The following is a 126,365-nucleotide window of genomic DNA, read 5'->3' on the forward strand; positions in this document are numbered from 1 at the left end:
ACTCAATTCAGTCATGAACATGTGCCCCTCGTTCTATCCCTCCCTTCCCCCATGAATATAAATACTCACAGTGTACAACATATTTGGAAATATGTATAGTTCATATATAAATAAACTATACATGTGTGTAGTGGAATGATGAAATCAACCTGGTTAACAAATGCACGACTGCACATATATTTTTTGTTTTAAGAGCATTTAAACTCTACTCAGCAGGGCTGGGAGTGTGGCTCGGCGGCAGAGCACTTACCTGCATACACAGGGTCCTGGGTCCCATCCCAGCACCATACGCACAAATGCACATGCACACACATACATACGCACATGCGCATACATGCATATGTACACACACACATGCACACATGCACACACATGCACACACACGCACACACAGGTACGTACACACACATGCACATGCATGCACCGTTGCTAATGATGATCACGTGCACAACACTTTTCCAGCACCTTGCCCTTGCTCCGTGGTGAACAAGGTGGTGGCCCTGAGGATAAGCAGCAGGACCCACCACTCCCCACAGGAAATCCATGACAAACTCTCGGGCAGTGGCCCGGGCCTCAGCTCAAGCCCCAGGTGCTGCACCCCAGAATTCTGCTTTGCTCTTTGGAGCACGCCAGAATGCGCGGCCCCTGGAATGAGGTGAGGTCTGATCACAGGAGGGAGCGAGGGGCACCAGCCTTTCCCCTGTCTGAACTTCTCAGTTCTGAACGAGCTGCCCTGTCTTGCCTGATCATCTCCAGGTCTGACACGGCCTCTGCCCCGTCCTGCGTGTGCTCTCCCCGGTTATGTGATGTGTTCTGTGTTTCTCGAGCTACCCCGGTTGCTGGGGCTGCTGTCAGCTGACACTCTCGAGGGCCCCGCTGCACTGGTTGCTTCAGGTTGCTGGTGACAGAGTGCCGGCCTGGATGAGTTATGGGGCAAGGAGGACCCTTTGGCTGGCCGGCAGGTCCCAGGTGCAGGGCTGCGTCTGGACGTGGCTCCGCTGGCATGTCCCGAGGCAGCGCCTCAGGTGGAGAGAGGCAGGAGCAGGCAGGTGCCTTCCGATAGCTCCCTCTTCTCAGTGGGCCGCGGGACTCGGTCCTGGGCCCCTCCTATGGGCAGCCTGACCCACTCACTCCCAGAGGCCCCACTCTGGACTTTGTACCTCATGGTGGGAACTAAATTCCAACCCCTGGAGCTGGCACACAGCCCTACCCACACCACAACACCCGCAGAGGCCCTGTCCTGCGGGGTGACCTGCGCAGGAAGGGAAATGTGTCAGCAGTTTCTGGACAGTTCTGGGTCCCAGGGAGAGGATGTGGCTGTTCTCTCGAGAGGCGGGACCAGGCCCGCGAGGCTGAGGAGAGCTGCGGCCCCTGAGCTGTGGTCAAAACCTGTCCCTCTCCACCAGCTGGCTTCCACCTCCTGCCTGTGGCTGACCCCCAGTGCCTGAGGTTACAGAACCAAAGTCTGGAAGCACAGAGATGCTAAGTGGAATCCGGGGCCTCCTGGTCACACCCCTGCAAGGTTGCCGCTGGACTCTCCCCAACCAGACCTCTCCCCACGTCCACCTGAGCCCACAACAGTGGTGGCCCTGAGTTGGAGGCCGTGAGTCCACAGCTGCCCCTCCCTCTCTTTTGGGTGGAAGGAGCACATTCATCAGGGAAAGGGTCTCATGGGACCTTCCCACAGGGTGGTCTGCCAGAGGATGCCTGACTTATGCCACTTATGCCACAGCCATGAGGCGGGGGGGGACAGGTCACCCTTCTGGTGAAGTCCACTGGGAGCACCAGTCAACCCAAAGGCACGCCCGGGAAGACCTGGACCTCTCCCAGCCATGCGGGAAGGTGGACCCCTTCTCCCTCCTTCCTCCCTCTCAATCCCTTGCTCTATTCACTCATCTCTTCTATTTTCATGGAATCCCTCCTCCCTTTCCCCCCGATTCTGCTCCAGCTTCTACACATGAGAGAAAACATCCGGCCTCTGACTTTCTGAGTCTGGCTTATTTCACGTAGTTCCGTCCACTTAGCAGCAAATGCCGTGATTTCACTCCTTTATGGGCGAGAACTCCACTGGGCACGCACACTCCATTTTCTCGATCCTTCGGCCTGCTGATGGGCAGCTGGGCTGGCTCCACAGCTTGCCCGCTGTGCACTGTGCTGCTATAAGCATGGGTGAGGCTAGGTCATTCTTAAAAGAAAGTCCATTCACCCCACCAAGCAGGAAGCCATGTCCTTAGGTAACAGGGCCAGGTGCACCGAGTGCCAGGGAAGGTTCGTGGCCTTTCCCTTCCTGACGGTCCCGGCTGCCTTGCTCTGGAAGGTAGTAGGAGGTGCCAGGCACCCCTCGGGAGTGGGAGGCCACCCCCAGCATCATCTTGCCCAACTTTCTTCGCGGCCTTTGGAGGACGTCAATGGCACGGCCAAAGTCTCCTAATGCTGGTGGGACTGCCCCGTGGGGAAGCAGGGGAGTCCTCTCAGGCAGAGGGAGAAGGCAGGAAGGTCCCAGGAGGAAGCCCACAAATGACATCTGGGGGCTGCTCAGATGGAGACCAGCGTCCTCAGATTCCAGTGTACACACACCACGGCTTCTGTCAGTAGTCTGGGCAGGAGCTCGAGAACTGGGGTGTATAGCAGCAATTTCCAGACAACCCCGGAGTCGCTGGTGCAGGGAGACACTGTGAGAACCACCGATCTGGAGATTCAGTGGTTTGGGACTTCTTCGAAGGTACAGATGTAGGAAAGGAGACTAAGATGACGCAGGACCCAGGGGTAGGTATGATTTCATAGCGCCCTGAACGCTGAAGAGTTCTGACTTCATCTGGATGGGCAAGGGGGAGCCAAATAAGCAGGTGTTAATTCCGTGTGGTCACATCAGCCCTCCACCTTGGGACTTCTGGATGTAAATGTGCATCTCCCTGCTCCCTACTCAGAAGAACGAGAGCCGGGCCCCACGATAATGTGGGCACCCCACTTCTGAACACGCCGAGAGCAGAACCAAGGGAGCCTGCTGGGCCCGCCTAGAGCCGTCTGCCAAGGCTGTTCCCGCAGGTGTCTCCATGCTGCGAATGCCGCCCACCTGACGCTGAGCCGACTGCCACCCACCTCACAAAAGCGGCTGGATCTCACAGCCAGCTGCTCAACTCAGATGGTGGCAGCTGTAGCCAGTGGAGCTGCCTGCGGCGGGCAGGGCACCAGGGGAGCAGTCCCTGGGGCCTGCCCTTGGGATTGCATTTCTTCCCTGGCCCCGGCTCCCAAGCGTGTGCCTTCCCTGCCTGTTGCTTCTTGGAGCCAGTGCTGAGCAGCTTTCCTCCCCACGGGCTTCCACCGAATGGTCTGCCTCATCTCAGGCCCCGAGCAACACAGCCCAATGTCCATGCACTGAGGTCTCCGAAAGCACGAGCCAAGTACACTTCTCCTCCTCTAAGCTCTTGTCAGGCGTTTTGGTCACGGTGACTAACACAGATGGGATCAGCCTAATTTGTGAATCCATAATAATATCTTTAAACCAAATTTGTTGAGATTTGGTTTTTAATAATGATAATCACAGTGATAGAAACAAGCTTTTCTCAAGAGTTCCAAGATAGCTGGAACCTTAAGGGGATTTGGTCAACCATTAAGTACTTGGTACTTCAAGGTTCTTGGTAAAGTACGGTAGTCAGAGATTCTAAAGGCACTTCACATTACAGAGCGCTAGCGTGAGGCGTGTCCCCGTCAGGGTGCTCTTGGGAATTCAGGCAGAGTGCACACACTCATGCACCCGCTCACACTCTGTACACTCATGCACACACACAGGCACCTGCTTACACTCCTGTACACTCATGCGCACACACAGGCACACGCTCATACTCCTGCACACTTGTGCACACATGCAGGCACACACACTCCTGTATACTCACGCACACACTCATGCACCCACTCACACTCTGTACACTCGTACACACACTCATGCACCCACTCACACTCTGTACACTCATGCACACACACAGGCACCTGCTTACACTCCTGTACACTTGTGCACACATGCAGGCACCTGCTCACACCCCTGTACACTTGTGCACACACACAGGCACACAATCACACACATGTACACACTCATGCACCCGCTCACACTCTGTACACTCATGCATATTCATGCACACGCTCACACTCCTGTACATTTGTGCACACACACAGGTGCATGCTCGTACTCCTGTACACTTGTGCACACACTCATGCACCTGCTCACACTCTGTACACTCACGCATACACTCATGCACCCGCTAACACTCCTGCACACTCGTGCACACACTCATGCACCCACTCACACTCTGTACACTCGTGCACACACACAGGCACTTGCTCACACTCCTGTACACTCATGCACCCACTCACACACTTGCACACACATCCTCATGCACCCCTTACACACATACGCATGCACCCACCACACTCTTGCACACTCACTCTTACACAACTCTTCCACACAGACTTGCAACCCCTCCAGCTTGTGTTGGACAAGACTCCGACTCTGGCCATTTATCACCTTGAGGACTTTCCTATTCACTTGGGGGCTGGTTTTAATTGCATTCACGTTTCGTGGATTCGGGAAGCCACACTCATTTCCTTAATGAGAAGAGTAACCAAACAGAAGCAAATACATGAAGACGCTGACGTCTGGCTGCACAGCATAACTGCCTGATTGTTTGCTCTTCCTTTGCTGGCTGCAAGCCAGTCACTGTCCTCTCTCTCATCTGGTTGTGTGCCAATGTCTAGTACACAGTTGGCACCTGCTATTTGCTGAATGGATGGCAGGACCACGAACAGCAGAGGTTCCTGACAGAGAACGGTTGCCAGCAAGAAAATTAAGCTAGCTTTTAGTTTGATATCAAATAATGCTAAAGTATGAAAACTGAAATATGACCTCTCAAGAGAAAAAATCCTCCTCCGTAGAATTACTCTGAGAAATTGCAAAACTTCCATAACCAGTCAGAGAGAACAGGTTATGAATGTCCTGAGACATAAGCCCCATGTGGTCTACATCACTGTAATTTAATTTCCCAGAATTATAGTAAACAATGATAAGAACAAGACAGGGACCACCACACAAAACCGGACTCCTTAAGATTAAGGGAGCAAAGCGTCTCAGAGGGACAGCCAAGCTGACTATCAGTCTTTTTAAAAATTTTTATTAGCCATACTGGGGATTGAATCCAGGGATGCTCTACCACTGAGATACATTCACAGATTTTTTTTTTTTTTTTTTGGCAGGGGATAGACAGGGTTGTTTTTCTAAGTTTCACAGGCTGGCCTTGAACTTGCCGTCCTCCTGCCTCAGCCTCCCAAGTTGCTGGGATTCTGGGTGTGTACCACCCATCTGGCTAGCTTTCAGTCTTATGAGGCAAACCCCAGAAAATCAGGAGTTAAAAAGTGGGCCAGGCTTCAAGGCTATGGGATTTAGATAATACACCTGGAGACAGGTTGGAAAGTCTGCCCAGCCTTCAAAGACAGTGTGGTCAGCAGAGATACCAAGAAGCTGGAGCCAGGAAGACGAGGTCACTGAGACAGGACAACAGTCCTCCCTGTTCAGAAAATCATGTCAGGGACTCTCCCAGATGATAAGGGGCACATTTCAGCTGGTGAAGGGCCAAGGAGTGGGCAGGACAGCCACCAAAATAACCTGAAGTTCACTTTAGCAGCATAGTAGAAGGCTCACCAGGAGACACTCAAATTGGTGATGGGACAGGCGTCAGGTGAGGGGTGTGGAAGGAAAGGCTGCGAGCGGTGCCTGGAGACAGTCCCCGCCCACTGCACAGGTGCCTGAGCTGTGCCCCTCTTCCCTGTCAGAGCAGCGGGGGCTGCTGTCCTCCGTTACAGCAAGTGAGCGGCACAGCAGAGTCTTGCTCTGCCCCACCTGTGCCTCTTATTCTTCTGGCAGGACACACCAGAACCGCCTGGGGTGACAGGACAGGCGGGAGGTGTGTGACCACTGCTTTCAGGAGGTAGAAACAGATCGACCATCTCCCCCCTGTGGGTGGTGCAGATCTCCTGCTTCACCTTCTCCAAGCCCGAAGCACTCAGTTCCACCAGGGAACTGTGGAACCTGAGCAGTGTGCACAGGTGTCTGTGGAGGCCCCTTGGAGGAGGCTGGTGGTGCCCGAAGTGGAGGCCTCCCTTGTCGGGCATGGGGCAGCCACTCGCTACTTCTCTGGGTGCTGCTCCCATGTTTCTGAGAGCCTAAGGGACACGCCATGCTCTCCACCTGGAGGTGAAGCTGCAAGGGCAGGTGGCCCTTCACGGGGGTATGGAGTCCTCTCACGTCCTGGTCTTCCCGGCCTGGGGTTCCCTGGGCGCTTCTCTGCTCTGCTGCCCAGTTCTCTCCTGTCCCAAGACTGTGGGCAAACTGTGGGATTCACTCACTTCAGCTTGTCTTTTCCTTTTGTATGTATTTATTTATTTATTTTTGGTGCTGGGGACGAAGCCAGGGCCACGTCATACTGGGCTCTAGCCCTCGGCTGTACCCGCCTGCGCTTCCACCCTGGTATGTCCGAGATCACCTCCTCAAGATTTGTTTAAAGGTCTTGAGTTACAAACAAGGTAGGGCAGCACCTGCTAGTTAGACAGTTTCTGAAGCTGAAGAAGGAGGGAAGCAGAGAGGGAAGGAAGGAGGTGTGCTTGTGCAGATGAGAAAGGAGTCATCTGAGACTGCAGAAACAATTCCATGCGAAAGATCTAAACATAAGGCTTTAAGCCAGTTTATTTTCCCTTAGTTAGCCCTTGAGCAGACCAGATGGCTAGCCCCTGGCCGACAGGGCTCATCCTGTGCCCTAGGGAGCCCAGACCAATCTGCATTGCTTCCGCTGTTTCACACGCAGAGCCCACCTTGTGTTGTTATTTTCAGAATGTTATTTGCTATACACTTCTCTCTGTGTACAGAGCATTCACATTTCCACTAATTCCTAGAGCACGCACTGGGGTATGCCATTAAATATTCCCAGTGAAGACCACAGACGGCTGAGCCTGTCCTCCAGTGTTGAGAGATCTGAGCCACTTTCACCCCTTGGATGTTAAAATCAGTGCAACGATACTCCCTTTGCCCCATACAGGCGACGACTTTGTCTTGTTCTGATGTACTTGTGTGCATGGATCTGTGCACAGTCGGGCTTTGTTAACTTTCGTCATTGCTATGGTCCCCCAAATAATGTCTCCAATCAAAAAAGCACCATCAGTTTTATGACTGTTACTGCCTTTTGCCAGTTTTTAAAGAGTGAGAGTTTTTCCAGTGGACTTATGGTAATCATTTGCTGGTGAATTACTCTTTTCTGTTGAAAGAAATTTCCATATAGATTCTTCTGAGATTGAAGCATCTTCGAAGGTTGGGAGTCCTCCAGCCTCAACGATCCTGTCGTGTGGACAGCCCCTGTTGTGAAGATGACTCTAAGGTCTCCCTGACTCCAGAGATCCGCAAAGCATCAGCCTTGTTTGAACAGCACAGAATGGCTGAAGATCCCGCCTTAAACAATTCTGGGTAAGAGACTGAGACGGGAGGATCACAAGTTCCAGGACATTCTCAGCAACTGAGTGAGGGCCTAAGCAACTTTGTGAGACACTGTCTCAAAATAAAAAATATTTAAAAAGGGCTGGGGATGTAGCTCACTGGTAAAGTGCTCCTGGGTTAAATCCCCAGTTCAAAAAGAAGAACGTAGTCCTAGGTAAGTTGCAGGGAAAAAAGGTTCATTTCTAGTCACTTAAAACAAATTTCTAGTCATATTTAGACAATGGCAATTCAGAGATGACCCTTGAACTTCTCATATAGACAGATAACTACTACATTTGTGGGTCGGTTAGTCCTGATTTATTGTACAAGGGATTTAGTCTCTAATAACTTTATTTGAGTTAAGGCTGAATGAGTTATGAGAGTGGATGCCAGCTCAGGGGAAGACTTTATCAAGGAAGTGAAATTGGAGTGGGGACTTGAAGAACCAGACTTTACCAGATGCATGGAGAAGAGGCTAGTTTGGAGAGGGTATTACAATCAAGCTGAGGAGTTTGGGGTTCACCCTGTAGGTGGTACAGCACCTTTGGAGATGGGGACTCAGCAGAAAAGTGGAAGTCTGAATTGGTGCTTATGAGAAAAACTTGCATTTTTTGATTTTTGTGTTTGATAAGTTGTCAGTTATGTCGCACTGACTTTTTATTCGTGCATAAATTTATATCAGAACCTCTTCATATTTACAGGAAATTCAGAGGAGTTATCGGGTGCTGTGGGTGGGATGTGGTTTGAGTGTGTTCCCCTAAGGTTTGTGTGTGGGTTGTGGTAGTTAGTGTGGTGGTGCGGGGAGGCAGTGAAACATGGAAGAGGTGGGGCCTACTGGAGGTCCCAGGTCACTGGGGGTGTGTGCCCCAAGGGGAGTAGGTGGTTCTCAGGCACCCTCAACCCACAGAGGCCTGACCCCTGAAAAGCTTCCTAGCTTCACATGCTGAGATCTCTCCCTCCCTCCTACACACACTGGCACTCACCACCCACCATGAGGTCCTCTCCAGGGCTGGCAGCCTGCACCAAGCAGTTTGGACCTTCAGCCTCCAAAACTATTAGCCAAATAAACCTGTTTTCTTATAAAGTTAGCCTGCCTTAAATATTTTGCTATGGCAATAAAAATCTGACAAATACAACAAGCCCTTGCACAGTAAACACAGAGGACAGTAATAGAGAACATTGTGAGTTTAAAAGGCTGAGAGCCACCAGGACTGTCACTCCTAAACACATCTCCCACAGTCATCCCTCCCTTGGTGTAGAGCAGGGTGCATGGCCATGGGTTGATCCCAGGACCTGGCTTCCAAGAGGCCAGGCCGCAGTCTCCAGGGTGGTCTGCTGAGGGGACATAGATCCATGAACATGATCGGGCTATCAGGCTGGGTGCCCCCTGAGCAGAGAGTAAGGCTGAGTCATAATGAGCCACTGAAGAGGTGACTCTCAAGGGGACGGGGAGCGGGAGGAGGGCATGTCGGCTGGGGAGGAAGGCCTGCATGGGGACCTTCTCAGGACAGACAGCCTACAAACCATATGCCATCCCAGACACCCAGGGAGTGGGCAAGAGAGCAGAGAGAGAGAGCAGCCAAGAGTAAGGGGGCAGCAGGGATTTCTGCTCACTTCCATCTGGGGTGGCCCTACGCTCTGCAGTTCAGTGACATGGATCCCCAGCGGCTCCACAGGAAGTCAACAGTGGAAACCGCTCCCACCCTGGCTGCATGGCTTTGGGAAGCCAGCAGGATGGCCGGTGGGACACATTCTAGATGGGGTTGAACCCACTGGCAGGCAGGGCTGCCTGGGTGCCAGAGGAGGCCCAGGAAGCCCTTGGCAGGTGTCTCAGCAACTGTGTAGCAGCTGCTCCCTGCTCCCGCCCCTGAGGACAGTGAGGCATTGTGCCCAGGGCTGGGTAGTTCTGGGCTGGCCTCTCTTTCCACCCTGCCCACATAGGAGATTGTGCTTTGGACACTGAATCAAGGCTGGAGAGTGATACAGTGGGGATGTTGGATAGGACCTGTAACTTGTCTGTGGCTACTTTGGAACATTTAGTCCAGATAAGCCACCTTCTACAAGCCTGCACCTCCAGGGAGGAAAACTGCCGCTCTGGAAAACTCACTTGCCATTTGTCTATTTTGGGGTTCATGTAGGTCCCGAGTTCTGGAACTGTTCTCTCTGGAGGGCGTGCTTGGTGATTCCCCATCTTGTGTGGCTACTCAGCTGTTAGGGAGCTTGGACCTGGCTTCAATAGGAAGGAAGCCAAAGAAAGGAGGCGGGTGTTTGCTAAGCGAATGGGAAGGCCATTGATGGCAGGAGGGACAGCAGCCCAGAGGCCCAGGAGTTGGGCAGGCAGACAAACTGTTAAAGTCCAGTTTACAGTCAAACGAACGCACGTCCAATCCACACGGCCAGTGAATCATTCCATTCCATCCAAAGGCTGACACTGGCAGCAGGGGGTGAAATGCACCAGGCCGCGCGGGAGAGGAGGAGAGCTGCATTCTGAAGCCAGCCTTTTTATTTCCCACTTGAGGAAGGTTCTGGAGTGTGTGGGAGCTGCACTTTGGAGCTCTTCTGGGGGCTTTTTTCTGTAGGATTTTCTATACCGAGAAAAGGAGCTTCCTCTCCAGAACGCAACTTTCCCTTTTCAGACCCTGCAATGTCAGTTTTGGAGGGAGAAAGAGACCACTGCTTCTCGAATCGTCTTTAGCTACGTACAGAAAAATGAACTCAGGGCGGAGGGTGGAGGGCTCCCGGCGGCTGTGTGACGCCTGGGCACCGGGACAGGCAGAGGGCCGCCTCACATTAACCCCTTCTCGTCCTCACCCCGTCTCCACGGCCGGTGGTCCTCAACGGCTTGACTTCTGTCCAAGCCAGGTGCCATCTCCTGGTGGCACTGCCCGCGGACTTCCGAGCCATCTCCAGTGCCGCAGGCGTCGCGGCCGCACCCCGTGCGGGGTCCCGGCTCCCAGCCCCGCTGGGCGCCGCCGTCCGGGCGTCGCAGGGAGTGGGCGGCCGCGGCTGGACCCGGCGCCGGGAGGAGCCGCCGGGCCACGTGACGCCGCGGCGGGGCGGGCGGCCCAGAAATAGCAGCGCGGCGGTTCCGCCCGCGGGCTGGCGCGAGCGCGGCCGAGGCGGCTGGACGCGGCTGGGCGCGGCGCGGGCCCCGGGCCCGGACGATGCTGCAGAGCCCCGGCCCGGCCCGGCCCCGCGCACATGATGGCGATACGGGAGCTCAAAGTGTGCCTTCTCGGGGTGAGTTCGGCCGCCGCCCGGCCCGCTGGCCCGCCCGTCGCCCTTTGTCCCCGCGCCCCGGGCGGCGGCCATCCCCGGCCCGGCGCCGGTCCGTGCGCCCCTCCGCTCCCCGTCTCCTCCCCGCGCCCCCAGACCCGTGCGCCCGCGCGGCTGCCCCTGCCCCGCGCCCCGGGTCTCGCGTCCCTGGCCGGTGCGCCCTGCGCCAGCCCCGCTCCTTCCGTCCGCACGCCAAGCGACCCCGGTCCGCCCTGGCCTGGCCCCGACCCCTCGGCCGGACAGGAACGGGCTTTGGATAATTTCCTCTCGGAGGAATGTTCAAGTTCCCCGGCCTCCTGGGAGCAATTCGTTTTTTCTCTTAAAAAAAAAAAAAAAAGCCCAACCAAGGGTGAGAAAATCGAGGGCATGGTCGGGCTGGAAGGTGAAGAAAGGAAGTACTGTGTGCGCCCAGGGCGCCCAGCAGACGTTCGTGCCGCGGGTGAAAATAAGCATGACGCGCAAGCCCGGCCCGGTCTCACTTCACGACCAAATCGGGTCTTTCTCAGCTCAAAGAAACGTGGAAGCAGCCAAAACTAACAGCCGCCAATCCGTGCGAACTGCCCCATGACCCGGGAGCCCCAGCTCCCCGGGAGTTCAGATAATACTGAGAGCCATTTCCTTGTGTCCTCGACAAGTTCAGAATTCTTCCCCAAAAGAAGACGAGTCCCAAGCTGTATCTCCAGTAGCCTTTGGCATCTAGGCTCGTTGTACCCTGGAGGCCGGCTAATTTTGTTTTCCCAAGAAAACCATTTCCTGAGTCAAGGAGCAGGGAAAGGCAGACCCATTCCTATCCCTCTCAAAGGAACGCTAAGTGGACGGTCAGGACCGATGTGCACAGAGTGTGCAGAGATGATGGCAAGTGGGCATCGGGTCGTGCCAGACTCAGGTGTGTCTGGGCCCTTCTAGGTCCTCTGGGTCAAGGCTTCCTGAATGGCCCCACCATGTCCTCTGCAAAATTTTTGCTTTGCTGACTAGAGCTGGTTGGGTGGCTGATGATTCCAGGGGAACCGGCAAAGGCCGCCTCTCCTGTTCGGTCCCTGACTTGCCTGCTGGGTGCTCCCAGTCCCTGGACTTGGCAGCCAGAGGGGGATCTGGGGAGGATGCTGTTCTGGCTTCCCTGCTGAACTGTTAGTGCTGCAGGAGTGGGTTTTGTGTGTGCCAGGCTGTTCAGACCTCAGTTTCAGGAATTCCTTGCTCCCCAAGAAGCCATTTCAGCCTCAGGGCTCCAGAGACTTAGCAGAAAAGTTGTGGCCTACGGAGGCAACTTTGACGTGAGTTGCGCGTGTCAGTTGGCCTTGGGGGGAAATATTTTTCCTTTTTTTGGGACGCTGTCTCGTCTCCCTTGCTATCTACTTAGGTGGCACAGGCCCCTGCCCCAATGCATGCCTCCTTATTTTCAATATGAGTATTTAAGCAAGACTCTCTATATCCTTCTGCAAGGACAGTGATCACGTGGCAAGAGCCTTGTACCTGCAGGCGGTAAACCTGGGCTCTTTCCCAACCAACTAGCTGTGCAGCTTTGGGTGAGTAATGCAGTTGCGTCATCTGTAAATGGACATAATAACATCTTCCCGTTAAGGCAGAGAATTGTACCAGATGAACGCTTAAGATACATGGTCACTTCCTGTCAGTCTGTGACTCCAGCAAAACATGGAGATGAGTTTTACTTCTTTTTCTCTTCATCTCCAAGAATGAAGCACACTCTGCCTGGGCACTGTGGCACATGCCTGTCATCCCAGCAACTCAGGAGGCCGAGGCAGGAGGATTGCAAGTTGGAGGCCAGCCTCAGCAACTTAGTGAGACCCTGTCTCAAAATAAAAATAAAAAGAGCTGGGGGTGTGGCTCAGTGGCAAAGCATCCTTGGGTTTAATCCCTGGTTCTTAAAAAATAAAAGCACAAAGCACAAGATGTCAGTGGCTACCTGGAGACAGTGCCTCACCTTTGCTCACTTGTGACTGCATGTTCTTTTTGATGGTTCTGTTGGTAGGAACTTGAACTTGGAAGCAGAAGGAATAGTGCTAAAGCAGAGATTTCTGTGCAGGTGGTTTTGAAACATCAATCACATCACATCACATCCATGGCCTCCTGTTTTTGAGTGTGGCCATCCGTTTTAGTCTCATTGAGGTCAGAGGATATCTTATTTGAAAAGTGCTGGTGACCTTATCCACACGGAGTAGTCCTTGCTAAGTCCCTGGTATTGCTGGTCCTGTCCTGGACCAGATGTGTGCAGTAGGCTGTTTTTCTAGCTGCTTATCCAAGCAGGCTGACTCTCTGGGTGAGTGCTTGAGGGAGGTCAGAGTCCTCTTATCTGCCCAGTTACTCCATGTTGACTTGAGAGACCTGTGGTTTAGGATATGGAAGAGGGTCAATGCCAAGTCCAGAAGTCCTTTCAGAATTTCATCAGGATCCTCGGGCCACCCTGTTCTTTGTGTAGGAGGTCTGTCTTTTCTGGGTGAAGTCTTGCATGTGGCTGGCACTCCACTTCCTGTTTTTGAGGCAGGCCTGAAGTCTCAGTCTGATCAAGACCTTGGCATCTCCTCCCTCAGTTGCCCAGGAGACAGAGAATGTGGACCTCACACCGAAGGCTTGCTGTCTCATTGGAGAGGCTGAGGGACCAGTCTCTCTGTGCCTGACACTTGTTCAGTCATGCCTTGGGGTCATGCTTCCCACGGGGGCATGCTGGCTTATGCATGGCAGTGCCAACTTGACTCCTGCTCCCAGCTGGCGACTCTGCTCTAGTTGCTGGCTCCCTCCTGGGGTTGGAGGTTCTGTTGACGTAAGGGTCTGTGTTGCAGCAGGTGGAAGGCATGGTCTCTTTGGCCTGTAGCAGTGCCATTCGGAGCCTGTCGCTGCTGTTTTCTTGGCCTGTTAGGTGTGTCTGCTCTTGTCCCTTGGGGAGTGCTTCCAGGTGGGATGGATAATGACCTTGGAACATTCTCTGAATGCTTTGTGCATTTAAAAAGCCCAGGACTCAGGATCATTGGGTTTACTTACAGTACCTGTTATAAATTCTTGGCTCGAGTTTTCCACGTGGACTTTCTCCTGTTTACTGCTCACGGCGTGGCCCAGCATGCCTTTGTGAATGCTCTTTCCTGGGATAAGCCAGGCTGCCTGTGGATGCTAGATACGCTGCGGGTGCGTCTGACTGAGGGAAGCAGGCAGGGCTCAGCAGATGCCCAGGACCCCATGAGTCTCAGTCCTGCCAATAAAGTGCCAATCATCCCACTATGGAATGCTTAAAAACAGCACCCATGAAAACAGCCAAGTGCATTACAAAAACCACCAAAACCAAAAAAACAATATCAAGGCAGCAGCTGTCTCAACCCCAAAGGTGGAAAGCTTCCCAGTATGCGTTTTTAACACGCATGGCCACGTGGCGACCGCGGGAGGAGGAAGAAGGGAGGAGACGCATCTCTATTTTATAATTTCCTCTGGGCGTGTGTGTGTGTGTGTGTGTGTCTGTGCGCGCGCGTGTGCTCTTAAAAACTGCTTCCGGACGGAATCCCAAAAAGGTTTCTGTTTGTACTTTGGTTGTCCTGACAACAATTGGAGATTTCTGCCACTTCCTCAACAGCCGAGTGAGTGGTTGCGATAGCCGAGGACTTCCCTGCTCCTGGTAGGAGCTTGTAGGACTCTCCTCCTTGGCCTTTGTTAGTAGCTTTATGCTGGCTCATCAAAGAGCAGTCACACACCTGGACCTGGGGGCTGGTGAGACATCTGGTGGAGATTTCAGAGTCGTACGGGGCTGCACAGTGGAAGGACTCTGATCCCTTGGACCCTAGGACTCAAGAGTGGAACGGGTTTCTGTTTACCGTAAGGCAGAGTGTCAGAGCTGCACATCCTCATGTGGACTGCTCTGAGCCACAGAGAGCTCTCCTTGACCAAAAGCCTCCAATAAGGTTACATAAATTTGCAGATGGAACTAACATGCAGGACAGTGGGTTGGGGTAGGCATCTTAATCCATTTTTTGTTTCTGTAACAAAATACCTGAGAATGAGTACTTTTTAAAATGGAAAGGTTTATTTGACTCCAGATGCTGATGGCTGGAGGGTTCAAAGAGCTGCATCACACCCTGGTGGAGAAAGGACAGCGACTGGCCCTGTGTGGAAGGGGCCAAGAGGGTCCTTGTGAGGACTCAGTCCAGGAGAGCAGCATCCACCCCTTCCCAGAGGTTGCCCCTACGTGCAACCACCTTGCGCTGGCCAGCTTCTTAGTGGTGCAGCACCTCAACCCTGTCTCACTGAGCACCAGGCTTCCAGCCCATGAACCTTGAGGGCAGGCCACACGGAGGCCAGGACAGTGACCATCAGATGTGCTTTCCCAGTCTGGGATTCCGATAGCTTGCTCATTCTTTTCCTTCCTGGGAATCCTGCGTTTCTCTGCGTGGTGGCAGGGAGGTCAGCAGGTTGGGGCCACGTCTGATTCCTCTGTTGAATCGAACCTTGTTACAAAGTGTGGTGCACTGTGGGTGACCCTGGGTGGTGTCTGTCCACAGGACTGGTGCAGCTGGCGTGGGGGCTGTCCTTCCAGCAGCGCCTGGCATGTGGCTGGCGCCGTGACCCGCCAGGCTGGGCCGGTCCCTCCTGCCCGCGGTTCCTCTTTTGTTCAGGGTCAGCCTTGCCGCAGCCTCCATTGGCTTCGGGACGCAGTGTGTCTCTGGGCGTGTCTTAGAACCCTCTGTGGAACGCTTTCCGACTCCTCCTGGCCCCTCTCTCCTCCCACGTCCCAGTTCAGGCAGCTGATACCACAGACTCGTGGCTTAAGTGACATTGATTTCTCAGGGTTCTGGAGGCCGAGGGGTACAGGTGCCAGCTCACATTCTGGTTTGCCTTCCTCTGTGTCCCTGAGAGGCAGAGAGGCCAGGACCCTTCTTATAAGGACACTAATCCCGTTGATGAGGGCCCCACCCTCGGGACCCTGTCACCTCCCACAGCTTCCACCTCTGAACACCCTCACTTTGGGGATGGGGCTTCAGAGTATGAGTGGGGGGCACAGATATTCAGCCTGGTGCCCTAGGCATGGGCCCATGGTTGGGGCCAGTCTCGTTGTTTCGGTGAGTCCGCTGGATCCCTGAGGTCTGACCCAGGGCCACGGCCCTTGGGGAACAGTGAACTTTGCACCGCAGGGTGTTGGGACCTAAGAGGATCCTGAACTCCCTGGTTGAAGGGCCTTGGGTCTCAGCCACCCAGCAGGTTATGCTCGTCCGAAGCCTGCCTGTCAGCGCGGAGGGGACCCTTCTTCTGCTTTCCTTTCCATCTGCACACTGTTGGAAGGTGGATGAGGCGTCTGTTCCTTCAGTGCTCGGCATTCACCCAGCGTCTCTGGTGCCGGGAGCTGTAGGCAGCTTCAGGTCGACAGCGTGGCTGGGACCCTTGCCTTTCCGGGGACGTGAACTCTCGGTGGCGAGTGGAGCACGTTTCTCCTTTCTCACTTGGCACTGACTGCGGTGTGCGGGCACCGCAGGAGTGGCGTTGTGAGTGGGGATGCGTGCTGCCGGGTCTGCTCTGAGCACCTCTTGTTGCAAGGTGTGGTGCCAGTCTGCTGGAGACGGACGCAGGGAAGGCGGGTTCCTGCCCCAACTGGGAGAGAGGCCCCTGGCTGATGGTGTGATGGGTGCTGGGGGCGCTGCATGCGGTGGACCCTGGGAGAGGGGGATGGGGGTGCAGAGTTCCAACAGGCCTTCCTGGAGGGCTTCGACGGCAGAGGGAGCAGCGTGGGCCCAGGCTCTGCCCTCCGCTCCCAGCCTGACCCCTCTTGCACTGACCCCACCCTCCTTTTAGCAAGGGTTTGTCGTTGTCATTGTTTTTCATTCCCCTTCTCCTGTGTTTCATTTTGAAGAATTTCAAATGCAGGAAACCGTTGAAAGAATCCCACAATATTCCCTCCCTAGTTCAAAGATACTAAATGGAAAATTTTGGAAATAACTCATGTTTTCCAGCGTGTGACAGCCTGAGTGGTGGGATGGAGTCTCACCCTGTCCTCCTTGGTGCCACTCTGGCCGTGAGTCACTGTGTCTGTCCTGTATGAGCTACCCACCTGTCAGTCACTTGGCAGCTACTAACGGTGGTTCTCAGACCCGCCGACCCAGGGTCCCGGTGCTTGTGTTTTGGTGGCTCTTACTTTACTTAACAAGGACCTGGAAGCACAAAAGTAGTGTGGTGGGCAGTTTGGTCATGCAGTAGAGAGGCCACCAAGTACTTCCTTTAAATACCACTTCACACCATTGAGAGAAGAAGGGTGAGCCCAGGACATTAAGATACGTGGAAGGCGACAGACCACATCCACAGAAATTGTATTGCAGTATGTGGTTATGATTATTCTGTGACTAGTTAGACTAGGGGGTCAGTCTCTTGCTGTGCTTAACTTACAAGTTAAGTGTGCTCACAGGTGAGCGTGCTCAGGAGAGGGCAGCCTGTGGGGTCTGGGGCATGGGGCACTCAAGCCGTGTGAACTTTTCCCGTCTTCCTGTCACGAGGTTACAGGTTTCCCTGGGGGTCTTGGAGCATATTCCCACAGGTGCAGTGAGCCTGCGTCTTCCTTCCCCTGGGCGGCCCCCTTCCTTTACCTCTCATTGTGAGCACGAACGACACTGTTTCTCCTGTACCGTTCCAGATAACTCCAGGCTGGACACTTGCCTCCTAAAGACCCCAGTATGTATCCGTTAGGGAAAAAGGCGTTCTCCTGTGTAGCTTGGCACCATTATCTCACCCCACAGTGATCACAGCTACAATAGTATCAAGTGAACGTCCCATTCCGATGGCTCCAGCTGTTCCCAGAGTGCCCTGCACAGCCGATTGAAAGCACCCAGGGTCCAGTTGGAGGTTGGGAAGACACTGGGTTGTCATGTCCCTTTAGTTGCTCTGCATCCAGGGCAAGTCCCCTCCTTTTTGTCTGGTGACACAAGCACCTGTGAGGAATCCTGGCCCGGGTCTTGTAGAAAGCCCCAGACCCTGGATGGGTCTGATGGCTTCCTTGTGGCTCCTTTCCGGTGAGGTGGGCTCTCCCTGGTCGTGTGGTCATGGGCCATGCTAACATGCTCGCCACTCTCCTATCTGGCCTCCATTCACAGTGTTCCTCACGTGGCAGGCAGCAGTGTGTCTAGAGGAACAGATACCGGACTTTGGTGTTGTGGAGCCTGCATTTTAACAGGAAGGCGGGAAAGGAAATGACAGACGGGGCATCCTTGACTTGGAATGCCTGGGGCAGAAGAGTTCCAGGTTTTGGAGTTCTTCAAATCATAGAATGTTTGCCTAAATTACCAACTGAGCCTTCATCCAGACCTGAAGACCAACATGGTCCCAAACCTGAACCTTCTTGAGTGCCGGGCTGGCCCTCGAATGGGGTGAATTTCAGAGTCCTCCGCCCTTCAGACTTCGGGTGGGAGGCCAGGCCCGTGTGTGGGCAGTGTGTGGGCCACTCAGAGGTGTGCTGCAGGGCGAGCAGGCAAGGCCCTGCATGGGCCCGGTGCGAGCCGGAGCTTGGCTTGGTCTGCGGCTCCCGCCCCAGCCTTGGCTGCTGACCTGCCAGGAGGAGCTGCCGTTCTCGCTGCCCGTCAGCAGGAGTGAAGTCACGGAGCAGGGGTCCCCCTGTGGAATCTTCCGCTTCAGAGGCTTTGTCATGCACACGTGTGCACACATGTGTAGGATATATGAAGCTTTATTTATTTTTTTATTTAGGCACTGGGGATTGAACCCAGGGCCACTGAGCTACGTCCCCAGCCCCTTTCATTTTTTTATTTTGGGACAGGGTCTCGCTAAGTTGCCCAGACCAGCCTCAAACTTGCGATCCTTCTGCCCAGCTTCCAGGTTGCTGTGCACCACCGCGCCTGGCTGTCTGGTATATTTTTGTTCTTGGTGCCTGGGGCCTGCTGGACTTCTCCGGAGGTCAGGAATGTGACTTGTTTGTTCTGTGTTTAACCCAGAAGACGTCTTCAGCTACTTTCAGTTCCCCTAGAGGTGCCTGGAAGACTCGAGCCGTCAGAACTTGAATGGGGCCTGTGGGAAGGCAGGCAGAAGACAGGGGAGTGATTCCTTTCCATTTTCTCTCTCCCTCCCCACCCTCCTCTCTCTTTTGTATCAGGGACTGAACCCAGGGATGCGTAACCACTGAGCCCCAGCCCCAGCCCTTTTTAAATTTCATTTAGAGTCAGGGTCTGCCCTCCCCCGAGGTTGGGCTGGGACTGGAAGTCCCCACCTCTAGTCTTCCCTTGGACTTCCAGGAGACCAGCCCCATCCTGAAGCTACTTGGTGGCTTTCGGCCACCAAGCGCACATACAGAGATCCCAAGGACTTCAGGAGCTGTGTGCCAGGAGCTGGGAACGAAGAGCAGATACGCTTCAGAGTGTCAGGAAAGTGAGCGAGGTTCATTAACAGTGAAGGCCCCGTGCTGGGAGGGTAGACGGAGATCTTCACTTACCGGTGTGCACCGGTGACAAGGGCCCGCCACGGCCTGCCTTGGGGTCCTGCTGACCTGATGGGGTGTGCATGGGGAGAGCTGAGCAGCCACACCGTTCGACCTCACAGGAGGTCACAGGAGGCTCCATGGCCAGGTGTTCCAGAGTGGAGGCCGTGGAGTGTGGGCGTGGCCAGGAGGGTGCTGGGTGCCTGCTGAGGGGCTGGGGAAATATGGCCCCGGCTAGGTGGGCGCACAGGCGTGTCTGGGAGCACTGGTGGCTCTGCAGGTTCAGCCCTAACAGGGAGGAGAGTGAGAAGCCTCAGACAAGGGCCATCGTGGGGAGTGGGGCAGATGGGCCTGCCCACGGGCCCCTATTCATGTTTGTGTGGTTTATGTAGTGAGAATGTGTGACTTACAGGTTGAAATTAAAACGCACAAAAATGTACTGAAGGGCCGAAGGTGATGCGTGGCAGGTAGACAGTGTTCGGTTCTTACTGGAAGTAACTGGTTAACTGAAAAGACATCAGAAAGTAAATCTGCACCAGGTTGCAAGGCCTTGGGATTGGAGTCTCTCTGTGGTGAAGGACAGCAGGAGGTAGGCTCTGGGTGGTGTCTGGGTGGTGATGGGCTTCCATCTGCGCAGGCCTTTCCTGGGCCCCTGCTCCGTCCCAGGGCGCCTGGGTGCGCGTGGCCTGGGAGGGCATGCCTTGGGAGGGCTGGGGCGAGCCTCCGTGAGGAGAAGGAGCTTGGGCGGTGGGGCTGGGCGGAAGAGGGCAGGTGGAGAGAGAGTGGAAGGAGGTCAGGGTGGCAGGCTTGTGTGCTGGTCACCGGTCTGTGTGCTCATGGGGGGCCTTTGCATTTCCATGGAGTGGGGGCTCTGGAAGGCTTCTGTGCAGAGCAGGGACATGGTCACCTTTCATGGAGATGGCTGAGCAGTGTTTGGAGGGGAGCGGGGGGATGCAGAGTGGGAGCCGGGCGGGGTCCTCAGAGCCCAGCCACGGAGCACTGGTGCACCCCAGGCAGGTTGCTTTGAAGGCAGAGCTGACGGACTGGGTGGAGGATGAGGGGGTGAACCCCGATGTGGATGAAGTACCAGCGCCCGCCGACCTTGGGATCTGGCCACAGCAGGTCGCTGGCTCTGGCTGGGGACGCAGCTCAGTGCTGGAGGCTTGTGCAGCACGCCCGAGGCCCTGGGTTCCATCCCCAGCACCGCAGGAAAAGAAAGCGTTGCATTCCGTGGGTGTTTAGCTTCCTCTGCATCTAGTCAGTGCGTTTGTCCGTGTTTCGTAGGCCTAGACTAGCGTAGGCTGTGTGTGTACTCTTAGTATTTGTGCACATTCACACAATGAAATGGTGACCGCCTACATGGGGACCATCTTCCCTTAGAAAGCAGGCCTTGGAGGCTGGAGAAGCCCCGCTCTTTCCACCAGGGCTGGCCGAGGGTTCGCGGATGCCCCTGTCGCCTGACGAGGCGGCATCAGTGTGTTGGCAGGATTCTAGACAGGCAGGAGCACAGGGGTCAGGGGAGGTGGAGGGGGTCCTGAGGACCGCCCGGTGCTGTTCCTGCAGCCCTGACCCCGCTCACTCCACTGTTCCAGGTGTCACACATCCAACAGCCTTGAGAACCCTATGTCCACAGGGATCCTGCTGAAGCTCGAAGGCCAGGTCGCAGAACCAGGCAAAGAGCGCACTGGGCTTCGTCCACCAGAGAGTTTCTGTGAGCCTCTGCGCAGCGATGCCCATGGCTTAGGGAACTCCCCAAAGGCTCATCCCGCAAGGAACTATTGGGAAGCACTGTAGATTGACTTTTAAAGGAAGACCTGGATGTAAAAAGATGACTCGCCTTATTCTATCAGTAAGAGAACTTGCTGTCATATTGCACTTTGAAACCAGTGTTGATTGGAATGTCATGGCTCATCCTTGATGAGCTTGGATCACTGCTGTCTACTCCAGTGACATCCCGTGACCACCCACCACAGTGACCAGGTGCCTGCTGTGAGGTGTGGTCATCCACCTGTCCTCATGAGTGCCCCACAAGGGTGGCCCTGCATGTTGGCTGCTGTTTCTCAAGGCTCTGTGGGTGGACTGGGCATGGCGGGCTGCTCACTTGAGCTTCTCATGCAGGTTCCATCTGGGGGTGGCCAGGCCAGGACCCAGGAGGGCTCTGTCACTCACACGTGGTCCTGGGCTGGCTGCAAATCAGGGGCCTCCTTCCACCTGGACCCTCCCGGGTGGCTCCTCCTACTCCGGAGTCGGGGTGGCAGGCTTGCTTGCTCCACAGAGCGGTGGGGGAGTGGACACTTCTGGCCAGCTGCCTCCCTCCTAGAACGTCATCTCTGTGCCCCGTCATTGACTGTGTGTCACTAAGGCCAGCCCAGAAGCAGGGGGTGGAGTGTGGAGTTCACCTCTTAGGGGAGGAACAGCAGGAATTTGTGGTCCTCGTCGATCTTCCCACTGCGCAAGTGCTTCATGTTCCTAAGGACATTATGGGGCTGGTAAGGGTGCTCCGCCGTGTGCTGACCTCGCTCCGGGGGCGGGGCTGTGCTCATATGCGATGCTCCAGCCGTGGAGCTAGCTCTGCAGGGCTTAAAGCCCAAACACACAACTGCTTTCCTGTGCAACTGGCCGTCACTGTTCCAGTCTGTGTGGGGGAGACCCGCTGCCCCACTGAACAGGGGGTCTTGGGCTGGCATGCAGCTCGGGGGCGCAGCTCTTGCTTCACAAGTGCGGGGCCCTGGGTTCCACAAAGAAATTAAAAGGGGGAAGGGTTGCATTAAAACAATTTTAAAAATAGTCTGAACAATTGGACCAGGTTTGAAATACTCCTGTGGAAGGAAGAGAGGCGAATTGCCACAAGGTCAGGGTCCCTGCCAGCCCTGGAGAGGTAAAGACGACTATTTCCCTCTGTGGACAGGTGCGAGGCGTGAAAAGATGAAGCCCGCATGCGTGTCCTGACCGGGAAGGCGGGAAGAGGCTCCCGCAGATGAAGCCCACGTGCGTGTCCTGACCGGGAAGCCGGGAAGAGGCTCCCGCGTTCACAGTGGCCCTGAGGGCAGCAGCACAGGCCTGCCCTTCTTGGGAGCCGCCTGCACGTTGTCTCGTGTAACCGTCGGACAACCCTGCGTGGCGGGCCTTTCCTCTCTGATTGGCGGGTGTGAAAGACTGAGGCAAGGAGCGCTAAATGCCGTTTGCATAGATAAGCTTTCCCACAGGGACGTGCTGAGCATGTCCTACAACACCATTCCCTGCCGGGCTGCCCCCGTGACAACCTGAGGCTGAAGGAGTTTAAGCAGATTCTCCCCGCAGAGGACCTCTGAGGGACTTTTCTGTCTTTACCTTGCTGTGGGGTCTGGTAAGTACAAGGTGCCGTGACTAGTTTTGGCTTGACTGTGTGGATACTGAAGGACTCCACTATTTTCATTCACTTGACCAAATTTATAACATACTCCAAGTTTTTAGATTGAAGTATAATACACACACACACACACACACACACACACACACACACACACACACTACCTATTTATCCCATATACAGCAAAGTCACAAATTTAAGTTTAGCGGGCAATGGACTTTCACAAATGGAACACAACTACAACCCAGATCAAGAAACAGTGTTGTCCCTGGGTTTGATCCCCAGCACTGCCAAAAAAAAAAAAAAAAAAGAAGAAAAAGAAACAGTGTTGCCAGCCCCCAGAAGCTCACCCTATTCCCCTTAAGGTGACTTAACACCAGAACATGTATTCATGTATTTATTTACTAGTTGGTGCCTGGTATTGAGCTCACGCCCCTGACCACGCTATGCAAGAGCTCTGCCGCTGAGCTACTTCTCCAGTCCTTTTTGATATTTTATCTTGAGACAGGTTCTCAGGCTGACCTTGAACTTGCATCCTCCTGCCTCCCCCTCAGTAGCTAAGATTACAGGCCTGTGCCACCAAGCATGCCCAGCTCCCAGAAAACTTATTTTTGAATTTGTTTTTAAATTGTAGTATATGCTGACTGTAAGGTCTTCATTCTTTTTACATGCCTTTATGAAAGTGATGTTTACTAGTAGTTCCTGGGGCAGGAGCCTAGTGACCTAATGGCTGGGGCTGCCACTGGGCACAGGTGTGCAGAGATGCAGATGCTGCCTCGGGCAGAGGGACGGGCATGCTGGGCCCTAAGTTCCCCCGGCTGTTGCTGCTCCGCCCATGTGCCCTGGTGCTGTACACATAATACCCTTTTCTCTGTTTGCTGGGTTGCAAGTTAGGTCTTAGGAAGCCACACCCTGGGGCCACACGAACAGCTGTGCTCCCCGAGTGGAACCAGCAGACAAGGAACTTCTAAATCCAGCAGGCTTACCCTCCAGGCAGGCTGACCTTCCTGACTGATCCCATTAACAAGCTGATAATTCCTGAACCATTCAGTTGATTAAAATATGAATCATCAGTTAACCTTTTTAATGTCATCCCATATATTAAAAATACATGGCGATGCTCGCCTATAATTCCAGTGACTTGGGAGGCTGAGGCAGGAGGATTCCAAGTTCAAGGCCAGCCTGCTCTACTCCTTGAGACCCTGTCTCAAGATAAATAAAAAGGGCTGGGGATGTAGCCCAGTGGAGAGTGTTCATGGGTTCAATCCCAGTACCACACACACACATACATAAAACTTGTTTCCATTTTTTTTCTTTTGACCTCTTACAACATGTCGGGTTTTGGCTTAGAAACTGCGTGTGATTAGTTTTCCAATGATAACTCAAAAGCATGTAAAATAAATCAACCTAGTCTCTATATAAACACCCAGCAACTGTGGCCCCTAAAGAAAACATTTGTTAAGATCAGTCCCCTTCCCACAGCTTTACTGAGGTATAATTGAAAAAGAATTGTATTCAAGGTGTGCACTATGAAATTCGTGTTATAAATGTACACAGACATGTTCTGAGAAGAGTGTCATAATCAAGCTAATCAACACTGGCTGCTCGAGGGTTCCCTTTTCTGTGAGAATAGTTAAGATTCCCCCCAGCAAGTTGGTCAGTCTTTCTTGATGTTGTTTTTAATGGCGAGACTTAACTGCCTCCCGAAGAAGAATAAAGCCATCGGGAAAGGTAGGAACGAAGTGTGTGCACAGACCCCGCTGCGCCCGCGTGTCTCGCCAGCTCTGCACTCCATCCTGCAGAGCTTGTGCTGGCGGTGCAGGTGGCTCGTCTCAGGTGTTTAAAATCCCGCCAGATTTGGGGGTAAGAACCAGGTAGGAATTCAGGCTCCCCTCCCCCCATCCAAATGCTTAACTGGTTGTTTTAATGCCTCAGAAGATTAACTCATCATTGTCTGCTGATCTGATCTACTCTCCTTGCCCTAAATAGATCCCCATGTGTATATGGGTCTATTTTGGGCTCCATATTGATCTGGTGGTCATCCCTTTAGTTCTGAACTTCAGAGACGCAGTCATTAGAATCTGGTCGTATTTACTGTTGTCTTGGCCTCTTGCTCACTGCATCCTGCTGTTTGAGAGGGAAGACAGTTTCGAATGATGAATCGGAAGGACGTTTGTCTGCGTAGGAACTGTGTAGGCTCTGGGTGACTTTTCACATGCTGCAGTGAGAGATTCCCTTTGGGAGGAAACACTCAACTCTTCAGACACTGATGAAATGCAGCTCATCTGCATGTCCTCTGTCGGGGCGTTGCTAGTGTGAGATTTTTAAGCTTAAAAACAGAACTTCTGCATGTTGTTTGGAAATATTTTTTTTACATAATCTCTCAGCCAGCCCCAAACTTAATGGGCAAGTTAAAAGATATTCATTTTCCCTGTCTTAGTATTTTAGAAATATAATGTTTTGAAAATATGTTACAAAATTAGTTGCATTTGGAGAAGCCAACATTCTAAATATGAATGCCTGATTGGCAACATTGTCCTGAGTTGTCCTGACAGGAAGGTGGCATGATCTGCAGAGATGGCAGGGAAGGGTCTGGTGTTGGGGGCGCTCTGTATCCAAGACTGGTGGGGAGAAGGAGGGAGTCTTGACATTTACTGTCTTCCGTGAGTTGCGTTTGTGGGTTACTGAGCTGGCAGCGCTGGATTTTTAGAGTTCCACATGAGCCCAGAAGAAGAGGAATCAGTCGCTGGTGGCGGCTTCTCTACTGTGTCTGGCTCTGTTCCTGCTCCTGGGCTCCTGCTGATTTCGCAGCTGCAGGCCCAGCCGGCTCTTCCTACCTGGGGCAGCTTGGACAGTTGGCAAGGCCAGATCTACCCTGTTGCTTTCTTTCCCTGGGCTTTTATTCCATTTGGGGAATTCTTTTGGACATTAAATAATTTCTTAGCTCTACTAAGTAGTGGACATGGACAGAGGGAATAATTACCTGGAAAATCAAGTCCTACGGGACATTATGCAATTCTCTGTGTTTTACTTGAGTGTGCTGGTTTTCCGGCGATCAGGGTGACAGGAACCCACCGTATTGAGGATTCGCCCTTCCTAGTGGATCTTATGGGACGGTTCCTGTGTGATGGGAAGGTGAGTTTGCTTTTTAATCTAGAATAATACCGCAAACATGGGAATTGACCTCGAGCTTTAGTGCGTTCACATTCATAAGGGTAGCTTAAAGCTCTGTTCTCTCCTTTTATTTCTTCGTAGATGCTCCTCAGCTTAGGATGTGGGCTTCCTCCTGATGAACCCATTTGTAAGCTGGAATCACCCGAGGTCTGCCATGCAGAATCCGCCCAGCATCATAGGCTAGCAGTGCTGTACACTGCAGAACCCTGCGGTTCACCCTGCGATTGGGTGGCCCCTGGGTGCTGCCACACCCACGTTGTTCGAGTGGATTGCACTGCATGTTTTCCCTGGGCCCGGGAATGATCCAGACCCAGAATCCCAGGTTTCCATCAGTGCGTGTGGCTTGGGAGCCATGGCCATGCGGCAGAGTTGGGAGTCAGACCATCGTTCGTCAGGACCACCTGTGGCGTCAGAGCGAGCCTGCGAGCAGGTGGCTCCTGCCTCCCTTGGCTGCCCTGAGGTTTCCCCTGAGCCCTCTGAGCACACCAGCAGAAGTGTCCGCAGGCCTGGTTTGTGCAGTCAGCAAGGAGGCCTCCGGAGAAACTTCCTTGTGAGGGAGGCCCAGCCCTCTGCATCTGGGCTGTAGGTGGGTGAGAGATGGCAGAGTCCCCACTGGACACAGTGCAGAACCAGTTAGCAGACCACTCTCTGGGCCCCTCTGTTGTGACCTCTCGTCCTCACAGCAGGGGGGCCCTGTTGGCTGGGTCAGACGCTGACACTCAGCAGGTAGGTGAGGTGGGGATTTGAACCCAGACCTGTCTGAATCCACAGGCCTCAGACTTCACCACAACCATCTCTGGACCCTCTCCTTGTGCCTTGCACTAGGTTCTTGGGACAGCAGGACTTTCTTTTCCCATCTTCTCTTAGCGTGTTGGTGGATGGTTCAAGAAAGATTTATTGAGCCACTATTAACATGCAAGAGTTTTGCTGGGTACTGTGTGGATTGCAAGGCTTGTCTGTCTGTGACGTGCTCATTTTACTCAGAATAATCTGGAAGATGACCTGGATTGCACTTAGTGGGGGCACCCTGGGCACTCTGATGTGTTCAGAGCCGGAGTGGTGCACAGTGTTAGCTGGGCCCCAGGCTCAGAGGTGTGGCTGAGGATGTGTCTGGCTCAGTGGGGGAAAACAAGCAAGCTGAGCGATTTGTCACATGGTTTCCACCGTCCCTGGCACCGGGGTATTTTCCATGCTATAAATCTGTGTGCCTGGGATCACTTCCACTGGAGTTAGTGCAGAGATTGCTAAGTCGGTGGGAATTGTGAGCCTAATGTCCACCATAGATGGTTTCAGATCCACACTCGGGTGAAAGGAGGCCCACACTGCAGTCAGGAAGATGGCACTTCCGGTCCCCAGAGCTGTCCACCCATCAGTACCCACAGGGATTCCAGGAGCCAGCTCTCCTTCACTGTGATTAAGTGCTTGACCTGGGTTAAGTCCAATTCCTGTCCTCCTCCTGGAGCCCCCTGAACCCCAGGCCCATCCCGTCTCCTGGACGCTCACCTCTGGGACTCCTCTGGCAGGGTGTGCACAGAACTCTGGGGACGTGGCATACTGCCTGCCGGCCACTGCTCGCTGCTCTCTTGACCAGGGCCTTGGGCCCTGGGCACCATCTCCTGCCCGTCCTTCTCTGCTGGCCTCCGTCAGCTTGTCTTCACACTCTGGCTCGCCCTTGTGTGGACAGAGGGACCTCACACCATGTTTTTTGGTGTTCCCCTGGATAAACGAGGTTCCTGAAGTTTGAGATGGTGGGTATTGGAAAGAAAATAGAGTCAAAGCAGATTTTGGGGTGTGGTGGAGGTGTCGTTGATGAAGTTATTCTATAAAAATATGTAAATTATTAAAAGTAGATTTCTGTCTCCTGCACCTGTTGACAGAGCTGAGTGATTTTGGTTCGGGGTGCCATTCTGCCCAACAGAGGGAGGGGCCTGGGCAGAGCCCGGGTCTGCTCTGCTCCAAGAGGACGGCTACGTGCCATGCCAGGGACCCATGCGCATCCATGGCACCCAGGCTGGGGAAGGAGGAGGGCAAGAAAGGTCATGCGTGGACCCTCGCGCCTGTGGCAGGAAGTGAAGAAGCAGAGTCTGTGCCCCCGTGCCTGCTGGGCCCTGGGCAGCGTGTCCCTGACACAGGCCAGTGAAGCTTAGTGTTATCCTTGCAGAGACAAGATGGGGGCTGAGGCCAATGCTTGCTGGGAGCCCGTGGTCAGCAAGTGCAGGACCTGTGGCCTTCGGTGACTGCGCAGTCAGCAGGCTGCTTCCTGTGAAGGATGGTCGGTTCCAGGCCTGTCCAGGAGTGTGGGCAAAGCTGGGGGGCATGTTGTCATGGGCTCAGGGTAAGCCTCCGGGACCAGAGGGGCCACAGCTGCCGGACTCGCAGGCTTTGTCACTGATGGAGCAGGAAGGGCACATCTTCATCCCAAAGCTTTTTCACCTGGAGGGCTGTCCCCGTGCTGGGTGACATTTGAGGAATGGCTGAAGGAAGCCAAGGATGGAACCACTGGATATTTTGTCATGGGAGGTGTTTAAGCAGAGCTGGGTGAGGATGCCGGGTCACGCACGTGGTCACTAGGCATTTCCCAAAACCCAGGGTAGCAGCTTGCACGGGCACATGCGGTTGGTGCAGAGAATGTAGATGGCCAGGCCGGGCCGAGCAATGCCTGCTGGGCCCTGCGGCCCCTGCCACTGCTGCCTGGTCCGCAAGCGGCTTTTTAAGCATTAACTAGGAAACGATTGCTTCACCCTTCACGGTCTAGCCTCTTTTTTCTTTCTTTCTTTCTTTTCCCTCTTTCTCCTTTGCACAGTGCTGGGCATGGTCCTTCTGCATGCTGGGCAAGTGCCCTACCACTGAGTAACCCCCTTGCCCCACGTAACCTGCTTGGAGGAGTGTGATGGTTTGGAGCTAAAATGTCCCAGAGAGTTCATGTATTAGTGCAGGAATGCAGAGGTGGATCAGTGGGTCCTGGGAGCTGTGACCTCATCAGCGAGTTAGTCCATTGGGTGGAGTCGTGATCACTGCAGGCAGGTGGGGTGTGGGGCATGGCTAGAGGAAGCAGGTCACGGGGGGCATGCTCTTGGGATGATATCTTGTTCCTGGATCCTCCCTCTCTCCCTCTCTGCTTCCTCGTCACCATGAGCCAACAGCTTTCCTTCAGCAAGCCCTTCCTCCATGGTGTTCTGCCTCACTCAGCTCCTGAGCAATGGCGTTTGCTGACCATGGACTCAGACCTCTGAAACCGGGAGCCCAAAATATGCTTTTCCTCCTCTAAGCTGCTCTTGTCAGGTTTTGGTCACAGTGACATAAAGCTGACTAACACAAGGAGTTAGACTTCTGGACCTTGAAGGGAGATGTTGAAGGTATTTTGAAATATCCTTTTTTTTAAGGTATACCTAAACCTCGTGTGTGTGTTCAAATTTACTGAAAACAATAGTTTGCAATGGTCAGACTTTTTAAGTTTTAAGTGGTGGCACTTGGGAAGCCAGATCAGGAAGGACAGAACCTGCCTACTTGTTTATAGCAATGATTGCCCAGGGCCCTTGCTTGCCCCAAGGAAGGATGTGGGTTGGGGTTTTTCTTTCAACTCTGGTTGCCTAATGTGTATTGAAATGCTGATTTTGTAATTTTGCTTTATAGGGAACTCCTTCATTTCGCACACTGATTGGGAAATGGAGTCACGTGACCTTGCATCACTTGGCTCTAGTGTGGAGCCTCACACTTCCTCAGTGTCACCGTCCACATGTGTGAATTCAAGCATGTGACTGGCGACATGTCATGTGATGAGAAGTGGGCTCATTACTCTTTGACTGGAGAAAACTCACTTTAGTTCAGGTGAACATTGGCTGTTGCCTCCAAGCCTCTGAATCACGGAGTGTGAGGCCTCCGTGGCTGGGTTCCAGAGGGAGCGTGGGGATCGTCTCAGCACCGAGCAGTGCTGGGCGAAGGCGCAGCTTCCCTGGGTTCAGCTGAGCTTGTCTGAAGTGACCCGGGGTGGGGACAGAACCAGGTCGGAATTGTACAAACCAACAAATTGGTGCGTTGAGTGTGTTAGATGTTTGTCTTTCATTTAAAGAAGTCTTTGACAGTTAATTTCAGAGGGAAGCTAAGAAGGCCAGCTCTTTCTTTTGCGGCTGGGATCTGGGCAGTGACCCACGAGAGTGCCCGGGAGTGGGTGCCTGAAGGGCTGGGGTGGACAAGGATGCCTCTCCTGGGTGGGCAGAGATGACCGTGCCTGGGCAGCCGCGTCACATACTGAGTGGGCCTTCCTTGCCGACCTGATGGCAGGGGTCATTTCTGCTGAGGCCACTACTTAATCAGCCTGGCTCCGATGTTTTCAAGACCCGGTGAGCTCACTGTCTCCGGTGTACCCAGCCCTGTTTTAGGCTGTCAACTGACCCACCTTTGTCTGTCCCCCCCACCCCATTGCGACCCTCACCCCGCTCTCATTCCGTGTGTTCATTGTGCATCTTTTTGTTTCTTTGCTGAAATCCTTTCAGTGAATTCCTTGCTGCTTAAATGCACCTCCTGCCTCCGCCCCAGCTGCATATGTAAGGAGGTTGCCAGGCAGGCGGGCAACGTGCTGGTGTTGGTGGGCTTCAGGAGGCACAGCCAGCAGGCGGGAAGGCAGGAGCAGCCAACAGAGGCAGGAGGAGATGGGCCACAGATGAAAGCAGGGCTGGAGGCCGCCCCGGGGGACCCCTTGTGAAAGGCCCCATGGCAGCGCCTGGCAGGCCTGGGCTCCGAAGTGGCTCCCTGGCCCGCTGGCTGTCCACCCGTCAATGAGGAAGACACCTGGGCGGGAGCCTGGAGGGCACAGAGCCTCGGGCAGCCTGGATGCCCAGGCTGGAGGCCCCTGGGTCTGCTGGGCGCTGGGACCCGGGCTGTGCCCCCGCACTGCTGTGAGGAGGGCCGTGCTCTTGCTGCTCAGTGCTGTGCACCAGGGACCTCGCGTGGCTTCATCCTCTGTAAACCTGTTTCTCCTTGCCACCTTGATATAGGAAGTGGGCGGCTTCTTTTCAACCTGAGAACCTTTTCTTTTGATTCTGGCACCTCGTTCCTAAGCCCAGAGCTGCCTCCATGCTGCTTGTCCTTCTCTGGGTCTAGACCATCCAGGACCGGGACTGGCCTGGGGCCTCTCTGGGGACAGGCAGGGTGGGGCAGCCCAGAGCCACACCCGGAACAGCTCCTTTGTTGGTTGTAGAGAAAGCTATAGCTTTCCAGTGCGTGAATTTGGTTTTGCTCATTTATAAACCCCGTCATGACTCAGGACATCAAATAGTGACAATTGTCTAAGGAATTTGGGGTAAATATTTGCACACATCCCAAGCTAATTCAGTGAATTTTTTTAAAAAAATATTTTTATTGGTAGCTGATGGACCTTTATTCTATTTATTTATTTTTACATGGTGCTAAGTATCGACCCCAGTGCCTCACATGTGCTAGGCAAGCACTCTATCACTGAGCCACAACCCCAGCCCTCGGTGTCTTTATTAATAAGATTGGCCAAGCAAGAGAAGTCTCAAGTGGGCAATGCGTTCAGTTTCTAAAAAAACCTTCAGATTGTGGTGAGAATAAATTTTCTTAGAAAATTATGTACAGTTTGTATTAGAATACACTTATTTTACACTTATTTTAAAGGCACAGTGCTCTTTTATGGTCAATTCCTACGTTTTCCTGTAACACTTGAAAATGTTTTGGTGCCCATGTTTGAAATACTATTGAATATTGGTGGTAAGAACTTACTATTTTTTGTTCTTAAATCAGTATCATCTCCAATTTATTCTTTCAAAAAGCTATGTAAATTTATAACTTATTTGCATCTATAAGTGCTTTATGTTCCGATTTTAATCCTGGATCGATAGATTTTTGTGTCTATCAGAGGATCGGTTAATTAGTTTTGAATTGTATGCCAAGGTCATGTCTCAGCTTTGTGACTTTCCACAGATGACGGATTCTGCTACTGTGACAAGGTCAAGCACATAAAAATTCCAATCAGGCACCAGTAAAGGCAAGTTCCATATGTCCATCTAATTCTGCAGCAGTCTCTTTCATCCATGTGGCTGCCATCCCATCTGTCTCCACCTGAGGTTGCTCGGGTCCTACCTGTGTGACAGGTGTTGCACACACAGTGTTCTTATATGACGTGTAATTGTACCATGCAGCGTTAATGTGTCATTATGTGTAGCATAGCTATTAAGTATCTTTATTCGGCAGTGGTAGAGACCCAGTGGATGGCGTGGTAGAGACATTTCAATATGGAGAGCATCGGGCCGTTTTCTCTCTGTGAAATAATTTGTTTTTCCGTGAACTTCGGGGCTTAGGGTGGGCCAGTAATGCTGTTGCTTCTGCATTATGACTAATGAGGAAGTCATTGTCATTTCTCTATACTGGCTCTTCTACAGAAGTGTCTTTGCAAAGTGAGTTGCAAAGTGAGTTGCTTGTGTTTGTTATTCTGGTCCTGGGTTAGCACCAGGTGCCAGAGTAAATCGGTCTGGGGTTGGTAGTGGGTTGTTGTGAAGGCAGGAAATTGCAGGTGAGAACCAACTCTACTATACCTATTATACCATCTCCGGTGATGATGGCTGGTCGGTCCCCGACGCATATCTAGGGCAGCCAAGCTGGGGTCTCTAAATAGGTCAGGAGTCCCCACAGGCGCCCTGCCCGCCCCTGATTCTGTTCAAAGCTCTCCCTCCTGAATGGCCAAAAGAGGAGTTTTGTTTAGCAACAAGACAGGATTATCAACAGTGTGGTGCTGGCAGGTGGCCACCTGCCGCCATTCAGGCGATGCCTGCTGCCGTGGCAACCCCACTGGGCCTTTCTCGGTGACGGTAGACACAGTTGCCCAAGCAGAGCAACCCAAAGCAGACAGGGAGCATGGGCTAGTCCCAGGGATGCCTCTGGCAGGCCAGGGTGACTCCCAGGCCACCTGCTGGGCAGTTGGGCTGGATGGAGTGACACTGTGAAGTACAAATCTGGCCTTCATCTCTGTTTCCTGGCAATGAGCGCAGGTTCTCCAATGCGGAGTGTTCTCTCTATGCTAACAAGACCCCAGATAACGTCAGGACGCGGGCTGGTCCTGGAAGGACCAAGATGTGGTGGAGGGTGGAGGCTTTCCCTGACCCCTGGGAGGCGAAGTTGGTCACAGCGCCTGCGACGTGATCAGCCACGCCTGGTAGCGATGTGTCGGGGGCTTGAGAGTTCTGAGGAGCTGGGACTTCTGGGGGCAGCACACCTGGAGAGGCACAGGGCTCTGTACACCTTCTCCCAGCCTGCCCTGAAATTCTCTCTGGATCCTCCAGAGAGTCCCTGTGATAGGCTGGCCAGCATGTTCCCACGTCCTGCTCCAGCACCTTCCTTGGCCCCATGGAGGGGGTGATGGTGAACTGCCCGCAGCCACTTGGTTGAGTGTGCCTGGCATCTGATGGGGGGCCAGTCGGTGGACTGAGCCCTCAGCGTGGGGCTGCGTTATCCCCAGCTGGACAGTGCCAACTGTCCAGTTACATTCGTGCACCTGGTGTCCGCTGTGGACAGCTTGGTGTGTGAAGCGTGCCTTGCACCTGGACGGTGTTCTGGGTGGCGAGCATTGGATGAGGGAAGACCTTTTTTCCACTGGTGGCATTTTCCAAATATGGGTTTGGGGAAGAACAGGGGTTTGAGGGCTGACAGTGACGCGTGGCCAGTGCGTGCGTCCCATATGAGGAGGCGTCATGGATCTGCACGTCTTCGCTCTGAGACTGAGCATTGGACATGTCTGGGTGCGCTTGCTCTGGTGGGATGTGCCCAGCTGTCCGTCAGGAGGTCCACAGCCGCTGACCCCTGACCTGGGGGCACATTTCCAGTTTCTTAGGTCCAGGTTGCTCTGGTTTTTCTTCTTTCTGAGATGAGGTCTTGCTCGGTGGGCAGGCTGGTCTCGAACTGCGGGACTGCAGGTGCTGCTGTGCCTGGTGCTAGAGACTCCGATTCGGCTCAGCTGATGAGACAGGAGGTCCCCAAATACAGCGTGTCACCAGGGTAAACTCGTCTTCCTCCTTTGTGGGTCCTGGTGGCTGATGGGGCCGGGCTTGGTGGCTGGTGGGTTAGCTCGTTGCCCACCCCCATCCTGTTTGCCAGAACCGAGTCACCTGCCACCACCCTTCCACGCGAGGTGGGGAATGTGGTGGTCAGCGGGGTGCCTGAGGGTTCTTCTAAAACCCCAGGCGTTCAGGGGAAGGACAGGGCGAGCATTGGGGATCTTAAGTGGGTTTTCCCGTGAACACCTTTTATTTTCCAACAGGGAAAGCGCCTTGGCTGCCGGCTTGACGTGGACTCTAAGTGGGAGAGGCGGGGGTCCTGGGGAGCGCCGTGCGGTGTGGCTGGACCACCTGACATTGGTGAAGCCAGGCTCCATCGCTGCTGCTCCCGGGGGTCCAAGTGGGGCCCAGAGCTCCTCAGATCCTGGTCTGCAGAGTGGGGAGGGTCACCTCACGGAGTCGCTGCACAGTGGTGCCAGCGTGTCGGGTGGGGAGGGTCACTTGGGAGCTGTTCACTCGGTCCTCTCGAGGAAGAACCCTGGAAGCCATCCACTTCCCTAAACTCACCCTTGCAGGAAAAGCAGGTTGACTCACCTGGACACTTGATTTAGTTTGCTTTACTGCTCCAGAGGACACCACTTTACGGGAAAGGTACCTTTCCCCCTCCAAATGCAAATGTTGAAATTCTTCTTGGGCTCATGTTGACCCAGAGGCCCCGTTGTCTCTGGCCACATGGTACCAATACTAGATTCAAGGGGACAAACAATCAAGTTTCCTTGGGAAATGGCAGTGGCAGCTGCTGCACAGGGGTCTTCGGTGGCAGCACGTGACCTCGGGGGACACTGTGTGCATTTGTCCTCCTGGCCTGCAGCAGCTGGCCTGAGTGCTTAGGCCCAGACCTTCCTACGTAGGCTGCTGGACTTGAGCAAGACCCTGGCAGAGTCACGCAGAGGCGGGCAGCTCATGCTGGGCCTCGTGTGCTGTGAATGGCGAGAGGTGGTTGCCTTGGGCACCCCTGGACGTGACAGACTTTAGGATGGGCACCAGCACTGAGCCACCAAGACAGACCATCATGGATGGATGACAAGCACTGGGAGGGTCAGAGCTGGAGGAGGCCACTCCTGCCATATGCCCTGCCCAGGGGCTTCCCTTCCAGGCCGGGAGGGAGTGCAGGAAACAAGGAAGCCACACGCTGCCCTGAGGGCCTGCCTCGCCGCATTTGCACACCCGTACCCACAGGCCTGCACACGCTGGTGCACGTGTGCGCACACACGGCAGCTCCACCTGACCTGCTGGCTCTCAGGGCCCCGGGTGGGGCGAGGCCGCGGCCAGCCTGTTTCCCTGGTCCCCCAGGGGCAGTGAGTTTCCAGTGGACCAGGAGCTTGCTGGGAGGGCGAGAGGATCTAGGTTCATTTGGAAGTGCTCCTGTGTCCCTCCTGCGAGTGGAGCCCCTTCCTGGTCGACTGCATGTCCTAGTGCGGCGGGAGTGAGGCGTGGCCTCCCACGTGGCTGCAGTGGCTGAGGCCGTGGGCTCCCGCCTGCCTCTGTGCTGCCCGGAGTTGTCCCCAGCCCATTGGCTCGGCAAGTGGAGCTGAATCGTGTTGTCCCTGCGTCCACGCCACCTTGCAAGGCCGCACAGGTCCCGGGAGGCAAGTTCCGATTTCCTTGAGAGGCAGGTTGGCTTAGGGCTGTGTTTCAGAGCAGGGGCTGTGGGGTCTGGCAGAGTCCTGCTGGGCAGCCCCAAGCAGCCAGGCCAGGCCCGAGGGGTCGGAGGCTCCCGGGGCAGACTGTGTACCCGCTGCAGAGCCGATGGCTTCTGGTTCTGGTCCTGGACCTCCATCCTGCCTGGCAGCCCCTGGAGAGCACAGGCTGGTGAGGTGGGGAGTGGCAGGTCGCATGGGAGGGACCAGAGCGGCTTCCAGGTGGGCTCTAGGGCTCAACATGCAAGGGCTTTGATATGCACGGTTCTCCTTGGTGGCTTTTTGTCTTCTGAAAAACTGTGTCTTTATTCATAACTGCAGGTGGGAATAGTTTGCATTTAAAGCTCAACGTGGAAGGGCCCTGAAGTGCAATTTTACTTGGCTAAAGGGAGGCTGGGGGGAAGGCTTGTAAGAATTCAGCCCCATGACCTACTGTTTGCTTGAAATGGTCTTCCCTGAAATAATTTGTTTTCCTTGAGTTTTGTGATTTTTATTTCTTCCATTCTGTCTCGTGACTTTTTCTCTACAGCATTACCAGCATATGATGAAGGATGATCAACAGATGTACAGATAATTTTAATATACTTGAAAGCAGCAAAACAAGGTTACTGAAAATAAACAGGATAGATGTGATATCTTGAGTTATATGTCTTTCGATTGCTGGAAAATGAAGTGTTGCCTTCAGCTAAACAATTGCATGTTTATGTGAGGCGTAAGTGGAAAGCGTTTAAAAGTCCCTGTCGTCCTCTGGATGTCTAGCACAGGAGGGCAGTTGGTGAGCAGCAGAGCCGGGGCACCTGATCACAGCTTCCTGGACTGACGCTGCACTTGGGCTGGTGGGTCAGGACGTCCCGGGCCTACACTGTCAGGATGGGCGTGCTGCGGCCTGCTTCTAGGCATCTGTCTTGCAAAACCCGATTTTAGTTGTTGGGTGTGCTTGGAGTTGCTGGGAGAGCCGAGTCCTGTGCAGCAACGCAACACCCACAGCCACACTGAGGGACGTGGCCCCTGCACCTGGCTCCTGCGGGTGGCCGGGCTGCACCTGGCCTCCAGAGCCCAGCCGGCCCTTCTCGCCAGCTCCTCCCACGTGTGTTGGTCTTTAATCAATTTCCCGTTTTAATTTGGTGGTGGGCTTGCTGCGTTGAATTCCTTTTCTCATCCACACCTTTCATTTTTCTCTTTTTATTTTCTGTATGATATTGAGAGGAAATTTAGAACAAGCAGAAAAGATCATGTCTCCAGTGGAAAAACGTGCTGTGCAGATATCCTTTCCGGATGCCCCATTCCACCCTCATCTGGCTGTGGGTCAATGTCACACCTCTGTAAGTGGTGTGTAATTAGCAGCTGTGCAAAGTAGTTACTGTCTGTACACAGGCAAAAAAAAAAAAAATCTGTTAGCAATAGTGAAAATGACCCCATCCTACCCTGGAAAGCCAGGCAGGAAAAGGAAGCATCAGGTTGGAGGGAAGAAGCCAAATTGGCTGTGTTTGCTGATGATACGTCCCAGGTGTGGACGGGCTGAAGGACCGCAGTCCCTACCAGAGCTAACGAGGAAGTCAGCAAGGCCGCAGGTGTGAGCCCAGCAGTCACCTGTGCTCGCTCTCACGTCCAGGGGAGCACCCTGGGATGTCCGACCTCGCGAGCAAAGATTGCGCACCAAAGCCACGTGTTCCTGGGAGCACTCACACAGCTCCCAAGCAACGGAAGTGCATCGTTTGTGATTTGTTAGACTTGTCAGTGAGTTGGGAGCACCCAAAGGATCAACAGACTTCATATAGTTACTACCCGAATTCCAAAGCCCTCCTCAGCAGAAATAGGAAGAGCAATCCTGGAATGCACATAGGAAGACAAGGGGCCACGGATAGCTGAGTAGTCTGAAAAGAAGAACAAGACTGGAGGCCTGGCGTCTCCCAGACAAAAAACGTCCACAAAACCACCGTAGTCAAAGCAGCCCGGGTCCAGCATCAGGTAGGACAGGTAGGCCAGTGGAACAGATTCAAGATCTCAGGAAGAAACCCATCCATCGTATGGCCAGAATGCCATGATCATCCGATAGGGAAACAGTCCCTCCAGCTGAAGGTGCTGGGAACATGCAGATCACTGAGTACGCTTGGCTCCTGCCCACAAGCGCCTACAAAGGGGACCAGACGCGCTGGTGGCCCACGTCAGAGTGAGGCCCACAGGACTCCTAGGAGAAGCACAGGGGAGGACGTCGTGGCTTTGCACTTGGCAGTGAATTCCTGGATACGACAAAAACAGCATCGTAACAAGACTGCACGTCAACCGTACACCACGGAGACTGGAGGTGACACATGTTGAAGGCAGGGTTAAGTGAGGAGAGCCTGCAGAATGGGACCAAGTGCTTGCAAATCAAACGTTTGGTGAGCGTTGTGTTTCCAGGAATGTAGACACTTCCAGTTCAACACGGGAAGAAGAACCACCTGGTCAAGAGTGAGCGCGGGTTTGAATAGACATTTCTCCAAGGATCGAAAGAAGGCCACTTGCTCACGAAAAGATGCTCAGCACCACGAGGGAGAGGCAAACTGAAACCACCACAAGGTTCCACTTCACATCTGCTGGCATGGCCATGATTTAAAGGAAGCAATGTTGGTGAGGACGGGGGTCTTGGAAGCTGGCTTAGAAAACAGGGTTTCACGGCTCCCTGAGGGTGAAACAGAACAACATGACTCACCAATTCCATTCCTGGGAAGATCCGCAAAGAAGTGAAGAAAAGGTACTGGAAAAAAAAAAAAAAAAAGCTTGCACATGAATATTCATAGCAGCACTGTTCATAATAGCCAAAAGGTGGAAGTAAGCCGAAGGTCCACCAACGATGAGCAGATAAACAAGTGGTGGTGTGCACATTGTGGAGCACTATTCTGTCATTAAAAAGGAATGAAATACTGATAACATGCTACTCGAGGGATGAACCTTGAGACCCTTGTGCTAAAAGAATCTGGAAAAGATTGCATATTGTATGATCTCATCTTTAAGAAATCTCTGTAAGAGGAGAATTCATGGGGAAAAACATCGGTGGTTGTCAGGGGCCACGGAGAAAGAGCGTGGAGTCACTACAGCTGAAGCAAGTGTTTGGGAACTTGATGTCGCACAGCACCATGAGGGTCCCACATGCCTCTAGGCCGTTCATTTTAAAATAGTTATTCGTATTGTGTGAATGGTACCTTAAAAAATATTGGGCTGGAGATATAGCTCAGTTGGTAGAGTGCCTGCCCCGCAAGCACAAGGCCCTGGGTTCAATCCCCAGCACTGCAAAAAAAAAAAAAAAAAAAAAAAAAAAATCTGAAAATCTGAGCTGGGAGCAATGGCACACGCCTATAATCCTAGTCACTTGGGAGGCCAAGGCAGGAGGATCACAAATTTGAGTCCAGCCTCAGCAAACTAGTGAGATCCTTTCTCAAAATAAAACATAAAAAAAGGGCTGGGAGTGTAGCTCAGTGGGAGAGCACCCCTGGGTTCAATCCCCAGGACCAACAAAATCAGTCGAAAGCTTGAGGTAGTTTCAATATCCCCGGGGGAGGAGGGTTTCTTCAGTATTAACTATTTCCTACCAAAAGCGCAGCACGGTTAATGCCTACGGTCAGTGGTGGCCACCCAGCAGGCACCCCCCAGATCCCCCAGGATTGCACAGCTCCTGGTGGGCTTCCTGGACAGCCGCTCTGGGCCTGGCCAGGTGAACCCTGACAGGGGCATGTCTGGGGGCAAGGCCGTGCTGCGGGTGACGTGGAGGCTGGGACAGGAGCGTGGGAGAGGACATCAGCGTCAGAAGTGCAGGCGCTTAGAGCAGCTCGGAGAACAGCCTCAGCCTCCCGATCCCGCCACCGGATCACATCTGTTGACTTGTGAGAAAATACCCAGGCCCTTGCACTCTGTGAGGGCGGGCACTGCGCAGTGGCCATGGTGCACAGGGCCCCCTCTGATGTCTGTGCTTGTGACGGCACAGGGTTATTTTGGAATCAAGAGGTCATTGCATCTGGGTGTAGTGGCACGCCTGTCATCCCAGGGCTCGGGAGGCTGAGGCAGGAGGATTGCAAGTTCAAAGCCAGCCTCAGCAACTTAGCGAGACCCTCAGCAACTCAGTAAGACCCTATCTCTAAATAAAAAGGGCTGGGGATGTGGCTCAGTGGTTAAGCGCCCCTGGGTTCAATCCCTGGTACAAAAAAAAAAGATAGTTGCAGATTTGCGGGGGCTGCCTCCACTGTGCATGGCGGCTCTTTCCATAGCACCCAGCACCCAGCACTCAGAGAGGTACTCTGCCCTTCTACCTGGCCACAGCAGCATCCCAAGGATCAGCTGCTGTGGACCCTCTGCTCCGCCAGCACCTCAGAGTGCTGTGTGCACACCTGGTCAACCTGCATGATGACCTAGGAGGGGGGCTGCTCTTGCCCGCTTTTTACAGAAGAGGGAACTGAGACACAGAAGCACCCAGAAGGAAGTCTAGATTCTGTGCGTCTGATCCCGGAGGTCACGCCCCGACCACCAGAAGGTTCGGTTCCCTGCAGTTTGTGGCTTTCACTTCGTGTGATCATTCTCCTGTTCCAGTTATGTACAATCATGTCTAAGAACACGTGCCTCTGTGACCTGCTGGGGTCTCTGCCTTGCCAGAGTTCTCTTTACACACCTGAAGAGCCAGGAATCACTAGGAAGGACCAAGCAGTTATGGCGAAGGGCTGCAAAACCATTCCCAAGAATGGCTGCAGATCTGGGTCTCCTGGCCGGGAGCAGAGGGGTCGGCAGGTTTTGGAGTGTGGAGTGTGCACAGAAATGTCTGAGCAGGCTGCCCTGTGTCCTGCGAGGAGGCGGGTCAGGGTCCTTTCTGGGGATGCTGAGTGGAGCATCCTGAGATGAGCGTCACCCTGCGTCAGAGTGTGAACAGGTGCAGAGGGCGGGCCCGGGAGAGAGCCAGCTCACTGCCGGCCTGTCTGTCTTGCATCTCACCCGGGTGAGGGGCGGGGGGGGGGGGGGTTCTTCCTGACTCAGCTCTTTGTTGAAAGGTAGCTGAAGCCCCAGAAGGAAAATGGCTTCACTTGAACCCTCCAGAGCTGTGGGAAAGGGTCTGTTTGGGGATCTTGTAGAAATGGGAGTGGAGAGACTTGCTCTGCTGCAGAAACAGCCTCATTGCTCCTGGTTTGAAGGCGTAGACAACCCGCTGGTTTAGACCTGGGATCAAGAGAAAGTGAATAGAAACATTGAGCGCGAGCTTCCTCCCCTGCAGTCTGCGGAGCGCAGGATGCGGCCGTCGTCCGTGTGTTCTGGTTGACCTGGCACGAACAGCTGCACAGTTTGCCACTTAGATCCTTTTGACAGAAAGGGATTTTCATCTAGAAGGAGCCTGCGGTGAAGTGCAGGTTTGGCAGGTGCTGGGACTCTGGGAATTCTTTCCTGGTGTGCTAACCGTATCTTGGGACCAGGCATGGTCTGAGCACAAAATAGACTCCTGGGGCAGGTGCCAGCATGTCCTCGTGGATGGCAGACTCTTTGGAAAGTCCCTTTATGCCAGTATGGGTAAGATCGAGAGTCATGGGGAGGACACCAAAGTTCCAAATTAGCTGCTGAGGTCACGGTCAGATCATGGTGGAGCGGGAGTTTGAGCTGAGTTGAGGGGAGGTCTGCAGTAGCTCTCTGAGCCCTGAAGTCCAAACCACCAAGTGAAGAAGCACACTTCCTTTGGTTTATCTGAGCAAAGAGTTCTGCCTGGTCACCTCAGTGTCACTGTCTTCCTGCCTGTTGAGAGTGGGTGGGGGAGGGACAGCCCACCAACGCTCCCAGAATCCTAAGGGAACAGATCAGATGGTCTGAGTAAAACCAGAAGGATTCTGTGTTGGAACCGCTCATGCCCCCACCCCATTTATAAAGTCAGTCACATGATGCCTTTGCAAAGCTAAGATGTAGAAACCAACTTTCTCCAACAGATGAGACGGCGCAGGAAACTTTGTGACTTAAGTTCTGCGACTTCACTGAGGTGTGTATGGAGCCGTGCCTTCAGACTGTGCCCTTGGCCTGCAGCAAGGCCCGACTCAGGCGTGGACAGCAGTGCAGGGAGCGCTGCTGAGGCCTGAGCCCGAGCAGGCAGGCTGGGGCGGGCAGGGCGGCCTTGCCAGCATCCCGGGCTCTGCCTCCGCCTTTCCGAGTTAGAAGTCACCGTGTTGACATGCACTCTCATCCAGGTGGGAGGGTGGCACGCGGTCACACTGTGGTCCAGACGGGGTAAATGGCACCTTCTGCAGAAGCTTGATTGTGCTGGTGTAGAGGCTGGTGCGTTTGATGCGTGATGACCAAGGGCAGTGCTGAATGCTGGGTGGCTGGCTGGGTCACCTCTGCCTTCTTGGCCTTCCCCTCCGGCAGGCAGCCCTGCGCTGGTGCTGCGGGGACCCAGAGGGCCTCGGAGGACAGACGTGCAGGGAGCTGCTGGCGGCTTGGGGCTGCTGTCTTGGGGTGGCGTGGCGGATCTGTCCCTGCACACCAGCCTCCTCTCCCTCACGGCTCCTCCATGGGGGTCTGAGGGCCTCCGCTCATGCCGGAGCCTTGTCCCGCCTGTGTCCCAGCCTGTGTGAAGGACACTCTGAAGTCCTCCCGACCGTGCTGCGGTCACCTGGAACATGCCCGTCCACAACTGCAGCGAGACTCTGCAGGAGCAGAGCACGATCTGGTGGTGTGGACGCACTGTGACGCCTGCACTGTGTTGACCAGCCACACAGGGCCGCTGAGGGTGTAGGAAGGCTCTTCTGAGCTCACGGTTTTGGGGGTTCAAGGGCACCCTGTGGCTTGGGCCTCGGGGGAGGGCATGGAAGGCGGTGGTGAAGCCCATACCGTAGCAGTGGTCACACACCCAGCTGGGGTGCGCGGGCGGAGGGGCCAGGGTCCACAGCCCCTCCGCAGGGCACTGGCGAGGGACCTCCACAGGGCACCTCTCCAAGGCCCACAGCACCAGGGGAGGCCTTTGACATGGCCCTCTGGTGATGCTCCTCGTATGCACACCAGTGGGCGGGTGTTGGCACTCAGCGGGACTGTGGAGATGCAGCAGTGAGACCCCGTCTGATGAGGGTTCTCTCCACTTCCGTGTGTTCTGTGTGTGCTCGCGTGTCATGGCCAGCAGTGCTTGAGTTCAGTGGGTGGGCACACAGAGTGGGCACAGAGGGCAGGCACACAGAACAGGGACAGAGAGGGCAGGCACACAGAGTTGGCACAGAGAGGGCAGGCACAGAGGGCAGGCACAGAGGGTAGGTACAGAGAGGGCAGGCACAGAGGGCAGGCACAGAGGGTAGGTACAGAGAGGGCAGGTACAGAGAGGGTAGGCACAGAGAGGGCAGGCACAGAGGGCAGGCACAGAGGGTAGGTACAGAGAGGGCAGGCACAGAGGGTAGGTACAGAGAGGGCAGGCACAGAGGGCAGGCACAGAGGGTAGGTACAGAGAGGGCAGGCACAGAGGGCAGGCACAGAGAGGGCAGGTACAGAGAGGGCAGGCACAGAGGGTAGGTACAGAGAGGGCAGGCACAGAGGGCAGGCACAGAGGGTAGGTACAGAGAGGGCAGGCACAGAGGGTAGGTACAGAGAGGGCAGGCACAGAGGGCAGGCACAGAGGGTAGGTACAGAGAGGGCAGGCACAGAGGGCAGGCACAGAGGGCAGCACAGAGAGGGCAGGTACAGAGAAGGTAGGCACAGAGAGGGCAGGCACAGAGGGCAGGCACAGAGAGGACAGGCACACAGACACTCTCTGTTTATGGCTGGGCTGTGCAGTCTGGTGTGGCGTCCCTGCTCGAGGGGCCTTTGACCCCCCTCCGAGACCCTTATCCAGAGCATGCTGGGAACACAAAGTGACGCAGCGGGACAGACAGGCCACACCTTGGTAAGCACACTGTGACTTTCCTGAGCTTAAAGTAACTTCTGAAGGCAGTGAATCTGTCCATCTTGAGGCGCCCACGTGGGATTTCTCAGTTCAGAGTTTCCCTGATCCTTGTCACGCTGTTATGATAAGGAGGTGCTTGCCCCATGGGATTGTTCTAAAGTCGTCTGTTCTTAATTGTGTGACATTATTATTATTATTATGATTATTATTACTGTTTCGATGCTGGGGATTGACACACTTTACCACTGAGCCACATCCCCAGCTCTATTTTTATTTATCTTTTGAGACAGAGTCTAAGTTGCTTCAGGCCTTACTAAGTTGCTGAGGCAGGCCTTAATTTGTGATCCTCCTGTCTCAGCCTCCTGAGCCTCTGGGATTACAGGTGTGGCCACTGGCACCCAACTAGAATTGATTTTTTTAATACCAGAATTAAGCAAAGTTGCTAATTGACAAGAAATGAGCTGCCTGTTCCTTTGCCTGGAGATTCCATGGCTGTTTCTTCCCTGGCTCTTGAAGGCCCAAGGGCCCTCACTCTGAGCTTCGGTAAGGCCTCGAGGACCCCTCAGGGCTTCCCATGGTGGGAGAGAGAGGACCGGGGTGGAGGCCTGGGAAGCAGCCCTACCCGAGGTCTGCAAGCGGCAGGACAGAGAACTGTGCGGGGCCTCAGGCCCTCCATGTCGGGTGGAAAGGGTGATGCCATCGTCCCCTTGAGCTCATGCAGGATGAGCACCTTGGTGCTCCGGGAGCCCCGACGCCTTTAGGATCCGGCGAGGTCAAGCTGGCGTGGTCCCAGCATCCCATAAGCTCCTGCCCGAGGCGGGTCCAGCACGTCACTCATCAGGAACCCTGTTCAAGTAGGGAAGAGCCGGAGGCGCAGAAGACCCCGGGGGCCCGAGCCGCAGGGCCCGCGGGACGGGTGGTCCCGAGTCGCCCCGCCCCGCAGGAGGGGTGGTCGTGAGCGGCCCCGCCCCACAGGAGGGGTGGTCCCGAGTCGCCCCGCCCCACAGGAGGGGTGGTCCGGGGCCGCAGGCCTCCGCGGGAGGAGGAGTGGTCCCGAGCCGCAGGTCCCCGCGGGAGGGGTGGTCCCGGGCCGCAGGGCTCCGCGGGAGGAGCGGTGGTCCCGAGCCGCCCCGCCCCGCGGGAGGGGTGGTCCTGAGCCGCAGGCCTCCGCAGGAGGAGGGGTGGTCCTGAGCCGCAGGGCCCCGCGGGAGGAGCGGTGGTCCCGAGCCGCCCCGCCCCGCGGCAGGGGTGGTCCCTTGCAGTGCAGTGCAGGTCACCTAGCGGAGAGGAGTTGCAGACGGAACCTGCCGTGCGCCCGCCCTTGCCGTACCTCCCCTGTTTCCAGGATGAGGCGGAGGCATTGGGCCTCCAGGGTCCGCTGCCGGCGGAGGCCGAGGGCGCGGACGGAGTGCAAGGGCCCGCGCACCGGTCTCGCATTTGCGTCCCTGGGACTCCTGGCGGGTCGGAGCTGGGGGTGTCTGCGCAGAGGCCGGAGGAGGTGCAGCGCAGAGTCCAGGAGCTCTGGCGGCTGAGGCCCCGCCAGCCCCACTGTGTACCCAACCGGAAAGGGTGGCAGGAGCGCGTCTCCCAGGGGACTGAGGAGACTAAAGGACAGTCAGAGCCCAGGGGGTTAAAGCTCGGCAGTGTCACGGTTGTCCCCACCGACAGCACACCTGGCTTCACCGGAGCTCATTGGTGAGGGTGTCCAGGAACCGGAGCTCCGTGGCCTCATGTTGCCTGGGCACTCTGGCCACCTTCTCTCTCATTTCCTCTAGTTTCCATGTTTGGCTGCAACTTCAGGCCAGCTGGCCGCATGCACCTGCTTTTCAGCCAGGCTCATACCAGTGCCCTTGGTCCTGGCCTCTGTCAGCAGGAGCTTCCTGTCTCCGGCAGGGTTTCTGGCTTGTGTTCTGTGCTGGAGGGGTGGACTTCAGGATTAGCACATGGGGTTAGCTCTGTGGTATACTGTCCAACGCAGCCACCAGGAAAGGCCCTGCAGTCCCTGGAGTCCACTGTGACCTTCAGCTCATCTTCAGCTGGGTCGCAGTGAGGACACCGGCCAGGAGTCAGAGTATATACTCCCATGGCTTTACTGCTCACTGTCAGCCGGACACTGACTTAAGTTGTATTGGGAAATCTGTCCACATCTGCTGTCCTTGTCTTCATCCTCAGTCCCAGCAGCCACACCTCCTTTTCTCTGCTCCCTACGGAGAGTAGAGGATGCAGCCCTGCTCAGAGGCCACTGTGGGCAGGATTCTTCTCTAGCTGCAGTTAGCCTCTCTCACATTTCCTAGGAAGGTTTCTTCCACTCTGAGTAATATTTTAGCTTTTATTTCCACAGAGCCTAGATTGAAGGTGAGGTGAGCTTCCTGAGTTGGAAATCCTGGCTGGCTTTCGTATTCTGTGAAGCGGCTTAAATACTTGCACAAGCTCAGGCCACTTCTGCCTGCAGGACCTTGTCCACTAGTGGAGAGCCCCGGGATGAGGTAGTCAGGGCGTGTGGATTCCTCAGGCCTTGTGGGTCCAGCCTCCCTGCTGCTGACTCACGCCCTCCGTCCCCTGAGTCCTGATTCAGTGCAATGGCGCCCGGGCCCTGATGAAGGTGACCTTTGAGGTGTAGGGAGCGCTGATGTGCCCTGGGCAAGATGCCACCACAAACACCAGAACTCCGTGACAGAGTGGGGGAGGGAGGTGGCTCTCGGCGGAGGCCAGCGTGCCGACCGCAGGTGTGTCACCGGATGAACCCAGGCCTGCAGTCCTGCCGAGCTTTTCTCCCGTGGTGCTGGGGATTGAACCCAGGGCCTCACGCGTGATGAGGCAGGTGACCACAGAGCCACACTGCCAGCCTGAGGCGAGGGCATGGCAACAGTCAACCCCTGCGGTACCCAGGACCCCTGCCTGGGGGCTGCCGGCCGTGAGCACCTGCTGCTGTTCAGGAGTGGGCTGAAAACACTGGCTTTTCTGGTCCTCGCCGTTGGCACGTGCGCCTGTTAACACGCTGTGTCTGCTCGTGGAACTCGACCTGGCGCGTGAGCTGGAGAGCTGCTGTGATGGATTCTGGCATTTAAACCAGGTGCCCCCATCTGGGATAATGCTCGGCACCTCGTAAGTGCCCAAGAAAATGCAGATAATAAGCAAACCACCTGAGCGGCCTCGTAAGTGCCCAAGAAAATGCAAATAATAAGCAAACCACCTGAGCGGCCTGTTCCAGGTTGGAGTCTTTATCCTCTTAAGATTCCACCACCAGGAGGGTTTCATTGATCCCCTTGCCCCAGGACAAAGGCTGTGACCAGGTGGCGACAGTGCCCTTGGCCTTGCAGTGTGCCCTGGAATCGGGCCAGCTACTGTGTGCCCTGTGCCCCGGGTGATCGTCCAGCCGCTCCCCAGGGCCTGCTCGTGTTGCATGCTGCCCTCGGCTGCAGGTCACTTCCTGGGGGGTGCACCGGGACCAGGTGGGTGCAGTCGGGAAGCAGGACTGCTCTGTGTGTTGTGGGAACTGGAATCTCTCACCACAGTTAAACCTGAGACCAGCATGTGGCTGGGGATGGGGACCTGGGAGAAGGCGCTGGAAGGTTGGAGACAGAGAAGCTCCAGCCTGGGATGGGGGCCCTTGGGACGTGCCGAGCAGCCAGGGGCCCAGCAGTGGAGTGGCCTGCAGCGGAGGCTGGGGCGACGCCTGGGGGCGGCACTGCCCTGCCATCTCCTGCCTCCGCCCCACATGGGACTGGTGGGGACTGGGGGCAGACACAGGAGGGAGGAGTGGGGACAATGGGGCTCTGCCCCCAGAGAGCACTGGCCAGGCTCCACTCCTAGCAGGTGCTCCTTGGCCAGCGCTGACCCAGAGCCTGCAGAGAAGACGCTCCTGGGACAGTGTGTGCCCAGCTTTAGCCAAGCCGAGAAGCGGGGAGCGCAGGGCAGGCACACCGTGTCGGTGTAGCTGGGTGTGCGGACTGTGCTTGTGTGTGTGTCGGAGTGCCCGTGAATGCATGTGTGTACACAGTGCCTGTGTGAGCACACACATGTATATGAGTGCGTGCACGTACGTGTGTGTATGCACAGTGTGTGTGCACATGTGCCTGTGGATGTGTGAACACGTGTTTGTGGATGTGTGCACACGTGTGCTTTAGGCCCCCTCTGGGAATGTGTGGGCACCTTGGAGGTGAGCAGGTGGGGCCTCTGGGTCAGGGCAGAGGGCAAGGGGCCCTGGTCAGGCCAGTTCCTTGCAGTGGGAGTGGGGTTGGCATTGGAGAGGCAGGGAAGGTGGGGTGAGGCGCTGTCCTGGGGCCTCCATTCCCCAGTTCGGGGTGCTGGCATCTCTGCCCCCCAGGGACCACTCCTGCTAACTGGACCGCCTCCTCTCCACTCTCTGATCGCGTGTCCCCAACTCCTCTCCGCCCTGCCTGGCCGAGGCCTTTGCTTCGTCACTCACGTGTCCCTGTCCCTTCACAGCCTGGCTGAGGCGTCTCTGCTCCTGTCACTCAGCTGGGCCAGGTGTCCCTGTGTCCTTCACAGCACTTGTCACGGTGCACGGCGCTTTCCGTGTCCATGTCCCTCCCTGGACCAGCGGTGCTGGAACCGTCGAGGCAGAGGACCTCGCTGGCACATGCCAGCCTGGCCAGTGCTGTCCTTCCTGGGGCCACAGTGGACGTGTGTGACCGCTCATGGGTCCTCCTGCCTCTCTGCCAGCATCTCTGCTCTGAAAACAGCGTCAGGTGTGGGGCTCCGAACGGTGTCACAGAAGAGCCTGGCGGGTAGGAGCAGGAAGCAGGGCGGGACACCAGGCGGCAGGTGTAGCTGTCGAGAAGAAGCAGGGCATGGACTTGGGATGGGTGAACAGGAGCTGTGTCTGTCCCAGGGCGGGACCCTGTGTTGCTCTGAATACAGACACGCAGAGGCCAGGGCAGCGGTCCGCAGCAGGGAAGCTCTGCTCCAGAATGGGGGACACTCTGGGCCTCCGCTGGACTCGCAGGAGTCTGATGAGGGTCCTTTTCACCCGGAATGCTCATTCACAGTCTTCCATAGGATTGGGGAGCAGATGAGATGCCTTGCGGGCTTTGATCTGACCCTTATCCCAGAGATATGGTGACCAGGACCACAGAAGGTTGCCAGGTGCCGTGGCTTGTGTCTGTGACCCCAGCTACTTCAGAGCCGGAGGCCAGTGCTAGCAACTTAATGAGACTGTCTCAAAATAAAATAAAACAGGGCTGGGGTGTAGCTCAGTGGTGGAGGGCTCGCCCAGCACTGCCCTCGCTCACACACAGGACCCCAGAGGCATGCGCTTGCCTGAGATGGGTCAGCAGAGGCGAGATGTCTCCAACTCTTTCCCTGCACTTGAACAGAGAGGTTGATCTCGCCTGCTCCTCAGGGTGGCAGGAGCAGCAGCAGCGCCATCAGGTTGCCACTGTGGCCGAGCCCGCGCGTGCTTCTGGGCACCCATGCTCTGGAACGCTAACCCAAGGCTGGCAGATGCGAGGTGGGAGCAGAGGCTGAGAGACTCCAGGAGCGTGCTCAGGGAGAACCAGGGCGGGCAAATTGCTGGGTCCTGGTCTGCCTGGCTGCTTCTCAGACTTTGGGACTACGCGTCCCTCCGGAGTGTCTTGAGACACCTACGAGCTGTTCTTAGACGGTCTTGGAGCAGCGTTGACAGTTACCCAAACCCAGAGTGAGGAGACCACCTCAGGTGTCCCACCTGCCCCTCCCTCGCCTGCCCAGGTCCACGCTGCACTGGTTCTGGCTGTGACTGCTCTGCGGAGTGGAAGAGCTTCCTGCGTCCCTGAAACGCATGCTGGCATTGCCCCTCCGAGGACAACACAGCCAACCCTGGTGTTGGGTTCCCCACGGAGCCTCAGTGCCCAGGAATGGCCCCAAGCAAGGGTGTTTTCTAGTGAGATGAAGAACCTTAATAACACCATGCGGCACTTCACAAGGCTGCTGACATTACCAGGCCACTCCGAAATTCCCTAATGAGCTGAAGCAGGTGCAGCCATCTGCACTTCTCTGCTTTCTGATCTTGGACACTGTGATGTCTCCCCAGGGGTTTCCCCTCAGAGGACGCGTTGCTATACATAGTAGCTCTTCACCCACGTAGCCTCCTTGGCTCACGTTAGGGTTATCACTGGCGCTTGGTCACTCTGGGCAGGGTTGGTCAGTGGTGTGAGACAGCTTCCCTTTCCCCAGACCAGAGGGCTCTCGGGGCAGGGCCTGTAAGTCCCGTGAGACTTTCCCTCGCCAGCCTCTCCATGGCTCACCTGCCCTGAGCCTGTTTCCTGATCCGTAAAGTGGGGATGACCTTCCCCCTGGGTTGTTGCATGGGCTGAAATGCAGCCACCCCGCTGGAGCCAGGGCTTGATAAAGTCACCCACTGCATCCCTGTCGGTCACCCACTGCTGCGTAACCAGCCGCCCCAGAACTGGTGCCTTCAGACAGCAGGCACTTCTTTCTCATGGTTTTTGTGGGTTGGCAGTCTGGCATGGCTGGCGGGTCCTCCGGCTCAGGGTCTCTTACAGTATCACAACCAGGCGTCAGCTGGAGTCAGTCACAGGATGGAACCAGGAGAGGGTCTGCCTCTGAGCTCCCCCGGTGTTGGCAAGGTGTCGGGCCTGGGAGCCTATTGCTGATGTGTACTGGGGCCGCTCCCCTCCTTGTCGCCTCCGTGCAGGGCGGCTGGCTTCATGCCAGCCAGCGGTGAGGGGGCAGGGGAGTGGAAGACGGGCTCAGCCATACTGTCTCATACCTGACCGCGGAAGGCACGCATCACTTTTGGGATCCTGTTTTCAGCCGCCAGGCAGTGGCGGCCACACCACGAGCCAGTGCGGGAGATGGGGGTCATGGGAGCCGCTGGGGAGCTGCCTGCGACAGCTGGGATCAGCGCTGACCCTCATTTGCTAGGTCAGCAACTCAGGGGCAATGAATACTATTTTGGAAAAAAACTTCAGTCCGGAACAGTACAAATCCAAAGTGTGGAGCTTGGTGCTTTTGTGAACCAGGTGTTCCATACCATCGGGGAGGGCTTGCCCTCCCGGGGGGGCGGGGGCTGTGCCCTTGTCAGGGGACCCTCTTGCCCAATCAAGAGCTTGTGCAGAAAGAGACATTCACGAAGGAACAGCTGGTTCTGTGGCAGGAAGTGTGATTGAAGTAGAAATCAGTGATTTTTTTTTTTTTTTTCAACAGTTAAGGTCACACTTTCTAAGACCCATTGGATAAACTGAGATTTCTGCTTAGCAGCAGTTTGCACTTGGGGACAGACTGACTGCTCTTGGGAGGTGCCACGAAGCAGCCAGAGCTATTATAAAAAACGGAAGCGAAGCGACTGTAGGGCTTGCTTCTTCCCTGTGCACACCACCTGTTCTTCTCTCGCAGGTCTGAGAGGTACAGGGGAGGAGGGGTGGTGACCAGGGTCTTCCCGAGCCTGGGGACAGGAGTGGGACGGAGCGCTGGGCACCCACACCCTCTCGCTCCTGGTACGCTTTCCTAGAATGTGCGGGGATGCCCTTGGCTGTCAGCAGGGTGCAGTGTTGGCGGGTGAAGGGGCGGCACTGGGACTGGCCACATCTGCCAGCTCTGGAATAACCAGACGCGCGGAAACCGCTGACAGCAGGAAGGGACGCACTGCTGGGTGTCACACACGTTTTCTTACCAGGACAGCTTCTTCAGGGGCTGCTTCCTGGAACCAGACAGTCTCTTTTTAGATGGTCATCCCAGCATCCGAGAAGACGCTGGGTGGAGTCCCAGCTTTGCCATATGCTTGGACTGGCTTCTCTGGTTCCTCTTTAAAATGACAATGCTGAGGCCTGACCCGAGGTGACCAGAGATGTGAGGAGACAGGCAAGTTCGCCAAAGCCTTCCACTGGACCACAGACCAGACCCCAGAGGACCTAAAGAATGCAGTCGTCAGACGTGGATTTACAACATGAGTGTTCAGTATGTTCAAGGAAGTGAAAATAGAGATTTCAGGAATTGGCAAAGAATTCAAAATTATAGAATGACTCAAATGGAAATTGCACAACTGAAAAAATATAGTAATCAATATTAGGGATGAGCATGTAGCTTTATCATCATGTTAGATACATCTGCGGAAACTGGAAAGAGCCCAAAAGACAATCTCCAAACTCAGAAGGATGAAAGATAAAGAAGAGAATATAAAATGTCTGTGGTCAGGTGAAAAAGTTCAGTGCAGGCACCACAGGGGTCCGAGCCGGAGGGAGGGGAGTCAGTGAGCAGAAGCAGATCTTGGGAGGTGGGCGTGCTGCCATCTCCACACGCTCACCACACAGGCACACACACACTTGCACACACACACACAGGGGTGGGCACACACACGGGCACACAGACACATGGGCACACACACAGGGGTGCACATATACACTCGCACACACACACAGGGGTGGGCACACACACGGGCACACAGACACATGGGCACACACACAGGGGTGCACACACACTTGCACACACATACACAGGGGCACACACACTCACTCACAAGCAGTACTTGAAGAGGCCGATGCTTTTCCATGTAAGTGCTTAGCTCAGTGTCTGGAACCTTCAGTGTGGTCGGTGACTGACTGCCTTTCCCACAGTTGACATCATCGTCTACTCGTCCTCGGCCATTCTGCTGGAGTCCACATCCCCAGGCCTTTGGCTCACCAGCTGTCTCCTTGCAGTGCTGGGGCATTCAGCTCACCCTCAGGGCTCGGGGCTGGGCTCACAGGGACGGGGCTTCCGGTGAAGGTTTTCCTCTGCAGACCCTGTGATGAAGGGATTGCTGGGGAAATCATCACTATTTACAATGTTATTTCGATGGAAAATGCATATTCGAGTTTCAAGTGATTCTGCAGCAAATGTCCTTCTGGATCACAGCCACCTGCAGTCTGGCTGATGTGCTAGGGTTGGCCCATGCAGTTAATTCCATCACTGTCACCCTACGCCCATGGTTGGATCCTCTGCACGGTTGAAGTCTGATTGGGATGCTCTAGAAGGGACCATGATGCTTAGTTTGTCCCGCAGAGTGAGATGGTCCCCAATTTAGGATGGCCTAGCTTGTGCTTTTACCCTGGTGTGGAAGCACGACACCCCCACTCTTTCTTACCCTCAGTACAGCATTCACCAAATCACATGAGGTGTCCAACGCATTAGTATGCAACAGGCTCTGTTCCGGTGGCTTTGCCACATAAATTCTGTGAGCACATTCAGGAGGTCAGGCTGCCCCGCGGTGTTGGGTGGGTGAGATGTATTCCAAGCATCCTCCACTTCCGGTGATCTCAGCTTCCAGAGCTTATCAGGACATGTCCCGTGGTAAGTCAGGAGGCATCAGTACACGACGGGGAAATTGTATTCCGCCTCTTTAACGTTGTGATAGGAGTCAGATCAAAGTTTAAAAGATCACGGTATGTGCTGTAATTTATCTGACATGTAGTTAAATTTTAGGCCATTTCTTATTTTTATAAATTGTATAGCAGTGAATGTTTTGGGTGGGGATTAATTTTTAATTTTGAGACAGGGTCTTCCTAAGTTGCTGAGGCTGCCTCAGGGTCCCGAGGGTGCTGGGACTGCAGATACGCACCCCTGTGCACAGCTACTGCAGTGAATCTCCACTCCCTTTTCCTCTGTTCCTCCTCCTGTCTAGAAACAGAACCCACATTTTTCCCCCTTTTTCTTGCAGTGCTGGGAGTTGAACCCAAGGCCTCAGGCATGGAGGCACGAGCTCAGTGCTGAGCCACACCCCCAGCTGCTAAAAGTGTTCTTTTAGCTGCATTCTTAGGAATGGGATTCCTGCATCTGTTGGTCTTATTAACATTTAATGATTTCCTTCACGTAAGAGGCATGTTGGTTTGTAGAGTTATTAACAACGTATATTTCTTATTCGTTTCCTACACCACTTGTGAAGATTTCTCCAACACCTGTGGAATGGTGCTTCTTGGGTTTGGAGTGGAGGGGTGTGTTGGAAGGTCAGGGTGGCCAAGGAGGACAGCAGTTGCTTCTCAGTGTCCCCTCAACCACATCATTTTGATTCCCTGCAGAGTGGAGTTAAGAAGATGCCTAGGCCCTTGTGGGTTCCAGGAGTCCGTGGTGGGGGACTGACGGGTGATGTCTGCCGAAGAGCAGGAGCTGGTGGGGGGAGATCCTTGCCCGACTTGCCCTTCTCTGTCTCCTGCTGTTGTAAATGGAAGCCCATTGCCGCAATCCAGGAGGGAAGAAAGGATCGTGGTTGGTTTTCACAGGTTGGGGTGCCTAGAGTTCTACAGGACTGCGGCTGAAAGTCTGTGGTTCCTCATTTCATGATTGTAGATTTACCTGTGGTCACTCACTGTGACCGTTCAATGGTGGAGATCCTTGTCTCAGAGTTAGTGCTTGTTCCCAGAGGGCTGAGTAATGGGAGGGACATCAGATGAGGTGTCTGGTTCCCAGTAAGCAGGCGGACCCAGTTGGGTTCAAGCACACCATGGCTTGGATGGCACAGGGCGTCGGGTGTCCCTGAACCTGAACTCGTTTTATTTGAACACATCCTCTTTCGTTACTATCAAAATAGCAGCAGTTACACCTTGGGAATGAGGCTCGTGAATGACTCGAGCTGTGCAAGATGAAACTAGAAAGCAGTAATGAGAGTGGTCCTTCTGAGCCCCAGGAAGTGCACTTTCATCGTTAATAGAAATTTCGACTTCCTGGGGAGGCTGATTTAACCACCGCCGAGTGGCTTGAGACGATGCAGTGGGGACTGGAAACACTTGGTTCTGACTCGCCAATAGCCGTGTGACCTTGAGGAAGTCCTCAGCTTCCTCCTCTGCAGAGCCAAAACCGAGGACTGGGTGAGTCGGGCCCTGATGGCCTCAGTCCTACAAGATGGAAAAGTTACACATAGAAAAGTTTCCATCAGGGTAAGTCCGCTAAAACTAAAGGGGCCTTTAAAGCTGGTGGGCCACCAGAACCCTCCCCTCTGCCTCTCTTCTTAGGGGACTCTGTTCTGTTTCCTGTTCCCACTCTGTTTCCATGTGTAAGCGTTATGACTCAGGGGGCCAGCTCCTTGTGTGTGTCACTGTCCCAGTGAGGTTTCGGCAGGACAGAGGAGTACCCAGCAGCCTGCAGCTGGTGTGGGCAGGTCTTCCCCTGGTGGCCAACTGGGGAACAGCAGCTGTCCTGGAAGGTCCTTCACCTGTCACAGAAGCACTGGCCAGAGAGGACCTCTTGGTGCTGTTCTTTGTAAGACTGTTTCCTTTTCTGAAACAAACTAAAAATTTCCCTATCCCTTTTGTCCCGTGATCTCCTATGAAATATATAAGCAAGAGCAATGCTGAGAGTTGCATTGTTAAAAACGTAGCAGCTGAACACACTGAGTGTATACGACCGACAAACTGGTGGTTGTGTGCACATTTGGGTAGGTTTGCTGCTTTGTTCAGGGAAGCTGGCGTTTTGGTGTGAGCCCTTGCAGAAGGCGAGGAGGAGAGCTACATGATTGTAACGTGGCTTTCCGTTTTCACTGTGAAGGCAGCTTGTGGGCTGGTCTTGCAGGCAGCCTCTGAGTTGCCTTGGGGACTGGGTCAGTTTGAGCAGAGCCCTTGGAAGCCATGCTTCCCAAAGCAGCATCTCAACTGAGGAGACGAAGCACCTGTCAAAGCCCTATGTACCCAGGGCCATGAGAGCACGGAGAGCCGCTGGCAAGAGCTTCCAGGGGTGGCCCAGCAGGTGAGCCAGGGTGTATGCTGACCGGACAGCAGCTTGAGGGCTGAGGAGTGGCTCCTGAGCCCTGGGCAGCTGGGTTGGCTACAGTCCTGCCTCTGCTGGCACTTACCCTGCTGGGCACCCAGCACTGTTCTGGGATCCTCCAGGGAGGGTGGCCCCTGACCTCCCACCTGTGGGGTGTAGCCCGCAGAAGGCAGGGTAGGAATGCAGGAATGGATGGGAGGACGGAAGGACGATGGAAGTCTGACACAGGGGATTCCTAAACTGTGATGGAGGGAAATAGAAATGAGCGTGGTCAGCACGGGCGTGTCCCCACCCTGCCTGTGGCAGTGTGTAGGAAGCAGTGGGCTTCCTGGAGGAGGGCCCAGGGGCGTTTCCTGGTCCTCAGGGCGGCAGGGGCGCCGTTTCTGTCCTGGATGAAGGATGGGCTTATCCACAGGGGGGGCAACTGGGATGGAAAGAACTGGGTTGCGGTTTGTCGGCTGGAGAGGGAACGAGAGCCAGGATCCTAGGAAGGCGTGGTTCAGAAATAGCAGGGGCAGCGACTGGAACGCAGGAGCCGTGGCCGTCAGCCCGCCCACCGCGGTGAACTCCGCACGGGTCCTGCGCTGCCAGGAGCTTGGCGCTGCGCTGTGCGGGGCTCCGGGGCTCGCGCCGGCGGCCCACCCTCCAAAGCGAGGTTGTCTGAGGAGGGCCGCAAGCCCAGGCCCCTCTTGCTCGGGGCTGGCTGGACTGGTCCCCCAGACACAGGAGCACGCAGAACACAAGTGATTCAGACTGCCGCCCATTTAACAGCAGCGTCCGAAGAGAAAACGTTTCCCTGAAGTTGCAACATCGTCTCCTTGATCTTTTGACTTGGGCAGTTCCACCTTTAATATAAGATCCCCCTCACCGACTTTCTTTCCCTTGCTGAGTCTTTTCCCCTGTTGCTCACAGACCTGGACGGGTCTCGTGATCCTTTGCCCTGGGAGCGGACTGCTGCCCACCCAGCTCTCTGTGCACAGTCTGAGCCTGGCATCTCCTTGCTGCCTGGCAGAGTGGGTCTTACCCACGGAGGGCGTCAGTTCTGCTTTCTGGGCAGTGTTCTGACTTTATCTTCTAACTCCTCCTTTGCCATTTTCATTTCTAAGAACTGCTCTTATTCTCTGAAGGATCTTTTAAGATAGCATCCTGTTCTTTTGTAGGTGGGTATCAATGTCTGACTTTTCTTAGTTCCATGTTTATTTTAAAAAGATTAAATAAATTGAAAGCCCGGTCCTGGGGTTTGTGGATGGTGCACACAGGGCCTTTACTTAGGGGACCCCAGTGTCAGAATTTGTGGGGCTTTGGTCTCACTGGAGGGGACCTTCTCCACTTCTGCCTGGGCTCACACAGTCAGGAGAACACTTTGTGGCCTCTGTCTTTGCTGTGACTCAAGCCCCAACTCCCAGGGTCCTGCAGGGGGATTCCCATTTCCTCCTGGATTGCAGGCTGTTATGTCCGCTGCCCCAGGACTCCAGGTGACCTGGGGTCTGTGGGTGTGTTTTTGCATGGTCATTCAGTGGGTCCTGCTTTCAGCCTTGGCCTCGACCCTGGCTGGCCTCTGGGATTCCCTGGCATGACCTGGCCTGCTGCTGTCCAGCCTCCCTCCCTGCGGGCACCTGAGTGGCAGCTCCTTTCTCGGGCAGCACATCCTCCTGGATTTTGTTGATGTCACTGGTCTGGGGTTGTCTCATCCTGTCTCTCTGACCTTGTGAGTCTACCTTACAGTGGTTCAGGAGGGGAGTGGACATGAACACTGCATATTCAATTTGCAATGTGCAACTGGACACCGGTCTCAATCAGCTTTAAACAATCGTTTAGCAGAGAAAGAGCTGAGCTGAGACCTTTCTAGAATTAAGTACAAGTGGAAGCTACTATCCAGCTATCACATTTGAAAGAGAAAGCATCAGAAATGTAGAAATTAGAATTCAGGGGTGTTAAAGGGTGACTCCTGGAGAAGCAGATGTCAGCTTTCTTCTTTTCCTTTTTTTTCTCTTTTCTTTCTTTTCCCTCCCTCCTTCCCTTCCCTTTCCTTCCTTCCTTCCTTCCTTCCTTTCTTCCTTCCTTCCATCCATCCTCTCGGCCCTCCTTCCTTCCTTCCTGAGTGCTAATAAGATTCTGAACAATATCAGTTGTTTCAACCTAAATGCCTTTGCCACAGGTCTTTGTTAGACCCCTCCTCCAGTTTCCAAATTTCTAGAAGTTCTTGTGCTGTGAAATGCTCATTCTGAGCTGACTATTGTTCATATGTGAAACATGGTTCTTACACTCATTTTTACCCTGTTTCTCTTCTTTCTATGAAAGCAACACAATTGCATTAGGAAACACTGGTAAGAGGTAGAGGCAGTTGTATCCCTCTGCTCCCCCGTCCTGTCAGCCAAGATGACCAGTTGCGGGCTCTGTTGGCTCCTGGGTCCTCATGGCCCGTCTTCCTTCTCTTCTAGGACACGGGGGTTGGGAAGTCGAGCATCGTGTGCCGGTTCGTCCAGGACCACTTCGACCATAACATCAGCCCGACCATTGGGTAAGTTCCTGTGTGTCCCCTTTCTCTTTGATCCCTTGGGGCTGCTCAGAGAGGTCAGTCTCTCTGTGGCTGAGCCTCCAGCAGGACCGTGGTAAACGTCTGCCCCAGCTGTGTGGATTGCCCAGACTCAGGGATTTCCAAGCCATGTACGTCCGGCCTCTTGTCCCTGGCAATGATTTTTATTTTTGCAAACCATCTCCTGGATCTCTAGCAGCGTGATTCTGCATACCACGCTGTCCACACCTCCAGATAGAGAGGACCCCCGGCCAGTTCCCAGAAGTTCTGTTTTGACCTGGCACCTGTGCAGGTGCCTCAGGACAGCCCGCAGCCTGGTTCTGGGAGGAGCAGAAGCCCCTTCTGCCCCAGCGTGGCGGGTGAGGCTGGGGCAGTAGCTCCTTTCCTGATGGACTCTGCCCCAGGTGCTCTGCTGCTCCTCCCCGTAAGGAGTAGCCTCCCCCTGAAGATATCAGACTGTACCTGATGGCCAGGTGTTGTTATCCTCAGGAGGAGGGGGAAGGGTCCCTGGCAGGGGACCTCAGAGGTCAATGGTGTGGAGGAAGGGGCGCTCGGGAGCCGCTGAGGGGGAGCCCCCACGCGCAAGCTGAGAAGTGGCTTGAAGGAGTGTGTTCCTGGGAACGTGGGTCAGGGCCTGTGATCCGCTTGCTCGCAGTCCAGCAGGTTAGTCTGCCCGGCTTCACAGATGCCAGCTGAAGACAGTAGTAGCCAGAGCGTTGGCATCCCATCATTCCTGAGCCTGCTCGGGGCAGGTGACACTGCACAGGCGGTGGCTGTGTTACTGGAGAGGATCCTGGGCTCAGGGAACCCAGATCTTTTCGATGCGTCAGGTCTGCATATGTCTGTCCTTAGCTCCAGGGGAGAGCTGTCCCTTTCCTCCCCGGCGGCCTGCCACTCAGACACCCTCGCCAACAGCCTGCGGCAAAGGGCCTGTGCTCCGAAGGGCCTGAGGGGACTGTGTGACAGGGCACTCTACAAGGAAACCCTTGTCACTCTCCCCGGGGATTTCTGTCCCTTGATTTTTCATTTTATGTTTCTTGATAATAAAGCAAACCTGACCTTGACTGTGAATCGTGATTCTGGAAGGTGGAGGACAGAGTTCCAACTGTCTTCTTAACAAGTCTGTGTTCCTTTGAAATCATCTGTCTCAGTGATGAGGCGGTGCATGCTCGCGCCTCAGGCTGTCCTGGACATACAGGAATCAGGCAGTGTCGAGCAGGTGTAAGCGTCACTACGCCTGTGTGGGCACGTCATCTTGGTCACCATGGTGCAGTGCCAGCCCAGATTCAAGGGCCGGGGGTGTCCCCGCCTCAGTGGGAGGAGTGGCAGGTGCACCTGGAGGGCTGCTGGCTGTGAGGGGCGCTTCTGCCAGGAGCCCAGTTGACGGTGTTGTGTCTGCAATTCGGGGGTCCACAGAACACACTGTGGCTGGGCACAGTGGTGCACACCTGTGATCCCAGAGGCTTGGGCGGCTGAGGCAGGAGGATGGTGAGTTCTACGCCAGCCTCTGTGACTTAGAGAAACTCCAAGCAATTTAGCAAGTCCCTGTCTCTAAGTAAAATATAGAAGGGCTGGAGATGTGGCTCCAGGGTTAAGCACCCCTGGGTTCAATCCCAGGTACCAAAACCAATTATATGAAACTCTGATTTCTGCTTGATTTTCCTATAAACCTAAAACTGCTCTAAAAATAAAAGTATTAATTACTAATTATTATTAGTCTCTGAAATTGTAATGCATGTTATAAAAACATTCAGACTATACAAAAATAAATAAAATAAAATGAAAAGTAAAGTTAAAGGATTTTACTTGCTCTCCAATCCCATATTGTTCTTTTTTTTTCTTGCACTATTGGGAATTAAACCCAGGGGTGTTCTTCCACTGAACTATGTCCCCAGCCCTTTTTATTTTGTTTTTTATTTTGAGACAGGGTCTCGCTAAGATGCAGAGGCTGGCCTCAAATTTGCCATCCTCCTGCCGTAGCCTCCCAAGGAGCTGGGATTACAGGCCTGAGCCACCATGCCTGACTCTTCAATTTATATAACCAGTATTTAGTGTCCAAAGTGCATGCATGGTGAGTGTTTTCTGCGTCCGAAGGTCTTCAGAGTGTTTTCACAAATCGGAGCGTGTTGCACTAGCCCCGAGCTGCCTGCCACAGCATGCTGCCCCAGTGCAGGCGGCTCTTCCTCCTCCTTCCTCCTGGCGGCCTGCGCATTTCCTTCACAGAGCCGATTAAAGCTAGGTTTTCTGATGGAGAACATTTGTGTTCAGTATAAAACCCCCAAAATCATAGAAATAGAAATCAGCACATATGCAGTCATTTTTCCCTCTTTGTCGTTTGGCTTTCTTGTCTTTTTTTGGTGGTGCTGGGGAGTCAGCCCACAGCCTCCTGTGGCAGGCAAGTGCTTACCACTGAGCTACAGCCCCGGCCCTTTCTATCTTATTCCAAGAGGGTCACTGAGGTGGCAGGTGTGCACCACCCCACCTGGCTGCTGAATATGTTTTGAACGTGTTTTATGATGTCATATTATCTTTAAGAACATGGTGAGAGCAATACTTTTTCTGATTATGCAAGCGTTGTATATTCATAAGTGATAGGAGATGCAGAAAGCCATGAACAAGAGCGCAGACGCTGCGTCACCTGCCTCCGCCAGGCAGCTCCCGCCCGGCCCCGCCAGCTCTTCCCTCTGGGTGTGTATTGTTTCCACTCAGCATCATTTTGTGACATTTATGCCACTGAACGGCCTTTTAAAAACACAGATTTTTCAACCTTCATTTTCCATTTAAGACGATTAGGTCGTTCACACATTTTTTTCTTTGCGTCTGTGTACGTGCGCACCAGTTATTCCTTCAGGTTAAATTCGCAGCCCTGGAATAAGTCAGTGGAACTGAGGCTCGTGATGGGTGTCCGGGCGGGGTTTCCGAAGCATGGTCCTCGCGTCCCTGTCTACGCCAACATTAGGGATTATTTTCTGAATCTGCACAGATGAGTCAGAATCCTGTTCTTTTCCTCTGAACTTCAAGCCCGAGCACCTCCGGGCCGACAGCCCTGCGGCAGGACAGCAGTGGCCCTGCGCTTCCCACATGCTTTCTGGAGCTCTGGCTTCTCCTGCAGTCAGTGGCCGCAGGGGGCATCCGGAGCCTGGCACCGCCTGTGCCTGTGTGGGCGGTCGCACCGGCCGCATTGCCTCCTTATCAGCCTCACCTTCTGCCTGGCCTGCTTTCTGGTTGGTATGTTCTGCCTGATCCTCTGTCACTTGGGTCCATGTCCTTGGCCTGAGTGCCTTCTCGTGGCACACCACTGGCCTCCCCGCAGCTCAGAGCAGCGAGGTGACCAGTGGAGGGTGACCAGGCTGGTCAGGGCAGGGCCGCTGGGTGGTGCCCCTCGGGCCCTGGTTGCACCCAGCTGGCCACCTCTGCTTCCCTCTGGAATCGCAGTCCACTGGGAGGGGCACAGCCTGGGACACCAGGTCTCACCTCCGAGAGTGGGTCCTCATCACCTCCATGACCCACTGGAAGGCCTTGGTCTGCTGCCCAGGCAGATGGTGCGCGTCTCCCTCCCCGGGTCTCCGGTGCAGGCAGAGACGCAGCTCAGCACTGCCGAGGAGCCCTCCCTGCATCTCTCCAGCAGAGGATGGCCGGGGCTCTGCGGGGTAGGAGTCGGCAAAGCCATCCCAACCAAACAGGACAGCCATGACCGTCAGGGTCCTCGTTTCCCAAACCGGTGTCCTTTCCCCAGTGCCAAGAAATAGGAACCGGGGGCCTGCGGTCGACTGAGACACCTCGCTCCTGTTACTGAGCCTGTGCCCACACTCATGGGACTCTCCATGTTAGGGTCGGTGTTGGGGGCGGGAAGAGCGCCTGCCTGGCGTGATGAGGCCCTGAGTTCAAGCCTCAGCACTGTTGGGGGGACTAGGCCTGGCCCCGCGTCACAGATGAAACTGAGGGGTGCAGACTAGTGCTGGGCCTCTGGTTCTGAGCCTCATGGTGCCGTCAGACTCGTCCAGGGGAGAGGCAGTCTTGGTTTCTTAGGCCTTTCCTCGTCTTTATCCGGATGGAAGGGGTGGACTGGATATTTTACGCTTTTTAAAATCTTTCAGTTCTAAAAGTCTGAGATGGTAAGATTTCAAAGGCATGAGCCTGGTTTTCTAAGCCTGAGGAGAACTTTGGAAGGGCAAGGTTGATATTTTATCCCAGTTCCTAGACTATACTGAACAATAAATAAAAATCTCTGCCTTATATCAAAGTAAAAGCAAAAGAAAAACGTTGGTAGAGTTGTGAACGTAAAAGCTTCCAATGCCGTTATGGGAAAACAATCCATGAGCAATGTTAAAGGGCAAATGTATAACTGGAAAAACACTGTTTAAAGCACATGATTACAAAAGGTTAATATAAAATACCTGAAAGATGAGTAAGCAAAGGATGAGCATCCCAGCTGGAAAGTGGGCAGAGGCTGTGAACTAGAGATGCACGGATAAGGCATTCAGTCTCTGGCATAGCAGTGAAAAATAGGCCTCACAAATGTCCATCCCGGTTCCTGAGTGGATCCATAATGTGGATTCAGCTCTCTGTCTTGCCAGTCATGATGTTGACCTGTATTCATAGGAATGGAGGGCTATCTATGAAATATCAGTGGGGAACCAACGTCATACAGAACGTGCTCCATTTGGGGTGAAAGTTGTATGAAACCTGGGAAGGACATTGCTGTCTTGTTAGCAATAACCAGCTGGGTGGAAATGAGAATTTTTATTTCCTTCTTTGTTTTTTGAATCATTTTTGAAGTTTACACGTGGCTTTTTTAATGGAAAAAATAAGGATCCACTTTTGGAATATGTTTGCTTTCACCAGCAGTCTGGAACGTCTATTTTAAACACTTTTAAACAAGTAAAGGAGAAGACGTGATTTTGGTATCACTGGATCACATCACTTAGAAAAACACTAGAACTTGCACTCAGTGCAAGTGTAGGTTGAGAACTAGGACCGCGACCTTTGCTGTGTCCTGGTCAATCGAGACTGTGTGGGGAATTCCACGTCCGTGGAGAAAACCCCTGCTGTGCTGAGTCCTGATGGGGGTGAAACTGGGCTCTGGCCAGGTGGGGCTGAGGTCACAGGGGGAGATCTCCTGATTCTGTACCCCTGAAGACCCCAGGCCACATCTCTCCCAAGGATCAGACCGTAACGAGGACATAGGATCAGACCTCAAACTCTAATCTGATCCAGTGGTGATGTTTCACAGCTAGCCTAAATCTCAATTTCACCAGTTGTCCTTATTTTTATTTTTTATTCTTTGCAGTTCTGGGGACCAAACCCAGAGCCTGGTGCATAACAGGCCAGCTGTCTACCTACGAGCTCTGCTCCCAGCCCCTCTCCAGCTGCCCTTAAAATACTTTTACAGCTGTTTCTCCCTAATCCAGGATACAGTCCACTTCATGTGCTGCATTTGTTGTTTTGCCCCTTTCCTCTCCACCTAGAGTCTAGAAAATATTCCCTGCCTCTTTGTCTTGCTTGCTCTTCGCAGCATTGACTTATTCAGGGGTCTAGGCCAGGTGTCTAATAAGAGTTCCCATACTCCAGCGGCCTGATTGTTTCCTCTTGTGATTGAATTCGGATTAAACACTGTTGACCAGAGGTAGATGAGTGTTTGTTATTCCCTCGCTTTGGGAAGAGTCTCATGTCAGGTTGTCCCGCTACTGGGGATGCTTGCTATTTGGGGTGGGAGGAATACTAGGAATCAAACCTGGAGTGCTCTATCACCGAGCTACACCCCAGACCTTTTTATTTATTTATTTTTTGAGACATCTTGCTAAGTTGCTAAGGCTGGCCTCTTGCCTCAGCCTCCCAAGTTGCCAGGTTGATAGGGGTGCACCGTGTTGCCTGGTTGCTTGGTATTTTTTGAATGAGAAATTTTGGCTCACAGAAGGGTCAAGGCTAATAAATATTGAATTTTTACCCTATCCTAAGCACAAAGAAAACCTGTAAGAGAGACTATGCAAAGAAGAAAATAGCAAGTGTTTCATCATCTAAGGACTTTAAAATCCTCCCCCTCTTTTTAACAGAGAAAACATAAATTTTTTAAGCTACCCACCCCTCCCCTGCACTGTGCCCACAGGTTGGGGTTTAGGCATGGCCTTCTTATTGGCAGGGAGCAGTGGGTGCATGTCAGAATGGGCCAGCACGTAAGACAGCTTTCTTTTTGTGCCACTTCCAGGTCAAAGCCCAAGCATGCCAAAAACGTAAGCTTCCTTTTTACTCTTAATTGTTACAAGAGTAAGTGCTGAACGCCCAGGATCATGTTCACGCTCCTGCCCGAGAGCACAGTGTTATCTTGGCACAGCTGAAGCTGGCTCTCTTGCAAAGTCTGAGGGCACCCTTCTGTTGTTCCGAAACGTGCTTGAACTTCAGGAGGCCGGAACCCCTCCTCCTGCGCTGGGGCCCCGCCCTGGTCCTGCTGAGGCGGACCCCCGCCGCTGGCCTGGGTCTCTGAAGAAATGAGTAATGCGGGGTGTCCTCTCTCTTTTCAGGGCGTCCTTCATGACCAAAACTGTGCCTTGCGGAAATGAACTTCACAAGTTCCTCATCTGGGACACTGCTGGTCAGGAGCGGGTGAGTGTTGCCAGGTGGCTTTCTGGGGAACACAGATGGGCTTTGAGGGTCCCTGGTGGCCTTGCCAATTACAGAAGCCCTGCGCCAAGGGACTCAAGCAGAGGGAAACTTAAGCTGCGTGGCGCTTATGGGTCCTCACCCCCCCCCCCCCCAGTTGCAGAGGGGCCCCCTGTCAGGACGCCTGCATCCTCCACTGTCTTCATTTTTAGACAGCACCACCTCGCTCCTCTCCAAGCTTGACAAGGTTGGTCCACAAGCCACTCCTGATCTGCATTCCCCACCTTCGGCACCCCACAGGAGGGCGCACCTGCACCCAGAGCAACCTGCACCTTGCCCGGGATTCCAGTGGCTGGGCTGGGGTCACGTGCGCACCAGGGTTCCAGTAGCTGGGCTGGGGTCACGTGCGCACCAGGGTTCCAGTAGCTGGGCTGGGGTCATGTGTTCACACTCCAGCAGGAGGAGCGCTCCTCTCACCCCCGGGTTCTCATTGGCTGGACTGGGGTCACGTGTTCACACTCCAGCAGGAGGAGCGCTCCTCTCACCCCCTGGTTCTCATTGGCTGGACTGGGGTCACGTGTTCACACTCCAGCGGGAGGAGCGCTCCTCTCACCCCCGGGTTCTCATTGGCTGGACTTGGGTCACGTGTTCACACTCCAGCAGGAGGAGCGCTCCTCTCACCCCCCCCCAGGTTCTCATTGGCTGGGCTGGAGTCACATGCGGGCACCGGGGTTCCAGTAGCTGGGCTGGGGCCACGTGTTCACACTCCCACAGGAGGAGCGCAGCACTCACCCCCGGGTTCTCACTGGCTGGGCTGGAGTCACGTGTTCACAGTCACGCAGGAGGAGCGTGCCTCTTACCCCCGGGTTCTCATTGGCTGGACTGGGGTCACGTGTTCACACTCCTGCAGGAGGAGCGCAGCTCTCACCCCAGGGTTCTCATTGACTGGGCTGGAGTCATGCGCACCAGGGTTCTCTGGCTGGACTGGGGTCACATGCTCACCCCCTGTAGGAGGAGCGCGCCTCTCACTCCTGGGTTCTCATTGGCTGGACTGGGGTCACAGGCACGCCCTCCACCAGGAGGAGCACCTCTCGTCCCACCTGCCCAGGGCCTTGGCACCGCTGGCCGGGCTAGGTGGTAACAGTAGCTTTGGGAGGTCTGCCATCAGCCCCTGGAAGTGGGGCGGCCTGGTTTTCCAAGGGAAAGCTGGGTTGACTTGCTGGAAAGTGGGTGAGTGGGTGCTCGGTTACCAGGAAGAGCGGTCGACTAGCTGCTTGTTCTTAATTCTCTTTCTTTGCTGAAGACATCTTCGGAGAAGGTCATGCAGTTAAAAAACACGTGCCCTTGGAGTTTAAGAAAGGGAAATAAGCCAGCAGAGGGCATTTTTTAATGACCGTAGTGCATGTTACCAAAGCGGAGGGAGTGGCTGGGTGAACAGGCAGAGCTGGCCCGCACCTTGGCTTCACCCGGAGCTTTCTGCCTGATGGAACCGTGTCAGAGCCCACGGTTACTGGGAGCGTTGGTCACGCTTCCTTGTCTGATCCCCGCTCTGTCGCCTCTCCTGTTGTGCGTTACTTCCCACCCACTCCACCCACATCCCGCCTGTCCTCTCCCGGCGCTCCCACTGCCCCAGCGTACTAGTCAGTTCACTTCGTGATCCCGCAGGCTGCTTTCACGCTCCAGGAGCAATCGGCGTTCATGACGATGCCCAATCTTCTGCTCTGTATCAATCATGTTAGTTTATATGATTTTCATTTTATACTAACCCCCTTTTTAAAACTAAAGTTCTAGAATTTGTGGGATAAGGCATATTAAAGAATTTTTTTTTTTAAAGACTAAGTCTTCTGGCCTAAAATGCTAACTAACCTCATTAGACAGTTCTCTCTTTTTGCTGCTAAATTGAGGACACAGACTTGCAGACCTGAAGCCGTAGCCAGGGTCCCTCTCACTGCCACTTCCTGGTCCCCCTCTAAGTCGGTCACTGCCCAGGGCCCCTCTAACTCTGCTGTCCATTATCTGATGTGCTGACTCCTGAAGGAGATTCCAGACTCAGGGAAAGAGGCTACTTAGGAATCTCACTTCTTCACATAACTTCTGTGTTCCTGGAAGGTGCCTTGCTAGTTTTTTGGTTTGATTCTTTGGATTGTTGTATAAACTTAAGTAGAATGATTTCTTGCTCCTCTTTTCACTTTTGGCCATGAAATAGTTGCTTTCACAACTGCTTTTCCAGAGCTTTATAAGTTGATTGTAGAAACAGCTGGCTTAGCATTGCTGCTTCAGCTACTGGCTGAGGCTGCTGTGGCTTCTGTGCTCCCACAGGCTGTTCCGAGCCCTGTGTGCACCCACAAAAGCACTAGGAGGTGTGGGTATCTATCCCTGTTGCAGGTGAGGTCATTGAGGCACAGAGAGGTTAAGTAATTTGTCCGTAATTGCCCAGCCAGTAAGACCTAAAGCTAAAATCTGAGTCCCAGCAGTCTGGGACCTGAGCGTTATAGTTTTGTTTTGATATAAAAACCACACAAAAGTCTTATGTTTGAAAGGAAACTCATCCAAACTCCCGCCACCCAGATAGTTCCAATATTGGCATTAGATGATGATTTTTCATCTGTTTCTCTGTGTGTTCATTTTTGTCAGTGAGATCTTGGTTCTTTGTACTGCACTGTTTTCATTTGATAATACAGTGTCACCACGGAGAGATTTCTAAGCAGTGTGTGACATTTACTTACCTATGTTAATACACTATTCAAAGGGTGACAGATTTTGATGAAACTTGATACTCTGCCAAAATTTTTGGTTGATTTTATTTCTAATTATTATAATTGCTGCTTTCCCTGACTTTGACTCTGGGTTGTAGACGTCTGTGACAAAGCTTCCTTTCCCTTTTGCAGTCTGGCTATCACACCCAGGGCCTGGTGCATGCTTGGCAGGTGCTCTGGCCCTGAGCTGCACCTCCAGACTTGAAAGGATTTTGTGCGCCTGGCCTGGCCCCACACAGTGGCGTTCTTCCCTGGTGCTTCTGGAAGAGGATTTAATTTGGGGTGACAATTCCAGGTGAACATCTTCAGAGTCCCGTTTTGTGGAGAGAGTGAGCTGTGTCTGCAGGCCTGTGGTCATCTGGTCAGTGGAGCTGCGAGGTTGGCCTGGCTCCCCTGGGGCTGCCCGTCTGCTGCTCTCTGGGAGTCAGTGGCGGGGAGGCGGCTTTTCAGGTGTTTTGGCAGCTCCTTGCTGGCTTTAACTGCGCTCCTAACGGCCTGGCCTGACGTCTGAGCTAAAAATAAAGCCCCAGCTGCCTGCCCATTGCAAGGTCGGCCTCCGCAATTACTGGAGCCTGGCGTTATCTTCCCTTATCTTTCTAGAAGCCTGTTACTTCCCTCCCTGATTTCACAACTTAAAACCACAGTGTGGGTTTATGGCGTGACCATGTAAAGTGCCTTTCTGTGTCCTTGGAGGGGACCAGCCCAGCCCGGAGCCTCAGTGCTGAGGCACGGAGCAGAGGGCCCAGCTGGCCTGGCGACGTGCAGCCCAGGGCGCCCAGCTGCCTGCCTGGCCCGGCTCTCCTTCGGTCGTGGCGCAGATCTGTGCACCACTGCGGATTATTTTTCCCTCTGAGCGCTGCATATGTGAACGGGTTCTCCTCTGCCCCTTTGTACAAGAGGCGGTTCAGCCTCACCTGCTGTCCAGACGGTGGCTTCCCGTCTCGTCCCTTCAGTGGCTGCTCGGGAATCCGCAGCCCGCCTCTGGAAAGGCGTTTGTAAAGCTAGCTGTTTTTCAGTTGCCCCCTGAATCCAGCGCGGTAGCAGCTCCACATTTTTGAGATCTGTGCGTTCGGCGTGCTTCCCAGGAGGGCAGGGAGAGGCAGGGGTGCCCTGGGTTCCTTTGGTGCCCTCTGCCACTTTGGAGGGTCATTCCATGGTGCATGTGAAGAGACTTTAATACCCTGCCTGAGTAGAAAACCAAAGAAGGACATTTGCAGGAAGCTGGATGGGAAAGAGTGACTTGAGAGGCGTCTGACAGGAGCCTCACCCACCCCACGTAGGGGAGCCACACCTGAGTGGCTCGCAGGGACAGAGGGTCAGAGGGGTGCGGCTGCCGTGCCCCGCCTCCGTGCCCGTTGGCAGGAGTCGTGATGGGGCTGCAGACCTCTGCCCTGCCGCCTCAAGTCTCCCCGTCCAGTGCCCTGTGACCGGCCTGCCTGACTTTTCGGCTTAGACTGGGGATAATGTCGTCCTTGCTTTTAAAAAGTCTTGCCACACGTCCAGTATGATAGACAGCCACCCTCCCCTGTGTCTGGGAGAACTTGTGGGGCCCCAAGGGGCCTGGTGAAGGTGGCCATGTGATGAGCCACATGGCAGGTCACGGCTGCACCTCTGCTGTCCTTCCTCGGAATTTAAACCAGGTGGGTGACGCGCCGACGACAGAATTCCTGCCCGGAGCAAAGCGCCTCCCCGGGAGTGGGGCTGGCTGAGCTGCCCTGGCCTTCCCAGCACGACCGTCGTGGGAGGTGCCACCTTGGTGTTCAGAGGTGCTCAGCTCTTTCTGCTCTGCCTGAGAAAGAGCCTGTCCCACTCTGCAAGGACACCAGTGGCTGGCGAGGCTGCAGCCTGCTTTCTTGTTCTGGTGCATCCGGTTCAGCCGAGAACCTGGCGGGGGAGGTTTCCAGATTATGGGTGGATCTCCTTTGGCTTCACCCTGACTGAGGTCTCACGTTGTCTCCCCGGGGGTCCACCTGCGTCCGGGACTCATGGAACCACTGTTAGGATTCCACATGGACCCGTGGGCGGGTCTGCGATTAGAGCCAGAACCCTCTGCTCTGCAGCCACCTAGAGCTGACAGGGCTGGCTACTGAAGCCAGGCTCTTCAAGTCGTCACGGGTGGGGTTTTTGATTGGTTTCATTTTGAGTTGTAAGTGGACCCAATACGTTTATTTTATGTATTTATTTTTATGTGGTGCTAAGGATCAAACCCAGTGCCTCACGTGCGAGGCATGCGCTGCACCGCTGAGCCACCACCCTGGCGCTGTTACAATGCTTTTTAAAGTTGAAATTGTAGAGCACACATATGGGTGTAACTGGCGCCTCCCCCAACGTCCAGCAGAACTGGTGAGGGTGTGGAGAGGTGTATATGAAGTCACATCATTTGCTACTCTTGTCCTCTTGTGGTATTTAAAAAAAATTGGTGAAACATAGAATGTGAAAGAAATGCTGAATGATAACAAACTGAACACTGCCTGGTGGCCTGAGTAGGCTGCTTTCCTCCAGTACACCCGGCGGGGCTGGGGAGTTCCAGGTGCAGTCTCACACACAGGACCTCAGAGTGCAGAACAACAGTCATCCTGAAAACCGGCACCTGGTTGCATGTGTGTGTGAGGTCGTTTTGTTTTAAATCTTTTAATTTTAAAGTGATCATACTTAGAGAAAAATTGCAAAGGTACTGTGGGAGCTCGGGGCTTGGGCACTACTTCTGCTGGGGTGTGCATGGGGTTCTGTGGGAGCTCAGGGCTGCGGGCCCTCCTTCTGCTGGGGGGTGCGTGGGGGTCTGTGGGAGCTCAGGGCTGCGGGCCCTCCTTCTGCTGGGGGGTGCGTGGGGGTCTGTGGGAGCTCAGGGCTGAGGGCCCTCCTTCTGCTGGGTGTGCATGGGGGTCTGTTTGCTGGTCACTCTGGGCTGGAGGAGGCAGCTCCCCAGAAGTCTTCTAGCAGATGCGAAGATGCAGGTGGTACCAGGTCTCTCTGCTTCCTCTGGCCCTTCCCGCCGGTTCAGGCTCTCCCGGCTCCTGCCTGGGGCTTTCTGTGCTTTTTCTCTGGTTGGCCGTGGGTGTGGCTGACCTTGCACTTGCTCATCTTTTCTCGATAATCCACCCTGGAGTTTTAGTGGTTAGAAATCACGTTAACCAAGACACGCTTCCGTCCATATTTGTTCCTGCATTGACCATTGGCATGTGTTCTGCAGGTCTGGGCCTTCAGGAAACTGAGGCAGACCCTGATTCTCAGACATATCACTCCAAGTAACAGGCGTGAGTTTATTGAAGGAATCAGACAAGGGAAAGGGGACACTCTCAAGGGAGAGAGTGGGTCCTCTCAGAGAGGAGAGGGACAACATGCCTCTCCTGCACTAGTTTTACTGGCGTCCCAGAGAAGTTTCCAGAGATCCCACCCAGGTCCACCTATTGACTTTTGACTGATACCTGGGTGGCATCAGACTGTCAAGTCCCCATTGCCATGACAACTCTAGGTCACCTTGGCCCCTGCTGGCTGGTTGTCACTGGATTCTTAACCGTAAATTCTTACAGATTTTCTGGTTAGGAGGAATTATCCTTATCTTCCTGACTTCTGGGATCTGGTCTGTGAAAAGGGTTACAAAAGTCTCCCCTTTCAGGAAAACTTGGCTCCCTCTTGTCAGCATTATTTTGGGTCTGGATTCCTCCTGCAGATGACCAGCAGTTTGCTGAGGAATGTGACATAGGCTGTCCTCTTAGGCCAACAGGGATGCAGGTAAATTACTTCTTGGAAAAGAAAGCCTGTGAAGGTCAGCACAGCGGGCCCACTTTATAGAATTTTTCTCTTGACCTGGGTGCCCCCTGCTCACATCTGTCTGTCCCCTATCAGGTGTAGCATAACCCACCTCTTCTTTTTTAAAAGCGGGCTTCACTGAGCTGCAGTGCGTATGCCGCCTGCTTCACGCACAGGGCGTGTGCAGCCCCAGGATGTGCAGCTGTCTCAGGGTCAGCCTTGGTGCACTCTGGGCCCCGCAGGCTGGAATCCCCCTCCCACACCAGCATCTCTGCAAACTTCCCTGCAGGTCCCCAACCCCCCCCGGGGGGCTTCCTTTTCTCTTTTGTGGGCTGGGGGTGGAACACAGAGCCTGCCACATGTGAAACTCACTCTGCCACACTCCAGGGGCCCTGGGCTGCTCTCTGTCTAGATATGTCTGTACGATTCGGACCGCAGATCTGCCCTGTGTGTGACTGGTCCCTTCATCTGCCACTGTGTGCAGGATGGTCCACGCTGCCGCAGGCCGGCTCCTCCTTCTGTGGTATAGCAATGTGGCCTTGTAAGGATCAGGCTGAGTATCACGCACCCAAAGCACTTGATACCAGAAGTGTCTGAATCTGGGCTTTTAAAAAATTTTGGAGTATTCGAATACACATAATGAGGTACCTTGGGGAGGGGGCTCCCGTCTAACACAAAACTCACTTCTGTCTGGTACGCACTGCACACACGGTCTGAGGGTCGTTCACAGTTTGGCACCCCTGTGTTTTGACCTTGCATGAGGTCAGGTGCAGAGTTGACCACTTGCGGCCCAGGTTCGACAAGTCTCACACCATGTTGGATTCTGCCTTCTGGCTGAACGATGATCCCCTGCCCTGCTTAGCGTGTCTGCAGGGGCGACAGGCATTTATTTGGGTGGCCTGTGCGTCTGCGCTGTAGAGGAATGCTGCAGCCTTGTGGAGCTGTTCTGGGTCTCCTGGGCCTACATATTCAGGGACGGGACTGACGGGCCACACCTAGCGCTGGGTGGCAGTCGGGAGTGGCGTTCCCAAGCTCCCGTCCCACCTGGTATTCCCGGCGGTGCGCAGTCTGGGTCTGCTCACTGGCCTCTGCTGCCTTTGCCAGTCCCCAGGCCTGAAGGAACTCCTGCTTTCTCCTCTAACAGCGTTACAGTTCCGGCTCTTTCCGTTCTGTTATTCATTTGGAGTTCATCTGTGTCTCTTGAATGAAGAGGATCCTTTGTTCCTTGAACGTGGCTCTTCTATTGTCCCAATGTGATTTGTTGAAAAGACCGTTCTTTACTCAGTTAATTGCTTTCGCGTCTTTGCTGACTTGCTGAGCTGAGCTGGACTCAGTCTGGCTCTTTGGTCTGGACTGGCAACACCACCTTGTCTGGCTGTCCTGGCTTTGTAGTTAGCTTAGAAATTGGGAAATGGCAGTTCTCCAACTTGGTTCTTCTCAAGGTGGTTTTGGCTACACTGAGCCTCTTATATTTCCACACGAATTTTAATATCAGTCTGTATATAACTTTACAAAGAAAAAAATCAACTGGGATTTGGATAGGGATTGTGTTCAATCTGTGGGAGAATTTGGGGTTACCTACTCCCTAATTTAGAAGTGTTCATTTACATTTGAAGTGATAAGCCAAGTTGCAAAGCTGTCTTTCATCTCTTTAGAAATTACTCGTAGATTGGAAATGCAACATAGATCTCAGAGAATATAATCTGAATAAAGAATTAAATCTTTTTTCTGTTTAAATGTGTTCCCTATGGTAAATTCATATAGAACCCTAAACAAGATGATGTTTGTGAGGTTATCATTTAAAATTTACCAAACCATTAGTAGGCTTAAAAATTTATCCTTTTTAAAAAGGATTATTTGCAGCTGGTTTCATGTTTTCAGCAATGTATTCTAACCCAGGACCGGCCTCGTTACTGAGTACACAGCGCCGAACAGCCTGTGGCGCGGCTCCCCTGACCCTTCCCCTGTCCCTGTGCACTCTTCTTTCAGCTGGGGGACCCGAGCAGCCCAAGAAAGACAGGAAATGACATGACAAGCGTCCGTGGTTGCACCCACAGCTTGGTTAGTCTCTCTTTTTGGTGCTGAGGATGGAACCCGGGGTCTCACACCTGCCAGCAAGCGCTGCACCATTAGCTGCTCCCAGCCCTTTCCCTCACCCTTGACCTTCCATGCCCAGGGAGGGAGTACCCTCCCTGCTCTCCCAGGAGCTGAGGATTTAATGGAAGCACACAGGAGTTCGGCCAGACTTCTCGTTCACGTTTGGTTCCTTCTGCCAGCCTCTGTCTCCTGCCATCCTTGGAAAGGCCAGCTGGCGGGAGATACGTCAGAGCACCAGGACTGCACCCCACAGAGCTGCGGTGAAAATATGGGGTCTGGGGCGCCTTTTGAAGGCGCAGGGCTCCAGAGGCGGCACGTGCTCGGGCCACGTTCAGGCTCTCCAAACATCAGAGGAAACTGCCCGCTTCCCTTCTTTCTTCACAGCCCCGTAATCAGCTGTCCAGAAAGTGGCTCTCTGTTCATAGGCAGTTGCCAAAGTCAGAGGAAAATTTGACCTTGGGAAGTTCTTGAAGGATGGGGCCCCTCAGGAGCTCGGAGCGAGCGCCATGCAGCCTGGTCTGCTCGCCCTGCAGCAGGACGGGCCCACTGGACACCAGCAGCAGACACTGCACAGGGTCCTGCTCCCAGCCTGCTGTAGCCCCAGGGGGGACCTCATGGTGTCCCCTTAAGCTGGCCACGGGTGAGGATGGGTTTTGCCCCACTCCTTCCCTTTCCTAAGAGCTGATCTGGCTCTGCAAATTGGGATCCTGATGAAGGAAATCACCCCCTTCCTCTGCCCCCGTGGTCCCCGGGGAAGGGAGGGTGGAAGGAGGCCCTTGGACAGGGTGACAGTACCGTGTCCATGTTGCGAAACCCGAGGTAATTAGCTCTCCTCAGCCATGGCCCACAAGCCCCCATTGGAAGAAGCCTCGGAAATCACCTTTCTGGAAGAGGGTCACAACTGAGGACGTTTGATGATCCTGGAGAACTGGTGGCAGACACTGGGAAGAAAGGCTGAGCAGAGGTGCTGGAGAGGACAGGCAGCTGGCTCACAGATGCTGCCCCAGGAGCAGAGGTGCTGGACAGGTGGCTGGCTCACAGGTGCAGCCCCAGGAGCAGAGGTGCTGGACAGGTGGCCGGCTCACAGATGCAGCCCTAGGAGCAGAGGTGCTGGACAGCCAGCTGGCTCACAGATGCAGCCCTAGGAGCAGAGGTGCCAGACAGGTGGCCAGCTCACAGATGCGGCCCCAGGAGCAGAGGTGCCGGACAGGTGGCCAGCTCACAGATGCGGCCCCAGGAGCAGAGGTGCCGGACAGGTGGCCAGCTCACAGATGCAGCCCTAGGAGCAGAGGTGCCGGACAGGTGGCCAGCTCACAGATGCGGCCCCAGGAGCAGAGGTGCTGGACAGCCGGCCGGCTCACAGATGCGGCCCCAGGAGCAGAGGTGCTGGACAGGTGGCTGGCTCACAGATGCGGCCCCAGGAGTGTCCCCGGGGTTGAGGCGTCTGGTCTAGAATAGGAGTGGAGGTGCAGAATTGCCCTGCTGGGTGCCACAGGCCACTGCTGGACAGAAGAGGCAGGACTTGTCCAGGCGTGGAGACCAGGTGCAGAGTGCCTCAGGGACGTGTCGGCAGCAGGAGCCTGCGAAGAGCCCAGAGGATGTCCCCACTCCTCAGGGCACCGGAGCTGTCCCCTCCGCCCGTCCTCCAGACAGGCCTGTTCTCCGAGTGACAGTGACCCACTGGGAGAACGGTCCTCCCCGTCAGCAGGGCTGTTCGCCTCCTGTACCTTGGTCTGGGTGCCAGAGCAGCCTCCGTGCCTGTGAGGCCTTGTCTGCTCTGAGTTGAGGCCCCGTTTCCACTCCACCGATGCTCAGAGGGCCAGTGGAGACCACAGGCACCTGACCGGCACCCCAGGAGGGAGGATTTGGATGGTCTGGAGCAGTTTGACGAGACTCTAAAATGCTGGGAGGTGTTTACCTCCTTTGTTTTCTCTCATCCTTTCCCTCCTTTCCTCTTCTTTTTTTCTTTTATGCACTTAGGTCTAACAGGAGGAAGGACCGGGAGGCCTGTGAATCTCCTTCTTGAACAGGAAGTCAGCGGGTGGCTTTGTAGGTCCCTGAAGCCTGCAGCCTGGGTGTCCGGGCGGCTGCGCTCCACCCTACACCCTGGAGGAAGCACCCTCCAGGGCCTGTTAAACTCCTCAGCACGGCTGGGTGTCCCCCTGTTGCTGCCGCAGTGATGGCCAAACCCAGCGCCTCAAAATTAGGCTCACTGTCTTCCCCCTGCGAAGCCGCGTACCCCCAAATGGGCGTCACAGGGTGGAACCCGAGCCTGGGGGCCCGCAGCCCCTCCCAGAGGCGGGGCCTGGGGAGAGCCCTCCGTGCCCTTTGGCTGCTTTTCCCGCTCTTTTTGTGGCACTGAGCCCAGGGACTCTACCCCGAGCTACGTGCTAGCGCTAGGTCGCAAGGCCCCGGGTTACCGGTTGGAGCCCGCGCGCCCACCCGCCTTGCCTTTCCAGAGACCCCGGCAGTGCTTGGCTGGGGCCCCTCCCTCCGTCCTTGAAGGCAGCAGAGTAGCATCTGGGGATCGCTCTGCCTCACTCCGCCACCAATGGCCTCCAATGCCTCCAAGATCGTCTCCCCACGTGGGTCACCCGACCGGCAACCTTAGCACCCCCTTGCCTCCAACATGACATGGCGAAGGCTCCGGGGGCCTAGGGAGGGGCATCCTCGTGGCCATTGCACTGCGCGCCACACCCCAGGTCCCCGCTGCCTAGTGGCTGTTGGCTCATGCTGTGGGTTCGTGGGTACTTGGATGTATCTCAGTTTCATCAGTTTAAGCAACGTTCCATTTCAGAGATGCACCCCAGGACGGCAAGAAGCTGGCCACTCGGAGTGGAAAGACCTGGCCTCGGTCCAGACCCTCCGTGTCAGAGCTGTGTGCTTGGGCGGTGCATGTAGGGTGCTGAGCCTTGGCCTGTCTCCCCTGCCGCCTTCCCGGGGCTGTCCGGTCGTGGACTTGGCTCGGTCATTAAATGTGCAGTCCTGCTGTGGGCCAGATAAGGGCTCAGGCTTGTGTTCCCAGGGGTGTGGCCACGGAAGGTGGGAACGGCGAGGGAGTGGCCTCGTGGGTGTCCAGGGGCAGGTCAGTCCTGAGCACAGTGTTCCAGGAGCATCCAGGAGGCAGGGGCAGGAGAAGCCTGGGGGCCCCAGGGGGACCAGGCCCGGGAGCTGCGTGTGGAGCTTGCTTGGGTTTGAACTTGGTAAACTGAAAGGTTTTGAAAGAGGAAGTGACACAATCTGACTGACATACGAGGAAAACCCAGTCTGCTGAGCATCGCCAGACGCCAGGCGATTGCTTGACAGCCTCCTGTGGCGGGCGGGCTGGGACCGAGGAGGCAGCTGTGTGGGTGATGACCTGGAAGGAGGGGACCAAGAACCAGAAGTTCTTGACACGCTGCTCTCTTCTGGCGTGTTTATCAGAAACTTTACAACAAGAAGTGGACAATAAATATATTCTGTGCTCTGTGTAAACAAATATTACAATCCAGCAGTTCAGATCAGGATCCCTCTGGTGGCTGTGGTCGCCTCTGAGGCCACCACACTGTCCAGGTGCCCTGCATCCAGTCAAGGAGGGGGACTGCTTGAGGAAGAGGCAGTGGCAGAGGCAGGGCCCCCGGGGCAGCTCTAGGGCTGCTGGGCCCCACTCTTGTGTGGCATCTGTGTGATCAGGTCACCCTGAGCCCCGTCGGGCTGTGCAGAACCGGCTGGCTCTGGCCCATCATCTGCTGGAGCCCACAAGAGGCCGGGAGCAGCCTTCTGCTCCATCCTTGCGTGGTCCTGGCTAAGGCTGGCCTGCGGCTCCCTCTGCGGGAGCATCACGCTGCACAGGATGGAGACTCCAGAGCCGGCCGAGTAGGAAGGACAGGGAGACACACGGCCACCCTTCTCTGATGCGGGTGCCCGCACCACGGCATTTTGTGCAGATGCCCGGATCAGTGGCTACCTGTGACATGGTAAGAGGACGACTGGGCAGGACTGGGGCAGCGTTCTGGACGTTCAGGAAGGTCCCATTGCCCACAGGCAGGAGGGTGAGCTGAGCCCACTGCCCTGGGATGCCTCCAGGGGGGAGAAAGTGCATTTCCACAAAATCTCGTCTGTGACTTGTGTCACACCTCATCGTAGGGATGGGAACATGCAGTTCATTACACTGCCTTTCAGAAGATGCCGAGCCAAGCCTCCCCAGGCCCTGTCCCGTGGAAAGATGTTTGCATTCCTGTTGTCTCATTTCCTACTAAAGAAGGTCCACACTGCACCTGTGGGAAGGAGCCCCCGGCTGTTAAAAACCCCTCTAAAACCCAGTTCCTCCTGGGACTTTGCTTCTCCCTGTGGATCCTGCATGCTGAGGAAGCTCTTTGACTTCAGTGATTAGGAGAGAAAGAAAAAGTCATCTGTCATTGCACAAGTCTCGTATCAGGCTAAAACTTCTTGAGCAATTCAGAAGTAGCAGAGCCAGCTGGGTCACTATTGTGGACACCACCAGAAGCAGCCACTGCAGGGACTGGGTCTCTCGTCGCTCCGATGCTTCTCTTTCTGTCCTTGGTGGTGGGTCTGGGCCATCCGGGCAGGCTGTGGACCTGCACTCTGCTTTTCTGTGAAAGGAGGGTGGTGTGAGAATGGAAGGCTCTGGAATAGCCCAGGAGGAAGCACTGGGGATGTGTTTTTCCTTTCAGCTTTTGCTGGGAATGTCCGGAATCTCCTCTCCTTCCCTCTCTGATTCCCTGGCTCTTGGGCTTCTGGACTGCAGCCTTGGGTGGGGGAGGGGGAGGGCTTCTGATTGAGAGGCACCTGAGGCAGAACCAGCAGGTGGCAGAGCAAGTGCTGACTCCCGCTGGTCTCCCACAGGGACAGGGTGCTCTCTGGAAGGCCTGCTGCGATACCATCCCGAGTCCAGGACTGGGTGCCAGAGCGCCCTGCTCTGGTCTTTCTCCTCCCGGAGGCAGAGCCCAGCCCCAGCCCCAGCCCAGCCCCAGCCCCAGCCCCAGCCCCGCCTTGGAAACTTCCTGATTTCCACCACGGCTCACTCCAGACTTGCAGGATCTTGCAGGGTCGTGCTGCTGAGAAATTTCTGATGCCACAACCTGCATCTGAGGATTTTTGTCCCAAGCGGACAGGGTGGTCTGAGGATTGAGGGGTTTCCTGAGTCACGTTTGCACTATGCGACTGGGCCCTGTGTGTGTGTGTGTGCTTGTGTGTGCGCGCGTGCAAGCGTGTGCTCACGCATAGGCTGGTGTGCGATTGGAACATGAGTGTGTCACAGGCACAGCTTGGCAGCAGGCTGTGCCCAGAGCCCAGGACCCCCTGATGACTAGGCTGTCACAGAACTGGAAACCTGTCATTGCTGACCCCATTTAACAAGGTTTGAAAACCAGGGTAGGGCTGGCCAGGCCCAGGGACTGTCTCTGAGCCTCTCTGTCATGGGCTCTGAGGTGGTTCTGAGCACTGCAGGTTCCTGGAGTTAACGTGGACTGCCTGAAGCAGGTAAAGGAGTTACGGGAAATCAGGAGTTAAAACCAAGACAAACAGTCTGCTTTACTGTAGATCGTTCCAGGCCTTTAATGTTCTAATAATACCTCGTAAACCTCCTGGGAAGTAGGACTGTGTCTCTGTCTCTCTCGTGTTTCTCAAGCTGATTTTGCCAGGAAACCTTTTTCCCAAAAAGCACCTGAAGTGTTCCTCAGGGTCCCCACATGCCATTGAACGTTTTCCAAACGTTTGGGCTTAATTGCCCTCTGATGTTCCGTGCTGTGGCCCAACCGAAATCACGTTTCCACATCCCCCATGGCGAGACACTGAGATTGCTTCCAGTTTTTCATCATGACTGGCGAGGAGAGTGAGTCACGGTGACCTTGTGAGTGACTATTTCCTCAAGAGGCGGAATTGCTGAGTCAGTGTGTGGACACTTATGGGGCTGTGCCCCTCTGTCCTCTGCCTCTGCTGGTGGTGGGTCAGGAGTGTCCCCACCGCCCATGCTGGAGGCCTGGTCCCCAGGGGGTGCTCTTGGGAGGAGGTGGGGCCTGTGGGAGGTTTTTGGGTTGCTGGGGCTGTGGCCTTGGTGGGCAGGGAGGCCCTGGTCCCTCACTCTTCCTGTCTTTTGCACAGCTGAGCAGCGTTACCCTTCCTCGCGCTTCACCATGATGTGCGACCTCACCCAGGCCCAGAGTGGTGGGGACAGTCCCTCGGGGCTGACACTGCCAGAATGCATGCCAGAATAAACCCTTTTTCTTTTGGAGCTGTTCATGAAGCCATGCAAAGCTGGCGGTGTCCATCTGTGGGCACTAAGACGCTCAGGTGCTTGAGCTCCCGCCCTTCCGCCTTGCAGGTGGACACCCCTGGCAGACCTCTTCCTCCTTGTGCTGAACACCTGCGGTTAAAAGCCACAGGGCCAGTCACGCCGAGGCCGTGAACAGCCCACTCTTGAGCACGTGCACTGGTGCTTCACAATTCCCTCTGCCACTTCTGAACCACTGAGTGGCACCAGGAAGTTGCCTGAGCCCTGGAGTCTGGTCTTCTAGGCGAGTTGTTGGGTAGCTGGGGAGGAAGGGATTTTGAATTGACACCTATTGTTGATTTTTCAAACATCCTTTCAATGAGGTTTTAAAATAAAGCTCTGTCGGCCTCCTGGGATTCTGGGCTCCATTCCTAGTAGTCTTTCTGCGAGCGTCCCCTGGGCCCTAGTCCTGACCCCACGGACCTCGCCTGGTGTCGCTGAGCGTGGAGGCTGGCTGTGGAGCATCTGTTTTCTGTTTGTATGAGGACAGAATTGCTAGGAGTGATTTATCTTTTTGTCCTCTAGAAACATTACCCTTTTGGTCAAAGCATTATTGAGTTTGGGAAGTGAGATGTGAACTTTTAACTCATTAAAACCCCCAAGTCTGCAGCAATAAAGCCTCTAAGTGGCTGGACCAACAGATTTATTTCAAAGTGATTCCATTTGAAGGAAGGAAAGAATGAGTAATGCCTCCTGTGTCCCCTTCTTTTCAATCATTCATGAGACCTGCCCACTGCTGCCCGTTGGAGATCCTGCTCGCGGCGCGGGGGCCGGAAGGGAGCCTCAGACCTCAGCCGCCCTTGTCCTCTGCTTGAGACACAAAGTGTCTGGGCTCGTGAGAAATGAAGTGTGTGCCGGCTGCTTCCTGAGCTGGAGGCTGTGTGGACAGCAGTGGGCCTTTCGTCTGGCTGGGCTGGAAGGACACTTGATGGTTTCCCTGCCCCCAGCAAAGCGGGACTGTTTCCAGGTCCCTGGGGGCAGGCATGCTGTTCTGGTGGGTGAGGGGCGGATGGCCCAGGGCAGACAGTCGGACACCTGATGGCGTCAGCCGGCCTGCAAAGGCATGCGGCAGACGGTGGCCTCCTCTGGAGAGTTTGGGGATGATGCTTGTTCGACAGAGGAGCCGGCAAGGCCAGCACCGGGCTGCTCCTTGGCGTCCTGAGCTGCTCCTGGCCCTGACCATTTTCTAATGCCACAGAGGCTGCGTGGCTTCCTGCCAGGGTGGAACTCACGTGGAGCAACGTGGGCAGTGGTGGCCTGCATCCTTCCCGCCCTCCCGTGAGTCCCTGGCATCCTTCCCCGTAAAGGGGCAGGTGCTCCTGTGCCTCACATCCCCAGACCTCGCTGTCCCCCCTGGGGTGAGGTGGCTCCCTGGGAAGCGTTCTGTGGAAGTGACGGGACGGTGACGGCTTGTCATCTGCCCGTAGAGCTTTGGGACCCTCCTCCCTTCCTTTCCTCCCACTCCCTTCCTTCAAAACCCATTTTTACTTGAAACTGTTATAGAAATTTAGACTCCCCCACATCTGTTGGGAACAGGTGGAGGTCGCTGGGAACCTACCGGCAGGTCTGGAGGAGCAGGGGTCACTGCAAACGCTCCCCAAGGCTTGTCCACGTGCTGCCGAAACTGCGTCTCCCCCAGCCTCGGGGCAGTGTGGAACGTCCCATGGTACACATGCGTCTTCGTCAGTGCTGGCGGCTATAACGACGTGCCCCAGACCTGTGGCTTACGTGACAAATGTTCGTCCTCAGGGCTCTGGATGCTGGGGAGAGGTGCGGGCGGATGCGGTGGCTGGCGAAGGCGCCCTCTGGTCAGGCACAGCTGCAGCCCACGTGGTAGGGGGAGGGAGGCCTGGTCTCTGCCTCCTCGTTGGAGGCCACTGGCCCCTCCTGGGTGTCCCCAGGGCTGCTCCAGCCCCTGGGTCTTCCAGGTGCTGTGGATGGGGAGCCAGGGTTCCATGTGTGTGTTGGGGGGTGTGGACATTCGGGCCAGGACATGGTGCAGAGCTGCACCCCTCCCTGGAAGCTCCCTGGGGCTGCTCCTGCACACACCCTGGGCACGTCTGTGCGGCCACCTGGCTGGACAGTGTCCATCCTCCCGGAGGCTGTGGTCTGAGGAACATTCCTGGGCTGTGTGAGAGCACTTCCTGTCCCCGTCCCGTGCCCACCGACCTGGCAGGGTCCCTTCACGTTTAATATATGAGTAAGCACCGCGTGGCTTTTACTTCATCTCTGTGGCTAGAATGTGTGCCCCAGGGACACTGCTCCGTCTGCCCTGGCCACCGGCCCTGCTAGGGTCCAGCCGTCTCTCCAGCGTTCTTTTCTCTCCGCTGGGGACACATCTTTTTCTTGCTGCCGTATGATCCAAGATTACCCTGGGCCCGTTGTGTTAGATCAGTGACATGGAGCAGAGAGCAGCCATTCACAGGACGGCAACATTTACAGTAAAACTGGACATTTCATGGTCCAGACACCACAAACATCTGCGTGGGGGTGGGAGGAGGAAAGGTCATGATTTCACAGGAGCCCTGGAAGCGTCCTTGGGGGATCTGCAGACCCCGCAGGGACGCAGCTGGACAAGCACTCTAACGTTTGATCTGCGTGACGCCCACTTGCTCTTCTGCAGTTCCACTCCCTGGCTCCCATGTACTACCGAGGGTCGGCAGCTGCTGTCATCGTGTACGACATCACCAAACAGGTAAGAGCGCCTCCTCAGGACCAGGTGCCCTGTGGTGACGCCCTGGTCTTGGGGACCCCAGCAGAGCTGTCTCTGTTGAGTCTTGCCAGGAGCCTGCGGGAGGTTGGGTGGGGTCAAGGATAAGGAGCCTTCTCAGGAGCGAAGCATCTCAGATTTATCTGCCGAACAGAACCCCAGTGAACGTTCCTTTCTGAATAATGGACTGTCCCTTTGTAGATATTGTCTCCAGATGTTGTCTGCTGATACTGTCTCCTGAATGTTAGATTTTAAGAAAAAGAAAATAATTTTAAGTTCTGCATGTTTCATTAAGTACTGAGGACTTATTTTCAGGCAGTGTTTCAATTTTGCTCCTTTTAGTGCCAAGGGCCCAGGTGCACACAGGTGGACGTGCCGTGTTTGTGTCCAGCTGTCCACCCTGGCCTCCAGTTTCAGTTACCTGAGGTCAACTGCCGTCAAAAAATATTAAGTGGAGAATTCCAGAAAGTCATTCCCTAGGTTTTAAATAACTTCCATTACAGTACGTGGTTGTGATTATTCCATTTTGTTTATCCTTGATCTCTTACTGTGCCTAGTTTATGGTTCATATATACGTGGGCATAGGAAAAAACAGGTAAATATCGGAATTTGGGACTACCTTGCTCTCAGGCATCCCCTGAGGGTCTTGGAGCGCATCCCCAACAGATGGGGCCGGTGGATACGTAATTCAGGGGTACTTTCGAGGCAAGGTATTCATGGGCAAATAGCTGCAGTGGCTTATTTCCCGACCACTGGAAGTGCGACTCAGCGCACGTGGCCCTTGGCTTAGTGGCTCTTGCAGTGCTGAGTTCCTGGCCCTCTCCTGTGTCCTGGGGGAAGGTGGTGAAGGCACAGACACGTGGGACTCCTCCGGAAGGGTCCCTCACTCAGCCCTGTGACCCCTGCTCGCAGGGAGTCAGGGCCACGTTTTGTTTTGGCACTGAGGTGGAACACAAGGCCTTACACCATGAGGCAAGCCCTACCACCAGCCACCTCCCAGACTTTACAGTCTGACATTTATGCTATTTATAGGGAAAAAAATTGCTGTGGTGATTTTTGTAATGTAACCAGGTTTTACTTTTGGAGAAAGGAAGCTTTTATAGATTACTTAGGAATCGCTCAGCTAATGTTAACCATGTGAGTTTCTTGAAAATGTTGGTCTCCTTAGGTTTCCGGGGTTGGGTTTCCGCTTGGCCAGCTCTTACGTGGACGGGTCTTCTCACCACTGACCTGCCCTTTGGTCTAGGACTCATTCCATACACTGAAGAAATGGGTAAAGGAACTGAAGGAACACGGCCCAGAACACATCGTGGTGGCCATCGCCGGGAACAAGTGCGACCTCTCGGACATCAGGTGAGACGTCTGTGGGGGTGGCACCCCCTGCACCCCGTCTGGGTGAGGAGGCTGGACTTTGTGTTGTTTGTGCTCTCCGAGTGACGACTTAGTGGATGGCCACTCCCCCGTGGTGGTCAGCGTGGTTATGGGACCAGAGGGAAATCCAGGGAATTAATGCAGATCTGACCACCAGGAGGTGAGGGATGTCGTATCTGTGCCGGGTGTGGTGGTGCTCACCTGTAATCCCAGCAACTCAGAAGGCTGAGGCAGGAGGATCACAAGTTCAAGGCCAGCCTCTGCAACTAAGCAAGGTCCTAAGCAACTGAGTGAGACCCTGGCTCTAAATAAAACATAAAACAGGGCTGGGGAGGTGGCTCAATGGTTCAGCACCCCTGAGTTCAATCCCTAGTACAAAAAAATTTCAAAAAAATCACAAAAAAATCCAATCCACATGCAGCACAGTTGCATGCCTGGCTCCACATATCTTTGTCGATTTTTTATTACTATTCTTCCCACTATTATTCTCATTCCCACCACTAACAATTTTAGCCACACTTTCACATGGAAATGCCCATTTGAATTCTTCACGGCATCCATGCCTGTTTTAGGTGCAGATTTTAACCTGAGGATACAGTCTGCTAGAGCGTTGCTGTCTTGTTCTAAGGTCTGACTCTGATGCATTCTGTAGGAGTATTTTTAAGCAATAGCACCCTGCAAGACAGTGGGGTCTTGCAGCTTCCTTTACCTGGTGCTTGTTGTGTCAGCACACCTGAGGCTGGGTATTCTATAAAGAGAAGAGGCTCTTTTAGCTTTGTCTGGAGGTTCAAGAACGCGACAGTGTTGTCCCGGCAAGTGTCCCCCCTCTACTTCATAACATGGTGGAGAAATAAAGGGGAGCCAGCTGCATGCAGAAGGCATCACTTGGTGAGACAAGAAGCCACCCTGATCTGAGAGCCAGTTCCCATCTGCATAACAACCCATTCCTGTAGGAACCAGCTGGAGGGCAGTGAGTGTGCTGACCCTCGCCAAGGGCAGGGCCGTCTCTGAAAGGTCCCACAGCTCAGCACCCCTGTGCCATGGACCGTGCCCCAGGACACATGCAGCCACAGCCACACGAGGGGTGCAGGGCCCCAGTCCATGTGGGTGGGGTGTTTGGAGACGGCTGTATCTGGCCCGGCAAGCATTAAACGAATGTTATTAAGAAGGGACATGGGTGGGGCTGTGGATCAGTGGTGGGGCGCTCACCCAGCATGTGAGGCCCTGGGTTCAGTTCTCAGCACCACGTATAGACAGATAAGATAACAGTCCACTGACAGCTAAAAACTACAGTAAGAAAAAGGAAGGACGTGCAGTAGCCCTCCCACAGCCTTCTGAGGGCACCTGAAACTGCAAACAGTACCAGACCCCGTTTTCCTGCCTGTCCATCCCTACGGCCAAGTTTCTATACTGTTGGACGCAGTAAAGACTAGTAACAATGACCGGCAATGAATGCAAGTCGTAACCGTGATAGAAGTTACTCCAAAGGTAAACTGCTTTTCCCTGGGATTTTCCTCTTAATGTTTTTGAGCCCAGTTGGCTGAGCAACTGGACCCACTGATGGAGGTGGTCTGCTGTGTTGGACTTCCTCGTCTCCATTCCTGATTTAATCTCAGAGACTCCAGTAGTCGATTTTCACAAGGACGGCTATATCAGGCTTCTGGTTTTGCTAATCCAAATTTGACCAAACCAGAGTTAATGAAAACGGACCTCGCACAAGTCTGTATCATGGCATCTGACATGTCGCTCTGCTGCTTTGGGGTTTCAGAAGCTTTATATCAGGTTGCGCCTGGTTGGTTTAGAATTGCAGCCTCAAAGACCGCTGAGTTGGACAAACCCTTAACCCCTGGACTGCATTCGGACGTCTCGGCTTCACTTCTTCTGGAACCGCGGGCCCCACCCCACCCTGCAGAGGGAGTGGGCTGGACAGTTGGCCTTCACTGGGTGGCCTGTGGTCTGACCCGGCCTGGAGCAGACCCACCCTGATGGTGTGGGGGATCCAGGACTAGGGTTCCAGCGGACGCGATTTCCCTTGGAAGGGCATTGGTGAGGACTCACGGTGATACAGAAGTGAAATCCACCTGAAACCCATCAGGACTTGGCTGGCATCCGTGGCAAAACAGGGCTGTCTTTGCCTCTGGTGGCCAGGAGGTCCAGCCTGTCTCCAGAGTGCCCGGCCGGCATCCTCTGTTTCAAGAGTGCTGCAGCAGGGTCTCCCGTACGGTGAGGGGCAACTGCGGCCACGGGGGTGGGGGGGCTGTCACAGGTCTGCTCCTTAGCTCGTTGGCCTGGCCACCAGCACGGTGGACACTCCCCGCTCAGGTGGAGGGCACCGTGCCCTCCTCTGCGGGCACTCTGATGGGTGCCCGGCAATTCCGGCGTGTGCCGTTGTCAGGATCCCTGGCTGACATGACCCCCGTCTCACTCCCGATTGGAGATACCTGCACAACCCACATCCCTGCGGGAACGACCCAGGGCCACCAGCTCCTGCCTCCAGGGGTGACGTCAGGGCCTCTGACCTGCAGCCCTGGTTCCCCGGGCAGTATCCTTCCACCAGGTCTCCCAGTTATGGGTCCGTGCAGAGCATAGACCTTTCCTCAGGCACAAAACCATTTTAGACAGCATTTGATTTTGGCTCCTGCGGCAAGGAAATCACTCTGTGATTCTCCTTCAACCTCTGATTAGGTCCTTGAGAAAGTCTGGTTTGATCCTATTACCTTTAAAATTTGTAAACAATAAGCGTTATTGAAATAGCTCACAAACCACAAGATTCATAAAATTCTGCCTAAGTGCACTGTTTGGTAAGGGTCAGTACTCACAGAGTTGTACAGTCATCAGCATATCTGATTCTAGAACCTTCTCATCGCCCACAGAGAGCATCATGCCTGTTGGTTCAGTCACAGGCACCAAAATAGCTGAGCTCCGAGGCAGGGGACATACAGTGGAGGACCCTGCTGTCCCTTAGCCAGCTGCACTGTGGTAGCCAAGAGCAACCAAGACTGTGTACACAGCTCGTAGGTCGCGGGACAGAGCGGAAACCTGGAGGTAACCCACACAGCTGTGCTCAGCTGATTCTGACAGAGAGGTAGAGGAGACAGGTGGAGGGAGGCAGGAGAGCCTGTCCCCACGGGAAAGTAGCTCGACTTCACAGGCAAAATGAGAACAGGTGCCACCCTCACGGCTCATGGATCTTAACGCAAAAATCATAAAACTTCCAGAAGAACTCCTAAGAGAAAATCTTCATGATCTAAGGCCAAAGACTTGACACCAAAAACACGTACCTTCCCAGGTTACACCTGGGAAGACAGAACGAGACTGGGCGTCAGTGCCGGTGTCTTTTTGTGATGTCGCACTGTGGTTTTGCAGAATGTGACCACGTTGGGAACTGAGCCAAATGTGGAGGGAATCTCTTGGTATTATTTTTGATGGCTGCATGTGCATCCATATTATCTTACTAAAAATTCAATGGATAAAAAGTTCATTTAGGTGAAATGATAAATGTTAGAACATTGGTTTATGTGACATGTCTATACAAGCACATTGTATATACATCACACATACAGCACAAGTTATGAAGTTACGAAGTTACAAGTTACGAAGAGGTTCTGTTTGCCTGAAGTTTTGTGAACATACTGAGCCAAGTGATTAATCGTGCTCAACACCCAGTGTGCCCAAGAAACGCAGGATAACATTATTAAAAACTTCAGTCCGGGCTGGGCGCAGTGGCACACACCTGTAAGCCCAGTGGCTCAGGAGACTGAGGCTGGAGGATCAAAAATTCAGAGCCAGCCTCAGCAATGGTGAGGTGCTAAGCAACTCAGACCTTGTCTCTAAATAAAATACAGAATAGGGCTGCGGATGTGACTTTGTGGTCGAGTGCCCCTGAGTTCAATCCCTGATACCAAAAAACAAAAACAAAAAACAAAAAACCTCCCATCCAGCAGCAGGGGGCGTGGCTCTGTGGTTGAGTGCGTGCTTAGCATGGGTGAGGCCCTGGGTTTGATCCTCAGCACTGCAAAACAAACAAAAAATCCAACAGCAACAACAAAAGCCTCCTCTCCAGGCAACAGGAAGCCCACTGAGTCAGTCTCTGCCCCTGTGCATGTGTCTCTGGTGAGACGGGAATATTCCAGTAAATGATAAGGCCTGTGAGCCTAGTGGACCTCTGCCTGTTTGCACCTTCACATGGCAGGAGAATCCAGCAATGGCCAGCCAGTCGGGGTGCTCCAGACCCGCCCGCTGGCATGGGTTGTTCTGGGGAGTTAGCCAATTCCCTAAACCTCCTCAGACCTCATTCAGAGCTTGACCTTCTTTTCCTCTAATCCCCAAATACTTTGCTCTCCTGTAATTCCCAGAAAACAGTGATTTTCATTGGCGGTTGCAGAGGTGTGTGTGTATGTGCGTGTGCGTGTGTGTGCGCGTTGTGTGTGTGTGTGCGCGCGCATGTGCGTGTATCACGGCTCCCCTCTGGCAGGCTTTGTTTGCATAAGTGTGTCAGTTGGTGGGAGGAACTCTGCCTGGCACAGTTTCAGAGAAAGCTGGAACAGAAGTGGAATGGCCTCTGAACTGGGCTGCCCAGCAGGGAGATGCCCGTCCAGGACTCAGTGTGTGTCCTGTCTGTGCATGTCCCAGAAGACAGTGCAGGTGAAGTGTCCTCTGTTCAAAATGCTTGGGACCAGAAGGGGTTGGATTTCAGAATTTGGAAGGTTTGCATGACTGAAAGCTGTATCTTGGGGCGGGACCCCTGTACACCTTATCCACATAGCTTGAAGGGACTCTTAAACACCATTTAAAAAAAATTTTACGGTGTTGAATTCTTCACTTGTGGTATCATGTTGGTGCTCAAGAAGTGTGGGACTGGGCAGCATTTGGGTTTCTGATGAGGAACGCTCAAGTGTCCACCCACCCCTCCCAGCGACAGCCCTTGAGAAGCATCTGGCCAGGTGAATTCAGGACTTCAGCTTGGGTTTGACTCTTTATGCTTCTCACCTTGGTGAGAGGCTTTCCTGACCTGTCTTGAACAGCCCTAAACAAACTGCCCCTGCTCAATGTTTGTGAAACTGGACTGATGTGTCTTCGCCCCGCATCCGAGGCGGAGAAGGCGGCCCTGGTGTGCGGAGCAGGTGTCCGAGGCTCCCTGCCCTTCCTCCTGCCGCCCCAACCCGGCGACTCTGCTGGGGAACTCCAGCCTCCCTCCCAGGGCTGAGCGCGTGGGACCGGGCGACTTCCTTCTCCCCACCGTCAGCCGAGGCGGGGGCAAGGATTGTAAAGCTGGGGACATTTGAGGACACACCAGCTCTGAAGGGACCCAGCTGCACTGACCACGAGAACCTGGGCCACCAGAAGGGAGAGAAGCAGCTAGCCGTTGGCCTGGCCAGTTGGCTGGAGGAGCCGACCGGAGAGCAGAGTCACGGGCAGGTTTCTGCGGCTCCATGCTGGCAGCTTGGCCGGGGTCCTGATGGAAGAGGAACCTCAGAAAGGCTGGGGAGCAGGCTGGAGACTGCACAGCCTCGTCCTGGGAGTGTTGACAGAGAAGCAGTCGATCCCCTGCTCCCTGGCGTCAGGAGCCGCGTTACCTTGGAGACCTGCAGGGCGCTTGTTAAGCAGTTCCAGGATCTGGCTCCAGAGGTCCTCACTCACGGGAGGGAGGCGGGGAGGTAGACCTTTTTTTAGTGATCCTTTTACAAGGGTCCGCAGACTGGCCAGTCGCGTGATGGCCTCACATCTACCCCAGCTCTGCTGGGGGCTCTGACCGTAGGCACACCCGCCCGGTCTCTCTCGTGCCCCCCAGGTCGGGACCAGCACCACTGCCGTCACCGGTCCTGAGAGGCAGTCCCAGCTGCCCCGCCTCCCCTGGCGGGTCTCAGGCGGATGGCCTCAGAACCTGAGAGGGCTGGTTTTCCTGCGTCTGTTAGTGTGCGGCCTGGCCTGCTGCAGCCTGACACCCAGGGTTGCCTTTGGCGCAGGCTCAGGATTAGGGTCACCAGGCTGGGCAGCTTCCCTGAGAGGGGCTACAGGTATTTCAGGGAACATCCTTGCCTTGTCCATGACCAGGTGCCTCTGCTGTCTGGTTAGAGCAGACAGACGGGCAGCCCTAAGCAGAATGGCCCCGGGGCCGTGCTCTGGGGACAGGGCCACCTCTGTGAGCAAGCTCACCCTTGCCGCTGTGGTCAGCCACCTCTCAGGGAAACCGCCCCCTGGCCCTCCCAGCAGGCCTAGTCGGTGCCCCGGCTTGGCCCGTCTCCTCAAGTCTGCACTGTGCGCGGGCCTCCTGGACTCTGTGGGCTCTCCTGGGCACTGGCCTTTGTCGGTGATGCTCCTGTGAGCGCTCCCCACGCTCAGGTCTGTGGCACTGCCTCCTTCCGCAGCGTGGGGCTGTGGATGAAGCGAGGGACGAGGGAGGGTCAGGGGAGGCTGCTGCAGGAGTCGGGACTGGTGTGTACTGACTTGCAGGCGGCCGTGGGGCAGGCCTCCCAGTAGCCATATAGGCTGGGAACGGGGGTCCTCCTGAGACGAGCGGAGAGCGGGTGGCGGCTCCTCTGGGGTCTGAGGACCTGGAACAGCCCTGGAGTCTCCTGGAGCACTAAGGGAGCCCTGCCCGCTGCCGCCAGCCAGTGGAGCCTGTCCCAGAGCAGAGGCCGCAGCCCAGCCCAGCCCAGGGCCTCAGAGGACAGAGGTTGAGGGAGGGACTGGGTCCACCAGCCCTCGGTCATTCGTTGGCAGACCGTTCCCGTGGCTGTTGGTGGCACCGCTGTGGGGAGAACTAGGCAGGCAGGAGGCCCGACTGACCGTTCACCTCTGTGCGGCAGCCAGGAGGCGCGCCGGGAAGGGCCTCAGGAGCCTGCGTCGCTGCACTCGCCACATTCCCAGGGGCTCGGTGCCGTCCAGCGAGGACAGGGACTCAGGCAGGGGTCCGGACTCCTCGAGAGTGAGGACAGACTGCGGGTGACGACTGTAGGTGACACGTCAAGCGGGTGTGAGTGACTGAGCACCCTGGGCAGGGCCGTGGTCGGTACGTATGTCACAGGGGAGGCCATGGCAAGTGACATGGCACCCGTGGGGTGATGGCGGGCCACTCGGGTCAGAGGCCGGCCGACGCTCAGTGGGGAAGGAGGAGATTCTAGAAAGGAGGAAGTTTTTCGGGTTTTATTGTTGTTGGTGTGCTGGGATTGAACCCGGAGTGCTCTGCCACTGAGCTACATCCCCAGCCCTTTTTATTCTTTATGTTGAGACAGGGCATTGCTAAGTTGCTGAGGCTGGCCTCCAACTTGCCATCCTCCTGCCTCAGCCTCCAGAGTCTCTGGGATTGCAGGCATGCACCACCCCTGGCTGGAAGGAGGCAGCTTTGGGAGGAAGCCGGGAGGTACATGAGATAGGGAGGGTCACTACCTCACTGGCCTGGGAAAGACGGGAAGGGCAGAGGGAATGTGTGTCCGGTGGCCCCGTGTGCTGGGCAGGAGGGCTTCTGCCCCTGCTCCCCCTTCACCCAGAGCCCGTGGTGGCCTTGGGCCTCCTCATCACGGCACTTCAGGAAGCACCGCTGGTTGAAGATGTGAGACCGCTTGCCAGTCTCGCGGCAGGCTGCGTGGGCCGCTTGGGTTCTTGAACTCTGCAGCACGTGCAGTTTCCTGCGCAGAAGACTAGAGTGCCCTGCTCCTGCTCAGTGTCCTCCAGGGCACGCCAGCAGGCAATCCGCACCAGGCGGCTTCTCGGTGGCTCCACGATTTTAAGTAACGCTGACATTTTTAACAGATTAAAAACATGCATGAAAATACACATTTTTTTGCTGAAAATATAAATTCGACTGCTTTCACATGACTCCAAAATGTATTCCAGTCTTGAGAGTGGGCCAAAAAATGGACATAGGAGTTTTTTTTATTATTAATTATGCAAACCAAATAACAGAATTTGAGATGCTGGGTAATAAAAACCTGATGTGTTCCAAATGCTCGAAGGTGCCAGTCGGTGCAGGTCACAAGTGACCATAATCTGGAGCGTCGTGGCACATAGCACTTTCTCCATGCGCCCGTGAGGCCGCAGGGCTGGGCCGTCAGGGTGTGCCTGGTGCCCAGAGAGCGGCCCCCTCCTGCCTGCCCGGATGCGGTGCGCTGAGCTGTGTCCACCACTGCTTTGGAGGTGCGGGGCGGGAGCCAAGGACACAAGGAGGTCGCTCCTGTGCTGCTGTGTTATCCACAAGGAAACCGAGCGCAGAGCAGCTGACAAAGGGGGCCCAGCTTCAAATCCCCGTCATGCGTCCCAGAGCCTGCGATCTTGACCTTCATGCTGTCTTGCCTCTCGTAAGAAATAAAGCACAAACAGGATCCATGACCAAGAATAATCCCCAAGCTCCCGAGAGGGAAGACAGCAGCTGGGACGATCCTGCTGGAAGAATTTGGGACTCACCGCTCTTTCCACTGGTTCTTGGGCCTCTTCTGGACCAGCTAAACTTCTGTTTGGAGAAAGGGTCTTAAGATGCCAAGGTGTGGCCAAGACCCCCCAAGAAAACCCACATTTTCTGCTCATGGAATCGTCCTTGGATTCCAAAGCCTGGTATTTTCCATGAGAAACAACCCACATAAGCCTGTGGCCAGGAACCTGACTCTGGCTACTTGAACTTGACACCAGATCTTGGCCCCAGGTGATTAGCAGCCCCTGACTCGGTGTTAAGCAGGGCAGCCCCGTGGGAACAGACCTTCTTCCCAGGGCGCCCAGGATAGGTGCTTCCGTGGAAGGGCTCAGATCACTGACGCAGATCAATGTCCAGTCAGACCTTTCCTGTGAAGGTGGTAATTATCTTGGATCTTTAAAAGAAAATTATTTCAGTTGTCATTTCACCTGAGGGCTAAACCAGTTCTTGTGCTTAAGGACTGCCATTTTTACAGAGGCTGGGTTGTTCTTGTTGCCTCGTCCCTGTGTTAGTTACATGCACGTTTTGCGTATTTAGGGACGATATGAGCTGGTGGAAGCATAATGAACTCTGTCTGTTCATGTGGTGGGTGCCGGGGAGGGAAGGCTGGGAGGACTTGTGTGGGGCTCTCGTGGCCTCTGAACCTGGCACCTCCCTCCACTCGACCTTGACGGAAAGTCTGAGGCTCCCGATGCCTCGGGCTGGAATACCTTAAACTGGTGGATGGTTTTGACAGAAAGGTTCCGCTGGACACTTAGCTGCCTCTGCTCACTGCTGCTCTGTTGCTCATGACCACTCAGTTGGTCTTTTAGACTTGGCCCTGGAACAGGACTGTGATTGGGAGAGAGTAAAAATATAGGGGTGGGGAAGTTTTGTTTTGATTTGGTACCAGGGATCGAACTCAGGAGCACTAGCCCACTGAGCCACATCCCCAGCCTTATTTTGTATTTTATTTGGAGACAGGGTCTCATTGAGTTGCTTAGCACCTTGCTGTTGCTGAGGCTGGCTTTGAACTCACGATCCTCCGGCCTCAGCCTCCAGAGCCACTGGGATCACAGGTGTGTGCCATCGCACCCGGCTTAGGGGAAGGTCTAAGTGAGGCATTCAGTGTTAAGTTGCAGGAGTGTGGCGGAATGTAAGATGCATGGCTATTGCCGATTTGGAATTTTGGAAGTGTGATACACATGCTGGAAACCACCAGAGTTGTCTTGGGAAAGCTCACGAGCATTGTTCCATTGTTCTTTTCCCTGCAAAATGGGACTGAGCAGTGGATATCTTCTTACGTCCTACGTAGAGTCACCTTGATACCGAGGTCCAAACGCTTGGCTTCAGTGTCTGGTTGGTAGTTGGGTAGAGCGTGGACCCTCAGACCCTGCGTTTTGCAGTGCACCCCCTGGGTGGGAAACCAATTGGGAGCTGCTGAAATGCAGGTTTGTGGGGCTTGCCCCAGAGACATCTGGGGCACAGGACCTTCATGCCTCGCAAGCTCTGGATGACCACTGAGCAGGTGGTCAGCAGGCTTACTTTGGAAATGAGGCCCTAGGCTATCTAGAGGACTGAGTCTGGAAGGACTGCGGGGGTCCTGGTCTTCCTCCATCCATCTCCTTCTTCTTAGTGTCAAGGTGTTTTGGTTTGTAACTAAGGTGTCTGACTTTCCCACTGCTCCAGGGAACCTGGCGCACCTCAGCAGAAGCAGTTAGCTGCTGTTAGTCTCCCACGAGCTCTGGCGTTGTGAGGCTCTGCCACCCAGTGAAGCCCCGCTGCCTGCTCTGGCCTGCTTCCTGGTGAACATTCCATCTTGGCTACTCTGTGTGTGGTCGCCATGTTCATGGGAATTTCCTTTTTTGTTGGCTGGATTAGTAAAACCAAGATGATCCTCTGAATGACTGTTAGAATAGAGCATCTGCTCTTTACCTGTACAGGAACCAATTTGAAGAAAAGTAGAGATTAAGCTCTTCATTATATTAGCAATACAAATTTGTAAGACCCAATGATCAACTTTTTGGCGTATGTATAATTTAAAATTTTTTGAAGACTTGTAAATCTTAGGAATGAATTTAGCAAGGAGTGAGTCAGATCTAAATATGTAAAATTTTACTATAGGACATAAAAGAAGACTTCAGTGAAAATGTGTACCTCATTGTTGGATAGAGTGATGGAGTAGTGTAAAAATGTTAATTTACCCTGATTAATCTGTGAATCCGTTAATATAGCCACCAAATAACAAAAATAACCTTTGTGAAAGAGGTTTTACAGAATGATCTTCAAATTCATGTAGAAAACCAAAACAGTGTCGATGGGGAACTTATCCCATCAGATTCCACAATAAAACAATCAACAGTGCTGCCCAGGCTGGACAGAACTGGACAGAAGGGTTGGCAAACAGCCCAGGGGACCGAGCAATGGGGAGAAACAGATAAGGAGTCAGATTATGACACAGACGATACCTGGAATCAGTGTAAGGAAGAAGTGATCAGTAATGTTGGGATAATTAGCTGGTCATCGGCAAAAACTCAGAGAAGATGAATCCAAAATGGAACGAAGATTCAGATGTAAAATAACGAAACCATCAGAGTTGGAGAGGACAGGTGAGCTTCCACGCTGATCTTGGGAGCAGGTGACTGCGCATCCTGACCTCCAACCCAGGACGCAGAAGCCAGCGAGGGGAGCGGTGAAGCCCGACAATGGGGAACAAGCCCGGGGACAGGACAAGCTGAACAGAAGGGACAATACCTGGCAACAGGCTCGCTGGGCAGAGGGCACCTGTGGATGAGTCAGGAGCTCACCCCACAGCCCCCCCAGAGCAGGGGGCTGGAGGAGACGGCCACCCGGAGTGCAGCTGCTGCCAATGGACTTCAGAGCTTTTCATCAAGAAAAGGTTATGACGTGGATGCTGCTGCTTCTTGGGGCGGTTTGTGGCCCCCGGCGTGCTGGGCGCGCTGGCTGGCAGCTCCTGCCCCCGTGCGTCTGAGGAACGTGGACCGAGCCTGAGCCCACCCCGGGCCCAGTGGAGGCTGGACCCAGAAACCGCCAGCCCCTCCATCCTCCTCCACCTGCAGGTTTCCTCCGCCCTTCAGCTCCTGCAGGAGGTGCCGCCACACGCTTGCCGCTGCTGGGCGCTCCTCTGTGCACAGGGCAGCGCTGCCTCGGGATCTTGCCACATTCGCTCTCCTGGCACTTGGAGTTGTCATACTCACCCGCTGTGGGAACCAGTGCAGGCTGCTCAGGGCGAGAGTGACCAGGGGCAGCAACTGGTGCCTGAGCCTGTCTGCCTCCTGCCTCAGGTCGCTGTGGAAGCTTCTGACCCCACACTGGGGCTGGACACCCGGCGGGCTTCTGGTGGACGGCGTGCGGGAGTGCGGTGGGCCCGAGCCCTCCCAAGGGGCCCTGGGGAACGCCGCTGACTCTCCGTAACCCAGCAAGCTGATGACCCTGGCCAGCAGGACTTCAGGAACTCTTCCTGCAGCCCTTGGCTTCCTTCCTCCCTGCCATGGTGCAGCAGGACCCTGGAGACCTGAGCTGGCCAGCGTTTAGAATGTGTTAGCTGCTCGCTGCAGGTGACCCCATGCAGGGCACAAGGACCCCTGTGGGCAGCACAGGCCTGTCAGAAATGCTGGATCCCACAGGAATGTCGTGTCCTGCCCTCCTCCCCTGCTGAGAAGCCTCAGAGTGCAGGTGACCAGCTCCGGGCCTCTACCTCTACCTGTCTCCAGGACCGGACTCCACTGACACAGAGCTGGGCGTGGGAGGAGCCGGCCTCTGCCGCTTGCACTCCCTGCTTCCCTCCTGGCCCATCTGGAGGGGCAGGTAGCTGCATCACCTCAGGTCACTGTGGAAGCTGCTTCTTTTTTCTTTTTCTTTTTCTTTTTTGCATTGTCCAGTTGACATTCTCCACACTGACCACTCCTTCCTGCAAGTGTGCACGGCCCCTTCCAGGCCACATGACTTGGGGTGACTTGTCACCATTCAGTAGGTGCTTCCTGGTCACCTTGTGAGGATCCGGGGCACCAAGAGCCATGGTCCTGACCTTCAGCTATGCCGCCTGCTTGGGGACAGGGCCTCAGGGGTGGTGACATGGCACCCACTGTATTACCACAGCAGTGTGCTCGTGTCGTTAAGGACCAGCGGGCAGAACGTGACTCTGGAGTGGGGGAGTGGGGCCTTGCTCTCCAGGAGGCCCAGTGGAAAGTCACCGGGACAGGCAGGTAGAGGAAGGACCGTGCCAGCCCTAGCACCAGACCTGGGCATGTCTGTCTGTCTGTCTGTCTGGAATAGCTGCTGCTTTGGGCTGGGCAGAGGAAAGGTGGGACACCAGGGTGGACTCCAAGGCTGTCAGAAGACACTGATGGGCCCTCTTCACAAGAACCCTGATGGATTTGTGGGCATCTGGACAGTGGATTGCTGGAGGATGGGGGAACAGATGGAGGCAGCTCAGGAAACCTGTGTGGGAATGAAGTGGGCGCTGAGGCGGAAGCAGTGGCAGAGGCTGGGCAGCGGAGGCTGGGCTTGCAGGAGGACACGTAGGTCCATCTCCCAGCGTCAAGGGGCGCACGAGGGGAGGCGGAAGAGGATGAGGTGGTGGGAAATCCGCAGTCTGTGGGTGTGCAGTGACAACCTAGAACTTACAGCAGTGTGCCCGTGCCAAAGTACCCATCGGGATATCCATTAAGACCTGTAGGAAGTCACAGCAGAGTCCTATCACATTAACTTACTTCCTCAGGGTTGCGAGTAGTTGCACAGCTGCAGAAGACACATTGATTGAATTTAATTATGATTTTCAAAAGTGCCCAGTGATTTGGTGCTGTGCACTTGGGTAAGTTCCCTCCGCTCTCTCAGCCTTTCCCCAGGAAGCCTGGTTCACCAGGCATCCCGCCTATTGGATTGTAGATGACTTCCCCTGGGAGTCTGGGGACTCCCCTTTGAAGTGTAAATGCCCCTGTGGAGGCTCCAGCCCAAGGCTGGAGATTGATCAAAGGCCTGTAAGCAGAGCTGGTTCTTCCCCTTATCACACTCCGCTTCTGTAAACAAGCTTCTGACCAGGAGCCCTGTGTACCACCGAATGTCGGGTAGACCAGAACATTTGTGACACAGATAGCCTAAATATTGTGGGTCAGGATTTGGAGTTGTGTTCCTCTGGGAGAGGCCGGAGGTCCCCACCTCTCCCAGGGCTGCCTGCTGCTTCTCAACCAGTCTGTGTCCACAGCAGGCGAAAGGCGGTCCTCGGCTTTGACAGGTTCCATCTGTGCCATCCATCTGCCCCTCAGGTCCAGATGAATAGATCAGCCAGTTCAAGAGGGAGGTGTGTCCAGACATAGAAAAGAAGTGGTCTGACCTCTGGCCATAGGATGTTCCACTGGGCAGCGTCCATTGTGGAGCTGTCCTTGTCCTCCGCCATGGCCCACGTTGCTTTCACTGGCTACTGCCTGCTCTCGGCTCCATCCCAGACTAGTTTCTGTGGTGGACCTTGCATTGAGCCTTCCTGCTGATGGGACTACAGCTTCACCTGGGTCTCCGCCTCTCCAGCCCTGCCTGGCCCCCGCGGGCCCTGGTGCCAAACCCAGCCTCCATCCTGAACCCTCCTCCTGCCTGGCCTGCAGACCTCATCTGCTTTGAAAGGGAGAACGTGACCTCAGATAGTCAGAAAAGAATCCCCAGGCAATGCAGACAGACATGTTTAACTCTGGAAAGAGGGTTGGATCTGGAGTTGGATCTGAGTCCGTTTTTCCCAGCTAGTCGTGATAACGCTCCTTGGTGATTTCTGTCTATGATGTGGCCTAGAAAGTGTGAAATAAACCTTTAACGTCCAATTCGACTAGCTGGGGTCACACGCTGACTTGCGTGGTGTCAGTTTACCTACTTTGGTGTCTAGCGCAATGCCCAACATAAAGCAGATACTCAGTTTTTGTTGAAAAAAGTGACCAAGAGTCACTGGATACCACAGTCCCCTGAAGTACCAATTTCAGAAAGGCAGTAGTGTGACTTGCAGCCTTGGGGTCTGTGCGTGGCTCCTCCTGGGTGCGGGGGAAGGAGCTCCTGCCTGTGCGCTGATCCACGCCACCGCAAGCGGTGTCCTCAGGAAAAGCCTCACCTTCCAGGGCCCTCCCTTCAGACCTTGGCCGCACATCCCTCTCCAGCACCGTACACGCCCTCTGACTTCATCCCAGCACTGCAGGCCCAGGGCCAGGCAGACCTTTCAGACTGAGGGCTCAGTCCCACGATGGCCCGTTTCAGACTGGAGCTGCAAGCCCTGGGAGTTACCCAGGCACACACTCTGTCCAGCAAGCTTCAAGTGGAGGGCTCCTGTGACCCCCTCTGCCTTGGTCTTCACTGAGTCTGCCTTACTTAGCTGTGAGTGATTAAATCTACAGCTGCAAGTTGGGGCCGGGACCCTCTAACTGCAGCTGGTTTCTCTGGCCACCAACCCATTCTGCAGCTGTCAGGGGGTCCCTTGTTTTCAGAAATTTCGGTATGGCCGATTGGGGCTTTCTGTAAATGACAAGACAGTCCTGTCACTCGGGAAACTGACCAGTTTTAGGTGAGTTTTCTGTACCAGGAAACCAGGCCAAAGATAGCCTGCACTTGTTCCGCAGGAGTGGAAGCATCCCGACAGACTCCACGTGGTTGGAGCTCCGCCGTTGTAAAGGAGGGACTCTCACTGCCCCCCCCCCCCCCGGACTCTTTGAGTAGCTGCCTGTTGTTTAAAAGCCAGAATTATGGTCTGGTGATGTGCAGTGGTACGGCCAGCGTCTGTGAGGCCCAGGTGTTGAACCCTGCACTGCAGGAAGCCACCAACAAAAACAAGCCACAGACAACACCAAGGACTTCACAGATCTTCTTGGGCTTCGTTTGCAATGCCCGAGACACACACGGCAGGTTGGACTGAGGTGGCTCCCGATGCTGGGCCCACGGCAAGGCCCCTCGCACTCCCCAGGGACCAGGAAGTGAGGTGGGTCTGCTCCACAGCCACAGCTCCCGTCTGCCTTGCAGGAGCACTGTGTGACTGAGACCCAGCCACTGTCCTCCCACCTCAAGGCAGGCGGCATTCACACTGTGGAGAGGCTGGAGCCCCAGCATCAAATGCTTTGGGAGGGATTCTGAGGCCAGACTTGATTCAGTTTTATTGTTTAAGTACCGGGCCTGGAAGCAGAGTCTGGCACATGCTGGGCAAGCCCTCTGCTGCTGAGCTCCGCCCAGCCCGCACTGGACCCAGTGGACACTGGGTGAGCTCCCTCTTCCCCACTCCTCCCTGAGCCTGGTGTACTGGCGGTTTGCGAGTCTGTTGAGCCCTGTATTCTCGGTCGGTGCTGATGGAAAGAACGGTGTCTGCGGTGTGGCTGTGTTGCAGGGTCTGGCCGGCCCGCAGGCAGATCCGAGGGACCTAGGTGAGGCTGCCCCTCCCCTCTGCAGGTGTCTTTGGGGAAAGTCGTGCATCTCTGGAGAGCCAATGTAGACAGGGAAGACGCCTGCCCTTCTCTCACCTCTCCATCCCAGCGTCTGGCGTTGGGGACGATGAAAGAATCTGCCCTGGCCTGGCTGGCAGCCTCAGGAGGGCATCGCGTTGAGTCTCAGTGTTCACCCTGGGCCCTGCAGGGAAGCGGAGGGAGGCTGGTGGGAGTCATTCCTCCCCGTGTCCTTTCTCCTTCACCAGGGCTCCCTGCCCAGGGACAGCTGCGGGGACATCTGGGGCCATCCACGGGCACTTGGGCAGAGGGAGCCCCACCTGTCTCTGGTTTGATAAATCTTCCACGAGGACATTTTAAAAATAGGGTAAGATGCCAAGCTGTAAAAGTCAGGTCACCACAAAACTCAAGAATAGTCCAGGAGACAGGCCCGGGGCTGGCCGCGGGACACGATGAAGAGGCTGGGTGTAGGAGGACTTTTCCCACAGTGTCTTCAGAGAGCAAGGTTGGGAAGTACGGATCCCACAGACCCGCTCGGAAGGCCCGTCTTCCTTGGTCTGGAATCTCAGGACAGCTGCTGGTAACATGGCGGGCTCTGCGGCCCTTCTCTGCAGAGTTCTCATCTCGTATGCTTTGGGTTCATAGAAATCTGAATGTCCGCGTGGACGCCTCTGGGGAACTTTGTGAACCAGCAGAAACCATCTTTGAGGTGCTGGGGAGAGAGGGGCACGGCTCCTGGCCCCTGCCCACTTCCAGCTTGGCGACTGCCCTCTCCCTTTCCCAGAGCTGTCCTTCTGATCAGCTGTACCATCTCTCACCTCCAGCATCAGGAGAGCTTCCAGATGCATCTCGCCTCCACCCTGGTCCATTTCGTGCCCCTGCTTTTCTGGGGCTGCCCCTGTCACCTCCTGATCTTCAGAGGTCACAGGGTCTGAGACAAGCCGGATGGCCATCATCCACGACCCCGGGACCTCCCTCTCCACAGCACCAGCCACCCAGAACTTTGTCCATTCGGACACCAGAGTGTTCACCCATGAAGCCACCGTGGCACAGCAGAGTCAGGTGCAGGGCCCTTTGACGGTGCCTGGGAGTAGGTGTGTGCCCCCTGGGGGCCTCTGCCCCCCGCACTCTCACCTGCCTCCTGCTCAGCTGTCTTGGTCATACGTAAGGTGACCTTTAGGGCTTCTTCCCAAGTTCCCCTGATCAAAAAACCCCACTTTCTGTGCCTCTGCTCTTAAAATATTTTTTTTAGTTGTTGATGAACCTTTAATTAATTCATTCGTTAATTCCCTAGGTGCTGAGGATCCAGCCCAGTGCCCCACCCGTGCTGAGTAAGCACTGCCACTGAGCCACAACCCCAGCCTAGGGAGGTGTTTGGTCTGTCTTTGCTCTAAGAGGTGGGCTGCAGAAGGCAGGGTCCAGTGTTTTCCCCAGCACCTGGAAGAGGATCTGGCACAACAGCTGCTCAGTAAATCACCAAGCGAATAAGCGAACAAAATTCTGTCCTTTTATTTTGGGGTCCACAGCAGTATCTTCACATTGAAAGCATCTGATGTTTTTTTTCAGGTTGTTCGTGTAGATCGAGTTCATGTCCTGAAACCTTTGCAGGAACTGCCTTTGAAAGGCAAAGGTCCAGACGTGCCCTACACATGGTGGCTACAACCGTTTTCACTTACGCATTCTTAGATTGTGCCACATAGTTTCTCTGGCTTGTGCAAGATGATACAGTCATCCCTTGCGATCCCCTGGGCACGGGCTCTAGGACTCCCCAAGGTTACCAGAATCTGCGGGTGCTCACATTCCTCCATTTGCAAGAACCTGCACACGTTCCCCCTGCATGCTCTGAGGCATCTCTAGGCCGCAGCCTTGTCGAGGGGAACCTCTGTGTGTTCAGATGTACAGGATCCGCAGCTGGTGGAATTCGTGGACTCAGTACTTGTGGACAGGGAAGGACGACTGTGTGAGATGAGCTGCAAACCACATGCATGCACAGACTCCAAGGCCAGCCTGCACTGGACTGTGTCATGCTGCTGTAACAGCATGCCACAGGCCTGGGCATGGGACAACCCCGTGGCTCACAGGTCTGGAGCCCAGGAAGTTCCCCATTGGGAACCAGCAGGTCTGGTTTCAGATGGTGCCCTGAATGCTCCGTCCCTTTAGCGAGATACTTCCTTTTCACAGGTGGAAGGTTCAAGAGGCAAAGGGGCCCAAACTCACTCTCTTACAAAGGTATTAATCCCGCCCGTCAGGGTGGAGCCCCTCGTCATGAAGTTCTAATCTCGTCATGAAGTTCTTGCCTCTTAATACTGTTGCAATGGCACCTGAATTTCAGCGTGAGTTTTGCAGGGGACCGACATTCAAACCGCAGCGCAGCCCTGGCTCTGAAGGCTGGCACATACACTGCCACACTCTCAACCCTTTTGCCTGCCCGGAACTTGATCTGCTGGGGACAAGAAGCCCTGGTTCAAACGTGCCTCTCTGCCTGCACCATCCCAGGAACCTGGCTTTGACTTCCTGGGTCGGGCTTGCAACACTTGCTCAGCGATTGTTACTCTGTAGGAAAATCAAGGAGCTGTTTCCGCTTGAGCTGTTCCTTTGGCCTCTTAGGGTTACCTGTGTTTTGCGAATGAGCATTCATTTTCTCTGGGTTTGCCCTCTTCCAGGGAGGTTCCCCTGAAGGATGCTAAGGAATACGCCGAATCCATAGGTGCTATCGTGGTGGAGACGAGCGCGAAGAACGCCATTAACATCGAGGAGCTCTTTCAAGGAATCAGTAAGTACCTGGAACCGGGTTTGCAGCTGCGCGTGCGCCCATGCTGGAGGAACCAGAGGATGCGGCTCTAGAGCTCCAAGGCAGCACCTCTGCCCTGCATGAGCGGATCTGACGCTGTGCGCATGGCCCACCGCTGGGCACCTGTTAGCAGCCGCCTCTGCTGGGCTTCTCAGTTCTGTTTCCATCTTCACCTGTTCATCTGCATTTTGTGAATTCAAAGGAAGTAGTCCTGTTTCCAAAGTCAAATGCAAATTAATTTAAAATCATGCGTTTGGGCTGGGGCTGGGGCTCAGTGGTAGAGCACTCACCTAGCATGTGTGAGTCACTGGGTTCGAGTCTCAGCACTGCATATAAAAATAAATAAAAATAAAGGTCTATGGACAGCTAAAAATATTTAAAGAAATAATAACCATAAAGTTGTGCATTGGATGGCATTTTATGTTGGCACCTTTAAGGAAGGAACAATGAAATAGAGAACTGTGAGATCGTAAAGCTCCAGTTCCCGGCTAAACCCACCGATGCCAAGCAAACAAACTAAGGGGACCTTCTTTTGCCTATTGATTGCCCACAAAAAATAGCATCTCCATCCCATGTGACCAGAAACTGGGAAGGAGCAGAGGGTCACTTTGTAAAGATGTTCCCCGCTTCCGATATGCCGATTCCTGGGAGGTGATGGCCCATGCTGGGTGCCCAGGGTGGGTCACGTCATGCTTCCCTGTCTTTGTGACGGTTTCCCAGGGATGACTTCTCCAAGAGCAGCTCCCCACTGACGTTCTCACTCGCAGGTCCGCAGTGGCAGGTTCGCCTCAGAAACCCTCCGTTCTGCCAACAGTGGGCTGGGCACCGGCCTGGGGAGGTCAGCGGTGTGAGCAGGGGGCCTGCTGAGGGAAATGCAGCATGCAGGCCCTCGCTAGGGAAAGCCGTCCTGAATGGTTGGCAGCCGGCCTCAGGCATCTCCGTGCCAGGAGTCTCAGAGGGAAGCCCCGCACCAGCCCTCTCCTCTGAGGCCGGCTCTCTGAGGCAGAGAGGGGCCCAGGCCCCCTGAACCAGTGAGATTTCCGTTTTACTGATTTGGACGCAGGACTTTAGATGCTGAGGACACACAGCAGGGGAGCTTCTGTTTGCTTGCCTTGGCTTCACAGAGAAGTCACTGGAGACGGTTGACCCACGTTCCTGCCACTGTGGAAGAGTGCCCCTGAGCCACGGCTGCAGCCGCCTCCCCGCCTGACCTCAGAAGGTGCCCTCCACGCTCAGCCGAGAAATGACTTTCTGGCTCATTGACCCGCATGGTTGAGCTGTGTGCAGAGGCTGTCATGGTGTGCTGGAAGCCCCGGGCTCACACTCCGCCTCCTGAGGGGCAGTGGGACGCGCTCTGTGCTCGTGTCCCTCCGGGTGACATCCCAGAGTTTCCCCAAGAGCCACCTGCTCCCTTCCTGGTGACCTTGGGCTCTTCTGGTGTATTCAGCTGTTCAGCGTTTTGCTTTCTGGGTGGTTCTACTGGGTGACCACAGCTGGGACATTAGCACCTGCCATTTGCACAGCTCTTATCTTTTCCCCAGCGGGAGCTCTGCGGCTCAGAGGGCAGACAGCACTGCCCAGCCACGGAAGCACTGAGCTTTGTGCACCTTGAATTCACCTTGAGATTTCCACAGGAGCTTGGTGACTTTCTGAGATTTGTGAAAGTCATCGCTAAAGTAAAAATTAAATATGGACCTCAAAGAGAACGAACCTGAGCAGCAAGCGTTACTCTCCTGACTTGCAAGGTTCTTTGGTGTGGGTCAGGTGGTACACATCCGATCCCGTGTGTGAAGCCGGGGACTCATGGTGGTGAGACTTTGAATATTAACCCCTCGGATCCTGGTGGTCTGCTTCGTCTAGGAATAGGAAAGCTTTGCTTAAGGCACTGGGTAATTGTGGTTTCAAAGTAATTGAGTCCTATGTAAGCCATTGAATACCTGTGTCTCATCATCTTCCTTGCCAAACAAACAATTACTTGTTTCTGTGTCATTAGACTTTAGTTGTAGGCGCCTTAACAGAGAACTGGCAGGTACACAGTCCATGACACACCCTGTGCATCTCTGTTTCTCTACCACCCTTTCTATCCTTCATCTATCTCTACTTCTCTTCATCCATCTCTCTCCGTCCTTCTATCTCTCTATCCTCCCATCTCCGTCCATTTCTAAGTCTCTCCATCCATTTTTCTGTACCTATCTCTATCCATCTATCCATTTCTGCCTCTTCATCATCTCTGTCATCTCCTTCCATCTCTATCCATCCATCCCTACCTACCCATCCACCTCTGTTCACCTGTCTGTCTGCCCATACGTCTGTCTGTCCCTGTTCGTTCTTCTTGTCTCCCCACCTGCCTCCCTATTCTTGTAAGCTCTGGAGTCTTCCGTGTACCTTTTACTCCTTCAGGTGAATTTCTTCACGGTGGGTTTTATAGTCTAATTGCAAGCGCACCTAAAATACTGCAGTGGGCTTTCTATTTACTTCCCTTTTCCTGATCCTGCTTGTATGGCTTGTGCTCCTCCCTGGACTTAAAATAGGATTAATGGTGCTGATACCTGTGCTCCCAAAGCAACGTTCCAGAGACAGCGGTGCCTGGGAGAAGAGATGGGATAAAGAAATCAAGAGCTAGTCGTAACCGTGAAGGCGAGCCTAAGTGAAATTAACTCACACTGGCGCAGACGAAGAGGCAAACGCCTCTCCTTCCTCTTCCCGGGGCGTTCACGCACACCAGCTGGGACGTTTTCTACCTGGATGTGGTTTGCCAGGCGCGTGTCTTCCTGGAGACCCCAGCTGCCCCTGGGAGCTGTCCCGTTCCCTCGTCCTGCCTCGCGCTCTGGCCAGCGCTCTTCCTCACGCTTTCCAGGTCCCGGTTCGGACCTGCTCCACCTCTGTGCGGCTGCTTCTCTCCCACCACTTCTTCCCAGGCCTTGTCCAGTCTCCTTTCTTAGGTTCCTGCACCTCAAATTGGACTACCGAAGGTTCCTCTGTGAGTTAAAATGTAAAAAGAAAAATTCTTTACCAAGAAAACAATGTACACTTGAGTTTTTAAACTCAAGACAAGAGGATCGAGAGTTCAAAACCAGCCTCAACTTAGCAAGGTCCGAAGTGACTTAGCAAGATGCTGTCCCAAAATAAAAAATAAAAAGGGCCGGGGTTGTGACTCAGTTGCTAAGCACCCCTGGGTTCAATCCCCCCCCCCAAAAAAAATGGGTACAAAAAAAGATGACACTTCAGCCGGAGGAGAGTGGAAGAGGCTCAGCCCATTGGGATGCGTCTGGAGGGATGGAGGGAGAGGCAGAATTCAGGAATCTTCTGGAAGAACCAGGAACCCTGGGGAGCAGGTTGGAGGTGGGTCCTGGGACAGGGAAGGCCGAGGTTCCGTCTCCTGGCACGGGGAAGGTTGGCACAGGGACACGTTCTTGGGGACCAGATTGTTGTGAGCCTGGTAGATACGGTTCTGGATTCTGGGCAACCCAGTAATTTATTCACCCTGAATACATGTGTTTGAACTCTCCCTGAGGGCGGAGCGAGCTGGAGCCCAGGCCCTGCAGAAGGACGTCGGGTGGGGTGGGCCTTTGCACTGGTTGATACCATGGCGATCTCCACGGTGGCGGAGAGGACAGCACAGCCTCCTGCAGCTTGCCCTGGAGACACAGGACTGTGACTGACTGACGGGACTGCAACTGACTGACGGGAAGCTCTGGGTTTTCATGTTAGGTTGAGAACAGTTAAGAAGTGCCTGTTTGTGTTTTGTGATCGATACAATTAGGAATATTGTATTAGTTTAGGAAAGTTAGAACAGGGCTTAATATGCAAGACCAGAAGCAGAGGCTCACAGGGCAGGTCATGGGCCTTGGTGTTGCAGGGAGTGCTGGCTATTTTAAGTCCACTGGAGGTTTAAATGCCCCCCAGGTGGTCACCTGTGATTTAGAGCAGGAGAATTTTTGCAATATGGGGATTGAACCCAGGGACACTTGGCCACTGAGCCACACCCCAGCTTCCCCCTCTTTCTTTGAATTTTGGGACAGGGCCTTGATAAATCAAAGAAAGCTGGCCTGGAACTTGGAATCTTCCTGCCTCAGCCTCCTGAGCAGCTGGGGTCACAGGCACCACCTTATCCAGCACATTAAAGAAAATTAAAAGCAAAACAAGCCAGGTACAATGGTGCACGCCCACAATCCCAGCTGCTCTGGAGGCTGAGGCAGGAGGATCATGAGTTCAAAGCCAGCCTCAGCAACTTATCAAGGGCCTAAGCAACTTAGCAGAACCCCATCTCTAAATAAAATATAAAAAAGGGCTGGGGATGTGGCTCAGCAGTTAAGCGCCCCTGGGTTCCATCCCATACAAAAACCAAACCAAAACAAAAAATCGTTTGCACGTTTTATAAGAGCAGCAAGCTGTTGGTGAAGGCATGCTCAGCAGGCAAGGTGCAAGGAAAGGACAAGGCCCATCCAGCTTTACTGCCAAATATATCAGTGCAGCCCCTGCGGTCACGGGAATGTCCGCGAACGAGGCCATTTAGGCTCTGCACAGATGGGATGCAAAGACTCCGGACAGGCCTGTCTTAGCAGCAGCTCGAAAGAAGATCTTGCTCAGGCCTGGTCACTGTGGTCACTGTCCCTTATCGTAGAGGGGTTGGTTCCAGACCTCAGGGATACCGGCATCCGCAGGTTCTCATGGCCCCTGTCCAGAGGGCATCTTGTCTGCATGCAGCTCGTGCAGAGGTGAAAGTGCCCTCCGTGTCCTTCCGTCACCTCTGGGTGACCAGCACACACAGCCCAGCAGGAAGACGTTGCCCATGGTCGTCACGCTGCTGCTAGGGACTGCTGACAAGCAGAGCAGGGGCAGCCGGCCTGGTCTGACTGTCAGCCGGCAGAGTCCAGCCGCCGTGTGTGGAGGCCCAGGAGTGGAGGGCCCCAGGGACACTGGTGGCTGTGACGGCTGCTGCTGTGCACCTGGCCCTGTGCATGGGCACTGCTGCCGTCCCTGTCCTGCCCGAGGGAGGCTGCAGAGGGCTGTCACGCGCTCTCAGCTGGGTCACGTCTCACACACACCACGGTTATGGCCACACCCACGACGGGAGGATGGGAAGTGGCTGAAGGTCCCCAGGCTGGGAAATCGTATTTTAAAAATCCTCGCCCACCACATCGTCCACAGTGTAATCGAGTGATTAGCAGCGATGATGGGAATCTCTGCTTACTGACCTAAAAAGGTGAATCGCCGTGTGGAAGATGAAAGGCACAAAGCAGTTTGTGTGTTGCCCTGGTGGCATGGCATGTGGCCATCTGCTCCATGTGAAAACATCTAGTACGTCCCCCAGGACTCCCGCCTTCTGGGAAGGTCGCACCTTAAGATGCTGACGGTGGTACCAGGTACTAGGGTGGTGCAGGCTTGTTCCCAGCTGCTTAGGAGGCCGAGGCAGGAGGATCCAAGGCCGACCTCAGCAACTCAGCAAGACCCTGTCTCAAAATAAAAAAGAAAAAGGGCTGGGGATGTGGCTCAGTGGTTAAGTGTCCCTGGGAGTCCCCAGTGCCAAAAGAGAGAGAGAGAGAGAAGGGGGTAGGCAGGGTGGTACCTCAACGTGATTTTAGTTGGCATTTTCCTGAAGACCAGCAATGTCGAGTGTCTTTTCATGGGCTTATTTGTGACCTGGATGATTTTTGAAGTGCCCTTCAAATCTTGCCGTTTGGAGCCAGTGGTGGTGCCAACGCACCTGCCATCCAGCCACTCGGAAGCCGAAGCACAAGGCCACTTGAGCTGGGGGTTCAGGACCAGCCTGGGCAACATGGTGAGACCACGTCTCAAGAACAGAAAACTGCTAACTCCTGTGTTGTCTTACTGTTGAGTTCTGAAGATTATTTATGTATTTTGGGTGTATATTATTTGTCAGACCTGTTTTTCAAACATTTTCTCCCCAGCAGTCTTTTGAAGAGCAGAGGTTTTTAATTCCTTTTTTCTGAGATGGGTCTTGCTGTGTTGCACGGGTGTGTCTCAAACTCCTGGGCCCAAGACATCCTCCCACCTCAGCCTTCCCAGTTCTGGAATGTGTGCCACCCCCCACACACAGAGCTTCTAATTTTTCTCAATTTTTTCCTTTTTCAGTTGGGTATTTTTTCTTTTGACTTTTAATTGTTAGAAAATGGAAAGGATACATCCAGACAGTGGAATATTATTCAGGGATAAAAAGAAGTGAGCTATCACGTGATGCAGAAAATCGTAAATGCGTTTTACTCAGGGAAAGAAGTGGATCTGAAGAGGCTACACGTGGACAATTCCAAGTGTGTGACGTTCTGGAAAAGGTAGAACTGGAGACAGTGGGAAGGTCAGTGGCTGCCTTGCTCTGTGTGGGGTGAGGGGATGCCAGGGCTATGTCCTGTCCAGTGCCTCATCGTAATGGTGGACCCGCATCGCCAAGTGTCTGTCAGAGCCCCTGGCGTATCCAACCTGAAGACCCCTGTGCAGACCGGGCGTTAGTTGGCAGCACCGTGTTCATTGTGGCTGCACTGACCAACGTCCCACACCCCTGCCACACCCTGCCACACCCTGCCACACCCTGCCACACCCTGCCACACCCGTGCAAGGCGGCACACACTGGAGGACAGGGCGTGAGGAGGGGAGGTATATGGGAACCTATTTTTCAATATTGTTCCCTGCAAGTTTTTAAAAACTGCTTTAGGAAAAGAGTCTATCAGTTAAGAAGGAAGGAAGGAAAGGAGAGGGAAGGTGCAGTGGAGTCGTGGGGACCTGGGGATCTTAAGGTAGCCGGGGTCCCTCCAGCAGGCACTGGGGGCAGAGCCCGGATGGTGTCCCTTGCTGCCCCGGAGACGCAGCCGTCCCTGCAGCCACCCAGGGCTTTGACTTCAGTGCTGGGGACCCTCCCTTCCTAGGCGTCTCCCTGAGGTTTCTCTCTGCCTTCTTCCTCCTTCCACGCCACACTCTTCCCGCAGTGCTCGCTGTCCAGGCCTGGACTCTCTCCAGGGCTCTGGACCAAATACACCTCCTGCCTCCCCACCTGTTCTGGTCCCTTGTGGAACATCCAGGCTCTTCACCCTGATGTGCAGATCTTCCCCGTGGCCACCGGGGATGCAGGGAGTAACTGCACGTCCTGTGTGGCCCCTTCTGCACCTGTAGGGTGGTGACCTATGACCGTGAGCCCCTGCAGCATCCAGAGGCCCCCTCTAACTGGAGAGACATGCAGGTCATTGTCAAGAGTAAGTACGCCAAGTCCTGGAAAACCAGACCAGTTTACTGATCTGGGTGACTCGGAAAATCAGGATCAAGAATGGAAGCGATTTCAATCCCCAGCACCGCAAAAAAAAAAAAAAAAAAAAAAAAAAAAAAGAATGGAAGCGATACACAAATGGCAGCACAGCTAACCAAACAAGCAGGCCCAGCCAGCCAATGCTGGGCAGGAAGGAAGGAGAGGACTGGAGCAGCAAGCCACGGGGAGGATTTGGGCTCTGACCCAGAATGCTGGGCCACCCCTAGGGCAGGGTCTGCTGCCGCTGGGCACAGGCTTTGTTTTCCCCTCAGGTGAGAGCCAAGAGGAAATTGATAGGCATGGATTTGTTTTCACATCTTATATTCCTGAGCATGCTGTTATGAAACCTGCTTTTTCTCTAGACTATTAACTGTCAGGGCAGCTGGACTTCAAAGAAGTCTTCGACCCCTCCCAGCAGAGTCTCACACATCACAAACCGTGTTAAACACTCTGACCTGGGATTTATGTCCGAGAACAACTTGTTTTGGAGGTTGCCTGCATGGAGGACGTTGCCCAAGGCAGGAAACATCCAAATGGAGCCTTCCAGCTGTTTGTGCATCTTGGTCCTTGCCCTGTGCCTGCGTGATCAGCATTCCTAGGGCTTGCCCTGGTGGAAGGCCATGCCACTCTCCAGAGCTATCTTCTGTTGGTTCCTCGGACCCGTGGTGGAGCCACAGTGTGCTCACAGCATCGTTTACATCCTCCTCTTCTGGAGAGACTGGCCTCTTGGCTGCTGCTGGTTCTCCTCTGTCCTGCCTGAAAGGGGAAGCGCTTCCTTTTCACTTGTTCACTCTGAAGTGTCTGCTCATCATGGGCTGCGTGTTCTGCAGGAGAACAGGTGGTCCCATCCTATGCGCTGATCCCTGAGAACGGCTCTGGGCCGGGCACTAGGCGTTTCCCCCAGGCAGAGACCAGGAGCCCGGGCTCCTCCCGTCCCCACGGAGCACGCAGCCCGCGGGCCGGCACTGGCTCTTGTTCCGGCTCAGAGGCTAAGTAACTGGCCCAGTTTCACCCACTGGAACACTGGCTGCTTAATCTCAGAACTCTCTACCCAAGGAGAAAAACCAAGTCCAAGGAAGAAAGCCATGCTCGTGCTCTGGAGACACACAGTAGACCAGCCTTGTGCCTGGTCTCAGGCACCCGTGTCAACTGCCATCAGAAAATATGAAGTGGAAAATTCTAAAGCAACTCATAAGTTTTAATACCCTTTAATGCAGTATATGGTTGAAATTGGTCTAATTACCATTCATTATAATTAGTGTCTTACTGGGTCTGAGTTACAGTCAGACCTCATCGTTGGGATGTATGTATTGCTATGAAAAAATAGTATGTATCTTTTTCTTTTCCTGTGGTGCTGCGATTGGAGCGGGGCCCCCTGCCTGCCAGCGGGCGCTCTACCACAGAGCCACCGCAGCCCGAAGCCTGGTGTAAGGCGTGTGCTGTGCTGTCCGCCGCCCCAGGCATCCACTGGGGGTCTTGGACTCCTCCCCTGGGAGCCGGGGACACCTGGGCTTTACCTTCAGGAGTGAGACCTTGGCTCGTCCGGAGGTGCAAGGCCCTGGCACCTCTAGAAGCCAGGCTTGGCGGCTGCTTGGATCACGTCCCGCCAACCAGCTCAGCCCATCTGGAGAAAGGGGCCTGTGGGACCCTGCACCCCACGTGTGGCTGCTCGCTGTCCCCTTGGGAAGGACACCAGAGGTGGGAAGGAGAGAGTGGCAGCTTCCTGGTGTCCCCTTGCGCCCTCTGTGCTGGTTCTGGATCCCCACCCACACTTCGTCACTTCAGTGACTATCTCACACACGTGCTTTTTCTGTATTCCGGGTACTTAATAGGGAAAAAAATATATAAAAACCTAAGACAGGAGGCCTGTGGGGCGGGGGGCGTGAGGGGTCCGAAAGGCCGGTGCCGTTTGCCACCGTGGCCGGCACGTGAACCCGATGTCATCGCGGGTGTTGATTTTCACGTCACAAACACTCAGTTTTCAGCTCCTGACACCCATCAGTCAGACGAAGACCTCCACCTAACCAGAGAGGCCAACGCCTGGACAGCAGCAGCCTGGAAGGGTGGGCACCCCAGTCCCCGTGCTGCGGGGCGTCCCTGCCCGGCCTGCCCTCTCCAGGGTCCGCAGGGAGCGTCTGCTTGTGTCCAGGCCTGTTGGAGCCGTTTCCCTCCCTCGTCAGGTCCTGGCGACTGAGTCGGGAATGTACCACAGGCTGCCTTTCCAGAATCCTCCTCTCAGGGCCAGTGATCCGTGCCTGTGGCTGGTGACCGAAAAAGAGAGTGAGGGAGGCCCGCCGGGGAGCTCAGGGCCGGCCTCCTTGGGGAGGTCAAGGGGAGGCTGGTCAGAATCCGCCTGCGCCACTTCTCCCTGGCGATCCTCGCGGGTCACTGGCTCCGCGGGCCCAGCAGAGTGGTGGTGAGGATGGCGGAGGCTCCAGCCTCCCAGGGCCAGGTGCGGGCGGCACCTGTGAAGCCGTGGCAGCTCTGTGGTGTCCCAGGTGCCGACTTCCAGGTTTCAGGCCGTAAAAACCAAACCAAACGCGGGCGGATCCACACGCATCACCCGCCCGGGGCAGCACGGGGAGCCCAGGTCCCGGAGGCCTCGGCTCGCTCCCCCTCCCCCTGCATGGCGGCCCCAGAAAACCCGCCCTCCGCCCTCCCCCTCCCCCTCCCTCTCTTTATTCTGGTTTATTTCTGGGCTGAATCTAGCAGATGTGAGGCTTCCGGAGAGGAGCGCCTGGGCAGCTGGGCAGGCAGCAGAGGTGGCAGGCCAGGTCTTAGGGCAGGGCTCGCCGGGGATGGCAGCTCCCGGGCCATTTCTATTTTGAGAAGCAGGAAGGACGGAGGAGGCGGCGCTCCCTGTCACTGTGGAAGTGGGTCCTAGAAGCCGGACGGATGCGGGAGGGCTGGAGTGGGGCGCGGGGGCTGGGGTGCTGGGAGCGCCTCCCCAGGGCAGGTCCTCCCACTCCCAGGATGGCCGCAGGTCCGGAGCTGCTGGCAGCTGTCCCAGACTTTCTGACGGTGGACTCGCCTCGGGCGCAGAGCCAGGGGGTGGGCAGGCGCGGGGTGCAGGGCGGCTGGGAGGGCGAGCTCAACCTCGGCCTCCTCTCTTCCAGGCCGCCAGATACCACCCTTGGAGCCGCACGAGAACGGGAACAGCGGGGCCATCAAGCTGGTCAAGCCATCTGCGCAAGGGGGCCGGCGGTGCTGCTGACCAGAGGCCACTGCACCCCGTGCCCAGGAAGCGGGGGCACGCGCGGTGCCTGCCGGAGACCCCACTCTCCGGGGCCGGCACCCGCGCTCGGAGAACTGCACCCGCAGCCTCGCACCCTGGAAGACCCGCAGGAGCAGGCAGGAGATGGCCCTGAAAGGGGACTGGGAAACTCCGCAGACCCACCACCCACCACGGCGCGGCCTTGGGAGCGTGAAACGCTCACGGGAGGGACCATACTTATTAGGCGATAGGTACAGTTGCCTTTTGGTTAATGACATGAGAAAGATCTTGGATTTGTTCCCAAGTCTGGAAGTACTGTTACCTGATTTCCTGTGTCACCTAGCCAGAGTCAGGGAACCTCTGCAGGGCCTGGCCTCCGTGCCCAGGCCGGCCTCCTCCGAAGGGCAGATTCACTGTAGGAGGTAGGTTTCAGCTGGCTGTAGAAGCGAGCCTTCATTTATGAGTTTTCTGAAGGAAACCAGAGGAGTTAAGGGGACCACCATTGAAGCTGGGAGTGAGCTACTGTAGAGAAGGAGGTGTGAGCGATTGTCATGGACTCTCTTGATCTAAGGCATGAACATTTTCCTAAGTTTTGGAAACAAAATCAGACCAGATTGTGAATTGGGTTTGGAAGGCCTGTTTGAAAGTCAGTGAAGTCCTCACCACGTGAACAGAGGGAGGGTGTAGATGTCACCCTGGGGACCACCCGGTCCACGTCCCTGCTCTCTTGCAGACATTGAGTGCACAGATGTTTCTTCAAGAGAATATGTTCTGGATCATATCTAGGGGGTACTAACTGGAGGGCATTGGAATCCAAATTGTAGGACAAACATCTAATAATAGCCACTAATCATGAGTTACCGCAAAGCCAGCCAAAGGAAGTATTGCCACCTTTAAATTCCAGACCCCAAAGCTCCAAGATCAGAGAAGGCATTTTAAATGCTGCAGGTGAGGGGAGGAAGGTAGCGGGACCACCCAGTCCAGCCAGGAGTGCCCATGAGCTGGGGACAGGCCCTGAAGGCCTCCTTTCCAGGAGGTTAAAGAGGTCTGGGTCCAAAGGAAGCAAAGGGAGAGGAAGCGTGGAAAGGATCTAGAGCTGTTTTCCTTGAAAATTCAAATCCTGTTACCACTCCAGCTCTTGTAGAACCTTGGAATTAGGAAGCAGTTGGTTTCCTGGCAGGCTTGTATCAGGAGGCAGGACCAGGACAGCCATGCCCCGGGCGGCCATGCTGCCTGGAGCTGGCATGGGCAGCGGGTCTTCTGTGCCCTGAACATTCAAGGGCCAGCAGACCTCCCGTGGTGCCTGACCTTGGGAAGGTTGGAAAGGAGGTCTGGGCTGACGTGTGGGAGCTGTGACTCGGCATGAGCCATGCTGTGGGACCGTCACAGTGTGCCACCAAGCCCGGAGGCCTTGGAGCACTCTGCTGGACGTGGTCACCCTTCCCACTGCCGGGCTGCCCTTGTCAGTGAGCCTCACCACAGGACGAGGAAAGGCTGGAGATCACCATCGCTCCCTGTCCTGCGACTGGTTCGTGGGAGGTGCTGTCCCCCGCCTCGTGCTCCCGGCCTGGCTCCTTCCTGCTCTCTCCCGCAGGCGGGCTGTGTGCCTGGGTGCAAGTAGCACTTGGTGCTGGTCGTGCCAGCACGTCGTTCACGTCGCCCTTGCTGGGCTTGGCTCACACCTGGGGTTCTGTAAGGCTGGCACTGACTCTCAAAGGGATCATCCCCAGGGACAGCCAATGGCCACAGAATTATGTGGGTAGAGTGGACTTCCACAGATGGTTAAAAACGGCCACTGGGGTGCTGACCTTGCAGACTGAAAGCCTGGGACCTCGGTTTTCACCAGCAGCACGGGCAGTGCCCACGTGCGCGGAGGGCTTAGATGAGGTCCAGGACTGGGGGCGGGGCTGGGGCGGAGCTCTGGCCAGCGAGTGACAGAGGCCCTGACGGCACCGGGCCTGACAGGCGCCTGGGCCGCTCTGCTCGCCCTCACCGTGAGGCCGCGCTCCAGGGCAGCGCCCTGACCGCAGGCGCCTCGCCTGCTGTTTCCTAAAGGGCTTCCTCGTCTGGGCTGGACCCAGTTCTGGCGTCTGCGGCGGCCCGAGCGCCTTGCGCGCACCCGCAGTGGAGCGTCTCCCGCAGTGCCCACCCTCCGCTGTTACTTTTTTGGATCTAACACACTGATTCGTACTAATAAATGTTTTAAGTTTACCAAGGAGTCCTTTTCTTCTTACAACGGTCAGTAGGATGGTTTTTTGAAAACGGGGGTCAACTCTGAACAAAGAGTGGTGATTCCCCAGAGAGACGGGTGTACCGGCTGTGTGACCATGATGTTTGCAAGAGTAAAATGTAGTCTTGGGCTGCGGGAAGGGTCGAGTCACCAGGCAGCAGCTCCGGGGGAGCTAAAATGAGCGCGTCTGTAATGCCTCTCAGAAGCAGGCCTGGAGGGCAGGCTTCATCCTGCACATCCAGGGAGCTGCTTCTGTGTGTTCCACCTAACAGGCCTCGGGCTGTGCAGTGCACACCCTGGGCAGCGAGCCCTGGCTGAGTGAGTAAAGAAAGTTAAGGTGCAAATGCCTCTTGACATGCACAAAATAGTGAGGTATACCTTTTATGAAGGGGTGTGTGTGTGTGTGTGTGTGTAAGAGAAGAATGGGAAGGAACAGCACCAGCTTCACAGTACGGACAGAGAGGTGAACAGGATCGGGAGGACCAAGGGCGTTGAGCGATTGGCCATCTTTATCTGTCTCATGATGTGAACGCCAGCAGGACATGCTGACAGACCCAGAGTCGAGGTGTGTGCCTTATCTAGGTTCTTCTGTAGTGATTTTTCCAAAGAGGTAGGGGCATGGAGATAGAAACCAGGAAGGATGGGCCGACTTCAACCTGCTAGGAATATTTCGTACATATAGTCACCGACTTGCTGTCCCAGTGGATTGCAGAGGTGCAGGTCCCCTCGCCTGGGTGCCCCCTGCCTGCCCACCAGCTCACAGCTGCCCTCAGGGGCCCTCCTGATCTCCAGGCATGGCTTCCTGCGTGGTTAGACGGGAGCAGGCTGAGCTCCAGCCTCTTGTTCCCTGCGTTCCACGCACTGCCAGGCACGTGCTGGGAATCTACTTCCAATGTGGCACCAAACAAGAAATGCTGCTGGGCACAGTGGGGCGCACCTGTCATCCCAGCGGCTCCAGGGGCCGAGGCAGGAGGATCACGAGTTCAAAACCAGCCTCAGCAACTTAGTGAGGCTCTAAGCAACTCAGCAAGACCCCATCGCTAATAAAATACAAAAAAGGAGCTGGGGACGTGGCTCAGTGAGTTCAGTTAATACCTGGTACCAAAAGAAAAGAAAAAGAAAGAAACCCACTGGGACCAGCAGAGACCCAGGGCCCTGGTCTCTGAGGAGGCTGCCCTCCTGGCCTTTGCTGAGTGGTTTCCCGTTTGTGTCAGCTTTTCATCTGTGGGATGAGAGGCTCCACCAGCCAGCGGGCAGCTGCCTCCTTGGTCAGTGGCGTCCTGCAGATTTGCCTCTCCTCCCTCCCTCAGAAGCACTTTGCCCCACCCCATTGGGGACATTTAATAGGACCTGGTGTCCAGGAGGTGTGTGCTGAGGCTGAGGGCCTCCCTGTAGCTATGGGGTCACAGGACAGTGGGCAGCGGGGCCTGGAGGAGAAGGGCCCGCTCAGGGCCGGCTTGGCGGCAGTCCTTCAGCCTCCTGGGGCCTCTGAACAGTCTGCAGTGTTTCCTGCACAGCCAAATATTGTCCAGAGAGCAGGCCCTGCCGGCAGGGCCAGGAGGGAGCTTCCATCGGGTCCTCCAGTGAGAGTCTGTGTCCTCCTGGGCTGGCTTCCCTCGGGGTTGCTGGACTCCTGCAGGGACAGCTGTTGGACTTTCTGTACCTGGAATCCTCCTTCTCCCCTCGCTCCCGTGAAAAACGCAAGATGACCCCTGTGTTGGCAGGTACTGAAAATGGGCCACCTCCCACACGGGCACGCTCTCGAGAGTGGTTTGTCACTCTAGACCTGACACAGTTGAAAGGGTTGCATCCTTCAACCCAGATTCTCTGCTGTTTCCAGGAGCTACTTCCAAATGTGTGTGTGTGTGTGACGTGGATGTCGTCTGTTGCTGCAGAATGCTAAACCAAAGTTGGCATAAAGCAGAGACACAAAACTGAAGTTGGCATAAGACTGGGCAGGCGTTTGGGACAGGCCGGCCTGACTGGGTGGGCCTGGGGGCTGCAGCCCGCTGTCCAGAGACACAGCCTGGCTGGGATTGAGGTGCCCACTCACTGGGGCAGTCAGGAGCCTCGGTCGCTTGCGTGGCCCCGCAGTGTGGCAGGCCTGTGTCTGATGCAGAAAGCTGGACTGCGTCACTCCTTCCTGCAGGGGCCTCCAGGGCTGTAAGCACTTAGGCTTCAGCAGTTGTCTGGATTTAACCTGCACCATTTCTCCCTGGGTTGGGGGAAGGGTGTGTGGAAGTTTCCAGAGGTTCTGTGGATGTGCCCAGCTCTGCCGAGCTGACTTCTCCTCTCCGGTGGTAGCTACTGGCCCCCATGCCCACGTTGGTCCTTGGGCGCTGGATCCCCATGGTCTCTGTCCCACTCCACTCAGCAGGTGAGGGATCTGGGGCGCAGGTCAGGGTCTCTCTGGGGCCTTGGAGATGACTTGGGAGGGGCTGTCCCAGGTGGGCTCTGCCAGCAGCCCCACTCCCCTGCGGACTCCAGGGCACAACCCCTGGGGAGGCGGTGGAGCTAGGCCCAGGCCTGCCTTCTGCAGTCTGACCTGCTGTGAGCTCTTCCGTTGTCTCCAGGCCCCCTTCCGCGTCTGGCCGGGGAGAGGCAGTGTGACCTCAGGCGGCTTCCTGGGTCCCTCAAGTCCTGCAGTTCTCTGCGCATGTGCACGCCTCTTCCTCCATGCCAGGGCACTCCGGAGGGTATGAGTGCTAGTTACACTCAGCTGGAGTAAGTGGCACAGTCCCCGGCAAACTGAGACATACGGGGCTGTACTTCAAATGCAACTTGTCCACTCCAAGACTCCTGTTGGGACTTAATCCCCATTGGGAGGTAGTAAGAAGGCGGAACTGCAGCCTCTCAGGGTATGTAGAGGTGTTCGGAGGTGGGGCCTCTGCGAAGTGACTAGGGTTAGATGGGTCACCAGGGAAGACCCTCATGACTGAGCTGATGGCTTTCTATGAGAGAGCAAGAGCACACAGATGCCAAGAGCCTGTTCTCCCCGCCTGGTGCCCGGCACCACCTCAGGCCTCAGCCAGCAAGAAGCTCGTTACCAGATGCGGGTCCTGGACCACAGGCCAGAACGTGAGCTGAAATAAACCTCTTTGCCTTATAAATTATCCACTCTGCCGTACTGTGTTGTTAGAAGCAAAGCAGAACTTATTATCTGGCAAGGTGGGGGATATGTCAGGGAAAGGGTTAGGTCACTCAGGAGTTCTTGGGGGTAAGCACCCTACAGCAGCTATCTTTGCAAAGTCATTCACTCACTGACATACCCATTCACCCATTCACCCATTCACCCACCCAGCCTGTACCCACCCACCCATCCATCCACCCACCTTCTCACCCACCCACCCACCCACCCATCTATCCATCCACCTTCCCACCTACCCACCCTTCCAGCCATCTTCCTACCCACCCAGCCATCCATCCATCTTCCTACCCACCCATCCATCCGTCCACCCACCCAGCCTCCACCTGTCCATCCATCCATCCACCCACCTTCCCACCTACCAGCCTCCACCGTCCCATCCACCCATCTACCCATCTTCCCACCCATCCATCCCCCCACCTGTCCTTACTCCTCTGTGATCCTGAGCAAGTTACTTGGTCTCTCTCGGTCTGTTTCCTCCAGCAAATAGACACTGTGCCACCTTGCAGGGTTGACATACAGATGAGGTGGAATGACAGAGAACTTGGTGGCCACGACGATGACGTAGACCTCGGCCCTTGTCCTGGAGCTGGGAGGCTTCTTTGCTCCTGTGTTCTCACTTGCTGCTTTCTTCTTCTTCTCTTTCTTTTTCTCTCTTAGGGAGACAATGCAGGGTAGAGGTTAAATCCAGAGTCAGGACTGGGGCTGGGGCTCAGTGGCAGAGCGCTTGCCTGGCATGTGAGGCACTGGGTTCCATCATTAGCACCACATAAAAGTAAATAAAATAAAGGTCCCTCAACAACTAAAAAAAATTAAAAAAAAAAAGAAAGAAAGAAGTCCAGAGTCAGACCAGTTAAGTCTGGCTTCCGACTGCGGTGTGCTGGCTGTGGGGACTTCCAGCAGGTAACCTCCCTGAGCCTTGTTTCCTTATACGCGAGCTATGGATAACAATCCTCACGTGCACATATCCACATTTCTGGAATCAAAAGGTTCTTCAAATAGAAAGGTGTTTTCCACGTTCAGCAGGGATCCTTGGTAGCAGAACCAAACCCGGATGGGTGTGGTGCCATGTGCAGTTGGTATCTGTCCAACCAGGGGTGTCAGTTGGCGATTTGGCTGAGAATACTGTGTTGGATCAGAGGGTCCTCCCTCAGCTGGGCTGCAACGTTCTGGGATGGATGTATTATTTTTGTAAAATCTGAGCAAAAATTCTGAAGTCGAAACACCTTCCCCCAAGACAAGGCGTACCGTGCGCGGTGTCCCCGGACCCCGGAGCTGGAGTGAGCGGGTGCATAGGAAGGGCCGCCTGGTGGGTAGCGGCAGGCAGCCCCCACGAGGCCAGGGAAGGGAAGGGGGCTCTCACACGTCCGAGTGGCAGCGAGGGGTTTCGCCCTGCAGAAGGCACCTGTGGCCCCGGCACCAGCGAGGGCCCAGGGGCAGGAGCAGAGCTGCACCAGCCCCGGCACAGGCGATTGATGCCCCAGGGCCTCAACCACACGCCCTCCCTGTGAGGGCGATCCTGTTACCAGCTCCACTTTACAGATGAGGAACCTGCGGCTTGGGGTCAAGCACCTTGTGCAAGACCCCAGACCAGCAAGAGGCCAGACAACAGAGGCCGTCTTCTGTGGCACCCCCTTTATTCTCACTGTGACTGCTGCAAAGGAGAGTTGGGTTTACTGAAAGGTCCCCGTGAACGATCTCATTTTGTTCAGGAAACAAATCTGAGAAGGGAGCGCAGTTGGTCCTGTTCGTCAGGAAGGATCCTGGAGAGCTCACGTGGTGTTCTCGATTTCACGCAGGAAGAAAGTAGGGCAAGCCGCATCCCTGCCGAGGGCCACCCTCCTTCAGACGTTCTCGCCTCTCGGGAGGAGGGCGGAGGGTCCCACTGGGGAGCGCTGAGCCACCCACCCACGGAGAGTGGTGACCCCACCACTGTCCGCCCCCGCCCCCTGCGTGACTGCTGGACTGCATGGCCAGGCTGCCCGCGGCCTCCTTGGTATCCCTGGCCCATGGCTCAGCCCTGCCTGGATTCTTAACTGACCTGGTTGCTCACGCGGCAACCCTGTAGGGCCTGAGGCCCTGCACGTGCTTCTGAGAACCCGGTGCCCAGGCTGGTGTCCCCGGGTGGGCCGGGCGGCCAGTGAGTGGGACCTTCTCTGCTCCCCCTACCTTGGGCTCTCCCTGGTCTTGCACGCATCTTGCTTCAGTTGGATCTGAAAGTCCCTAGAACGTGCTGCACTTTGGTCTCTGCTGGGCACTGGGAGGTGGTGGGAGTTTGGAGGGTGTGTCTGTGCAGGGGGAAGGGGACCTCGCCTCTCTCCGCTTTCCCACTTCCTGGCCCTGAGGTGAGGCTTTGCTCCATTGGGTGCTCCTCCCTGATGTGCTGCCCTGCCACAGGCCCAGCAGCCCAGCAGCAGTGGGCCATTCGGGACCACAGCCTCCAGCGCCGAGCCACAGTAAGCCCTGCTCCTCGTGAGCTGACCGCTTGGGCAGACTTACAGTGCAGAAGCTGACCAGCACGTGCCTGTGCTCTCCTTCCCCCATCTTGGGGAAGAATTCTGACATTTCTAGGCATGTGCCCAAGTGCCAAAGCTCCCGTCCTCAACCCCCTGCACTGTCCCCTGCTGCAAGCAACACATGGGTAAGTCCTCTGCAGGTCCCACCAGCACGGAGCCAGCTCTCCTTCACACTCAAGAAGCCTCAGAGAGAGCCTTCGTCTCCGACTCCCCTGGCCTCCTGCTCACTTCTCACAGGAGGTGGGCCCCATCTCTCTCTCCCTCTCTCTCTCTCCCTCTCCCTCTCTCTCTCTCGTACCAGCAATTGAACCCAGGGGTGCTTAACCACTGAGCCACATCCCCAGCCTTTTTATTCTTAATTTGGGGAGAGTCTCACTGAGTTGCTGAGGCTGGCCTCACTAAGTTGCTGAGGCTGGCTTTGAACTCATGATCCTCCTGCCTCAGCCTCCCAAGCCACTGGGATTCCAGGGTGTGCCATGGTGCCCAGCTAAACTGGCGTCTCTTGCTCTACTCCTCTTGCCCGCCCCTTTGGAACAAAGGCCCTCCGGATGCCGGTGCTGTGCCGCTGGACTTCAGACCTCCGGAGCGCCCTTTCTTTGTAGCTTACCCGATCTGTGACAGTCGGCTGTGACAGCGGACAGGGCCAAGGCAGGTTCCCCGGGCTCAGACAAGACATAGAGTGCTGTCGGTGTCTCAGCCCCGACCGTGACACCCCACTGCAAGTGGAGCGATCCCAGCCCTGTGAGCCCTAGTGAAGTGCCCCCTGCTGGACCCCAGCCTCCCCTGCACCCCGTCCCTGGCGGTGGGCCCCTGCCCCATAGGAAGCCCACCCCCGCTGTGCCTGCCTGGCCTGGTGCCAGCTGGCTCCAGAGGCAACACAAAGAGGCTTGCCCTCTCCAAGTGTCCCGGAATTGGGCAGCCAAGGTCAAAGAGCGCACATCAGGTGGTGCAGGTTTTGCACTGAACAAGGCGAGTCTGGTATGACGATGTTGCTCTTGTTCTCTGCAGTCCTGTTGGTAGCACAGACCCCGGGTTCATCAGGTCTTGCCGTGGAGGGTCAGAAAAGAAGCGAGAGCCACATGGCGCCCTTCAGTTGCGTGGTGTGCGTCTCCACAGCGTCGGGTATTTCCAGGCTGGGCTGCTGACCCTGGAGCTCGAGCCGGGCCCCGGGCGGAGAGCCCTGCCGTGTGGCGGGGTTGGTGTGGGCTGCGGCTGGGCGGAGACCTGTGGGCTGCCATGTTAGGGTCTGGCACCTGGCATGGCTGGTCTGGGAGTCTCCTGGGAGCAGTTTCTGCCTCTCTCGTTTCTTCCCTCGGGGTCGAGGTGGAGGTCACCGTTCTGGCCGCCTGCGAAGGCCTTGCCGCTCAGAGGTGTGGAAGGTGCGCCTAAACGCCTGGGCGGCTCCCTCCCTGCAGCGTGGCCCTGCCTCTGTCCACGGGTCGGGCGCCCGATGAAGGCCACGCTCCCTGAGGGTGAAGATGCGCCTGGCCTTCCCAGCAGGCTCGGCCTGCCCACGCTGGACACCAGCCCCCACGGAAGGGCCGAGAGATCCGTGGGCCTGCCGCCAGCTCTGCTCTGCTCCGCGTGGGTCTCGCCCCTCCCCGGGGCACCCCAGTCGGTTTGGCCACCTGTCCCGCTTCCCTCTGAAGGTGGGTATGAGCCGCCTGGGCAGAGAGCAGGTCCTTAGGCTGAGCGGAGGCTGGGCCTCGAGCCTCTGTTGCCAGCCCACTCTCCACTCACCCGCACCTTACAGAGCAGCTCAGTTTCACATGGTGATCACATGGGAGGGTTTAAACATCATCCCGGAGGCTGGCTGCGGTCGGAGCAGGACCACATATAAGGAGCAAAATTAAATGTGTGACATTCTGTATGCTGTGTGACTTGCAAAAAGTAATTTGAGTGTTCTGTGCTGTAATGAGGTAATGATGTGGTGTTGCCCCAAGATAAGATTGATGTTGCCCCAACTTGGAGACACGTGCAACTGACCCTCGGACCAAGACCGGCTGGCAGGGTCTGATAAAAAGGGTTTAAAAGGACTCATGTTGAGCCTAGCTCCAGTCCCCATTTTACACCAATGACCGCCAGTGTTGCACCAAGCCTGAAGGGGACTCACTGACTTGCTCGTTGCTTGCTGGACCATCCATCATCCTGACCGTGGCCGAGACGTTCCTGTGGAAGTGACCGTGGAGCTGCCCGTCTGCATCCTGCATCTCCGCCCGGCCTGCCTGCTGTGACCTCGCCGCCCTCCTTCACCGTCCAACCGTCCTCGTTGATCGGGACTCCGGCCAGAGGGAGCTCCCCAGCGAGACCTCCCGAGCCATCTTCCTGACGGACTTCTGGGAGTCGCTGCCCTTGGACTCAAGACACGTCACACAGGAGTGGACCTTAGGAACGGTCTCAGTAGGGAGTGGGTCTTGTTTATTCGGGGCTTATGATAATTCAGTGATTAAGTTGTGGTATTGGTGAGACTAAAGTTAGAACAACTATAACAATTGTGTGATCAGCATCAAATAGAAGCCGATTGATTCTGGACCATATTTACTCTCATTGACTCCTCCTCGCCGCTCGTGGCACCATGCCTCCCAGCTGTCCTGGTCCTCAGGAGGGCCGTCCACTCTCCTGAGTGACCTAGGACCTAGGACTTTGTCCAGGGGCCACGCCTCCTGCTCCAGACAGGCCCTAACAAGTCCAGAGGGCGGGCGGCGGGAGTCTGGCCTCCAGCCTCCAACGGCAGCACGACTTGTGGCAGGGCTCTCCTTAGAAAGTCCCACAGACGTGCCCGTGCTGAGCGACACTGCCCGTGCTGAGCGACGCTGCCCGTGCTGAGCGACACTGTGTTTCTGTGGCGGTTCATTGAATTTCCCCTGCCCATTGCCCATCCATTAAGAACCTAAAGAGTCTGGATCTGTATAGAAAATATATTTCTATTATTCCACAGGGAATTCTTGGGTGCTTTGGTACCTGTGATAATAATGATAATAAAGATAATAAAGAAAGCCCTAAGTGTGTATACGTCCCTTTAACTCTCACATTTTCAATACGGTAAGAAAAGGAATGATTCGCAGACTGACTCCATTTTAAATCATTTCCCCATTGACGTGGACCCTGGCAAGCGTTGGCACTGTGACTTTCATGACTGGCATTGTGAATGGCGGGCGCTGTGGAGAGACATTCTCAGAATCAGGAGTTGGTACACGGATCTGTCTCCGGGAGTGAAATCCGTCAGAGAAAATGGATGGATTTAACCACATAATAACTACAGCACCTATATATGCGCCCCCCCCCCCCCCCCCCGTTGCCATCAAGAAAATTAAAAGGCACGGTGAGAGGAAACTATGCCACGGGCAGCCACAGGGAATCATGATTAATCAGGCACAGTAAGGAGATCAACAGAGACGCGCCCCTCCAGACCCGTCCAGCGGAGACCCTGGCGTGGAGATGCGCAGAGGAGGCCGGACTGACACAGGACACAGACCACCTCGGCTGAGGGAATGCGGACTGAGACGCCACCTCCCTCAAACTGCTCTTAGCACCCTGTTTATAAATGGCACCAGCCTCTCTTGAAAGCACATGGGCCATGTCTACCCAGAGGCTTTAAGAGGTCTACCAGTTGATCGGAGGATTTCGTTTTCAGAAATCCCTCCTAAGAAGAAAATGGAGAAGATGTGAGAGGCCGATCCGCGGTGTGTCCACGCCAGTGGAGAGCGCTCCGTGACCTCCGCAGGGCCCCGGCCAGCGCTGTCGGCCGTCAGGGAAAGGCGCGGGAGTCAGTGGGCAGGCTGAAGCGCGAGCCCCGCTTCAGGATAAAAGCCCGGGACCAGGTGAACACTGACTGCTCTGCCTGAAGCCCAGCAGGAAGCCTCAGGGCACGGGGAGAACCCAGGGAGGAAGGCCGCCTCCTTGCCCTCCGACCATGGTCTCAGGGGCTAGGCACCGTCGCAGCAGGGGCACAGAACATACTGAGTGGACAAGGTGACAAGAACAGCGTCCCTTTGGGGCGATCATCTGGTTTCAAAATACCTACACGTTCGTAGAAAGACGACGGGGGTGGGGTGGGGGGGGGGGGAGTGGCTGGCGCCATGCACGACAGAAAGGCCGTCACCCTGAAGGTGGCGCCATGGGGGACGTCGCTTTCTCTCTGCTTATCTGTTTCCTAATTTCTCTTAGGGATGCATATTCTATCTGGAATGATAGAACCCACAGTTTAGGCCAGTGGATCGTGTTGAAACCTGGCCTGTGCTGTCCTTGGTATGGCGGAGACCCGTTTCCCCTCGGGCTGGATCCCGCCTCCTTCTCCTGTGTCTCTGTGCCACAGGGATTGGGAACACGGAGCCATCTTGCCTTGACTCCTGTGCAGCGGGCCCCAGTGGAAACCAGGTCCACCACAGGTGACCCTGCTCCAGAAGAGGCCACCGCCTGCCTGTGCCCCCCTTCCTGTGGGCCGGGGCGCAGCTCCCGGGTTCATTTCTAGCTCTGATCCAGGAGGGCCTGGAGGCCTGGCCGACTCCCCTCTGCTGGCCTGCCCTCCTGGTGTCCCCAAGCTGGCAGCTCACAGCACTCCGGGGCTCATCCCTGAACACATGGCCCAGGTGGGGCCTCTCTAGCATGACTGCCTAAAGCATCCTAGCCCTAAAAGGGCTTGTCGTGTCTGTTTCCTGAGACACGACCCTGACTGACGCGTGGGCTTTGAGTCACTGGGAGACATGCTTTTGCTGAAGGAAAACATGCACATTCTGAGAAGTAGAAAGAACATTATTCAGAGCATCAGTATTTCCAGTTGCTCAGACTCTGTTTGAGTTGCAGAAGGAAGAACGAAGGTGGTTGCAATAGACCTGAACTGCCACCAGCTCGCGGGACATGTGACATGTGACACGTGATGGAGCAGACTTCTCCACCATCAAGAGACGTGCAGGTGAAACCTAGCTTAGGCTTTTTCTAAGACGGATCAGCTCTTCCCGGAGCCTTCTCTCATGGAGTCGGGGAGGGATGGTGAGGAGCAGGGACCCTGCGCTAAACGTGCCGGTTGGTGGAATTTCAGCTTCGAGAACACTTTTCCCTGGTGGCAGCATAGGCTTCCTCCCTTTCCCCATAGAGTGGGGGAGCCCAGGGCCCAGCCTCTTGCTGGTCTCCCACGAGAAGCTGCTGGTCCTCCATAGCCCGCAGATGGAGGACAAGGACCACAACCCCGTCAGGGGCAGTAGCGGCTGCTGCTTCTCACGGGTGGAGCTAGGATCTGGGCCTCGCCTCTGACTGCAGCCCCTGCTCTTCCTCCAGGTGTCTGGTTCACGGGTCTCAGTCACCTCGCCCACCCCGATGCGTGCGGGGTCCCCAAGCTCCTGCCCGCCTTCAGCAGGCTTCCCTGGCTCTGAGTCCCCTCCCCTGCTGGCGTGGATGTGGGCTCCTGGCCTTCCAGGTGCAGCACGAGGAGATGCCCCCTGCCTTGGGCAGTTTGGTGGGGACTGCTGGGAAGTCTTCCAAGCGCGCACCAGCACCTGCCGAGGTCTCAACCTGGGGAGGAGAGGCGGGGACACAGCTGTCTTTCTGCTTCCTGCTTAGGGATTACTTCTGTTATGGTCTTTGCCCTCCCTGGAGGTGGGACCCTGTTCCAAACAGGATTCAAGGAGCCAGATTCATGTAGCAAGGATCAAAGTTCAAGGACCCTGCCCAACCCGCCTTGTTTTCCTGTGGCGCAGGGAACTGAACCCCGGCCCTGTGCATTTAGGCGAGAGCTCTGCCACTGAGCTGACCCCAGCCCTTTGTCCTTTTTCACACTGACAAAATCTACTCGCGCGGTTGCTCTGCTGTGGGTAAGTGTCCCCCGAAGGCCCGTGTGTGAAAGGCCTGGATCCCATCTGTGACACTCTTGGGAAGTGGTGGCTCCTTTAAGAGGCGGGGCCTTGCCCAGGTTCCCTGGTACCATGGGGTCCTGCCACCCTGTCCCCTTGCTGTCTCTGCTTTCTGGCTGCCCTGAAGTGAGCCACTTGCTCCTGCCCTGGTGTTCTGTCTCAGCACAGGTCCAAAAGCAACAGGCCACTGACCCTCGCCTGAAACTTCTAGAACTGAGCAGGACGAGCCTGTCTCTCGAGGTGGATGAGTTGATCATCTCCCTGTCGTCGCAGGAAGCTGACCACTGCGGGATCTCCTGGAACCCGGTCTGGGTCTTCTCTCCTGACACTGAAGAGGAACAGTTTGCCGTCAGTCTCCATCCTCTGCTTAGAAATCGACCCGAGCAGCGAGAGGCCTATCGCTGTGGAAGTGCGTTGCTTTCGGGGGAAAGATGTCTTCTTGTCCCTCAAAGCATCACTTCAGAAAGGCCCGCAGGTCTTCGCCCAGGGCTCCCCA

The 126,365-nt window shown here is 55.1% G+C and overlaps 1 protein-coding gene across 2 annotated transcripts; it reads left to right on the plus strand.

Annotated features, from left to right (window-relative positions):
* Nucleotides 1-10,588: 10,588 nt before the first annotated feature.
* RAB31 (RAB31, member RAS oncogene family) lies at nucleotides 10,589-114,343 on the plus strand. 2 transcript variants are annotated; one of them, XM_079108927.1, is made up of 7 exons: nucleotides 10,589-10,750; nucleotides 57,419-57,498; nucleotides 64,032-64,113; nucleotides 81,608-81,679; nucleotides 82,941-83,047; nucleotides 101,536-101,645; nucleotides 102,788-102,931. In XM_079108927.1, exons 1-7 carry the CDS (start codon nucleotides 10,712-10,714, stop codon nucleotides 102,871-102,873), a joined length of 576 nt encoding a protein of 191 aa, XP_078965053.1. In that variant the 5' UTR covers nucleotides 10,589-10,711; the 3' UTR covers nucleotides 102,874-102,931. The 2 variants fall into 2 exon arrangements, with proteins under 2 accessions (XP_078965053.1, XP_078965052.1); XM_079108926.1 differs by lacking the exon at nucleotides 102,788-102,931 and adding an exon at nucleotides 112,035-114,343 and having other exon boundaries at nucleotides 10,593-10,750.
* The last annotated feature ends 12,022 nt before the right edge of the window (nucleotides 114,344-126,365 follow it).

The sequence above is a fragment of the Sciurus vulgaris genome (genome assembly GCF_902686455.1).
Source record: "Sciurus vulgaris genome assembly, chromosome: 13".
In the NCBI taxonomy this organism is placed as follows: domain Eukaryota; kingdom Metazoa; phylum Chordata; class Mammalia; order Rodentia; family Sciuridae; genus Sciurus; species Sciurus vulgaris.

What these genes read in the sequence shown, in the direction of transcription:
- RAB31 (XM_079108926.1), top strand. Translation starts at nt 10,712, where the DNA reads ATGATGGCGATACGGGAGCTCAAAGTGTGCCTTCTCGGG. An exon ending in TGTACGACATCACCAAACAG is followed by an intron (nt 81,680 to 82,940) that starts GTAAGAGCGCCT and finishes CCTTTGGTCTAG; the next exon opens with GACTCATTCCATACACTGAA. An exon ending in TGCGACCTCTCGGACATCAG is followed by an intron (nt 83,048 to 101,535) that starts GTGAGACGTCTG and finishes GCCCTCTTCCAG; the next exon opens with GGAGGTTCCCCTGAAGGATG.